The sequence below is a fragment of the Choloepus didactylus genome, chromosome X (assembly GCF_015220235.1).
Source record: "Choloepus didactylus isolate mChoDid1 chromosome X, mChoDid1.pri, whole genome shotgun sequence".
NCBI lineage: Eukaryota > Metazoa > Chordata > Mammalia > Pilosa > Megalonychidae > Choloepus > Choloepus didactylus.
The window spans coordinates 37,028,402-37,172,580 of NC_051334.1; the positions used below are offsets into that span (position 1 = coordinate 37,028,402).

At 40.1% G+C, this 144,179-nt stretch overlaps 2 protein-coding genes, 1 non-coding gene and 1 pseudogene across 3 annotated transcripts; 3 read left to right on the forward strand and 1 right to left on the reverse strand.

Annotated features, from left to right (window-relative positions):
- Positions 1 to 40,190: 40,190 nt before the first annotated feature.
- On the forward strand, positions 40,191 to 97,263 carry LANCL3 (LanC like 3). The gene is made up of 3 exons (XM_037820779.1): positions 40,191 to 40,763; positions 40,974 to 41,079; positions 97,193 to 97,263. The coding sequence occupies exons 1-3, from the start codon at positions 40,191 to 40,193 to the stop codon at positions 97,261 to 97,263; spliced, it is 750 nt and encodes a 249-aa protein (XP_037676707.1).
- Positions 53,042 to 53,211, forward strand: LOC119523911 (annotated as a pseudogene).
- Position 97,264: 1 nt separating the features above from the next.
- Positions 97,265 to 98,119, forward strand: LOC119522081 (non-structural maintenance of chromosomes element 3 homolog). Its single transcript, XM_037820780.1, has one exon. It carries the CDS (start codon positions 97,265 to 97,267, stop codon positions 98,117 to 98,119), a length of 855 nt encoding a protein of 284 aa, XP_037676708.1.
- Positions 98,120 to 103,920: 5,801 nt separating this feature from the next.
- On the reverse strand, positions 103,921 to 104,027 carry LOC119523946. Its single transcript, XR_005214746.1, has one exon. It is a non-coding gene; the product is annotated as a U6 spliceosomal RNA (small nuclear RNA).
- Between the last annotated feature and the right edge of the window lie 40,152 nt (positions 104,028 to 144,179).

Here is a 144,179-nt window from a genome sequence, read left to right on the forward strand (position 1 = left end):
CAATGAGATACCATTTCATCACTATTTAAAAAAAAACAGAAAATAACAATTTTTGGATGAAATGTGAAGAAATATGTTGGTGCAGCCACCGTGGAAAAGAGGTTGGCTGTTCCTCAGAGAATTAAGTATAGAATTAGCGTACGATGTGGGAATCCCACATCTAGGCATATATTCAAAAGAATCAAAAGCAGGGACTTAAATAGAGATTTACATACCAATGCTCATAGCCACCTTTTTCACAATGGCCCAAAAGATGGAAGCAGCTCAAGTGTACATCAAGTAATAAATGGATAAACAAAATGTGGTATATAGACACAATGGAATATTATTCAGCTGTAAAAAAGGAATGAAGTTCTGATACATGTTACAATATGGATGAACCTTGAAGATATTATGTTGAGTGAAATGATGAGCCAGACACAGTAGGACAAATATGGTGTTATCTCACTGATATGAAATAATTAGAACAAGCATATTCATAGAGTCAGAAACTAGAAAAACAGTTTCCAGGGGGATTGTGGGGTTAGATAATGGAGAGTTAATGCTTAATTTATACAGAATTTCTGTTTGGGGTGATGGAAAATTTTGATAATGAGTGGTGGTGATGGTAGCACAACAATGTGAATGTAATTAAAGCACTGAATTATACATTTGAATGTGGTTAAAAGGTGAAATTTAAGGTTGTATATATATTACTAGAATAAAATTTAAAAACAGGACTGTACAATACAAACACTGAACTCTAATGGAAGCCATGGACTATAGTTAATAGTACAATTACAGTAATATTCTTTCATCAATTGTAACAAATGTACTACACCAATTCAAGTTGTTGATAATGGGGGGGGTATATGGGAACTCTGTACTTTCTGCATGATTTTTCTGTAAACCTACAACTTCTCTAATAAAAAAAATTATAAGAAAAAACCATCCACTGTAAGCTCCTCTGCCAATCCCTCTTGATGGATTGGGCCAGTGTCCCTAGAAACATTCTCCATAGAGAGTTTTGTGTCCAATGCCACCTTAGAGCCATTATCGAGATGAAGACTTTGGGAACCTTGTGTGTTCACAGAGCAACAGTCTTTTGAAACAATGCCTAGTTCTAATCTAACATTTACATTGGATTGATAGCAATTTAGTGCTGAAGTGTTATTGGCTACAGATAATGCTGTATTACTATCAATGTTTATAGAATTGGGGCAGATATTCTGGGGAGGATCTGTCAGCTAAATAATAAGACACAATAACAGGTAGATTGGATAATTTCAGTTGAACTATTTTCATGTTCACTGATCCTTCTGCCTGTTCAAATGTGTTGTTGACCTCCATAGTGAATTTTTCCTTTCAGTTATTGTGCTTTTCAACTCCAGACTTTCCAATTGGCTCCTTTTTATAATTTGTATCGTTTTATGATATTCTTTATTTGTTGGGACATTGTTCTCATGGTTTCCTTTAGTTCTTTGCCTATGGTTTTCTTTAACCCTTTGGGCATGTATAAAATAGTTATTTAAAATCTTTGTCTAGTAAGTCTAATGTCTGGGGTTCCTAAGGTACAGTTTCTATTAATTTCTTTTCTATGGTGTATGGGGCCTACTTTCTTTTTCTATGCCTGCCTTTTTTTTAAAAAAAAAAAAAACAAAAAACAGACAGTTTAGATATTAAAATGTGATGACTCTGGAAATCAGATTCTTCCCTCTACCCAGAAGTTGTGGTTGCTGCATGTTTAGTTGGTGCCGTTTGTTTGTTTACTGACTTTTCTGAACAAATTTTTTGAAGTGTCTATTCTTTGTCATTTGTGGCCACCAATGCTCCATTCCTTTAGCTTAGTGGTCAGGTAGTGATTTCACAGGGACTTCCTTAAACACCTGGAACCAAAGTGCATGGGTGTACACATGCACATGCGTGCACACACACACACACACACACACAGTACTCCTAGTCTTTGTAGATACACTTTGCACGTATGTTGGGGCATGCCTTCAACTCTCAGCCTGGCAATTTACAACTCTGCCTTGCCTTCCCTTCCTGCTTTCACAAAGCCTGAAGTTCAATCAGAGTTGAGATTTCAGTGCCTTGATCTTTTCTGAGCATGCTTCTAGCCCTGGGCATGATTGTGGCCCTCTATATTCACTGGAATATGTGGAAACTCTTTAAAGTCCTTACTCCTACCCCTCCTGAAAAGTTTCATTACTCAACCTTTCTCACCAAGGTTTACAATTTGTCTATTGTTTGCTCCAACTGTTATCCCATGTCCCAGGTGGCAGCAACTGATGCATTTGCTTTAAAATGTTTTGGACAAATCCTCCCCAGATACCTCAGCCCTGAGAGAATTACCAGATAGGGGAAATAAAAGCAAGCCTTTAGAACCGATCTTTCAAGGTGCTACCAGATAGGCCAAAACAAACAACCAAATTTCTTTGAGAATAAGGTCTGTTCTGCTCCCTCCAGTATTGGGAAGCTATATGAGAAATGCAGGCATCACAGAGCTGGGGAGTGATAGAGGGGTCCAGACTAAGTTAAAATACCACAATGCTCTCTTACTGGAATTCAGGTGTTTTTTTGCATTGTTTAAGTATTCACCTGGTTGCTATAAACTTTTGATTCATAGCCAGGGTTCTGATAAAGTTGATTTTGCCAGTTTTGCCAGTTTCTTCACTGCTTTTGTGAATGGATGGGATTTTGGAGTTCACTTCTCTGCTATTTTCACTGATGTCATTCTCCTCAACATCTGCTTTTGTAAATATATTTTATTGGAACACTGCCATGCCCATTAGATCATATATTTCTGTGGCTTCTTTTGCAATACAACAATAGAATTAGCAGTTGCAACAGACTATATGCTTGCAAAGCCTAAAATATTTATTATCTACTCCTTTATTGAAAATGTTTGCTAACCCTGGTTTTATAGTAACTAGCCAGACTCTGATTTCACCAATACTTTTGGTGAAAAAGTACACCAAAAGCCACCAATACTTTTACCTTTTCACTTGTCTTTATGCATCCTTTTGTATTTTCCTTTTTATTTTGATTTTCTCTCACTCTCAAGAATTAATCTATGGTTCAGCTATCAAAACTGCAATTCTCACCTCCAGGACCAGTATCATTGTGTACTTCAGAAAGTCAACCTGTCGACTTTCTTTGTGTATTCAGCTTAGCCCATCCCTCAATGTGCATTCATTAATTGAGGGCCATCAGTCATCCTGATGCATTAGGGTGGAAAAATGCCTGCCTAGCTTTTTTGACTAATTCCCCCTAATCACCTATTAATCACAGAGGCTGATTAAACTATATTCATTTTTAAGTTATTACAATCTATTCAAGTCATTTTTCTTGCTATGGGGCATTTAGATTTCATTAATTTGCAAAGCCTTTCATGAGGTATAACAGAATCCTTCCATTTTTACTATATTTCAAAGTTTATGTTTTTCAATGTTGCTTTTGGTTTACAATTCTACAATTTATTGACTATTATATTAGCTGTGCCACATTCAGCAAAGAGTTTCATTCTCTTTTTTTCTGTTGGGTAATCCTGGGTTTATGACTTTTTCTCCCAAAGGCCTAATACTTCTCTGAAGTTAGTTTACTGACTAAAAGTTCAAAATTAAAATATATTTTAGAACTATAAGTAAAGAAATAAACCTATATTAAAATATTATCTGAATGGAGCATTCATGCAGTTTTGAATTTTTCAGCCAAAAAGCCATTCATTCAGCAAAACTTGTTGGGTTCTGTGATGAGTTCTGCACTACGTCTGGTACTATGAATATAAAGTAAATAGGGAATTGTTCTTATTTGCAATCTAGTGGAAAAGACAGACAGATAAATAGATTCCTTCAATCCACTCTGGTAAGTCCTAAAAGTTAAGTAAACACAAAGTGCTATGTACATTTAGAAGAAAAGGGGGTTCTCATTCTTAAATGGGGAGTTAAGAAACATCCACTATGGAGAGGACATTGAGTTTTTTAAAATTCAATTTTCTTGAGATATAGTCACATATCCTACAATCATCCAAAGTGTACAATCAGCTGTTCACAGTACCATCTTATGGTTATGCATTCATTACCACAACCAATTTTTGAACATTTTCATTACTCCCCCCAAAATAAAAAAATAAATAAAAATAAATAAAAGTAAGAAAGAACACCCAAAACATCCCATCCCCCTTTATTATCCATTTAATTTTTGCCCCCATTTTTCTACTCATCTGTCCATACCCTGGATATAGGGAGTGGGAGCCACAAGATTTCCATAGTCACATGGTCACACCATGTACGATACATAGTTATACAATCATCTTCAAGAATCAAGGCTACTGGGTCAACCGTTTCAGGTATTTCCTTCTAGCTATTCCAATACACTAAAAACTAAAAAGGGATACCTATATAACACATAAGAATAATCTCCAGAGTGACCTTTTGACTCTGTTTGAAATCTCTCAGCCACTGAAACTTTATTTTGTTTCATTTCTCTTCCCCCTTTTGATCAAGAAGTCACTCTCAATCCCACAATGCTGGATCCAGGCTCATCCCCGGGAGTCAAGGACATTGAGTTGTGTGTGTGTGTGTTTTAAACAGTTTTCTATTTTTTATTCAATAATTTACCATTTGACATATAAATAAAATCATGTAAGCATTGTAGTCAGATTAATCTGAGTTTATACATAGACTTTTTGGCAAGTCACTATATTTCTCTGAACCTCAGTCTCAGTTTTCCCATTTGTAGAATGCAGGTAAAAATACTTAATTTTTAGAGCTTTTGTGATCAGTTATGCACAATTGTGCATCTGAAAGAATGGCAGTAAACCTAATAAGGTCAGGGCTAGTGCTCATCTCTCCATATCCTGAAGGGTTCTTTGAAGTCAGCACACCTTTTACTAGGCAATTTGGGATGATCTCCAGAAGACACACAAAGGTCCAACTGCAGGCTGCCTGAGGAGGCCTATATTAGAATGGCAAGATTAAAACCAAGAACTAGCATTTTCAGAAACCTGCTTTATTCATTAATGACATTCAATATAGACCCATGTTTCCTTCATATCTCAAATCTTTTTACTACAAGAATGCTTTATAGTAAAGCACATGATGATATGGACAGCTGCAGTGTGGTTGAGCCACAGGGGCAAGAGGCAACTTTAAGAGTCTCTTTCAATTGTGGGGCATTTTATACCTTTCATGTATATTATGTCACTGTACCATTTCAACAGTCCTGTCATGTATGTTTTATTATTGTTCACATTTCAGGGTTGAGAAAATGGGGACCACCTAGGCCAAGCTACCTGGCTAAGGTCATCTGTTTGAAAATTGAGATGGAGCCTGATTGTGACTTACGGTATCAGGAGCAATTTGAATGGGATGTAAGCTAAAGCTTCTATTTACTTCTCATTCATCACTAAGAGTGGCTTGAGATTTCTAATATTTCCCAAAGCAGGAAACTGTGCCTTTTAAAAAGTAATATAAATGTTGTATCCCCCAAATACATGAAGGGTTCTCTATATTGAGACAGATTCTTATATAAAACCAAACCAAACAGTCATCCTGTTGCTAAAAAATTAGCTCCATTATCATGTGTTTTGATGTGGAGAGTAGTTTGGACACATCTGCAAGGAGCAATATCTAAAATCATAACCCATTCACTAACATACTCTGCCTCAAAGCAGTGTTTGTCCCAAATAATATTAAAGAACTGATTGTTCATAACATTATTTCTATAGTGAGACTAAGTTTGAATTTCCAGTCTGAGATCCCATAAAATAATTCCTATAATGGAACCCTGGAGGTGGGAGATGTTCTGAGCAGTGGAAGGTAGGAGGGATGGAAGGAAGGGAGAAGAGTCTGTGAGGTCCACAGCAGGGTGGTGGGAATAAAGATGCCAGGTCTCTAAGCAGGGGCAAGAAGGCCAACAGAGTCAGAGATCTCATAAAAAGGCCAAGATGTCTGTTCACATAGGACAGGGGATTGTAAGTCAAGGACCAGACCTCACAACAGGAATCTCTCTAATCTGCTCTAAGTAAAACTAACATTAAGTCTAGATTTTAGAATATGAAGACACTGATAATTTTATCAATTTTTCCCCCAAAAGGAATGTCTCAGTTTTTAAAAAAAGTGAAAATTGGTCTTCCAAAGAGGTTTTGAAGATATTTTGCAGAATTATTATCTACAGCTATTATAATTTCAACCAAGATGCTCTCAACCTTCATGTGGATTTCATTAAATGTGACTTACAGTGACATTTTCAAGACAGCAGTTTGTTCCCCTAGTAAATTGAAAAAAAGTGAAAACAGTTGAAGCTTTATAGTCTATTACCTTTCTTTTTTTATACCTTATACCTCAATGAAATTAGATATTGAAACATTTTCAATGTGATAAGGCGATTTCTATAGCATCTTGCTACCAAAATCTTTACAAGAAATGTTTATTATCTCTGCAAAATTGGTAAAATGGTATTTGGAAGGGGCAATATGGTGGCATGGGAAAATGTGGATTTAGTTAGTCCTCTAGAACAACTAGTAAATAGTCTGGAACAACTGTTGGGGACATCTGAGACCAGACCCACATCGTATACCAGTCTGGAATGGATGGAATGACTGAGAGCACAGCATAGAATTGTAAGTAAAGCTCCCCAAACTGCGGAGCAGTGCCTTTTCCCCACTGGCATGGCAGGCTGAGCCGAAACACTTCCTGGTGGGAAAAAGAAGCAGTCCCTGCCAGGAGCAAGGGAAAGTAGCTCAACCAAGCTCCAATTACAGTTTTAATTAACAAATTTGGACTACTGAATACAAGCTACAAGCACAGCTAAACCTAGAGCAAGCAAGAAAGGAATCAGGAGGTTTCTCCCAGCAAAGAAGATGTGGGGCTGATGGAAAAAAAAATACATAAATAAATGAAAACAAGGGCTTTTGGAGTGGGCTGAGCTCAGAATACTGGAAAAGGGCTGTGTCTGAAGAAAAGGGGCACTTAAAACTGGGTACAAACTCTGGTCGACCGGTGAATCTGGGGGGCTGGGGACTGTCTCTGAAAAGGGGATTTCTTTCTTTTTTCTTTTTTTCTCTCATTCTAAGTAGCTCGTTAGAGAAAGCCTCAGACATTTTCAATTGTCAGCACTGACCCAGGCAAGGTTGGAGTTAAGAGAGTCAGAGAGACAAAGGAAGAAGTCAAGTGTAGGAGTTAATTCCCTAAAGGGCATATCTTCCCTAAGAAAAGGGGGTTGGGTCCCAGTTCAAGTGGTTGCCCTCCATCAGAGAATTCAGATCCTATGGTCAGGGGGAAACAAAAACAGAAAGAGCTTAAGCTTGGCTTCTGTCACCCTCAGTGCCTGGCAGGATCAGGGTCTGCTGAGAATTAAAGGCACAATACCTCTTTACACTGGTGGGGAGCTGTGGGGTGACAAGTGCCACCTTCAGGGCAGGATAGGAAAAGCACAGTCTAGAGGCCTCACAGGGGTCTCATCTTCAGGGAAACCTGATACTGATTACACCCTCTTCCTGAGACCTGGGCCCTTCTGGTCTGGGAAAACCTGATTGGGGTAATCAAGGAAACCAGATGCTTACACAACAAAAAATTACAAGTCACATTAGGTAAAACAAAGATATGGCCCAGTCAAAGGAACAAACTCACACTTTAAATGAAATACAGGAGTTGAAACTAATTAAAGATGTTCAAACAAATCTTCTAAATCAAATCAGTGAGCTGAAGGAAAATGTGGCAAAAGAGATGAAAGATATAAAAAAGACACTGGGTGACTGTGCCAGTTTGAATGTATTATGCCCCCCAAACACCATTATCTTTGAAGCAATCTTGTCTGGGCAGAGGTATTAGTGTTGATTAGACTGTAATTCTTTGATTCAGTGTTTCCATAGAGACGTGACCCAACCAACTGTAGGTGATAACTCTGATTAGATAATTTTCATGAAGGCGTGGCACCACCCATTCAGCATGGGCCTTGATTAGTTCACTGGAGCCCTATAAAAGCTCAGACAGAAGGAGCAAGCTTGCTACAGCCAAGAGGAACACTTGGAAGAATGCACAGTTGCTGAGAGAGGAGCTGCAGCTTACAGAGACATTTTGGAGAATGCCATTTTGAAATGTAACCTGGGAGCAAGCAGATGTAGCCATGAGCCTTCCAAGCTAACAGAGGTTTTCTGGACACCAATGGCCATCCTTCGGTGAAGGTACCCCCTTACTTTGGACACTTTATGACCTTAAGACTGTAACATTGTAACCAAATAAACCCACTCTATAAAAGCCAATCCATTTCTGGTGTTTTGTGAAAAGGCAGCATTAGCAAACCGGAACAGTGACCATAAAGAAGAATTTGTAAGCTTGAAAAAACAAATGACATTAAAAATATTGATATTATAAAAAACACTATCTCAGATCATAATGGAATGAAATTGGAAATAAATAACAGGCAGAAGATTGTAAAATTCACAAATATATGGAGACTAAACATAACACTCTTAGAAAACCAGTGGGTAAAGGAAGAAATTACAAGAGAAATTAGTAAATACCTTGAGGCAAATGAAAATGAAAACACAACATATCAAAACTTACGGGATGCAGCAAAGGCAGTGTGAGAGGGAAATTTTATTGCCCTAAATGCCTATATTAAAAGAGAAGAGAGAGCAACAATTGAGGAATTAACTGTCCACCTGGAGGAACTAGAGAAAGAACAGCAAATAAACCCCAAAGCAAACAGAAGGAAAGAAATAACAAAGATCAGAGCAGAAATAAATAAAACTCAGAACAGGAAAACAATAGAGAAAATCAACAGAACCAGAAGCTGGTTCTTCGAGAAAATCAACAAAATTGATGGACCCTTAGCTAGGCTAACAAAAAAAAAAAAAAAGAGAGAGAGAGAGAGAGAGAGAGCGCAGATGCAAATAAATGCAATCAGAAATTGGAAAGGAAATGTAACTACTGACCATGGAGAAATAAAGGAGATAATGAGAAGACACTATGAGCAACTATAAGCTAATAAACTGGACAACTTACATGAAATGGACAACTTCCTAGAAAAGCATAAAAAACCAACATCGACCCAAGAAAAAATAGACGACCTCAACAAACCAATCACAAGCAAAGAGATTCAGTCAGTCATCAAAAACCTACCAAAAAAGAAAAGCCCAGGACCAGATGGCTTCACATGTGAATTCTACCAAGCATTCAAGAAAGAATTAATATCAATCCTGCTCAAACTCTTCAAAAAAATTGAAGAGGAGGGAAAGCTACCCAACTCATTCTATGAAGCCAACATCACCCTAATACCAAAATCAGGCAAAGATACTACAAAAAAAGAAAATTATGGACCAATCTCTTTAATGAATACAGATGCAAAAATACTCAACAAAATACTCGCAAATCAAATCCAGCAGCACATTAAAAGAATTATACACCATGACCAAGTGCGGTTTATTCCAGGTATGCAAGACTGCTTCAACACAAGAAAATCAGTTAATGTAATATATCAATCAATAAATCAAAGCAAAAGAACCACATGATCATCTTGATCAATGCAGAAAAGGCATTTGATAAAATTCAACATCCTTTCTTGATGAAAACACTTCAAAGGATAGGAATAGAAGGGAACTTTCTCAATATGATAAAGGCAATATATGAAAAACCCACAGCTAAAATCATACTCAATGGGGCGAGACTGAAAGCTGTCCCTCTAAGATCAGGAACAAGACAGGGATGCCCACTGCCACCATTGTTATTCAACATTGTGCTGGAAGTTCTAGCTAGAGCAATTAGGCAAGAAAAAGAAATAGAAGGCATCCAAATTGGAGAGAAAGAATTAAAAACTTTCACTGTTTGCAGATGATGTTATTCTATATGTAGAAAATCCAGAAATATCTACAGGAAAGCTATTAGAGCTGACCAATGAATACAGCAAAGTGGCAGGCTACAAGGCCAAGATGCAAAAATCTGTAGTGTTCTTATATACAAGTAATGTGCAGCAAGAGGAAGAAATAAAATAAAATTCCATTTACAACAGCAACCAAAAGAATCAAGTATTTGGTAATAAACGTATCAGAGGCTACAAAAGACCTATACAAAGAAAACTACAAGAAACTGCTAAAAGAAATCAAACAGGACCTAAAAAAATGGAAGAACATATCGTGTTCATGGATTGGAAGACTAAATATAGTTAAGATGTCAACTCTGCCTAAACTGATTTATAGATTCAATGCAATACCACTTAAAATCCCAACAACTTACTTTGCAGAAATAGAAAACCAATAACCATATTTATTTGGAAGGGCAAGTTGCCCCAAATAGCCAAAAATATCTTAAGAGAAACAAAGTGGGAGGTCTCACACTGACTGACTTTGAAGCATATTACAAAGCAACAGTGCTCAAAACAGCATGGTACTGGCATAAGGACAGAGATACCAACCAATGGAATTGAATTGAGTGTTCAGAAATAGACTCTCACATCTACAGACAATTGATCTTTGATAAGGCAGTGAAGCCAAAGCAACTGGGACAGAGCAATCTCTTCAATAAATGGTGTTTGGACAACTGGATATCCACTTCCAAAAGAATGAAAGAGGACTCCTACCGCACACCTTATATAAAAATTAACTCCAGTTGGATCAAAGACCTAAACATAAGTGGTAAGACCATAAGACTCTTAGAAGAAAACGTAGGGCAATATCTTAAAGACCTTGTGATAGGAGGTGGTTTCCTAGGCCTTACACCCAAAGAACGAGCAACCAAAGAACAAATAGACAAATGGGATCTCCTCAAACTCAAACACATTTGTACATCAAAGGAATTTGTTAGAAAAGTAAAAAGGCAGCCTACACAATGGGAGACAATATTTGAAAACCACATATCAGATAAGGGTTAATATCCCAAATATATAAAGCAACCCTACAACTCAACAACAGAAAGACAAACCACCCAATTATAAAATGGGCAAAAGACATGGACAGACACTTTTCTGAAGAGGAAATACAAATGGCTCAAAAACATATGAAAAAATGCTCAACTTCACTGGCTGTTAGGGAAATGCAAATCAAAACCACAATGAGAAATCATCTCACACCCACCAGAATGGCCATTATCCAAAAAAAAAAACAGAAAATTACAAGTGCTGGAGAGGATGTGGAGAAAGAGGCACACTTATTCATTGCTAGTGGGAATATAGAATGGTGCAACCACTCTGGAAGACAGTGTGGACGTTCCTCAGGAAGCTAAGTATAGCTTGCCATATGACCCAGCTGTTCCATTGCTAGGTATATGCTCAAAGGAACTGAAAGTTAAGACACAAACGGACATTTGTAAACCGATGTATATTGCACTTTATTCACGATTGCCAAGAGATGGAAGCAGCCCGAATGTCCATCAATGGACGAGTGGATAAACAAACTGTGGTATATACACATGATGGAATATTATGCAGCTGTAAGGCAGAACAAAGACATGGAACATATAATAATGTGGATGAACCTTGAGGACATTATGTTGGGTTAATTTAGCCAGAAACAAAAGGACAAATACTGTATGGTCTCACTAATTTGAACTAACATTAATGAGCAAACTTTGAGAGTTAAAAGCCGATAACCAAGGCTACCAGGAGATAGAAAGAGAGTAGAGATCAGGTGTTTGATGCTGAAGGACTACAGAATGTTCAGCAGGATTGATTGTATAGATCCAGAAATAGATAGCATAATACTGTGTGATGGTAGCACAATATTGTAAGTACATGGAAAAAAGATGTCTGTGAGTAAAGCTGAAAGAGGTGGGATAGGGGAATGTATGACACCAGAGGTAAAGATAGATGAAGACCAGTACTGTATAACTTGGCAAAAACTGGAGTGGCCAATGACTGTTACTAAAGGTACAAATATAAAAATGTTCTCACACGTGGGAGAACAAATAAATGTCAGCCATGCAGAGTGTTGAAAAAGGGATGGTGTTCTAGTTTGCTAATGCTGCTGGAATGCAAAACACCAGAAATGGATTGGCTTTTATAAAAGGGGTTTTATTTGGTTACACAGTTACAGTCTTAAGGCCATAAAGTGTCCAAGGTAAAGGGGTACCTTCACTGGAGGATGGCCAATGGTGTCTGGAAAACCTCTGTTAGCTGGGAAGGCACATGGCTGGTGTCTGCCTCAAAGTTCTGGTTTCAAAATGGCTTTCTCCCAGGGCGTTCCTCTCTAGGCTGCAGTTTCTCAAAAATGTCACTCTTAGTTGCTTTTGGGGCGTTTGTCCTTTCTTTGCTTCTTCGGAGCAAAAGTCTGCTTTCAAAGGCCGTCTCCAAAATGTCTCTGCAAACTGCAGTTCCTCTCTCAGCTCTATGCATTCTTCAATGTCCCTCTTGGCTGTACAAAGCTCGCTCCTTCTGTCTGAGTTTATATAGTGCTCTAGTAATTTAATTCAGACCCACCCTGAATGGGTGGGGCAACACCTCCATGGAAATTATCCAACCAAATGTCTTGTCCACAGTTGATTTAATCACATCTCCATGGAAACACCCAAAGGATTCCAAAATCTAATCAACACTAACATGTCTGCTCGCACAAGATTACATCAAAGATAATGGCCTTTGGGGGGATATAATACATCGAACTGGCACAGATGGTATTTGGGAAAAAACATAATGAAAGCAAACTGGAGTCTATGGTCAAAAGTAACATTGTAATATGCTTCCATTAAATGTAACAAAGGCAATATGCCAAAGTTAAATGTGTATAAGAGGGGGATATAAGGGAGGGATAAGGGATTCTTGGTAGTGGTATTGTTTTCTGTCCTTACTATTGTATTGTATTGTATGACATTTTGTTTTTCTTTTTATTATCTTTTTTATTATTCACCAAAAATTTTTTTTCATAATAATCAATGTGTCCAAGTGCTGACTGTGGTGATAAATGTACAAGTACATGATGATAGTGTGAGCAATTGACTGTACACTGTGGATAATTGTATGTTATGTGAATATATCTCTATAAAATTGTAGGAAAAAATACAAATAGGGGTAAAAGTGCTGGAGAAAACATGGAGAGAGGGATATACCTATTTACTGTTGAGGAGGCAGAATGGTGTAGCCTTTCTGGAGGTCACTGTGGTGGATCCCCAAGAAGCTAAGTATGTGGGGGCTATAAGGTCCTGAAACCTCATTGTGGGGTATGTACTTGGAAGATCTGAGAGCAGAGACATGAATTGACATTTGCACATTGTGGTTTTGGAGGCAGTATTCATTATTTGCAGTGGGTGGAGGTGGCCTAAGGGTACACTGACTGAGGAACAGAATAGTGAAGTGTGGTGTATGCATACAATGGAATATTCAGCAACTATGAGAAGGAGTGAAGCTGTGAGACATTCAATGAGGTGAATGAATCCTGTAGACAGCATTTTGAGTGAAGTACGCCAGAAACAAAGGCAATCACTATAATGCCTGACCAATATGGACTAACTACAATGTGTAAACACAGAATTGAATCTTAGAGCACAGCCTATCAGGGGAACAATTATCGTAATGGTCCCTAGAGTGTAAGCTTTTACAGCAGTCAAATCTATTCCTGAATTGTAATGGCTGTCTCCAAACTGAGATGTTGATCCCTTTGTGTATAACCTGATCAGTCTCTGGAACATTGGGTATCTGTGTGACACTTGAACTCGGAGCTAGAGCTTGGCAGATATGAATGTCAGTATTAATACATACAGCAACTGTTAAAAAAATGCTGAAAAAGAGCCCAGACTTCAATTAGAGATATGAATGAAGCAAATCTGGTTAAGACTAGGGCAAATTGGGCCAAAGGGTAAAGGTTGAAACTGACTGTGTGTTATAACTTCAACTTCCATGTGACACCAAGGGAAGAGACTTTTATTTGGCATAGGATCTATATTTCCTAAACAATCTATCTTCTACAATCAGTTTGTTCAAACACTACAGTTACATGGAACTTTGAATAGGAAGTGAGATATGGTAGGTTTGTATAAGTTAGGGTGAAATAGCAACACATCCCAGGGTAATTTGGGTGGAGAATAAAAATATATATTTGGGGCCCCGCTGAGGAGCTAGGGGAGGATGCGGAGGTGTTAGACTTCCTCACCTGGATTGTTGCTGATGTTCTCACAAACACTGGGGACTGACTGCTTAATATGCTGAGCCCTCTGTCTTGGGACTTGCCCCCATGAAGCTCATTACTGCAAAGGAGAGGCTAAACCTGCTTATAATTTTTCCTAAGAGTCTCCCTGTCTTAGTTTGCTAATGCTGCAGAATGCAAAACACCAGAGATGGATTGGCTTTTATAAAACGGGGGTTTATTTCACTACACAGTTACAGTCTTAAGGCCACAAAGCGTCCAAGGCAACACATCAGCAACCGGGCACCTTCACCGGAGAATGGCCAATGGTGTCTGGAAAACCTCTGCTAGCTGGGAAGGCAGCTGGCGTCTGCTCCAAAGCTCCGGCCTCAAAACAGCTTTCTCCCAGGACGCTCCTCTCTAGCAAGCTTGCTCCTCTTCAAAACATCACTCCCAGCTGCACTCCCTTTCCTCTCTTTGAGTCAGCTCATTTATATAGCTCCACTGATCAAGGCCCACCCTGAATGGGTGGGGCCACACCTCCATGGGAACACCTCATCAAAATCATCTTTACCCACAGCTGAGTGGGGCACATTCCAAGCAAATCTAACCAGCACCAAAAACGTCTGCCCCACACAAGACCACAAAGATAATGGCATTTGGGGGACACAATACACTCAAACCGGCACACTCCCCCTGAGTGCCTCTTTGTTGCTCAGATGTGGCCCTCTCTCTCTAGCTAAGCCACCTTGGCAGGTGATCTTGCTGCCCTCCCCTCTACGTGGGACCTGACTCCCAGGGATGTAAATCTCCCTGGCAACACAGGATATGACTCCTGGGGATGAAGATGGACCCAGCATCATGGGATTGAGAACATCTTGACCAAAAGGGGATTGAAAATGAAACGAAATAAAGCTTCAGTGGCTGGCTGAGAGATTTCAAATGGAGTTGAGAGGTCACTCTGGTGGACCTTCTTACACACTATTATAGATAACATCTTTTAGGTTTTAATGTACTGGAATAACTAGAAATAAATGCCTGAAACTACCAAACTCCAACCCAGTAGCCTTGACTCTTGAAGACGATTGTATAACAATGTAGCTTACAAGGGGTGACAATGTGATTGTGAAAACACTGTGGATTGCACTCCCTTTATCCAGTGTATGGATGGATGAGTAGAATAATGGGGACAAAACCTAAATGAAAAATAGGGTGGGATGGGGGAGGGGATCCTTTTTTTTTAATTTTTAATTTTTATTCTTATTCTGATTCTTTCTGGTGTAAGGAAAATGTTCAAAAATAGATTGGGGCTATGAATGCACAACTATAAGATGGTACTGTGAACAGTTGATTGTACACCATGGATGATTATATGCTATGCGAATATTTCTCAATAAAACTGAATTAAAGAAAAAAAAAAAAGAAATGTCAGGGGATGGAGCAGAGGATGGGAATAGGTGGCAGGCTGGGCTTTCATCTGAGTGGGATGGCTTCCCTTGAGGAAACCAACTGTTTTTCTTAAGATCACTTCTATTGAGTTAATTACTTCAGCACAGGAGTGAGTGGGGGAGTTGGGGAAGTAGCGGCAACAGCTCCAGACCTGGGTCCCTGTTATTACGGTCAAAACATAGGGAAACTGGAGGGTGGAGGATGATACTGACTGTATTTTGGGGCTTTGGCTTCCGTGTGAGACTGAGGGAGGAGATGTTGGTTTGGTGCAGGATCTATATTTTCTAAACAATTTGGCTTGTGCGGTCAGTTTGTTCAAACACCATGGTTGCATGGAGCTTTGAATAGGAAGTGGGATCTGGTGGGTTTGTATAGGTTGGTGTGAAATAGTGGCGCATCCCAGGGTGGTTTGGGCAGAGAATGAAAATACATATGCAGGGACCCCCAAGGAGCTGGGGGAAGGCGCAGAGGTGTCGGGCTTCCTCACCCAAATTGTTGCTGATGTTTTCACAAACATTGAGGACTGACAGTTTGGTGTGCCAAGCCCTCTCTCTTGGGACTTGCCCTTGTGAGGCTCATTACTGCAAAGCAGAGGCCAGACCTGCTTGTGGTCATGCCTGGGAGTCTCCCCCTGAGTGCCTCTTTGTTGCTTGGATGTGGCCCTCTCTCTCTAGCTAAGCCAGCTCGGTGGGTGGGCTCGCTGCCCTCCCCCGTACATGGGACCTGACTCCTGGGGGTGTGGGTATACCTGGCAACATGGGATATGACTCCCAGGGATGAGTTTGGACACGACATTGTGGGCTTGAGACCATCTTCTTGACCAGGAGGTGGATGTGAAGTGGGACAAGGTGGAGTTTTGGTGGCTGGGAGATTTCAGGTGGAGTCGAGAGGTCACTCTGGAGGGCATACTTACGCACTATATAGATAACCCTTTTTAGGTTTTAATGTATTGGAATAGCTAGAAGTAAATACCTGAAACTATCAAACTCCAACCCAGTAGCCTTGACTCTTGAAGATGATTGTATAACAGTGTAGCTTACAAGGGGTGACAGTGTGATTGTGAAAGCCTTGTGGATTGCACTCTCTTTATCCAGTGTATGGATGGATGAGTAGAAAAAGGGGGACAAAAGCTAAATGAAAAATAGGGTGGGATGGGGGGATGATTTGGGTGTTCTTTTTTATTTTTATTTTTTATTCCTATTCTGATTCTTTCTGGTATAAGGAAAATGTTCAAAAACAGATTGGTGTGATGAATGCACAACTATATGATGGTATTGTGAACAGTTGATTGTGCACCATGGATGACTGTGTGGCGTGTGAATGTATCTCAATAAAACAGAATTAAAAAAAACATAGAGAAACAGGTTCCTTGGTGTCATTATTGGCTATTATATAAGTAACCTCAAATAGATAAATTCAGGTATGCTGACCAAACATCTCTGCAACCAATCAATAAATGGCTCAGTTTATGCAGACCACAGTGTAATACATCTCATTTGTTTTTAGATTTTGAGATACTGCTCTGTGAACTCCCAAAGAGGACAGAATATCTACACAGCATTGGCTTCCAAGGAAAGAGACTCAGCAGGTCCTATCGAGGATTTCTATGTGACCATCACAGACTGTAGGGTTTCGCAGGAGAAGGATGTTTGGAGAAACTACACAACCTGAGATCACAGGGGTGGACCCTCTGCTTGGAAGGACTGAATCACAAGGGCCAGTGCTACAGTGAACCATACCTAGTCCTAGCTTATGCCAGGGTTTTATCTAACACAGGTCAGAGAGATTTTAGGTAATTCCTGCCATGCAGACTTTTTGTTCTTCATACTATGCTGAAATTTCCTGCTGAGAAACCTGGCAGACCCCACTTGAGCAAATATCAAAGCTGTTATTACAAATAATGGACAAGCCAGCATCATGTGCCTCCTAATGTGATGCTCTGAGAAGGAAGCAAATTTGTATGTAGTATTTCTGCCAGAAGAGTACATAAACCAAATCTAATTATGAGGAAACATCAGATGAACCCAAACTTAGAAACATTCTACAAAACAGCTGGCCTGTATTCTTCAAGAATGTACATGTCGTGAAGGACAAAGAAAGGCTGAGAATTGTTCCATATTAAAGGAGGCTACAGAGACATGACAACTAAATGCAATGCACAAACCTAGGTTGGATCTAGGAGGAAAAAAAGAAATTGCCAGAAATGACATTGTTGGGACAATTGGAAATAATTAAATATGGACTGTTTATTATGAAATAAATAGCACTGTATTGAAGTTAAATTACATGTATTTTATACATGTATCATGTTAATTTTATACATGCTATTAGGAAATATGTGCTGAAGTTAGCTGCAGCCATCTTCAGCATGTTTGTGTGTGTGTGTGTGTGTGTGTGCGCGCGCACAAACACATATAATACAAATGTGGCAAAATGTTAACAGTTGCTGTATCAGGATAAAATGTAAAGGTACAGGAGTTACTTATACTATACCTGCAATGCTTCTGTAAGTTTGAAATTATTTCTAAATAAAAGTTTTTTAAATAGAAAATTATTATATTATACTATAAAATATATAATATGGAGAAAGTTTTTTAAATACACTGCTGCCATAGCAAAGTGAAAGAGAATGGACCTGGGGGACCTGAAAACTGGCACTCCTAGCCTCACCATTAAAGAGCTGAGTGATACGGGGAAAAGCCACTAAATCACTCTGAGACTCAGTTTTCTATAAAATAAAAGGGCTGGTCCAGATAATATTTAGGATGACTTCTAGTTCTCACACTCTGCATAACTTTTCTTTGCGCACCTTCACTCTAAGAACACTAAGCTCTAAACTCTTTTTAAAATTCTTCATTGATTAATTTAAATATAGCAGTCCTCTTCCTGAGAGCAAAGCCACAAATCAGCAACAATGACCTGTTTCAATACAAATGTCCGGAAATGGAATTTAATGCATTTTGAGAAAATGTAGAATTGCACTAATAGGTAGTATAATTAATCCAGAGGCATTCTTATAGAGTAATTCTATGTTTTTGGTACAGGTTCATTTCACCCAGAGAGTCAAGAGAATACAACTAGGGTATATAGACTATCAGCACATCTGACGCATTTACTAGGGAAGATATGATTTATATCCAGAATAAAGAAAGAAATGGACAAAGCATAGTGATGAGTAGTTTCATCAACAGATTATGACATTATCTACTGGCAATATTAATCTGAAACTCCTAGTGATGCAATAAAGGCCGACAGCTAGCTGCAAGAGTCATATATCTGAACAAAAAATGATTGTGAAATGTTCTTGGCTTAAACCCAGAGTAACCATCCTGCTGATCTAAGAGAAATCCACACAGTAAATCACTTCAGGAGGCATGAGGTTCTAAAAAACTCTGCTTCTAAAGAGTAAAGCATCATTTTCATCTTAAGACCTACTTTTAGGTACTAAATCAAGTTTTTTGATGGCCTAGGCTTTTTTTCCGGTGTCTAAAAGATCCAACTCACAAATTTGTCATGCCTCCAGTTTAAGCTGGCACTGGTAGTCTTGTCTCAGATGAATCCAAAGGCTTGTTCAGCTTGGTTAGTTAATTATAGTCATTATCATGAAAAATTCTACCCTTTAGGTCACATTAGTTCCATTTTTTTTTGAAAAAGAGAGAAATGCATGAATGTGTAGCCAGGTCATTTTGTATTCAGAAACTAGCTGCAGATCTTGTTACTTGGCTGTGACATTGGTAGAGGTCAACTGCAAAGCAATGGGCAGGCAGGACAGAGTAACATGTCAGGAATGTGATAACTGCATAGTGTTACAAGGTTCATTTTATCTTCAACGCAAATGCAATGAAGTACTGCCCACCTCCACTCAATCACCTTGGAAAAATGAGTTGGTTTCTGTCCCTAAAATATTCTGTCTGTAAAAATGGGGATATGATTTTATTTCTTGAAGGTCAACAACTTCTTAGGAGAACAAAGAGTTCCTACTTTGGATGGAATTGTGAATCTGGAAATGTATAACCTTCCTTTTGCTTTTTCCCAAGCCCCACTGAAATGACAGGAAAGAGATTTTTTAAAAAGATAGAAACCTGAAAGGATAAGGACAATAGAATATAAGATAATAAGAAAATTTTGGAAGCTGAAAAGAAGTAAATGATGTAAAAAAAGGGGGGGGGGTGGTGGCTAGGAATTGTTGGTAACAGCTAACAATGAAAGTAGGGGGTTAGGGTGGGACTGAAAGCAGGATGATTGGGTGAAATTCTCTTTATTAAAGATTTGGAGCCCAGATCTTCAACCTCACTATGTGCAGCATTTGACCACCTCACCTGCATGCAGGAAACAATTGCAAGTTGATCTTTGGAGAGGATAAAATAGAGGACTTCTGAACTGGGGGACACCAGGTACACCTGGGATCATGAGTACTATATGAAAAATAGGGGATTGAGTGAACATTTATATACTGAATTTGAGGTACCATTCTCCCAGTCCTCTTCTTCCACTCAATTCCTGTAGCAATGGCACCAAACTTATGCTCTCCAGGAAGGATACTGGACAATTCTACTTGTGGATGTTGAAATCAGACATTATCAAAGGGAATAGCCCAGTCACATCACCATGTCACCCACACTCAATAAAATCCACCCACTCTCACAGGTTTGCCAGTCAGCTTTTTAGTACTTCATTCTTAAGTATGAACAGACAACCAGAAAACAATCTTCTAAGGACAGCTTCTAATCCAAGAGACAAAGACCAAAAATACAATACAAAACAAAGAAAGAAAAAGGGGGTGCTGAGAAACTGACTCTGCAAGAAGAAAGCTTTAAAAAATGAGAATTTCATTAATATCCTCAGAGCAAAAAGAGAATATTGCCTCCAGGAAATAAGAGGATGCTAGCAAGAGATATATTCATAGAACCAAAAAATGTCATTTGGAGATTAAAATTATGATAGAGAAATAAAAAGTTTGGAGTATAAAGTTGAGGAAATCTTCCAGAAAGTAAAGCAAGAAAACAAACCCAAAAAGTTTGATAATACCATATGTCAGTGAGGATGTAAAACAATGAAACCTCTCAGTTATTGCTGGTAGGATTGTAAATTGCCTTAACCATTCTAGTTTAAAATTTGGTAGTATCTAGTAAAATGTATGATATTCCTATCATATGACCCAGCAATTCCAATACAAAGTATACTCCCTAAAGAAACTCTCATACGTGGAAAACAAGAGATGTTACAGCATTGTTTTTAATAGGAAAAATAACTAAAACAGGCCTTATATTCATCAGTGGAATATGGATAATTATATTATGGTATAGTAAGTTCATACAATTTAATACGATAAAGCAATGGAAATTAATGAACTGGAACTACATGTATTAACAGGGATAGATCTCACAAACCTACATTGATCAAAAAAGCATGTTACAAAGGGTATGCACAGTATGATACTGGTTATATACAGTTTATCAACACGCAAAATAAATATATGATAAATTATATATATGGCATACATAAATTATAAAGGCATGAATGGAAATAATACACACCAAACTTAGGATTGCAGTAACCTCTAGAGTGGGAGGAAAGATAATGTTTGATAAGAGTAGAGTCTTAAAACCATCTGCCTAAAAATCATAGCAAGGGAGTTAGTATACACTATTTTCAAAGTCTTGCCACTACTTACTTTATGTACATGAAATATTCAGAGAGTTTTCATGAGTTGCTAAAGTCACCACTAGTTAGCCTGGGTAAATTTTAAAAGCCATCACTAGCACCTTATTAAACTAAATAATGAGAGTCAGTGTTGAATTATTGCTAGCAGTAAGATGATGACTCCTCCTTCAGACAACTTAGAGCAAAGCTGATTGCACCTTCTCTCTGAAGGCTATTTCTATAGCTTGGCTTGAGCTATTTTAAGTATCTGTCAGGTCTTCAGCAATTTCTATATATCTCTTTGGCTGCAGCCCCAACATCCAAATTAGCAACTAGATGTATGAATAACCAAGGAAGGTAAGAATTGCTCTGTGTGCTTTTAAGCTAAGCCCCATTTGTCCAAAAGGAAAGTGAAACCCAACCTACTAACATTATTTATAGAGTTGCTGTCATTTATAGTTATATAATTTTCATATTGAGGCCTCACTATGGGTCTTTGCTTTTAGAAATAAGGAAGTCAGTGCAGTAAAAATAATTTGATTGATTTTTATAAGTTCTGCTGTGAGATATACTATGAAGAACCATTTTGTCAAGGAAGGAGAAAGGATATTCTGTTCCATATTGATTTAAGAAAAATAGTTTAATAAATAACCAGCAGTAGGGGAATTAGCCATTAAAAATTATACTTTTAGGGTACTTTTAATAAAATGTGACCTGGTCAAAAAAGAAACTGATGAAAGTATAATTACAAAGAGTATATACAGCATGTTCACAGTTTTTGTAAAAATCAAGACACTGTGTAAATGCATGAAAATATTATGAAAGGAAATATAAAAAATGTTACATTTCTATAGATGTTGGGATTATAGAATAAATTTTTTAAAATTTCTACAAATGAGCACATATTGCTTTTCTAAATGGAAAAATATTTTTACTAAAATTTCATTATTATAATGTATGTAAATTTTTAAAGAACACACATTCACTCCTAATTGCTGAGTTATTAATAGAAAGCCTGAATGATTGTCTATTACAATATGAAACCTCATTTGCATGTCTTGGTAATTTTTGTTTAAATTTTTTAAGTGGTATATTCCAATGAGAAGTGGTAGTTCTTCCATTATCCAAAATCATCTCTTCAACAAAGTTATTTCTCAACTGTGCTTTGTCTCGACATGTGAGGGATATCCTTTAATCATTTACCTATGCATTTATAACTAACTGTGGTGGTTCGCAAGCTCTGCTGCTTATTAGAATCACCTGGGGAGTTAAAAAAATTCCATTGCCCAGGCCATACCTCAACACACGTTAAATCAAGAGTTGTGTGGGTGGGGTCCAGGCACCAATAGTTTGTAAATCTCCCCAGGTGATTCCAATGTGCAGTCAATGCTGAGATTAAGTGAACTAGAGACTTATTGCTCAAAGGGTAGTCTGTGAACCAGAGACATCACCTGGGAACTTCCGGGAACTGCAGAAGCTTAAGCCCCACCCCAAACCCTCTAAATCAGAATCTGCATTTTAACAAGAACCCCAGATGATTCATATGCATGTTAAAGGATGAGAAACACTGTTCTAACATGTTCCACTGAGTGGTTGAGGTTAATAAAACCAAGGTCATAAGTGTGATCCATGTTCCAACCAGTAGTTTGGCTGTGTCTGGGGACAGGTAGTCACTAGAATTTGTGTTTAAAGTTTTCTGATGTTAAGGTCATGCTTGTGAATAGTCTTTTGTTTCCATGGGTAGATGCGTGTTGGTAATGACCTCCCAAGGACAACGGGGATGTTTCTGTTCCTTGTTAGGAGTTCCTAATTACCTCAGGCAATCATTCAGTTAATGATATTAATGTCTCTGACACTATTTATGAATCTCATCACACAAGGCTCTTCATAGTCAGATCCCACTTACTTTTCCAGCCACTTCCCAGCTGGAGCACAAAGCCTTTCTTTCACGCATCTCTCTTACCTGGCGCAGTGCTGGAAATAGAGGAAGCCCTCAGTAGCTGCCAACTATCATTATTGTTCCTGCCTGCCTTTGAATGGGCATTTTTTTCCTGGCTGGGATGTCACTTTCCCTCCTTCCTCACCTGGAAAAGGCAAACCTAGCATTCAAATACTGACTCCCTGTGTAGCCTCACCCTCGGATCCAGCTCAGTTGAGGGCTCCATCCTGTGTGCAGTCTTCTGTGACTGGAATTCATGTGCTATGGGGGCTGCAGCCCCTCCTATTCTGTACACTCCTCCAGGCATCATTGTACTCCTAGAATTCCTAGGCCCTCAATAAATAAGTATATAAAGAATCAACAATCGAAAGAAAGAAGCATCTACCCTTGTGGAGATTTGCCAGGTATGTGGCAGAGGTTTTGTTCAAGCAGAATAAAAAACTACCAGAAAGCCACTAATTTTGAAAATGATAATGTTATATGATGCATTTTTATGAGGCATTTGCTTTTTAAAGGATATTTTTAAAATAATGTATTTTTTAAAGCCCTCAGTATGGCTTCTAAGGAAAATTTTATAAGAATTGACTTTTATCTGTTCCTTGTGCATTCATTTGTTCATTCACTCATTCACTTAATGGTAAATCATTTAAAATATCTACTCGAAGGCATGATATGTTTTAAGTGCCCTCAGTAGGGCTTAACAATATGAAGTCATCATGTGTTAGCATGATTAAGGGATGATAGCATCATCATATCATAATGCCTTACAATAGGAGATAATGTATATTTTGCAGTTATGCAAAATATCCCACACTTGCTACAGCAGCCATAAAGATCCCTTTTAATGGGTTTTCATGTGCCCTTGCCCCAACTCTGGTGTGCTTTCAACAGGCAGGCCAACATCTGCAGCTCGCCTTCAGGACTAGGACTTCTCTCAGGCCACTGTAACTGCTTTGCAATGATTGTGGATGTGGAAGTATGAATGTACAGCTCCCTTGCCCTAGGTTGGGACAACTCTGAGGTGTAATTCACACTCCAGAGTTCCCTCATGGGAGCAGGTTGAAGCTACCCTCTGTGAGACTTGGCCTAAGATAAAACCCTTATTTGGCTTTTTCTGTTTTCCATTTCTGTTTCTTCCACTCCCCTTACCGGTCACCCCTGAGAGCACATCCTTAATAAATCACCTGCACACAAATCCTCTTCTCAGGGTCTGCATCTGGGGATCATGACCCAAGGCATTTGTTTATGCTATATTTCTATATAAATATACACATACATAGTTGTTCACACCTAGTACTCATTAGCTCATATTTTATTCTGTCTTTAGCCATTTGCGTTATTTATATATGTGTATTTCCCACTGGGTTAAAAGGTCCTCAAGAATGGGAACTGTTTTATTTCCTTTGCATCCCCTTCTCTTCCCTCCCCTCCCACTGCAAAACTTCACAATTACAGAGTAAGTGTTCAAAAATGTTTGTGCTTTTTCAAACCAGATAGAAAACACATACATTTTATAGATGCATACATGAATTTTGGTAAAACTTCTTAATTGAGAACAGTCAAATGTGATATTAAAGAACTTAAACCATATGCTACTAAAGGATTATTTTTCTGAGCAGGCAAAACATATTTGAAAGTCTTATGACTTAAAAATAACCAAGTGATTTTTCTTTAAAATGAATCCATCATTAAAAGGATTTTCAAGTGAGAAATGGTGAAAATAATTACAACACTACAGAATTTGTCTTTTGGATTGTTTTATGATTAATGACTACTAAAATTACTCAGATATAATCTAATGCAGATTTTTCAAAAACCCATAATTAGAAATGAAAGCGAGATGAAAGGTTTCATTAAGTCTCTTTCCTTTGCCTTCCAACCCAGTCCTACTCAAGTACTTTTCATAAATTCTGTTTCTCTAAAATCCCATCAGCTGAGCCTCATCTGGGACATTCACATGCAAAACTCTCACAGCAGGGAAATGAGCTTGGCAACTGGGGTGCCCTGCAAAATACCCTTTCTTACCGTCTCCCCAGCAGTTATAGCCTCCCAAACAAGGGAAGTGACCCTTACTGGGTCTGTTTGCTTTAGCTGAGTTACCTTCCATGCCTTGAAATGCTCTTCCTATCGGGCATTTGTAGGTTGAGTTTCAGAAGTCATCCCAGCAGAGATGACGTTGATCTCCACCTTCAAGCAATTTCCATGCTAATTAGGCTTGGCTAAACATGTAGCCTGAAAAAACAAGCTGCTGCAGAAATTCCAAACACCTAAAACATTTTTCATACTTGTCACATGTGGTAAAGATAAGTCATTTTCCCATGGGTTTGCCCATGTTTCAGAGTTGCTGCCTCATGCCAGCTCCTTACAAAAGTCTACAATTGTTTCGATGTGGCTATTGCTATTTCATTTCTAGAGCTTCTCCTTCATTGTCATGGTGGGCCTTATTGCCTGAGTTTCAGAAATTATTGCTGGAAGAGAACATATCTGCTAGCATTAGGGCACACGTGTGCCTTTCTAAGCTAATGCCAAAATATGATGGTGCTTCTCTGCCAGAAAAAGCTGATTCCCCAAGTTTCTTTCAAGAACCACCTAAATTGGAATCACTTGGGAGAGCTTGTTAACCATGTGAATTTCCAGTATCCACCTATTGAATCCAAATTTTTGAAGATAGGGTCCTCCCTCTTATCAAGGTCCCCAGGTTGTTTGTATGCATACGGCAGTTTGAAACCTGCTGTATTAGATGTTCAATGCACTTTGGTGGCAGGAGAAGTGTGGGTTTTCCTTACAGGGCCATCACATTCTACAAGCTCTGTACACCAGGGCCACTTTCACCTGTAGGTTATAATGGGCGCTAGTATGTTCTTACAGGCCCTACCCACCTGGCCATCACTGATTGGCCCAGGAGTGAGCCCACAACTCATCACACCAACTCGGAGCTCTTCCTTAGAATTTTAAATTTGCAACCCCTGGACTGGAAGCTCTATGAGGAAGAGGAAACTTGTTTTGTTCTCTGAGTATCTCCAGCACCCACAAAAGTGCTGGTTATGTAGTAGATGCTTACTAAATTGACTTGAAGGAGTAAGTCTGAGTTTCCCTTTGATGGTGAACATCAGAAACTGTGCAGCTCCCGAGCTGTTGGCAGCCAAGTTCCTCAATGTGTGGAAAAAGGGTAGAGGCAAAATAAGGTTGTCCTAGCAACCATTAAAGTCCCTAATTCCACTTGTCTCAGAGGCCTGGCTACTCCCTGCCCTTCCCTTGGTTTTTAAGAGCCAATAAATTGCCTGAATTTCTTGTCTAAATGTGCTTGATTAAGGCTTCTGTTACTTGTAACCAAATACAGTCTGAAACCAGCCAGGATCTTATAGTCTCTTATTTGCAAATTATTTTATTATGCTTTTACCTCAATTTAGCCTACAACCAACCTCCAAAATAGATAAAAATCTAAGATGCAAACAGGTTGAGAAGACTTGCCTGAGGTCACATACTAGTGTGTGGCAAAATCAGGACTAAAATCTATGTTTATGCTTCCTTCCTGGTGGAAAAGAATAGACAGATAAAACTTGGGAGAGAGAGGGCCTTTAATAGTTTTTACCCCGAATGCTAGCCTATCAGTTTAGCATTACAGAAAAACTGGCTCAGAGATGAGGGAGAGACTCAGCTATCAGACACTTGCAGAAATCCCCTACTTCTAAAGACAGAATCGCTGAGAAATTCTTGTCTATCCCGTATCTCCTCTGTGGAGAGTAAAGGTAAGGGGAACTGCTGCTTTTGACTTAATTCTAACCACAAGGGAGAATTGGGGGGTGTTGGGGGGTGATGTAGAAGTGTTAGGAATCTGAAGAGTGTACCTTATTGTCTTAGATATTGTACTAGTAAAGAAAAAACACTGGACTTTAGTTGGACTTAGACCCTGAATATGTCTGGGCATATATTTGGAAAGCAGAAATTTCAAAAGCCTCACAGAAAAGGCAGGACTAAACCCTTGTTTATGCATATTATAAATGTGGAGGTGAGAGACTCTAAGAAAAGTTTGTGATGTTTTGCTTGCCCGGCATCCCTTACCCTTTGTTTTGGCATCACCCTGATTTTCGTTGGGGAACTACTTCTCGCCCACTCTCAGAATATTTTGTTTGATCCCAGATATAAGCATGGAACCAAAGTCTGACCTGAACTGAAACAATGAGAGTCAAAATCTTGAGAGAAGCAAACTCTTTCTATTAGGGTTATTAAGCTGTAGGATTTAAGCCTGTCTCCACTGCCTGCTAGTGGCCATTTTGCTGGGATCTTTTGGTTTTGATCCTCTAAATTCCCCTTTGGAGAAATTCGGGTTAGTTGGGTTCCTGCCTAATACGATGCATCTAAAGAATATGAAGTAGTTGAACAGGGAATTTGCAGAGCAGATAAGATTTTTTTTAAAATGAAGGCAAGATGGGAGCAACTATCAAATATGAATAGAAAAGTGTAGCACAAAGCCTTAAGAATGGATTCAAGAAGGCACAGAGAGCGTTTAGACTCATTAAGCAAATATGCAGAAACCAGACAAAATTGCTTTTTTGTTATTTTCTGATACAGGACATTATAGGTTGAGGCATAAGTGATTATAGAAGGAGAGCAAAATGATTCCACTTCTATTATGTTTCTATTTTTCCATTGGGGAAAATTATTTTCAAATAGAAAAGGTTAGAACAACAAAGATCAGGATAAAATAGTAACCCTGAGCTCTTATGGAGATTTGGAGGTTATGTCAGTCAGAAAACAACTTTGGATAATTTGAACAGAAAAGGGATTTATTAAAAGGAAATTGGGTAACTTATAGAAATTCTGGGAGGGCTGGAAAGATGGGCTCACAGACTAAGGGCCAGGAACATTGGCCTAACTCACCATAGAGACTAGCATAATGAGGACTCCGCTTGTCACCACCAATGCGTAGTGGATGCTGCAGTTTATGCCACAACTACCACTGGACATTGCATGTTGCCACTAAGACCCTGTCTCTGCTGCCCTGGGGACTTTATCTTGATATTGCCATATTCTCCAATGAAAAAGAATCTCCATAACAATAGATTTTGTGCATGGTTGGCTCAACTCAAAGTCTGATTGCACTGACAAGTGCCTTTGTTTGGCAGAATCTAATCATGTACTCATATCCCAGCTTCAAGGGATGTTGGGAAAAATCTAAATTTCGTATGTTCAGATTCTATAGTAGGAGGTAGACCCTGCCTCCCACTAAAACCGAGAAAGTGGAAATTCCTCAAGCCAAGGATGGAGTTCAGTTAGTGAAGAACCAAAACAACTAGCAAATATCCTCCATAGGTCAAACCACATCTGGAGTTGCATGTTTGGTTGAAAGATTGACTCTTAAGAAGACCACTGACAACTGGAATTCCTAGGAGGACTGGAAGCATCTGGAAACCAATTAATAAGAACAACTGAGGAAGGTGGTAAATTTTGGTCTAAGAATCCTCCATTTCCTTTAGTATTGTGAATCCTAAGATGACAACATTACTTTCCCAAGGGTTTTTCTCCAATCCAAACCCCACATCCATCATCCATCCCAGCTCTTCTTTATTGGTCTGATGCTAGGATTTTTCTAGAAGAAAAAACTGGGTTAACTGGAGCCTACTCAATAGAGGCAAGGCTATTTTAACAGTTGGAAATGTCCCTTCATGGAATGGACTATCTCTAGATTCACATTGAGCTCCGGTTCCAGGGAAATCTGTTGCAAAAAGCCTAGAAGATCATAGCTTGTGGCAGAGACTGCTATGGGGCCTATAATATCTTCCTTTCTCCCTTTACTCCTTAGTGCTAGAACCCTGGTTTTATGAAGAGTGGCAATACACCTAACTAAAAGACTATTTTCCAGCCACCCTTGAGTTAAATATGCCAGAATTGTGGTCAATTAAATGGAAGCAGAAATATTTTGTGGGACTTCAAGGAAGGCAGTTTAAAAGGTTTGACTCAGCTTGGAAGAACACCCTTTTGTCCTCTCCCAATCTGTTCCCTTCCTGCAAACCTAGAATACAGCCTTTGTGGCTGAAGCTCCAGTGGCCATCTTTAGCCACAAGTTGAAATAGAAATGGAAGTGAGGCAATGACAGTAAAGCATCAAGAAGGAGCTCAGGTCCTTCATGACCTTGTGGTGGTGTCATAGCAGTCAGGCCTCCATACCCTGGACACTTGTAACAGAAATAAACTTCTATTATGTTTAGAATTTTTTTTTCTATTTTTCTTTTATATATAGCCAGATCTAATCCTAGTGGAGACAGAGATATGTCTGCTTTGAATGGTAGATAATATTAGATTAGGTCTTAGAAAATTTTAAATCTAGGACTATGTAAATCTAACATTCAAAATACTTTCCTTCTACCAAATATTTTGTGAAAAAGAGTAAGTTAAAAAAAAACAATGAGGGAGAACCTAAGATGGCGGCTAGGAGAGACAGGGCAAAAAAACACCTCCATGAAAAATACTAGATAAAAGCCAGAAAGTGACCCAGACACCAGTTCCAGTGATACACCAGTTGGACAAGGTCTGCTAAATCCACAGGGACCGTGCACTTGGTGAAACCAGGAGTCTGCATTCGGAAACGAGTGAGTGAGCCAGTTGAATGTCCAGTGGCTGCGCTGCAGTGTGGGGAAACCATGGGTTGGCATTTGGAGGCGGACTAGTTCTTTTTTAGAAAAACCCAAAAGCAGCTGCAGATACGGCAGCGAGAACCACACAGTGAAGCGCGGCAGGAACGGGCTGTGCAAATGCCTCAATATCTGGCATGGAAGATAGCCTTTTGTACACCCGCTGCTAATTGTCTCGGAGTGAGGAAGATAGAGGTTAGCCAAAAGGGGGAAAATACCACGCCCCTTGCAGCCATCTTCACAGCGGGCTGGGAACGCTCCTGCCCGGTGCAGGTACCACAGCCCAGAGACACGCCAAGGGACCCAGTGTGACAGAAAATGTTTCCAGCAACACGAGCGCATGCCACAATATCAGGCGTGGACAATAGCCTTTAGTGCACCCACAGCTAATTGTCCCGGAGCTGGGAAGGTGGAGCTGTGCTAAAAGGGGGTAATTAACACGCCCCATTCAGCCATCCTTACAGCAGGCTGGGAACGCCCCTGCACAGCCTGGCGGCCCAGAACTTCCCTTGAGGGTCGGTGTGCACTTGTGATGTAGCACAGCCTTACCTCAGCAGAGGCCCTAAGAAGGGCATGGCTGGGAAGAGGGACCCATTCAGAAATCCCAGGGACCATATGCCAGTACCAAGGACTTGTGGGTCAGCGGCAGAGACAATCTGTGGCGAGACCAAACTGAAGGTTTAAACTCTTGGAACAGCCTTAACTCTCCAGGAACACCCGGGAGGTTTGATTACTAAAGCTGCCCTGACTCCCTAACCGCTCAGACACATGCCCCACATTCAGGGCGGACAGCACCAGCAACACACCCAAACTTGGTGCACCAATTGAACCCCACAAGAATCAGACCCCCACACACCACAAAGACAAAGCTGGGGAGAACTGACTTGAGGGGAATAGGTGACTCGCAGACGCCATCTGCTGCTTAGTTAAAGCACACGCCACCAAGCTGTAGATCTGACAAATTAGAGATTGGTGTCTGAATAATCCTTCATATTCTAAAAGAACCCTATCAAGTAAAGCAAATGCCAAGAGCCCCAAAACAACACACAATTTTAAAGCATATGATAAAACCAGACAATATGGATAACCCAAAGCCAAACACCCAAATCAAAAGATCAGAGGGGACACAACACTTGGAGCAATTAATCAAAGAACTGAAGACAAACAATGAGAGCATGGCACAGGATATAAAGGACATGAAGAAGACCCTAGAAGAGCATAAAGAAGAAATTTCAAGAGTAGATAAAAAACTAGATGATCTTATGGAAATAAAAGAAACTGTTGACCAAATTAAGAAGATTCTGGATATTCATAGTACAAGACTAGAGGAAGCTGAACAATGACTCAGCAACCTCGAGAAACACAGAACGGAAAATGAAAGAACAAAAGGAAGAATGGGGAAAAAATCGAAAAAATTGAAATGGATCTCAGGAATACGATAGATAAAATAAAATGTCCAAATTTAAGACTCATTCGTGTCCCAGAAGGGGAAGAGAAGCGTAAAGGTCTAGAAAGAGTATTCAAAGAAATTGTTGGGGAAAACTTCCCAAACCTTCTACACAATATAAATACACGAAGCATAAATGCTCAGCGAACTCCAAATAGAGTAAATCCAAATAAACCCACTCCAAGACATATTCTGATCAGACTGTCAAATACTGAAGAGAAGGAGCAAGTTCTGAAAGCAGCAAGAGAAAAGCAATTCACCACATACAAAGGAAACAACATAAGACTAAGTAGTGACTACTCAGTGGCCACCATGGAGGTGAGAAGGCAGTGGCATGACATATTTAAAATTCTGAGAGAGAAAAATTTCCAACCAAGAATACTTTATCCAGCAAAACTCTCCTTCAAATTTGAGGGAGAGCTTAAATTTTTCAAAGACAAACAAATGCTGAGAGATTTTGCTAATAAAAGACCTGCCCTACTTCAGATACTAAAGAGAGCCCTACCGACGGAGAAACAAAGAAAAGAGAGAGAGAGATAGAGAAATTTAACAGACATGTATAGAACATTACATCCCAAATCACCAGGATACACGTTCTTCTCTAGTGATCATGGAACTTTCTCCAGAATAGACCATATTCTGGGACATAAAATAAGCCTCAATAAATTTAAAAAAATGAATTTATTCAAAGCACGTTCTCTGACCACAATGGAATACAATTAGAAGTCAATAACCATCAGAGACTTAGAAAATTCACAAACACCTGGAGGTTAAAAGTGAGGGGGAGATGAAAACATTCCCAGATAATCAAAAGCTGAGGGACTTCATCACCAGTAGATCAGTCCTATAAGAAATGCTAAAGGGAATTGTGTAGGCTGAAAGGAAGGGACACTAAACAACTGACTGAAACCACATGAAGAAATAAAGATTTCCAGTAAAGATCACATGGTAAATATAAATACCAATACTACGTATTTTTGATTTGTAACTCCACTATTTACTTCCTACAGGATCCAAAAGACATAAAGTGTAATGATAAATCAGTGGTTTGGGACTCAATATAAAATATGTAATTTTTGACAAGAACTACATAATGGTGAGGGAATGGAGGAGTATAGGAACATAGTTTATGTGTCCTACTGAAGTTAAGTTGGTATCCAAGAAAACAAGACTGTTATAGATTTAAGATGTTAAATTTAAGCCCCATGGTGAACACAAAGAAAGTATCAGAGAATATGACCATAGAGATGAAAAGTAGAGTATAGGTTACGAAAAGTGGGGGAAGGGGCATTGGGGAGTTAATAAGAAATGAGTATAGGGTTTCTGTTTGGGGTGAAGGGAAATTTCTAGTAATGGATGGTGGGAATGTAATGGCATTGCAACATTCTAAATGTGATTAATCCCACTAATGGAATGTTAGGGAGGGGGTGGAATGGGAAGATTTAGGCTGTATATATGTTTCCACAATTGAAAAAAAAAGACAGTCTAAATAGATAATGACAATTAAATGCCAAGGATAATCCTGGATGGGTTCTGAGGATGGAGGAGAGGAGGCTCAAAGGAACACAGTTGGGACATAAGAAAAAAAAAGGAAATATAGAATGTAAGCTTTGTATCAATATTGAATTTCTTGATCTTCTTAGCTGCGCTTAATGGAATTGTATAAAAGAATGTTCTTGTTCATGGGAAATGTATATGTGAATTATATTGTTTGTTCAAGGATGTGTGCAGCTTGTTCTCATATGTTCAGAAGACAGAGCAATAGATGATGGATGATAGGGAGGGAGGGAGGGAGGGAAAGAAAGAAATGGTGTGACAGGATGTTAAAGTTGGTGGATCAGGGTATCGGGGGAGGGGGTTCGGGGTATGCTGGAGTTCTGTGTATGGGGTTTGTATTATTTTTGCAACTGTTCCTGTAAGTTTGAATTTATTTCAAAATAAAATAAAAAAAAACACAAAAACAAAAAAAACAAAAACAAACAAAAACAATGAGAATATGTAAAAATATGCCTCCCAGAAAAGTAAATTCTCCTGTTTGACTTATTTTTATTTTTAACACAGGAAAGCAATGGCTCTCATACTGTTTTGGTTAATTAGGACAAATGGAATAGATGTCCAAAAATGTTAACTCCTTAGCCAGTCTCATCTTTCTTTGGTCTCAGTCTGCATCGGAAACAAGAGTCAGCTTGTACCAACTAAATAGTCTCATTTTATTTATATTTAATCATTTGGTAAATGAAATAAAGCCATTAGAAGAGATAATAGACCTCAGATTTAAAAATAAATATTGAAACAAGATAAATATCTCCGCTTCTCAGTGACATTTATCTGGCAGTGGGAGCCAATTAGACTGTCATGATGTTCTATTCCATTGACTTATCTCCAGGCTCCAGGCTCTCTTTTTTAGAAAGCCCAATCTTTTGGATGCTTTTACACCCATCACTTATATGTACTTACCTACTTATCTCCTCTGGGTCTGCTATTACTCTATGTTCAAATTCCAATTTCATATGCCTGAGGCAAAATTCAAAATCAAAATGTATAGTGTTCTTGACTAGGCTAATGTCAAAAAGAAGGCTAAATGTCACCATCTGAATACTAACCCATTTTACTGGGTAGTGGTGGCCTGGAGATTTAGCTATGTGGAGGTTCTAATTATAAATTTCAAGTAAATTGTGAGCCACCCACCTGCATGTCAAATAGAAAGATATATTAACAACTTTTTGGAACATTTTAATTGAGTTTTTTAAAAACCTAATTTGGCTTGCCTAACTTCTAGCCAATAATAAACCAAGATTTCCTTTCAGTCTTTCCAGTAGTAACTCAACCAAAAATGCAAAGGCATCTTGCGTTTTTTTTTTTTTTCCTTGTTTCTTTTGGCAAAGTTGTGAGAGTTTGGGAAAGTAAGGGGAAACTAGTGGAAAGCTTCCATAGCATTTAAAAGATTGAAAACCAGTGAGTCGAGAGTGCCCCTCAGGTAGTGCCAGCTTATCCTCTCTTTGCAGATCTGCTCACCCACATGGTTTTCTGTCATGCCTTACTTTCCTGCCTACTGTCACCACTGCAGAACCAGATAGCCTTGAAAAAGATTAATTTTATTCTGTCCCATGCATCAACAACAAAATTTCTCAACTTGAATCTTTATTACTGGAGATCACATAAAAGCTGAAAAACACAGCATATTTCTTTTTAGCGTGAATTTGTCACACTAAAAAAATCTTCAGGCTTGTAATGGAACACATTTGATTTAGGAATCACTGGGAAAGAATAAGCAAAAAGGCAAACAAAAAACTCAAAAAAAACAACCAAACAACAACAACAACAACAACAAAATAAGGCTCTTTTCTAAGGAGAATCAACTTGGAAAAGAGGAAGATACGAGAGGTTAGGTGGAAAACAGGCAGGGGGCATCCACTTCCTGAAGCGACTACATGCACAACAATAATGATTTTGGACACATACTAATATTATTTATGCAGAGCTAGGCATCAAGTTAAACCCTTCATAGGCATTATCCTAACCATTCTGTGAGATAGATTCCATTATTATTACCAATTTTTCAGGCGAGAGAACTAAGGTTTATGAAGGATAAAAATCTTTTCCAAGGTCATACAGTTAGATTTGGTGGAACAGGGAGTTGAACTCAGATGCCATTTCAGCACCTTCCCTCATTCACTGCTTAAGAGCTTATAGCGATTCTTGCAATTCTCCCCTCATACGTTACCTCTACAATCTTTTCAAACATTATTCTTGCCTCCCTTGAGGCCTATCAAACTACTTTAAATTACCAAGAGCCTTGAATTAGTGCAAACCTATTTCTTTTGCAAATAACAGACACTCACTTAAGCAAAAAAGGGTCCCATCATTGAACATTCTTTCAGGTAAGGCCAGGAGCGGGTGTTCTAACAATGCCATCAGGTCACAATTTTCGTCTATTATTCTTACCTGCTTTGCTTTGTGTGGCTTTATCCTCAAGCAGGCTTTCTCCTTGCATTCATAAGTTAGGTACTAGTAGATAGAGTCTAATCCTTCTACTTTAGTAATCTCATTTTGCTCAATGGTTACAACCAATGAAACTCAGGGGTGCTTCTCCTTGAGCAGGCCTGGGATATATGTTCACTCTTAAGGACACAGGAGTGGATTAATCTTCTCTGAAACCACAGGTTCCAAGAATGGGAATGGTGGCTTCTCAAACGAACATAAAGATATTTTTGACAGGAGAAGGGGATAGAAACTAGGCAGCCAAGCACAAAAGAACTCGTTCTGAAGTCTAGCTGCATGCCTTTTCCGGTATATTATCTCTATATTATCCCATTTCCAAAGTTCACCTCCACAAGCCTCCTTTAATCAGTCTTACTGAATTTTGATGGCATCTTCAGGACTCATCTGTTACGATTTTATTTTATTCTATATATATGTATGTGTGTAATGTAGGTATTTATTTCCATAATAAGACTGAAAATTTACACTTGACAATTTCAAAACAGAATTAGTCATCATGCCTCCCCTTATGACCCAAAGAATACTACCTGTATTCTCTTGCTTGGTGGGAAGCACCTCTATCTGCCAAATTGTCCAGAGCAGAAACCATCTATGACCTTGGACTCTTCTCCTCTCTTACTCCCACATCCAGTTGGTCATCAAATCCTGTCAATACTACTTTCTTAATATTTCTTGACTCCTCCCAAGTCTCTTTATCCTTCTTGGTACTGCCCTACTTCAGATTTCCTCATTTCTTGCTTATTCTACTTACCATTCTTGACCCATCCTCCACCCTTCAAATTCCATAAAATACTCTAAATCTTAAGCATTGAGGTTTGACAGTTATACAATTACTGATTTTTAAAAAATATTCACCTTTAGATAGCAATAATATGCATAACAGAAACCCTTTGATTTTAATACTTTTTTCATAGATAGTTTTCATAATTTGTGATTTCTTTAATGAGCCTACTAAAACTATTTTCCATCCATAGTTTTGCATGGTCTGCATTATAAGGAAATACTGAAAAAGAACTAAGAACTGGAAATTCAGCAAGATCACAGAAACCATGTGTCGGGAGCTGCTTATCAGCAAATGCTACTGAAAATTCTGTACATATCAGGGCAAATCTTGCAGATATGAGTAAAATAAGTGGCTTTGGGCAAGATTTCATGTATGCTGCATATTTCTTGTGGGATCATCACTACTTCCAAAGATCCCAGATAGATTTTTTGGAACTAAGCTTTCTAGGTGCCTGTATACTTTACTCTCTTACAGATTTCACAGAAATTTGCTCCCTCACCCAATTGCTTATTGTTGTGTTGAGTGGGCAGTATTAATTAGAGGGGACTTATATGGCAATGGATGATGGGAAGCTAACAGGATATACTAGTTACTATTGCTGCAAAATAAATTACCCTAAAACTTAAAACAACCATTTTATTTCTCTCATAATTTTGTGGGTCAGGAATTCTGGAAAGGCTTAGGTAGTTGATTCTCACTTGAGATCTCTCAGGGAGATGCAGTAATCTGAAGGTTCTATTGGGCTGGACATCCAAGGTGGCTCACTCACATGGCTGTCAATTGATGATGTCAGCTGGGCCATTGACTCATGCACCTACAAGTGGCCTCTTCATGTGGTCTGGGCTTCCTCACAACATGGCAGCCTCCAGGTAGTCAGATACTTACAAGGTAGTTCAAGGCTCCAAACATGAGTATTCTAGCACATAAGGCAGAAAAGCTGCATGGCCTTTGATGACCTAGCTTTGGAATTCATGCAACATCATTTCTATCACATTCTATTGGTTACAAGTGAGTTACAAGCCTACCTAGTACACAGACAGTACTTCCTGATGAGAGAAATATCAAGGTCACATTGTAGAGGAACATGTGGAGATATTGCTGGAACCATCTTTGGAAAATGTAATCTGCCACACAGAGTTAGTTAATAAAAATAGAATGTGTGAAGTCACTGAATTCAAGGGAAGGTATAGAGGTCGCCAGACCTTGTGGAGAAATAGGCAAAGTAAGGAGGCAGAAGCTGCAGGATGTTTACATTCTTGCACCCACAAAAGCAAAAGTATCCAAGAATCTCTTGGGAGTTTAACCAAGTCAGATTAAAGCTTCAATAAAGGCTTCACTCTGCATTCTATTCTCCAGATTACCTTAATAATGACACCTCCTATAGTCATTCATTCATTCATTTCGCAAACTTCTAGCGAGTGCCTACTATATGTGCTAGAGATTATTCTAGGCTCTTGGTGTGTTATCAGTAAATAAATGTAACAAAAAAACCCTGCCCACATGGAGAATGTAGTCTAGTGGAGTAATGATGCTAAAATAAATAACACTGCTTATGAATTAAGAAAATTGCAATTAGAGGTGGGGCCTCATGTGGTCTAACTAGCTAGCTCCATCTTGGAGGAAGTGCAGGGCTGGAGTTTAGCCAGGTGATTATGCAGCAAATTTGTAAGGTCTTCGAGAAAGAATTTTATAGGTAAAGGGTTAATTTTTCTATAAATTGAAGAGGGCTTCTAGATCCCCTAACCTCTCGTCTCTCCCATTATGAATCATGTGGTTTCACATCCATCTTGTGATACTTGTTCTCCATGTTGACATCACTGTCCAAAAGAAGCTCAGTAATTTACCTAACCCTGTATCCACACCCTTTGTCATGTAACTTTGGAGTTCCATAAAGACAGCTTCTATTTCCTCCTGTGATTTGCCAATAGAATAAGGCAGAAATGATACCATACCAGTTCTGAGACTATACCTTAAGAGGTCTTGCATGTTTCTACTTGTACTCCTGCATTGCCATGCAAGCATGCTGAGGTTGGCTTGCTGTAGGTTGACACATGTAGACCAGAGCCCATTTGTTCCAGTTTCCCCAAGCAATAGCCAGACCTCACCCAGATATATGAACAAGCCCAGCCAAGATTCCAGATGCATGAGCAATTGCTTATATGCTGCTAAGATTTTATGGTTGCTTTTTATGCAGCATTATTGGGCAATAGAGAAGTGACACAACTGGGAAAAGGCAGAGCATCCTCTCTTTGAGACCTGCTTACAGTTCTGTTTTGAAGTCAGCTAGGACAGTTCCCTGTCATTGCTGCTGGTGCTACCTCTGGGCTGGGGTGTGTGCAGGGATAATCGGAGTCAAAATTAACAGAAGTGCCTCTAGATTCATGACAAGGACTTGAGCTGTGGAGGAATGAAGTGGAATAAAATTTCATTTCTGCTTGTGAACATTTGCATTTGTCCCCTCCTTGTCTGAGGGGATAAAGATCACTCCAAATCCTTATTATGATTGAGGGATGAGGAAGGCGGCCTTAAGGAGAAACTAAACATTCCAGTTGTTCCTTTGATGCCCTTCTCTCTTTTAACCCATCAAGCCCCCTGCCTAAAAGTGGACAGCTTTTCTAAATGAAAAAATAAACCAGTTTTGGCAATGTTATAGGAATATGGTGGCCATACCATCCTTGGACCTGTGTGGATTCATCAGTCCTGGCAATAATCTTGGCAAAATGAGCTCTTTTCCCAGAATGCATCAAGCAAGGACAGAGGGGCAAGTTATTTAATTTCTGCTTTGCAATTACGGTGACAATTAACACTTTATAGGAAAAAAAATGCCTCCAAACAAAACTGGTCTTTCAAATAAATGAAGTAGTTGCTCTTGCCCCAAAGTGTCAGTAACTCTTCCATGAGTCACTTATTATTCTGTGTATTGCACAGCCCCTACCAAAATGCAAATATCCCTGGGAGAGGTTACTTCTTCAGCCTTCACTGGTTAAAGCTTTGTCAAAAGATGAACTGTTTTACAACAGCTGCGCACAAGAAATGCAACTAGTTGTGTAATTGTTCCTTTTTTTCTTTCCCAATGGACTTGTAAGCTCCGAAAGGACCATGTCTATTTTGTTCACCCATATACCCCAGGGTTGGGTACATATAGGAGACCTTCAGTAATGCCTGAGGAAGGAAGGCAAGAGGTAAAAAAAAATGTGGGAAGGGAGGGAGGGAGAGAAGGAGGAAATTGAAGAGGCAAAAAGGGGTCAAAAAGCTTAATTCAATTCTTATTGATAAAACCCTGATTTTATTTAGTTAATGACTCCAAGAGATTTATCCAGCTCTTACTATGCACAAGTGAAGAGAGGTCTAAAGTAGGAGGAAGATGAAATCTCCACTCCCTTGTCTTAACCAGGTGTGGTTCTTTGAGTTTTTACTCCTGTATACTGCAAAGAAAAACACTACCAACTAAACACCAAACGCCCAGCGAAAGTTTCTATATGGGATATTTCACCGCCTGATTGCTTGAAACCCCTTAAACCTCTCAGCCTTGGGGACTGAAACATTCAGAATGAGAATATCAAAGTGACCAAGATAAACAAGCTTTGAGCAGGGTGCCCAGTTTTCTTCTGGTATTCTAGCCTAGTTCGGTGGCTTCTCAAACTTTAAGGTGCCTGTGAAACACCCTGGGATCTTGTTAAATATGCAGATTTTGATTGGGCTGGTCTGGGGCGAGGCCTGAGATTCTGCATTTTTAACCAGCTTCCAGGTGATGCTGATGCTGCTGACCAGAGGAACACACTTTGAGTATATAAGGGACTCGAGGTCGCCACCTCCATCTCCGGATGTGTGTGTGTGTGTGTGTGTGTGCTCAGCCTCAGCATTCCCACTCCGGGTCCCCCGCGTCCCGGGCCTTCTGCCTGGAGGGGAGGAGCCAAGGGCGGAGCGGGAGGAGTGGCCCGGGTCCCGCGTGGGTCTTGCTGGAGATCACTTCGGCCCCTTGGAAAAGCGGCAGAGCTGCAGCGACGCGCATTCCCCACTCTCGCTGAGGCCACTCGCGATCCTCGCGGCAGCTCCGGTGCCCCACTTGACCATCCACTCCGTGCATCCTCCCCGCGCCCGCCTCCTCTTGTCACCTCCCGTCTCACCCTCCTCGCTCCTTCCCCTCCTCATTCACCGCCATCCCAGTGCTCTCTTGAGAGCCGGAGGTGGTGCGCGGGGCTGCAGGACGCATCCTCAAACCCGGGCGGTCCCCAGCTCAGCGGTGGGGCCACGGGAGGCAGCATGGACACCAAGCGCTGCTTCGCCAACCGCTTCGATGACTACCAAGGCAGCCTGCTGGCGGGCCAGTGTGAAGAGGCAGTGGCGCCCTTGGTCACCGCCACCATCGAGCGCATCCTGCAGGAGCTGCCCCCACTCGGGGGCGGCGCCGAGCCCCGGGGAGCGGCGGCCGGGGGCAGCGGCTGCCAGGGTGGTCTGTACGGTGGTGTGGCCGGGGTGGCCTACATGCTCTACCACGTCTCACAGAGCCCGCTCTTCGCCTCGGCCCGGGAGCGCTACCTGCGCTCGGCCAAGCGCCTCATCGACGCGTGCGCCCGCGCTGAAGAGTGGGGCGAGCCGGACGCCGACACCCGTGCCGCCTTCCTGCTCGGGGGCGCGGGTGTGTACGCTGTGGCCACGCTCGTGTACCACGCCCTGGGCCGGTCAGACTTTGTGCAGCCTCTGGGCAAGTTCCGGGCTCTGTCCGCCGTCTGCGTGCCGATTTCCTTCCTAGAGTGCGGCTCCGACGAGCTGTTCGTGGGCCGCGCTGGCTACCTGTGCGCAGCGCTGGTGCTCAAGCAGAAACTCGCCCAGGAGGTAAGATGCAGCCCCGGCCGCGGGGGACGCTCGCCGCCCGCGCGTCCCTGCCCTGCCAGTCCGCCTCTCCCGGGACTCCCCGACTCCCAGAGCCCCGCCCCTTGCTGTTTCTCTCCATCACTCTTTGTTACTCTTTGTCTGGCGCTGTCATTTCTCCAGTCTCTTGAGGTCTCTCTCTTGCTTTTTTCGGTCTTTCACCCTCTTTTTCAGTCTCTCATTTATTGGGAGTCCACGTCTTTGAGCTGTGTTTTACGCGTCTCCCCAGATGCCTCTTTGCCCGATAGCTTTCTGGAGGCTGACTGCATGGCCCTTTCAAGTGAGATTAAAAACCTCAAAAATGAAAGGGTTTCCCTTCCTTTAACCCTCCTGTCAAAAACCTTCCATGCTTCTCACGTTAGAGTACTAGAAAAGTAATGGAACTTTGGAAGGCTGATTATGCCATCATTGTTTCCATGCACTGATGTGGAGGTAAGTTGCCTCGGCGAGCCCGCCCACCCAGTCTGTAACCAAGAATAACTTCCCAGCTGTAGATCTGATGTGTTTCCTATTTTGCTTACTATTGAGTTCAGCTCAAGGTTCTTATTAAATACAAATCTGATGGGCGTGTCTCCTTTTTAATACACAAATGTAGACAGAAGAGAGACAAGCATAAAGAATTGTACCCCATTATGGTCCAATGTGCTTTTTTCATTTTTAAAATGTGTAGTTATGATTGTCAAGACCACAGCAGTTCTGGGCAGGGCAGTTTTTCTTGATGAATGACTTTCCATTGGCTCCTTGAAGTGAAATGGATTTCACTACTATGTATCAGTTCTTTTCCTGGATTCACTTTTGGATATTAGAACAGACTGTGCCAGTTTCTGTGGCGTACGGAAAAAAAATCCCCCAGAGGATCATAGTAACTAGAACTGAAGGAGAGGCACTTTCATTCATAACTCAGTGGAGTCAGATATTTTTCTGGGGAGGAGATGACACATTTACCTTGGCTCTATTTGGGGGAGAGATGCATTTGAAGAAAAATCAAAGGTACACAGAGTATTTTAAAAGTGTAATTAACTTATATAACCTCTTCAGAGGTAGACTTGATATTTTCTTGATTTTCAGCAGGTGAGGTTGATTCAAGTGAGAAAAAATGATTAGTAAAGAATGTGCACTGTGCTAGCAGGACAGCAAAGGTCTGTGTGACAAAGTTGTCTTGAAATAGTTCACTCTGCCTCTGAGTCACTGTTATCTGCTAGCAGTTTCCCAAGGGCCCTTCCAGTTGTATAAAACCATTTAGAAGGCCACAGATATATTTGCATATCATTTGCATTTCATTTGCAGCTGCTCCCCAGACCTTGCAGTCTGGCTGTAGGCAATTTTCAAATTCTTTTTTTTTTCTTTTCCCGCCCCCAGTTGTTTCCCTTAAGCTTGCTTCTTCCCCTTCCATGCCTTGGGGCCTTTTCTCCAGAAAGGAAAGGCGAAGAGTAGGAGACCCACCAGGTCACACAGAGACCAGAAGTCTTTGTCCCAAAACTGGTGGCTCAGGGCCAGTCTGCAACATTGAACTACAGAGACATTTATTAAGACCTCTTTTCTGCCCTCCTGCCAAGCCCAGATCTGCCTTTATGTACTAATCAAGTTGAGGTGCTTTGGCCCGTGCTTCCAAGGAGAGGGAACAAGCTCCGAGGATTAAAAAACAAATAAAAAAGTAGTTCTTAACCTTAGCAATTCAACCAGGTCCAATGCCAGCCATGGCTGCAACAATCCAAGAACTTCAGGTTTGAAAGGTTCAATGCCAGAGGCTAAGCACACCAGGCTGGGAGCCCCTTGAAGGGAAAGTACAAGTCTTCTGCATCATCCTCACCCCCAAGTGCTAGCTAGCATATGGTTTGCCCTCAGTATATGCACCATAAACTTTGATTAAATTGAATTGCAAACTTGTGTCATTTCTCTATAAATAATCTGTCATTATGTCCTGGGTTTCTTTCCCTCCAATGTCATTTATATTCACTTGGCAGTTCCCCCAGTTTTTCACGCTACTTTAGATCCCCCCCACACACTACTTGCCACTTCTTTGGCACATAATAAATAGTTGAATGAATGAATCACCATATATTAGAATTAGTGCAATATACCCTGCACCGAATTCTCCTATTCAAGCCATTCCATCTACTTCTAAGAAATCAGTCTTCTTAAAAGCACTTTGCATTATGTCATTTCCCTGCTCAATAACCTGCAATGGCTCCCTATTACCTTCCTTCCAGTGGCTTCTCATCTCACTCAGAGATGAAGCTAAGAAAATGGCTGACAAAGTCCTATGTGATCTGGCCGCCTGTTAACCTACTCCACTTCTCCTTCCTCATTCTGATTTAGCCACACTGGCCTTCTTGCTGTTTTGGGCACTCTCCTATCTTAGGGTGTTTGAATTCACTGTTTCCTCTGCTTGGAATGCTCTTCCCCTAGAAATTTTCATAGTTAGCTCCCTGACCTTGTTCAGATCTTTACCTCCTCAGTGAGGCCTTCCCCATCCACTCTATTTTAAATTGCAAACCTTGCTTCCTTGACTTATTCCCCTTTCCTGTTTTATTTTACTTATTTATTTTGTTTATTTCTGTCTCCACCAATTAGAATGTGAGCTCCATAAGGGAAGAGAGGTTTTTATTTTCTTCCACTGCTGTATCCCCAGCATCAAAACAGTGACTGGCACATATTTAGGCACTCCACTTTTTGTTTGTTTTCTGTTTTTTGGTGTTGTTGCAAATATTGCCTGTTCAATGACTTGCTTTACCATTCAATTTTAATGATGTCCAACTTATTAAACTTTTTCTTTATGGTGGTATTTTGGAATCATGTTTAAGAAATCCTCTCCTACCACGAAGGTCTCAGTAAATATTTGTCCAATAAATAAAGGAATGAGTTCTAGTTTCTTGCAATTTTTTCCTCAGTTCTGGCTTAACTATTAAGAAACCAGTGTTTCTTAAACTTTAATGGGCAAAGGAATCACCTGGGGATCTTGTTAACAAAATGCAGATTCTGAATCAGCAGGTCTGGGGTGATGCCCAAAAGTCTGTCACCCTCAGTACTTGGAAACAGGAATAATTGTGCTCCTCCTGGCAATTGATTGATTTTTTCTAAAAAGTTTTTGAGTATGTCATGTAACTGACTGTGTTTTGCACTTTGCTTTGGCTACCAGGAATTGTGGTCCATATAAACTAGTGTATAGTATCTTATCACATGCATCTTTGTATACTAAAGTTTACCCTTGACTTCATCTGATTTGTTTTTTCCTTAGTTTACCCTTTTCTGGATTTTTTCCTTCCATTTGAATTTATTGATTGCCATTTATGTTTTTAAGTCTCAGGGATTAAAAAAATATGTGTGCTTATGTAGAGAGAAAGAGAGAGAGGCATGTACACACACACACAGAATCACTCTATTCAGGTAATATATTTTCCTTTAATTTGGTCCTCTTGGAAATACTTAAGAAAATTAGTTTTGAGGGTTTATTAGGTAGACACCCTTGAGGAATGGGGCACTATAGTCCCCCCCAAAAAACACACTGTAAGACTGTGTATTGGGACTATTCTGCTTTCCACAGATTGGTGTGAATGTAGCAGGGAAAATGAAGCTAGAACACATGGAAGAGGGATTAGGGGAAGGCCTAGGAGCTCAGCTAAAACAACAACTTTGCCACTGGGTGACCTTGGGCAAATAATTGAACATCTCTGAGCCTCAATTTCCTTACTCATAAAATTGATGAGTAATAGTTACCTCATTTATTCTGCCCTTTATTCACTCACTCAATAAATATCAGGTTTCTGTGTTGTGCCAGGCACCTTGCTAGATACCAGGCATTTAGTAGTGAACAAAATCAGTATAATTATGATGTGATAAGGGCTCTGAATTACTAGGGGTGGGCAAGGAGGGGTAGGGTGCTGCTTGGGATATGATGGTGAGGGAGGTTTCTCTGTGGAGATGATGTCTGGTTTCATCACTGAAGCATGAGAGAATGAGGTGCTTGTTTTAAGAGCAGGCATTCCAGGCAGAGGAGATAGCAAGGGCAGAACCCCCTGAAGTAGGAATTGTCTTTGAGATTTCAAAGAAATGACTGGAGCATGGTGAGCGAGGGGTAGATGGGTTCCAGACCAGGTAGGGGAGATAAGCAGGGTAAAATGAGATCATGCAGGACCAGTTTGGTCAAGGTAAGGAGTATGCATTTGTTTCAGGTTTAAATGGGAATATCTTGATCTTATTTACCTTTTAAAAGGATCATCCTGGTTTGCTGTGTGGAGAGTGGGGGGACTGGCTACAGGGGGTCTTAGAAGTCTAAGGACCTCTTTATCAGTCTAGTAAAACTTACTGGACCTCTTCTTAGAATAATATTTTTTAAATGCATAAAATAAAATACATAGGATTACAAAGGAAAGCAATTATACTGAAATTCAATTATCAAAATGTTTAAAAATGTGTGATATAGTAGCATATGTACTTCTTTATTGACACATCAAATAACAGGATTTCATACTGGACCTAATAATTATGTTAATTTTGAAATAGTGATGAGGGTAAATAATATGTTGAGATATATTCATATTATACTGCAGTTGTCCAAGATATTTGTGATTTCTGTAGGTGGTAAAGCCACATGTACTGCTAATACTATGGTTTGTGGTCTACATTCATAAGTAAAGGAAGTGCTAAATTGTTTAAATGAGTTTGGGAAAATATACATGTGATTTTATTCTCCCAGCCAAGTTCACGGACCCCCTTAATTCTATCCATAGACACTCCAAGGGGCCCCAGATTAAAAACCCCTGGATTATGAGGTTTGCAGAACTCTAAGCAAGCAGTGGTGGCAGCTTGGACCTTGGTGGTGGCAGTGGAGATGAAGAGAAGTGGATAGAGTCAAGTTCTATTTTGGAGGTAGAACTGTCCTTAGTGGTAGACTGGATGTGGGGCTGAGGGAAAGGGGAAATGTGGAAGACTTGTGGGAATGGGGAGACTGGTTTGAAAATTATGACAACTATCTCAAGATAAAGTACCTAGTATAGTGCTTGGCATATAATATCTGCTTAATGCCATTTCAATGTTAGTCCTTTTTGCTCCTAGTAACAGAAAATCAAAGGTGATTCTGAACATCATATAGAAAATGAGACCTAATATAAGGTATCTATCTTCTTGCCATGGTTTAAAAATGATTACCAAGGTTGTTAATCGGCCCTCGGATCATTCTTTACAGCCAATAGTTGGCAGCTGTATCAGTGAGGATGCTTTTAGCTGCAAGTAACAGAATATACATAGTGATTTATGTAAATAAAAGTGAGTAAGTAATGGGAACATTTATTACCTTGCTTAACAAGGAGTCAGAGCTAGGCCATTCCAGGATTGGTTCCACAACTCCCAACCTTTTTCTCTGCTATTGTGTGAGCTGTATCACCCTTCAAAGTTACAAGATGGCTACCGCCATTCCAAGCATAAAGTTCTCTTAAAATGAAAGGAGAACGAGTGGATAAACAAACTGTGGTATATACACATGATGGAATATTATGCAGCTCTAAGACAGAACAAAGACATGGATCATATAATAATGTGGATGAACCTTGAGGACATTATGTTGAGTGAAGTTAGCCAGAAACAAAAGGACAGATTCTGTATGGTCTCACTAACATGAACAGACATTAATGAACAAACTTTGGGAGTTAAAAGCTGAGAACACAGGAGACCAGGAGATAGAAAGAGGGCAGAGACCAGGCATTTGATGCTGAAAGACTACAGAATGTTTAGGATTGATTGTATAGATCCAGAAATAGATAGCATAATACTGTGTGATGGTAGCACAGTATTGTAACTACACCGAACAAAGATGTCTGTGAGTAAAGCTGAAAGAGGTGGGATAGGAGAATGTATGACAGCAGAGGTAAAGATAGATGATAAAGACTGGGACTGTATAACGTGGCAAAAACTGGAGTGGCCAATGACTGTTACTAAATATACAAATATAAAAATGTTTTTGCATGTGGGAAAGCAAATGAATGTCAACCATGTAGAAATTTGAAAAAGGGATGGTATTCAGGAAAAAACATAATCAAAGCAAACTGGAGTCTATGGTCAACAGTAACATTGTAATATACCTCCATTAAATGTAACAAAGGCAATATGCCAATGCTAAATGTATATGAGAGGGGGATATAGGGGAGTAATATGGGATTCTTGGTAGTGGTGTTATTTGCTGACCTTAGTAGTATATTGTATTGTATGACATGTTATTTTTCTTTTTATCATTTATTCTTATTGCTAAAAAAAAAAAAACAAACAAAAACAAACAAAAAAAAATGAAAGGAGAAAGGGAGGTTCTAAGACTTTTTTTTTTTTTTTTTTTTTACTGCATCTCTTTATCATGGAGACGATCTATCTTTAACACTTTCCCTTCTGATGCATTGCCCATCATGCTCTCATGGGCCACTCCTAGTTTCAGGGGAGGATGGGAAGGCTAGTGTCCTTCATTTCTAACCTCTACCATTGGACACAGGTGCTGACAAGAAAGAAAAAGGGAGACGGGAATGGGTGTTGAGTGGTGTTCCGGTTTGCTAGAGCTGTCATTTTGCAAGATACCAGAAATGAATTGGCTTTTATAAAGGGGATTTATTAGGTTACAAATTTATAGTTCCAAGGCAATAAAAGTGTCCAAACTAAGGCATCAACAAGAGGATACCTTCACTAGAATAGCTGATGGTGCCAGGAACACCTCTGTCATTTGGAAAGGCATGTGGCTGGTGTCTGCTGATCAGAATGGCTTTCCCCAAACGTCTCTGGGCTTGTCTCTCTTAGCTGTGCATCTAAGCATCTGGGTTCCTCTCTTAAGTTTCTCCGGAGGAAACTCTGGGCTAGCATCTCCAAACGTCTCCAAGCATGTCTTAGCATCTCTGTCTGCTCCCAAGCATCTGGGACGTTTTGTCCTCTGCTTTCTGTGTGAGCTCTCTTTAAAGGCTCCAATGATCTAATTAAGACCCACCCTGAATGGGTGGGATCAAATATCCATGGAAACATTCAATCAAGAGGTCACACCCTAATCAAAAAGATTAATAAATCTGCCCCCAAAAGATTGCGTTAAAGAATATGGCTTTTTGGGGGACATAATATATCCATACCAGCACAGGTGGTTACCAAAGTGTCTGCCCTTTGACATTCCTTGGAACATTCTGTCTCATGACCTTCCACTTCTTTTATCTGTTCCCTTTCCTCCCTTCGGTGTTTCTCTTCCCTTTTCCAAGTCATATCCATGTCCCATGGCACCTATAAGGTGTATTGTTTCTGCTGTCATCTAGCTCTCAATCAAATACAAGCCAAAATATTAATCGTTAATTAAAATGTCAACTAGTAAGGTTTTGGGAATATATTTTATAGCAGTAACTGTTTGCATTTTATCCTGGTTTTTCTTTAAAAATGATTGCTGTCATCATACTAACAAGGTAAAATCAAACAATCAAAGGATACAGAAAGATATAAAATAAAATGACATGTTAATTGTTATCAATGTTTTCTTTTTATTTTTTGAGAAATGTTCTATTCCATAAAATGAAATGTTATATTTTATCCATTTACACAAATGAACATATTATACATAGTGTTCTGCTGCTTTCTTTCTTGCTTAATGTACCTGGGCATCTTTGTACATCATTGCATAGAGAGATGTCTCATTCTTTATACTGGTTCCATTTAATGGATATACTCTAATTTATTGATTCAAGTTTGCTTGTTTGTTTTTCCTATCATGAACAATGCTATAAAATATACACGCATATATGTATAATATACATTTATATATGCATACATGTAATATACATGCATGCATATGTCTCTTTATTTGTAGATTTGCCTACTTTTGCAGGCATATATGTAGGATAAATTCTTTTAAAACACATTTGCTGGGTCAAATGTAAAAAAAAAATTTTTTGATAGAGACTATCAAACTGCTTTCCAAAAGGTTATATCAATTTCCATTACCTCACCAGCTTTTGGGAGTGCCCATGTTCTCACATTCTTATCAACACTGGGTTTCATCAGACTTTTTAACATATGCCAAACTGATGGGTAGAAAATAATGATAGTTGCCCTTTTTAAATGAGTTCCCTTATTGTTCCATTCAATACTCATTGAACAAAATGCATATACAGATTTCTCTCAGTCTTTGGATTTGGGTGGTCCTTGTTTTAAGCAGATAAGTGTTGTGTACTGTCTAAGTAAAGCCTGAAGTTTGGCTTGAAATGACGGCAGGGCTGGGGAAGCTGTTTTTTTGTAGGCCTGGTCCAGTTCCTAATTGCCTGATTATAGACCCACCAAAAAGCAGGGCACTTCTGTAGGCTACAGCTTAGATCCTCATGACCCAGAACCTTGTGATTGCTAGAAGGACTTGATAGCAGCTAACACTGATCAGTCACTTATTGCCAAATAGTGTTGCAAACACTTTACATGTATTACATCATTTAATACTACCAGCACCCTTATCACATAGGTACCATAACTATCTGCATCATATCCAGTGAAGAAACTGAAGCACAGAGAGGTTGAGGAACTTGTACCATGTCACACAGCTCATCAGTGGCAGAGTGGTCAAGTCCGTACTTTCAACTAGTGCTCCTCACACTTCAACATGCGCACAAATTCCCTGGGGATCTTATTTAAAAGCAGGTTGTGATTAACTGGGTCTGGGTGGGGCCCCAGAATCTGCATTTCTAACAAGCCCCTAATTGATGCTGATGCTGCTGATCCACTGACCAGACTTGAGTCCAAAGCTCTATTTTCCCCATTTTTATGGGATTGCTTATCAACACATTTAACTGATCCCCCACACTTCCTGATTTTCGTCATTTGTCCCTTGTACTGGAAGCTACTTCCTCCACAGATGCCAGTTCATAGTTTAAGCTGAAGGAAAGATCCACTGCCTGGCACATTGCCCTGTAGATTTAAGGGTTCCATTAACATCTGTTGAACAAATGAATGGATGATTTTGTTTTTTTCCTAATAAATGTAATTTTACATTGTATAAGGAAAGCTTTTTAGAATTTCCCTAAAGGTACAAATGGATCATATTTCAGCTGTTTTTAAATTATTTCATAATAAAACAAGAAGGGATATTTTATTACAAGATTCCCAGATCAGATAGAAAACATGAACTTGATATTCATGGTACCGCTCCTATTTTAGAATTCATTTAATTAATTTTACCTTTATGACATAAAGTAGTATTGCCCCCTCAACTCTAAACTAATTCAAATTGAATATGCTCATTTTCTTTTTTTTTAATTTGTTTTCTGGCACAATGATTTAACAGACTATTCAAATTAATACAGATACTTAGATGTAATTTATTTATACCTTTTCATCTATTAATATTCTATTAATATTTGTCCTACTAAAAAACAAACTTATTGTATTGTAATTTTTTCAAGAGAGTATGGTTCATAAACTTCTTGTTATTGATTAAACATGCACAATAAAGATTCTTTTAAATGTACTGAATTATTTCATTTTCCAATAACTTAAAAATCCCAGCGTTCTATAAGGAGGATGCTTAAATGGCATTTTATTATATTTATTGACCTCTGAGTGTGAAAATGATCAACTGTGTTAATTTCTTACTAACTTGGCTAATTTCACTTCTGCTTGTTAATTTAATGAATGATGTTTATCTTGTGACTGACTCCTATGCAATACACAATGGATTTCTTCCATGTGGCAGGGAGGTTCTTTAATATCACCATGGTGTGGTGATGGTCTCTTGGTAAAGTGGCCTACAGTCCATGATGTGTCAAAGTAAATGTTTCTCTTTGTGATTCAATTTTATGAACTTGATCTCTGACCTACATTAAATTAATTAAGTACAATGCCTTGGATGTTTGGTTTGTCTCATAAAAACGATGCTGTTCTCATGCATTATTTATATACACCTAAGTACCACTTATCTTTCCCTAATTATTTCCTTTATGGATTTTGTTACTAGGGAAACCTACCAAGTGAACAGACCCATTATTCTTGGGGTGCTAGCCACTTGGATAAACTGAATTTTCAAGATGTCAGTTGATCCATTCTTTCTTTTAGCAAGCTGAACAAAGAAGTGTTTTGTGTAAAATCGGATTTCCCTTTCTAAAAAGCTTTACTCGTTCAACAACCCAGACTAATAAATGACTTTGACGTGTTGAAGTGTAAGTGTTGTTACCTGGGCCATAAGAAGCTGTTTTCCCAGATGAACAGGAAAGTCTTACAGACTTCATGGGTGAGAACATCATCTAAATGAGAGGTGGCAAAACAAATATTGGTCATAGCATTACGTGCAGTTAACTGTTACTGTGGCCATCTGCTGACTCCATTGCTTAGCATGGAATGGATTCCCCGTGCTCAATGGTGTGTTGAAGTCTTGTGTCCATGGCAACCAAAGCATCACCAGTCTCAAAGCAAGCACTGAGGTCTAGCTGAATCTCTACTCATACAAGGACTTTAGGCTAACAACTATCCTAAGCTGAAGAGATCCAATGCCCAACCAGAAATGGAAGTATTGTCCACATACAATCTTTTGTAACACAATCTTTTGTAACACAATCTTTTGCTATTTTAAATGCTATCTTTTTTTTGCTATCTTTTTTTTTTTTGCTATCTTTTGTAGCACAATCTTTTGCTATTTTAAATGCTTTCACCTTTCCTTATGAGGGAAAAAGAATTACAACTGTTGAAATAGGTTGGACTCACAATGAAGGTATTAAAATATGGTGGTTAAAAGCAGAGCTTTCAGAGTCAGGTAATCCTGTGATTGAATCCTGGCTCCATCGTAGTAGCTGGGTGACCTTGGGCAAATTACTTAGCATCTCTGAGCCTGAATGTCCTTGTCTATAAAATGCTATATAAGAAGCACCTACTTCATAGGGTTTCTATGAAGATCAACTGAGAACATGCATGTAATGTGCTTAGCAGAGGGTCCACTAGGCACAAAGTATGGCCTCTGTATAAGTCAGCCATTGTTTTATTATTATTTTGAGTATTATTATCATTAATGTAAAGGGACAGTCTCCATAGATTATATAAGATATATGTGTTTTTCAGATGTTCAGTCAGTCTGACTAATATTCTCTGTGGTGGTATTCAGAGCTGCTTTGTCCCTGATTGCAAAAGCAAAGCTTTGAGATCTTTACACAGAGTCCATAAAGGGTGTGGGGGAAATATCTACTGCTCTGCTCTGCAGGAGATTAAACTGAGGTGCCCAGAGAGATTATGTGTCAAAGTAAATTGAGTGGCTGGGCATCACCCCGGAAACACGAACCTGTGTGAATTACCCTCTGCACTCTGCTTCCTCCAGGGAAAGGGCTCTTTTTTCCCTTTTTAAAATTGTAGGCTCTTTGTGGGCATATAATTAACCCAGGAGTTGGCTTTCTTGTGTCTCTGATTGTACTCCTTGGAGCAAATCACATGATTAACTTTAAGCAATTTTGAATTGCTATGCAGGTGATGTTGGCAGGTTGGTTTCTTGCCCCGTTCCCCTCAGATTCTGAGTGGTGGATTCAAGGAGCTCTTCCTTGCTCTTAAGCTCTTTTTTTCTGCTCCTAAAGATCATTTGCTTGCATGGCACTAATTCAGAATTTCAGACATTCGAATTTCAATAGTTGTGATTCCAGAGAAGTGACAACTTCAAATGAGTTTTCCTCAACAAATGTTCCAGATCATGTACATTTGGTAGCTTGTTTCAGAGAAGGCTTAATACAATCAAGCATTCCTTTAAGAATTTCTTCAGCTTCTGGGTCCAGTAATTATTTTTTGGTTTTGCATTAATGCACTTATATTTCTATTTTAATACTATGTGGTATAGACTCACTGTCAGATTTACACATTTAAATCTGATTTAGCTCTTTAGTGCCTACTTATATTCATTTATAGCATAATGCTCTTAATATTTACAACTATACTGCTCAAATAGCAAAGGTATAATTAGGACTTCCTCCCATTCCTAATCAGTGAAATGTCATGTATATTCATTAGTTCTGCTTAAGATACCACACTAACTGGCTCTAAGTCTTGGCTTTAATCTCCATGTAGAGATGGTTCCCAAACTTGAGCAAGCATCAGAATCTTGTTGGGGTGGTGTGCTTGTTAAAGCACAGATGGCTGGGCTCTACCCCCAGAGTTTCTGATTCAGTAGATCTGGGTTAGGGCCATAGAATTTGCATTTCTAATGACTTCCCAGAGGATGCTGATGTTTCTGGTCAGAGGATTATACTTTGAAAACCATTTCTTTAGATTATACCATAGCCAGCTTTGTACAGTGGCAGTAGTGTAACCAGTGAGGGTTATCTGAGGTATGATTATTGCTAATAGACAATACCATAGTAAGTTAGGACTTACAGTGTGACAGGCACTGTGATAAGCATATTATTTCCATTTACAGGTGAGAAAATTGTGACTTAGATGGGGTTTAGTAACTTGCCTTTCATCACACAGCTGGTAAAGTAATCGAACCCACATTTGTCTGACTACACAGAGCTTCTTAACATCTATACATTTAAGGCAGGTAATCCCTGTGTGTGTTTTTCTACTAAAGTACACACTGCTGAGAGAGTGTGCTTGTACCCTCAAGTCATTTAGAAGAATAGCCCTGAGCGTCACTCTTTTAAGCTCAAGATGTTTCTGAAAACTCACTTAAAATTAAAGTAAAATGACAACACGAGAAAGTACTGTATATTTGTTTCAAACTTCTGGAAGCCTGTGAGTCTCAATTTTCTGGATCACTAGAAAGTTTCAGAAATGGGAGGTTCCCAATACCACTGGTGGTAGCAGCAGTGTGGGTCAGGGTTGGAAACAGAAGAACTAGTTGCAAGTTTGGTGAAGAGTGGTTAGATTCCCAGTTCCTTTCCCAAACTCAAGCAGCTAGATGATGGTCTTGGTCCAGGTTCTCCAAAAGCTGGCCCTGAGATGTGGATTCATGTGTAAGTGATTTGTTAAGAACATGATCTCAGGAGAAACCAGTAAAAGGTAGCAGGGGAAGCAGCAAAAGGGAGGAAGTCAAGCAAAGGTGCAATTTTAGGCAGTCTAAGCCTCTGTCTCATCCTTTGGGGAGCTCTGGAGAGTAAATTATGTCTCAGAGTTTGTCTACAGCTGGGGAGATATATAACCTTCCAAGTACTTCCTGGCTCTCTTGGCATCCTGTCAAAGGGGCTCTAGTAGCCCAAAAGTCAGCCTCTGCAGAAGTTGCAGGTAAAAGCTGTTAAAAGCAAAGCACATACACACTGGGGGATGGATTTACTGAACCAATAAGAAGCATCCAAGGGCATTTGGTGGGCGCACCCAAGGTTTCCCTACATGGGCTCTCCAGAACTTAGCAGAAGCCTCGAGGTCCAATTCCTTGACAGGCTGAATCAGAGAAACTCTGGGCTCTGAGAACCAAGGCACAATCAAGGGCAGAGATGAAGTATCTCATTGAAAACAGCAGGATTTCATGAAAGTTTTACATGCTGAATACATTCTCTTCCCTGCCCAGCCTCTTCCTCAACCCAGTACCCAGATCACTGGCAGCCATGCTCATCCACCAAGCAGACCAAAGGAGGATCTGTGGTTGTCAGGTAGACTCAGGAGAAAAGAACCACAGATGCTGACATCTGTAGCCCCACTCCCCAATTTAAAAATGGTTACACTGTCTTGTCACTCTACATGAAAGCACACCAACTGGCTAGTCCTCTCCAACACTCAGAGTTCCCAATGTGCTCTTTAGGGTGAGACTCTTAAATAGGAACTATCAGTCAAAAGACTCAAAGAAAGCATCTGATGTGAAAGGCAGCAGTCATAACAAAATAAGCAAATAGAAAAATGGAACCTGGAGGAAACATAATACTAGGAGCTGAAGAAAACTTCCCCAAATGCCCAAATCTATAATTGATATTGTCAGAGAGGAAAGCAATCACATGCATGAAATAAAAGCAGGATATTATTTGAAGAAACATCTAGAGAACAAAAGAAGAGCTCTTAGAAATTAAAGATAGTGATAGCAGAAATCAAAAATTCAATAGAAAGAATATTAAGCTGAGGAAATGTGTCTGAAAGTTCAACCGAACAATGAGACTCATAAAAAGAGAAAAGACTAAGATAATCAGAGGAAGTACAACCTCTCTTTAGTAATCAGAGTCCCAACAAAAGAGAACAAAGTAAATGAAATAGAACAAATTCTGGAAAAAATAGCTCAAGAATATTTTTCTCAAGTGTAAAATATGAGTTGCCAGATTTAAGAGGCCCACCAGCATGTTGGATGGAAAAAGAATAAAGAAGAGATTCTAAAACTTTCCAGGAAATAAAACCAAACAAAGCAGGTTCCTTACAAGGATTAGCACTGGAATTTCATAGCAGTTTAGGAGGCTACAAGACAATGGAGCAAGACCTTCAAAATTCACATAGAAAATTATTTCTAAACCACCAGTTCTATAGCAGCCAAAATTATCAGTCAAGTGTGAGAGTAGAAAAAATATCTTTAGATACACATGGTGTCAAAAAATTATTGAAACCCCTTTTTTGGTTCCTCAAAAAGAGGGAATGAACCAAGAAATAGGGAAAGATAGAATCACAGAACTTGGGCTCTAATACAGGGAGAGTCACAGGAAATTTCCAGAGTGGTGGCGAAGGAAAACCTAAGATGACATGCCTCAAAAGCAGCCAGTCAAGTATTGAAGCAGACCTATAGTCAGAATGTTGCCAGGGGAAGTAAGTGGAATTGAAGAATTACTGATCCTTCAGTATCTCTTCAAATTAGATATTATTATGGTTTGGCTGTACTAAAAGAGACTTAGAGGTCTGTCAGAGAATTTGGGGATGAATTTGTTATAGGTACATAGAAAAGCAAATAACAGTCAAAAAGAAAAGGCAGTTACCTCAGAGGGGGCAAAATACAGAAGCACAAAGGAAATGGTAATCATTGCACGTGATATGGTTCACAGAATATTGATTCATCCAAATAAATATTGTTTTGGCCAAGAATGTGATATACCTATTTTGGATGGATGAGAAAGAAGTATGTTTGGAGAGGTTATAAGAGAGCAAAACCCACATCTTCCAGGTTAGGAGACTAATAGATAATGTCTAAAATGGAAAAAAAAAATCAAGAAATAATTGTATAAGGATGCCATTTAGAAATATGGGGATAAGTAGCTAGAAAAACACAGTTAAAAGTGTTTTAAGTTTTTGCCTCAGAAGAGTTGGAAGGTGAGTGGGGAGAGGTGAAGCAGTAGCCTATTATTTTAAGGAATTCTTGACTTTTTAAACTATGCACCTATATTTTTTGAGAGATATAAGCATTGATGAAATAAATAAAAACTCTTTTTCTTACCTAACCTTGCCTGTGTTTTTTGGCTGTGAATTTTCAATATTATGTTCTTCACATTACTCTATTCCTACCCAACAATTAAAAATATTCTTGGGTAACATTTATAGAATGCAAGCTAATAACAAATCGTGTGGCCATTTGTATAAATTTTGTCAAGAAATATTTCCCTATCAGAAAGACAGCTTGATAAATCTCTTATATCCTTCTAAGTCATAATAAATTAAGACTTAATGATGGCATTTTATTAGTTCAAATGGTAACTGTGCCAATTTAAGTCTTCATATGGTTTAACTTAAATAGGTGGCCTTAGTAAAGTATTGAGTAAAATAATTAGGATCAAACTGCATTTATTTAGCTTCTACCCTGGCAAGGGGGGGTGGGCCTAGTTAAATAATTAATAGTGAAAAGTTAGATGATTAAAGACTACAGTAAAGACTGGTTGAACCATTTATATAAAGCAGAACAAGAAAAACAGTATTTTTCATGGCTGTGGCTCTGAGATACTCCAAGATCCTAAAATGCATCCAAGTCATCGCAACCGATAGTAACTAATAATTATATAGAACATTAAGTCTGCTAAGTACTTTTTACATAAGCTGTCCTATTTAATCCTAACAATATCTCTTCAAGTTAGATATTGTTACTGCTTCCATTTTCCAGTATAGAAAATAGAAAACATTGCAGAAAGGTTAACTAATTTTCCCAAGGTTATAGGTTGATAAGTAAAAGAATTACATTTATTGCCCAAACAAGGATACTTTTGAAAGTCAACACCCAATTGGGAATCTAAGACAACAGCTATAAACCCAGATTTACCTATGAATCCCAACTGATAAGGGAATGAGCTTAACGTAGAGGCCAAGTCCTTTTCCAAAGCCTTGCTCTTTCTGCTGCTTTGGACTTTTAGTACAGTAAGTGTTCAACAACATTCCCTATTCTTTAAATATACCAATAAATGTTGGCTGACTGGCAAATAATTGTTTCTGGTTTTTGAGAGACCACTCAAGGGGTGGGCGGAGCTTTTAAATCAGTCCTGGGAATTCAGGACTGAATTAGTTGCTCCCTCTCAAATTAGTTGCTCACTCTCACCCGAGACACAACATGGTAGCTTGAAATCTCAAAGAGGGGAGGTGTCTAGAAGGCATTCACATACAGGTGCACAGTTCCTGAACAGGATATGGTAAGAGAACTGGTAGTGAGATATTGGAGACAAACATGGATAGGTAAGTGTGAGAATTTCTGAGTAGATGGAAAATTGTGAGATAAGATATTAAGCAGAAAGTTTCTAATGGCACATTTATTCCCTGAGGTTTTTTTTTTTTTTTTTTTATTAGAGAAGTAGTGGGTTTATAGAAAAAGTCAGACATAAAATACAGGATTCCTATATACCACCCTATTATTAACACCTTGCATTGGTGGGATACGTTTGTTACAATTGATGAAAGCACATTTTTATAATTGTACTATTAACCATAGTCCATGGTTTAACTTAGGGTTCACTGTTTGTGTGTGCACTTCCATGGATATTTAAAAATTTTTTATTCTAGTAACATGTATACAAACTAAAATTCTCCCTTTAAAGCACATTGTTGATTAGGTTCGCAATGTTGTACTACCACAACCACCATCTGTTACTGAAACTTTTCCATTGTCCCAAATAGAAACTCTGTACACTTTAAGCCTTAACTCCCTATTCCCTACCCCACCCCATCGATTGGTAACCTACATTCTAGATTCTGGCATTTTGAGTTTGATTATTCTAATTATTTCATATCAGTGAGATCATACAATATTTGTCCTTTTGTGTCTGGCTTATTTCATTCAACATGATGTCTTCCTGGTTCATCCATGTCCTCGCATGTGTCAGAACTTTATTCCTGTTCATGGTTGAATAATGTTCCATTGTATGTCTATACCACATTTTGTTTATCTATTTGTCGGTTGATTGACACGGGTTGCTTCCATCTTGTGGCAATTATGAATATTGCCGCTATGAACATCAGTGTGAAAATATCTGTTCGAGTTCCTGCTTTCAATTCTTTTGGGTAAATACCTAGAAGTGGGATTGCCAGGTCATATGATAATTCTATACTTAACTTTCTGAGGAACTGCCAAACTGTCTTCCACAGCGGCTGCACCAATTTACATTCCTGCCAGCAATGAAGGAGTGTTCCTATTTCTCCACATCTTCTCCTACACTTATAATTTTCTGTTTTTTTAATAGTAGCCATTCTAGTGGATGTGAAATGGTATCTCACTGTGGTTTTGATGTGTATTTTCCTAATGGCTAATGATGTCGGGCATCTTTTCATTTGCTTTTGGACATTTGTATATCTTCTTTAGGGAAATGTCTATTCAAGTCTTTTGCCCATTTTTTTAAGTTGGGTTGTTTGTCTTTTTTGTTACTGCATTGAAGGATTTCTTTATATATTCTAGATATTAAACCCTTATTGGAATATCATTTACAAATATTTTCTCCCATTGTGTAGGATGTAATTCTATTTTCATGATAAAGTCCTTGGAGGTGAATTTTTATGAGGTCCTATTTAATTTTTTTTTCTTTTGTTTCTTATGCTTTGGATGTAAAGAAACTATGTATGGCCTAACACAAGATCCTGAAGATGCTTCTCTACATTTTCTTATAGGAGTGTTATAATTCTGGCTCTTATATTTAGGTGTTTCATCCATTTTGAGTTGATTTTTGTATATTGTGTGAGGTAAGGGTCTACCTTCATTCTCTTGCAAATGGACATCCAATTTTCCCAGCACCATTTGTTGAAGAGACTATTCTTTCCCATTTGAGTGGCCTCTGCCCCATTGTCAAAAATCAGTTGGCCATCCTATGAAGCTTGTTGCTGCAAGGAGAGGCTAAACTTGCTTATAATTGAGCCTAAGATCCTCCCCCTGAGTGCCTCTTTGTTGCTCAGATGTGGCCCTCTCTCTCTAAGCCACCTTTGTGGGTGATCTCGCTGCCCTACCCCCTACATGGGACCTGACTCCCAGGGATGCGAATCTCCTTGGCAACGCAGGATATGACTCCCAGGGATGAATCTGGACCCAGCATCATGGGATTGAGAATATCTTCTTGACCAAAAGGGGAAGCAAAATGAGATGAAATAGTTTCAGTGGCTGAGAGATTTCAAATGGAGTCGAGAGGTCACTCTGGTGGGCATTCTTATGCACTAATAGATAACCCTTTTTAGGTTTGAATGTATTGGAATAGCTAGAAGTAAATACCTGAAACTATCAAACTCCAACCCAGTAGCCTTGACTCTTGAAGACGATTGTATAACAATGCAGCTTACAAGGGGTGACAGTGTGATTGTGAAAGCCTTGTGGATTGCAGTCCTTTTATCCAGTGTATAGATGGATGAGTAGAAAAATGGGGACAAAAAACTAAATGAAAAATAGGGTGGGGGGGACGATTTGGGTGTTCTTTTTTTACTCTTATTTTTTTATTCTTATTTTCACTTTTTCTGGTACAAGGAAAATGTTCAAAAAATAGATCAGGGTGATGAATGAATAACTATATGGTGGTAATGTGATCAATTGATTGTACACCATGGATGATTGTATGGTATGTGAATATATCTCAATAAAACTGAATTAAAAAAATCAGTTGGCCATAGATGTAAGAATTGATTTCTGAGCTCACAATTCTATTGCATTGGTCTGTATGTCTCTCCTTGTGCCAGTACCATGTTGCTTTGATTACTGTGGCTTTGCAAAAAGCTTTAAGATCAGGAAGTGTGAGTCCTCCAAATTTGTTTTTATTTTTCAAGATGGCTTTGGATTTCAGGGTCACTTACTACTCTTCCATATAAATTTGATGATTGACTTTTACATTTTTGCAAAGAATGTTGTTGAAATTTTGATTGGGATTGTGTTGAATCAGTAAATCGCTTTGGATAGAATTGACATCTTAACACTATTTAGTCTTCCAATCCATGAACACATTCTTTTTTTTATTTTGTTTGGCAGTGTTTTATATTTTGTGTGTGTGTGTGTACAAATCCTTTACATCCTTGGTTACATTAATTCCTAGATATTTGATTCTTTTTCTTTCTATTGGAAATGGAATTTTTTTCTTGATTTTTTCTTCAGATTGTTTATTACTGGTATATAGAGACACTACTGATTCTGGGGTGTTGCTCTTGTACCCCACCACTTTGCTGAATTCATTTATTAGCTCAATTTGTTCATTGTTCAGAATATTCTGTATACAAGGTCATGTCACCCGCAAAAAAGAAACATTTTACTCCTTCCTTTCCAATTTGGATGCCTTTTATTTCTTTTTCTTGCCCTATTGCTCTGATTAGAATTTCCAGTATAATGTTGAATAACAGTGTGACAGTGGGCATTCTTGTCTTGTTCCTGATCTTAGAGGGAAAGCTTTCAGTCTCTCACCTTTAAGTATGATGTTAGCTGTGGGTTTTTCATATATGCCTTTTATCATGTTGAGAAAATTTACTTATATTCTTTGTTTTCTATTGTTTATATCAAGAAGGGATTTTGTCAAATGTCTTTTCTGTGTCAATTGAGATGATCATGTGGGGTTTCCCCTTCATTCTGTTAATGTGGTGAATTACATTAGTTGATTTTCTTATGTTGAAGCACACTTGATCAGTCCCATTTGACAATGGTGTATAATTCTTTTAATGTATTATTGGATTCAGTTTGCTAGTTGTTTTTTTTTTTTTTTGAGGATTTTTGCATCTATGTTCATAAGCGATATTGGTCCATAATTTTCTTTCCTTGTGGTATCTTTATCTGGCTTTGGTATGAGGATGATGTTGGCATTGTAGGATGAATTAGGGAGTGTTCCCTAGTTCTTCAATTTTTTGGAAACATTTGAGCAGTATTGATGTTCATTCTTCTTGGAATGTTTGATAAAATTCCCCTGTGAAGTCATCTAGTCCTGGACTTGTCTTTGTGGGGAGGTTTTTGATTACTGATTCAGTCTCTTAACTACCTATATTTTTTTGAGATATTCTATTTCTTTTTGAGTCAGGGTAGATAGTTTGTGTGTTTCTAGGAATTTGTCCATTTCATCCAACTTTTGGTTTCATTGATTTTCTGTATTACATTTATCTCTGATCAAATCTTTGTTATTTTCTTCCTTCTGCTCACTTTGGATTTAGTTTGCTCTTCTTTTTTCTAGTTCCTCCAGTTTTGACATTAGATCTCTTATTTGAAAGCTTTCTTCATTTTAAATGTAAACATTTAAAGCTATAAATCTCTCTCTCAGCACTGCCTTTCCTGCATCTCATTAGTTTTGGTCTGCTGTATTTTCATTTTCATTCACCCCAAGATATTTCTGAATTTCCCTTGTGATTTCCTCTTTAACCCATTGGTTGTTTAGAGTTTGTTGTTTAATTTCCACCTATTTGTGAATTTTCCATTTCTCCCTCAGTTATTGGTTTCTAGCTTCACTCCACTGTGGTCAGAGAAGATACATTGTATGATTTCAATAATTTTGAGTTTATTGAGAGTTGTTTTGTGACCTAAAATATAGTTTATCCTGAAGAATGATCCATGTGCACTCAAGAATAATGTCTATTCTTTTTTTGTTGGGTGATGTGTTCTATATGTGTCTGTTAGGTCTAGTTGGTTTAGAGTACCATTTAAATCTTCTATTTCCTTACTGATCTTCTCTGTAGCTGTTCTGTCCATTGTTGAAAGTGGTGTATTATGTCTCTTACTATTATTGTAGAACCATCAATTTCCCCCTTTTAATCTGTCAGTATTTGCTTCATATATTTTGGGGCTCTGCTGTTAGGTACATATAATCTTATAATTGACTGCTTTATCAGTATATAATGACCTTTGTCCCTCATAAAAGTTTTTGGCTTAAAGTCTATTTTATATCATTTAGTATAGCTACCCCTGCTTTTTTTTGGTTACTACTTGCATGGTATATTTTTTTCCATCCTTGAACTTTCAACCTACTTATTTCTTTGACTTTAAGGTGAGTCTCTTTTAGACAGCATATAGTTGGGTCATGCTTTTTTATCCATTCTGCCAATCTCTGCCTTTTGATTGGAGAGTTTAATCCATTTATATTAAAATCTTTACTGATAATGCAGGACTTTATTCTGACATTTTTGTATTTAGTCTTTGTAAGTCTTATACCTTTTTTGCCCCCCCACCAATTCTTCCATTAATGCCTACTTTCATATTTATTTGATTTTTTCTATTGTACCATAATGAATCCCTTTTCATTTCTATCTGGATAGATTTTTCATATATTTTTCTTGTGGTTATCACAGGGTTAAAATTTAATATCCTATATATATAACAATAATATTTGATCTGATTCCAACCCTATGTCAATAGCTTACACATACACTATTCCTATACATCGCCATTATCCTACCTTTTTTGTACTTGCTCTAAATTATATCTTTGTTTATTATATATCCCAAACCATAGATTCATCATTACTTTTTGTGCATTTGTATTTTAGCACCTGTAGAAAGGAAGAAGTTGAGTTACATACCAAAAAATACAATACAATGGTACTGGCATTTATTATTAACCAAATGGTTACATTTACCAGATGTCTTTACTTCTTTGTGCCCTTTTGAACCACTGTCTAGTGTCCTTTCCTTTCAGTCTGAAGAATTCCCCTTAGCATTACCTGCAGGGCAGGTCTAGTGGTGATGAACTACTTCAGCTTTTGTTTAGCTGGGGATGTCTTAATCATTCCCTCATTTTTGAAAGAAAGTCTCACCAGGTATAAAATTCCTGACTGGCAATTGTTTTATCAGCACTCATGGTTTCTGATGAGAAATTGACGGTTAATCTAATTGGGATTCCCCTGAACATAATATGTTGCTTTTATCTTGTAGCTTTCAATATTTTATCCTCCTGTGCATTTGACAGTTTGATCTGTATATGATTAGGTGTATTTTTCTTCAAGTTTATCCTGTTTGGTATTGTCTGCATTTCTTGGGGGTGCATATTCACATCTTTTGCTAAGTTTGGGAAGCTTAGGGTCATTATTTCTTTGGATATTCTTTCTGCCCTTTTTCTCTTTCTTCTCCTTCTGGGACTCCCATCATGTTTTTATTTGTTTGCTTGAGGGTGTTGCAGAGGTCTTGTGCTGGTTTGGATGTAGTATGTCCCCCAAAATGCCATGTTCTTTGGTGCAATCTTGTGTGGTCAGAAATATTAACGTTGATTAGGTTGGAATCCTTTGTTTGAGTGTTTCCATGGAGATGTGACTCAATCAACTGTGGACGAGACCTTTGATTGGATAATTTCCATGGAGATGTTACCCCACCCATTCAGGGTGGGTCTTAACTGAATCACTGGAGTCCTATAAAAGTGTTCACAGAGAGAAGGAGGTGCTGCAGCTGAGAGACACATTTTGAAGACAGCCGTTGAAAGCTGACATTGGCATTTTGGAGAACGCCATTTTGAAATGCAACCTGGGAGCAAGCAGATGCCAGCCACATGCCTTCCCAGCTGACAGAGGTTTTCCAGGCGCCATTGGCCTTCCTTCACTGAAGGTATGCTTGTGTTGAAAATTTAATTTGGACACTTTCATGGCCTTCAGACTGTAAATTTGTAACAGAATAAACCCCTTTTAGAAAAGCCAATCTATTTCTGGTATTTTGCATAACAGCAGCATTAGCAAACCAGGACAGGTCTCCTATTTTCACTTTTTATAATTCTTTTTTCTTTCTGCTCCTCAGCCTGACTTATTTCAATTGCCTTGTCTTTGAGTTTGCTGATTTTTCTGCCAGCTCTAATCTTCTATTGAAAGCCTCCTGGGAATTTTTCATTTCAGTTATTGTGGTCTTCAACTCCAGTAGTTCTGTTTGGTTTCTTTTAAAAATTTCTACATCTTTATTGAGATTCTCATACTGTTCATTCATTGTTTTCCTAATATTCTTTAGTTTTTTTTCTCTTTATTTTCCTTAATTTCCTTGAGCATATTGAAGATCATTTTTTAAAGTCTTTGTCTGGTGTGTTGACAGTTGGGTCTTCTTTATTGATGTTTTTTGGATTTTCATTCTCTTCCTTTGGATGGGGCATCATTTCATGTTTCTTTGTCTTGTAATCTTGTTGTACACTATACATTTTAATATTTTAAAATATCAACTCTGGAATTTACTCTCCAAAATGTCTGTTTCTTGAGTTATTAGCCAGCTGGTGATATGACAGATTTTCTTGAGTGTCAGCCCTCCCATCAGGAAGACAAATGCAAAGTGCCGGGTTCTCCCTGTTTTTTCTGAGCCTGTGTCTTGTCCCAGGCTTGTGCCTGCTAGTGGCCTTAGGAGTTCCCCAGTTTACAGGAGTTTAAATGCCCCCTCTATTTCCCTGGAGACAGACCTTCTCCCTCTCTCGGGTGTTCCACTGCTGGACTTAAAGCAGGTAAGCCTTTGCTCCAGGTCATCTTCTTCAATTGTTTCTTACATTGCTTTGGTTGTCTCAAGCTGCTTTTGCCTAAAGGGCAAATTCTGGGAGAGGGGTACACCAGAGAGTTGTTTACCAGGTCAGTCTTTCCCACTCACAAGGGGGTCACTGTCCAGCTCCAAATTGCCCGTTCCAGTTGCTAAAGCTGCAAAAATTCAATATTCCAGAAATGGATTGGCTTTTCCAATGGGGATTTATTAGTTCACAAATTTACAGTTCCAAGGCCATGAAAATGTCCCACTTAAGGCATCAAAAGGACAATACCTTCTCCGAGGAAAGGCCGATGGCATCTGGGGTTCCTCTGTCACAAGGGAAGGCACGTGGCTGGAGTCTACTGGTCCTCTCCCAGGTTTAGCTTCTGGTTTCTGTGGCTTTCTCCAAAATGTCTCTGGGCTTCTGTCTTAGCTTCTCTCTCTCTCTCAGCTCCTGTATGTTCTTGCTTGTTTCTCCCAGGGCATTTCTCTCAGCATCTGGGGGTCCTCTCTTAGCTTCTCTGGGGCAAACTCTGGGCTTCATCTCTTAGTTTAACATCTCCAAACATCTTTCTGTCTGCATCTCCAAATGTCTGGGTCTGTGTCAGCTCTTAGCCCTCTCTCTCTCTCTCTCTCCCTGAGCTCTCTTAAGGACTCCAGTAAACTAATTAAGACCTGCCTTCAATGGGCAGGGTCACATCTCCATGGAAATAATCTAATCAAAAGGTCCCACCACAATTAGGTGGATCACAACTCCATGGAAACAACCTAATCAAAAGATCTCACCCACAATAAATCTGCACCAAGATTGGGTTAAAAAAGCATGGTTTTCTGGGGTACATAAGAGTTTCAAACTGGCACACTGCTCCAGAGAGTAGATGATGGAGGGGCCAGGAAGGGCACTAGGAGCTTCTTCCACAGCTTCCCAAATCTACACTGTCTTGACCTGCCCAGCAAATGCAGCCCTTCAGCTGTTCTCTGCAGCTCTGAGGAAGCATACTGTCTTAAATCTCTTCTACCACCTTTGTTTGGGACAGGTTGGAATGATGACCGCCCTCAGAGCCAGGCCTCTGGTGTTTTGAAGTACCTAATCAAAAGCCATGATCAGTGATTGGCCCATGCCCACTCTGGATCTTGGGGAAGTGGATTTTTATGTCCCTTTCTGGTATCAGGAAGCAACACTAGGTGCTGGACGCCGCTGTAGCCTGCCTTGGGAGTAGGTGATGGGTGCCAGTAACTGCCCGCACAGAGATAAGTTTACTGGTATTTACCATAGTTTACCATGCTTTTTCTCCCACTCTTCCCTGGATGCTATATGGTGTTCTACTGGACTCTGGAGTTTTGAAATAGTTGGTTCAGACAGTTTAATAGTTGTTTAATAGTTGTTCTATTAAAGGGATTGTTTCCTGGCACTTCCTACTCTGCCATCTTCCCACAATCCTGTGTCTCTGAGATTCTTTTGCTATTTTTCTTAAAAGCTTTTTTCTCTTTCTTGAGTCCTTTCCCTGATATTCCTGGCTGCCCTTTCGGGTGTACTGTACATATTATGTTTATTTTCATCCTACATGTTTCCAAGGAAACCTTTCCTGCAGCGTAAACTGGAGTGATTCTGGACTCTTAATCTCCAATACCTTTTAACTACTGCTGCACTGAATAACAAGCACCTCCCTGGCAAACAGAAAAATCGCAGTACATATTTACTGAGTGAAGGAATGAATGCAGCTAAACTGCTTTTAATTTCATGAAATAAAAAACTCCTTTTATTTGAGGCTCAAATGTAAACTTTCAAGAAGGGACAACCCACATTTTAAAATGAGCTCTTTAGGAGTGCCTGCCTAAATGTGTTTTAGCTCTTATGGATCTGACAGATGAGCCACTTAGGATTAGATATTTGATGAACAGGATATTCAGTTGGTCATGATTATTGTTGTATTTTCACTCACAATCAGCCTCTTGACAGCCAAAAGATGATAAAATTCTACCACTTTTACATTACAAAATGGAAAATGCATTCAGTCTGTGACAGGTCAAAATGATCCACTTACACATTTCTGTGCTGATAAATAGAACTCTGCTTTTTAACAATAAAGATACCTTTTTGGAAACTATAATTTTGGACTTGTAGTATATCTGACATCTAAAAAGGTTTGTGTTTTGCTTTTTAAAATAATTCCTATTACTTATATATTCATGTGAGTGAAGAATCTTCTATATGTTTCTCAACATTTTTCTCCTTCTGTTTAAAGCTTGTATTCACTCTTGGTACACTGAAAATCGATAAGCCTAGACTCTTAATCAGTTACTAGAGTTTCCTTTGTTTGTTTTGAAGGACTTCTGACTGTTTTCGGTTTTAGCTGTAAAGAAGAAAGAATTTAATGTAGAAAACTGTCACTTTAGTTGCATATTAAAATATTGTTCCCCAAAGAATTAATTAAATACTTATGAATCATATATATATATATAGGAGTAGGAGAGAAAAAGCTAGTTGCCAGTAAGTATACTTTTACTACAGCTAAGAAGTGAATACCTAATTACATTGCCCTTCACATAATAAATAAACAGATACCTAAAGAGAAAATTAAATCAGAAGTTAGAAGAAAAATGGGAAACTCAGAATTTTTTCCACAGCATGCTATAACTTAATATAATATGTCTCTTCATCTTATATAACATGAGCTTTTAATTAACAAACTAGTATACTGCTAGCACAGCTGTTTCTGATTTATGCTGTTGCATGTTATCCAACAGGTAACTAGCCTTCAGTAGCTCTAGAAGTGAGAAAAAGTCCTCAATTGGCCACTCTGGTGCAGGTGACCTCCTAAAGGTTCTACCTGTAAGTGTGGGTCAAATAGCTTTTAACATTTAATTTTCCAGCTCCAAATATTTTATGTTTTCCATTACAGAAGCTGGGTTCTTGTCCTAATGGACCAAATGTGAATCAAAGGCAGAACAATACTGCTTTGATTTCTTTTACTATCTAGTGTTTCTTCTAGAGAGTTCAGGCCAAAAGTGATACCTCTCGAATAGTCCCTTGTTCTGAAATTCTGTTCTCTGCCAGTAAGATTGCCGATTTCAGTGTGTTTGTACTGCCCTCTGAATTTCAGTTGCCAGGGGTTTCTTTGTCTTGTCACTCTGCAGTTTCTCACTGCACGGTGTTTAGTGTAGATTTTATTTTCCTTATCCTACTTTGTATAATCTATGCTTCTTGTATTTGTGGATTCGTGTCTTTCATCAGTCCTGCAAAATTCTCAGCCATTATCCCTTCAAATGTTGCCTCTTCAGTTTTAACAGCTCTAATAGGATATAATCAATCTACCATGCAATTCACCCATTTAAAGTGTACAATTCAATGGTTTTAATATGTTCATAGGGTTATGCAACCATCATCGCAATGAATTTTAGAACATTTTAATCGCCTCTATAGCCAATAGAAGTCATTCCCCATTTCTTTCCAATCCTTCTCCCCTGTTGCCCTATACAACCACTAATCTACTTGCTGTCTCGAAGGATTTGCTTAGTCTGAGAATTTTATAAAAACAAAATAATTCAATATTTCTCCTTTTGTTAATGGCTTCTTTCACCTAGAAAAATGTTTCCAAGGTCCATTAATATTGTAGCATATCTCAGTACTTCATTTCTTTTTATGGCTGAATAATATTCCATTATATGGATATACCACATTTTATTTATCTGTTCATCATTGATAGTCATTTGGGTTGTTTCCAGTTTTGGGCTATTGTGAAAATAGCTGCTTGAACATTCATGTATAGGTTTCTGTGTGGACAAATGTTTTCATTTCTCTTGGATCTATTCCTTGAAGTGGAATTACCAGGTTTGGTGGTTTGGAGCTGTATGTACCCCAGAGAAACATGTTTTTAAACTTCATCCATTCCTGTGGGTGTGAACCCATTGTAAGTAGGACCTTTTGATGTGGTTACTTCAGCTAATGTGTGGCCCACCTCATTCAGGATGGGTCTTTTTTTTTTTTTTTTTTATCTTCATTTTATTGAGATATATTCACATACCACGCAGTCATACAAAACAAATCGTACTTTCGATTGTTTACAGTACCATTACATACTTGTACATTCATCACCTAAATCAATCCCTGACACCTTCATTAGCATACACACAAAAATAACAAGAATAATAATTAGAGTGAAAAAGAGCAATTGAAGTAAAAAAGAACACTGGGTACCTTTGTCTGTTTGTTTCCTTCCCCTATTTTTCTACTCATCCATCCATAAACTAGACAAAGTGGAGTGTGGTCCTTAAGGCTTTCCCAATCCCATTGTCACCCCTCATAAGCTACATTTTTATACAACTGTCTTCGAGATTCATGGGTTCTGGGTTGTAGTTTGATAGTTTCAGGTATCCACCACCAGCTACCCCAATTCTTTAGAACCTAAAAAGGGTTGTCTAAAGTGTGCGTAAGAGTGCCCACCAGAGTGACCTCTCGGCTCCTTTTGGAATCTCTCTGCCACTGAAGCTTATTTCATTTCCCTTCACGTCCCCCTTTTGGTCAAGAAGATGTTCTCCGTCCCACGATGCCGGGTCTACATTCCTCCCCGGGAGTCATATTCCACGTTGCCAGGGAGATTCACTCCCCTGGGTGTCTGATCCCACGTAGCGGGGAGGGCAGTGATTTCACCTTTCAAGTTGGCTTAGCCAGAGACAGAGGGCCACATCTGAGCAACAAAGAGGCATTCGGGAGGAGGCTCTTAGGCACAACCATAGGGAGGCCTAGCCTCTCCTTTGCAGCAACCGTCTTCCCAAGGGTAAAACTTATGGTAGAGGGCTAAACCCATCAAACCACCAGTCCCCTATGTCTGTGGTCATGTTAGCAACCATCGAGGTGGGGTAGGCCAATACCCCTGCATTCTCCACAGGCTCCTCAAGGGGGCACTATGTCTTTTTTTTTCCTTGTTTTTCTTTTTTTTTTTTTTTTAACTTTCCCTTCTTTTTTAAATCAACTGTATGAAAAAAAAGTTAAAAAGAAAACAAACATACAATAAAAGAACATTTCAAAGAGACCATAACAAGGGAGTAAGAAAAAGACAACTAACCTAAGATAACTGCTTAACTTCCAACATGTTCCTACTTTACCCCAAGAAAGTTACATAATATAGCAACATTTCTGTGAACTTGTTCCTACTATATCCATCAGAAATTAACAGACCATAGTCATTCCTGGGCATCCCCAGAACGTTAAATAGCTTATCTGTTCTTCTTGGATTATTGTTCCCCCTTCCTTAATTGCTCTCTACTGCTAGTTCCCCTACATTCTACATTATAAACCATTTGTTTTACATTTTTGAAAGTTCACATTAGTGGTAGCAGATAATATTTCTCTTTTTGTGCCTGGCTTATTTCGCTCAGCATTATGTCTTCAAGGTTCATCCGTGTTGTCATATGTTTCACGAGATCGTTCCTTCTTACTGCCGTATAGTATTCCATCGTGTGTATATACCACATTTTATTTATCCACTCATCTGTTGAAGGACATTTGGGTTGTTTCCATCTCTTGGCAATTGTGAATAATGCTGCTATGAACATTGGCGTGCAGATATCTGTTCGTGTCACTGCTTTCCGACCTTCCGGGTATATACCGAGAAGTGCAATCGCTGGATCGAACGGTAACTCTATATCTAGTTTTCTAAGGAACTGCCAGACTGACTTCCAGAGTGGCTGAACCATTATACAGTCCCACCAACAATGAATAAGAGTTCCAATTTCTCCACATCCCCTCCAGCATTTGTAGTTTCCTGTTTGTTTAATGGCAGCCATTCTAACCGGTGTTAGATGGTATCTCATTGTGGTCTTAATTTGCATCTCTCTAATAGCTAGTGAAGCTGAACATTTTTTCATGTGTTTCTTGGCCATTTGTATTTCCTCTTCAGAGAACTGTCTTTTCATATCTTTTGCCCATTTTATAATTGGGCTGTCTGTACTATTGTCATTGAGTTGTAGGATTTCTTTATATATGCAAGATATCAGTCTTTTGTCAGATACATGGTTTCCAAAACTTTTTTCCCATTGAGTTGGCTGCCTCTTTACCTTTTTGAGAAATTCCTTTGAGGTGCAGAAACTTCTAAGCTTGAGGAGTTCCCATTTATCTATTTTCTCTTTTGTTGCTTGTGCTTTGGGTGTAAAGTCTAGGAAGTGGCCGCCTAATACAAGGTCTTGAAGATGTTTTCCTACATTATCTTCTAGGAGTTTTATGGTACTTTCTTTTATATTGAGATCTTTGGTCCATTTTGAGTTAATTTTTGTGTAGGGGGTGAGGTAGGGGTCCTCTTTCATTCTTTTGGATATGGATATCCAACTCTCCCAGCCCCATTTGTTGAAAAGACCATTATGACTCAGTTCAGTGACTTTGGGGGCCTTATCAAAGATCAGTCGGCCATAGATCTGAGGGTCTATCTCTGAATTCTCAATTCGATTCCATTGATCTATATGTCTATCTTTGTGCCAGTACCATGCTGTTTTGGCAACTGTGGCTTTATAATAAGCTTCAAAGTCAGGGAGTGTAAGTCCTCCCACTTCGTTTTTCTTTTTTAGAGTGTCTTTAGCAATTCGAGGCATCTTCCCTTTCCAAATAAATTTGATAACTAGCTTTTCCAAGTCTGCAAAGTAGGTTGTTGGAATTTTGATTGGGATTGCATTGAATCTGTAGATGAGTTTGGGTAGAATTGACATCTTAATGACATTTAGTCTTCCTATCCATGAACATGGAATATTTTTCCATCTTTTAAGGTCCCCTTCTATTTCTTTTAGTAGAGTTATGTAGTTTTCTTTGTATAGGTCTTTTACATCTTTGGTTAAGTTTATTCCTAGGTACTTGATTTTTTTTAGTTGCTATTGAAAATGGTATCTTTTTCTTGAGTGTCTCTTCAGTTTGTTCATTTCTAGCATATAGAAACATTACTGACTTATGTGCATTAACCTTGTATCCCACTACTTTGCTAAATTTGTTTATTAGCTCTAGTAGCTGTATCGTCGATTTCTCAGGGTTTTCTAGATATAAGATCATATCATCTGCAAACAATGACAGTTTTACTTCTTCTTTTCCAATTTGGATGCCTTTTATTTCTTTGTCTTGCCGGATTGCCCTGGCTAGCACTTCCAGCACAATGTTGAATAACAGTGGTGACAGCGGGCATCCTTGTCTTGTTCCTGATCTTAGAGGGAAGGCTTTCAGTCTCTCACCATTGAGTACTATGCTGGCTGTGGGTTTTTCATATATGCTCTTTATCATGTTGAGGAAGTTTCCTTCAATTCCTACCTTTTGAATTGTTTTTATCAAAAAGGGATTTTGGATTTTGTCAAATGCTTTTTCAGCATCTATTGAGATGATCAGTTGATTTTTCCCTTTTGACTTGTTAATGTGTTGTAATACATTGATTGATTTTCTTATGTTGAACCATCCTTGCATGCCTGGAATGAACCCCACTTGGTCATGGTGTATGATTTTTTTAGTGTGTCTTTGGATTCGATTTGCAAGTATTTTGTTGAGGATTTTTGCATCTATATTCATTAGGGAGATTGGCCGGTAGTTTTCCTTTTTTGTAGCATCTTTGCCTGGTTTTGGTATTAGATTGATGTTAGCTTCATAAAATGAGTTAGGTAGTGTTCCATTTTCTTCAATGTTTTGAAAGAGTTTGAGTAAGATTGGTGTCAGTTCTTTCTGGAAAGTTTGGTAGAATTCCCCTGTGAAGCCATCTGGCCCTGGGCATTTATTTGTGGGAAGATTTTTGATGACTGATTGGATCTCTTTGCTTGTGATGGGTTGGTTGAGGTCTTCTATTTCTTCTCTGGTCAGTCTAGGTTGTTCATATGTTTCCAGGAAATTGTCCATTTCCTCTACATTATCCAGTTTGTTGCCATACAGTTGTTCATAGTATCCTCTTATAATTTTTTTAATTTCTTCAGGATCTGCAGTTTTGTCACCTTTTTCATTCATTCAGGATGGGTCTTAATCCTTTTACTGGAGTCCTTTATAAAAGAATGAAATTCAGACAAAGGGAGAGAAAGCCACAGGAAACAAGAAGCTGAAATGGAACCCAGAGGAGAAGAGACTAGGGGACACTGCCTGTGTCTTGCCATGTGACAGAGGAACCAAGGATCACCAGCAGCCAGACCCCTGAATGCCACAGTCTTCAGGGAGAAAGAATCACCTTGATTTAGACATTTTCCTGGCCTCAAAACCATGAGTGAATAAATTCCCATTGTTTATGCCAACCCATTTCATGGTGTTTGCTTGAGCACCCTAGGAAACTAAAACACCAGGTCATATGGTAAACCTGTGTTTAACATTTTGAAGAACTGCTAGTCTGTTTTCCATAGTTACTGCACTATTTTCTATTCCAATCAGTAATGTATGAGGGTTCCAGTTTTTCTACATCCACACTAACACATGTTATTATCAGACTTTTTGATTATAGACATCTTAAGTGGGTGTGAAGTGATATCAAATTTTGGTTTTGATATTTATTTCCCTGATGACTAATGATGTTGAGCATCTTTTCATGCACTTAATAGCCATTTGTACATCTCTGGAGAAATGTCTGTTCAGTTCCTTTGCCCATTTTAAAAAATGAGTTATTTGTCTTTGAGTTATAAGAGTTCTTTATATGTTCTGGATACAAGTTCCTTTCAGAGACATCATGTGGTGCCATATCTATGAAGGCTTTGCCTAACATAAATTCATGATTGTCTGTACATTTGAATCACCTGCGGAGCTTTTGAAATTCTCAAAGCCCAGGCCACATTCCAGATCAATTAATTCAGAATCTCCTGGGGTTGGACCCAAGCATCAATATTTTTAAAGTTCTGCGGGTGATTCCAATGTCCAACCAAGCTTGAGAATCACTGTTTTATATCCCTCTGGGATTCAAAACAGACCTATGTCACGTCTTTGTATCACTGATGTCCGTTAATTTCCACACAGTATCAACCCTTTGTGCCATCAAAAGCACTGGTGATGCAGCATTTCTTTTTTGTTTTGTTTTGTTTTTTTTTTTGTTTGTTTGTTTTTTTTGTTCTATTGTCTACTTTATGTTTGATTTTTTTTTTTTAAATTCAGTTTTATTGAAATACATTCACACACCATACAATCATCCATGGTATACTATCCACTGTCCACAGTATGATAACATAGTTATGCATTCATCACCACAATCTATCTCTGAACATTTTCCTTACATCAGAAAGAACCAGAACAAGAATAAAAAATAAAAGTGAAAAAAGAACACCCAAATCATCCCCCCATCCCACCCCATTTGTCCTTTAGTTTTTATCCCCATTCCTCCACTCATCCATACACTAGATAAAGGGGGTGTGATCCACAAGGTCTTCACAATCACACTGTCACCCCTTGTAATCTACATTATTATATAATTGTCTTCAGGAGTCCAGACTGCTGGGTTGGAGTTTGGTAGTTTCAGGTATTTACTTCTAGCTATTCCAATACATTAAAGCCTAACAGGTGTTATCTATATAGTGCATAAGAATGTCCACCAGAGTGACCTCTCGACTCCATTTGGAATCTCTCAGCCACTGAAACTATTTTGTCTCATTTTGCATCCCCCTTTTGGCCAAGAAGATACTCTCAGTCCCACAATGCTGGGTCCAGATTCATCCCCGGGAGTCATATTCTGCATTGCCAGGGAGATTTACAACCCTGGGAGTCGGGTCCCACGTAGGGGGGAGGGCAGCGAGTTCACCTGTCGAGATGGCTCAGTTAGAGAGAGAGGGGGCCACATCTGAGCAACAAAGAGGTACTCAGGGGGAGACTCTTAGGCACAATTACATGCAAGTTTAGACTCTCCTTTGCGGTAACGAGCTTCATAAGGGCAAGTCCCATGATCAAGGGCTCAGCACATCAAACCGCCAGTCCCAATGTTTGTGACAACATCAACACCAGTCCAGGTGAGGATGTCCAACACATCCGCACCTTCCCCCAGATCCTTGGGGCTGGGGAGGGGGAGGCTGTAAATATATATATATATATTTTTATTATCGATGCAGCATTTCTTAATGCATAGAGTGCTCCAGTTTGTCTCTGGCATTTTTCTTTCCAAGCGGCTGACACTCATTTGGAGGTTTGGATGCACACGCATAGACAATGCAAGCTATGTCCTACTGCCTCCTAGGACTTTTGAAATGCATTCCAATTTCAGAGATGTTAGAATGTAAAAAAAGTGTATCTTGGATTTGATAAAATTACAGGAAAAGGCCCTTCTGAATATCTAGACCACTACTACTCAAAGTACAGCTTGCATTCTGCAAATTTGTTACTGGTCACAAAGATATGAGCACAGAAATTGAGAGTAAGCATTTAGAAATTCTTTCAGTAATTAGCCTGAGTCATCTTTTGCCAGTTGGGTCTAATAATTAAAGATTGGGACTAGTATTATATTTTATTTTTCTGGTAATTTATCAGTTGTTATTTTTACAAAAGTATCAGTCCATGATGGCTTAAAAATAAAAAGTAAAAAACCTGGTCCTTCACCACTGACAGTTTGGATAGCATTGATCTAAGTGCTTCTCAAATTTTAGCATCTATCAGAATGCTAAAGAACAAGACATTCAGATGCTCTTTTGGAAATTTCCTGCTTCCAGTAATCACTCTTACTTTTCATGAAGTTAGAATAACTTCTCTAAACTGCAGTTTGTTTAATCTCCTTTCCTTGGTCCACTGTTCAGAAACCACTGACTTTCAGCACTGACACAATCAGTGTAGTCTTTAGGGTATAAGTGATTGTGTTGATTAGATGTTCACACTCCTCTCAGAAGAACAAGATGTGCATTCTACTTTTCTAGTGAAGTGGTGCCATGATTGGGTGTAAATAAACTCCTAGTTCTTCTGAGAATGCTGCAGACAATCTGTTGGCAGCCCTTCTCGAGTTCAATTTCTCAAGTGGCACAAATAACCCATATAACCCTTTCCAGTGGTATAAACCATACAGCATACTAAACTTCTGAGATATTTGCACTGCCTTTTTGAGAAGACAGGCAGAGGCTTCATTGTGAAAAATCTATATTGCATGTCCACAGAATGCATCCCAGCAACAACTATTGCTATCACTGTCGTCTTGAAGAATATATATTTACCTCGGAGACCTTGATAAATGATCTTAAGTGGAAATTAAGATATTTGAAGGAGGAAAATATATTAGTCATTGAGGCCAGAGGCAAATACTACAAATCCTTGCTGCATCCACAGGCATCATCTACAGCCCTCTGAATTTTAGACAACACCTGCCATTTGCTGAGGTGGGAATAATTAACATCTCCTGATCCCTGGTGTTGTGACCACCTAGGAATGTTGTTAGAGTTCAAAACTAGTGTTCCCCAAATTTCAATGCATCTGAATCATCTGGAGATCTTGTTGACGATCTGGGATGGGGCCTGAGATTCTGCATTTCTAATAAGCAACTAAGTGACCCCAGTATTCCTGGTCTGAGGACCACACTTTGAGCAGCAAGATGCTTTTGAACCACCTGCTTTCGTAGGTTATTCTCCCTGCAAACTAGCATGTAGGACACTGGTGTAATCCTTTGTCTAGGAGCTAAGCCTGGCCATTTAAGGAGATCATTGCTTGTATCCTTCTGGTTCACTCAGTAAAAACATTCTGTTTGCTCTGAGGACAGTATTTACATTGGAAACTACTCCTTTAAGTCTGTGCCCTTAAAATCTTTTTATCCTGGTCATTAAAAATGTCAAATTTATTTACATCAGAAAAAGCAACCTGGGGAAAGAGTTGTCAGGAAATTCATATTGAAGGTAATTACGTATCATTATATCAGAATAAAGCCTCCAAATCCCAGGGAGAGACATATGATACAGATTCGGTAATATACCACTTAATAAGGTCTGCAACAGGCCACAGGAATCTTGAGAAAATTTCTCCTTATATCTGTTGACCATTACTGTCACATGCCACAAAGGAGGCTCAGAAGGGTTGCAATTATGTGGGGCCACCTTGGAGATATTGAAGCCCTGTTAGGAAGAAAGAAGGGAGAAATGGATATTATTAGGTAGACAGCTGTGTGCTACACTAAAAGTAACTAGAAGTAAAATTTCCCTGCCTGCTATGATTAAATTTTTTTTCTTTTCTTAGCAGAATTCACCCTTTGTTACTAGGAAATAGAGTGTGTGTGTGTGTGTGTGTGTGTGTGTGTGTGTGTGTGTGTGTGTGTGAGAAGGAGGATTGGTAGTGAAAATAAGCAAAGGTCAAACATCCTTATAACATTAAAACTTCATTCCCTCTGAGATAACTATACATGTTGTGTTTTGATGATATAAATATCTAAATGATTAAAATTTCACCTAAAATCAAAAGCAAAGGTAAATGGACATCACATTTCCATGCAAAACATTTTGCAAATCCAACAACAGAATTTCCAAAATTTTAAGTATGGAGACCCTTATTCTGCAGATCATTAGAAAGTACAAATATTAAACAGCTTGTGTTGTCAGCTTAATGAATTCCTAATGATTTTGAAAGAAAACCCTGTGCTATTAAATATAATTAGGATGCCTCTTAGGTCACTTTAAGATTCAGGCCTTGAATATTAAAGAAAGAAGCAGCATGGAATCGGCAAATAAAAGTTATATTCATTTGAAAAATGTCCTTTGGACATTGATGCTTTTTTTTTTTCAATTAGTAAAGTTGTGGGTTTACAGAAAAATCATACATAAAATGCAAGGTTCCCATATACCACCCTATTATTAACACCTTGTATGGGTGTGGTATATTTGTTACAATTGATGAAAGCACATTTTTATAATTGTACTGTTAACTATAATCCATCGTTTAACTTAGGGTTCACTGTTTCTGATATGCAGTTCCATGATTTTTTTTTAAAATTTATTCTAGTAACATATATACAACCTAAAATTTCCCCTTTGAACCACATTCAAATATATAATTCAGTGCCGTTCATTATGTTCACAATGTTGTGTTACCATCAACACCATCCATTACCAAAATGTTTCCATCGTCTCAAATAGAAACTCTGTATATTTTAAGCCCCACCCCTACCCTGTCCCTGGTAACCTATATTCTAGTTCTGACTCAATGAATTTGATTATTCTAATTATTCCCTATCAGTGAGGTCATACAATATTTATCTTTTTGTGTGTGGCTTATTTCATTCAACATGATGTCTTCAAGATTCAATCATGTTGTTTCACATCAGGACTTCATTCCTTTTCATAGCTGAAAAATATTCCATTGTGTGTACATACCACATTTTGTTTAGCATTCATCGGTTGATGGACACGGGTTTCTTTTATATTTTGGCAATTATGAATAATGCTGCTATGGACATCAGTGTACACATATCTATTCATGTCCCTGCTTTGAATTATTTTGGGTATATACTAGAAATGAGATTGCCAGGTCATATGAAAATTCTATACTTAACTTTCTGAGGAACGCCCAAACTGTCTTCCACAGCGGCTTCACCAATTTACTCCCACCAGCAATGAAGGAGAGTTCCTATTTCTCCACATCTTCTCCTACACATGTAATTCTCCATTTCAAAAAAAAATAGTAGCCATTCTAGTGGATGTGAAATGATATCTCATTGTGGTTTTGATTTGCATTTCCCTAATGGCTAATAATGTTGAACATCTTTTCATGTGCTTTTTGGCCATTTGTATATCTTCTTTGGAAAAATGTCTATTTAAATCTTTTGCCCATTTTTTTTAGTTGGGTTGTCTTTTTGTTGTCTTTACATATTCTGGATTTTAAACCTTTATTGGATATGTGGTTTCCAATTTTTTTTTCATTGTGTAGATTGTTGTTTTACTTTCATGATAAAGTCCTTTGAGGTGCAAAACTTTTTAATTTTAATGAGGTCCCATTTGTCTATTTTTTTCTTTTTTTTGCTAGTGCTTTGTGGTGTAAAGTATAAGAAACCATTGCCTAACACAAGGTCCCAAAGGGGCTTCGCTACATTTTCTTCTAGGAGTTTTATAGTTCTAACTCTTATATTTAGGTCTTTCATCTATTTTGAATTGATTTTTGTATATTGTGTGAGGTAGGTGTTCACCTTCATTCTTTTGCAAACAGACATCCAGTTTTCTCAGCACCATTTCTTCAAGAGACTATTCTTTCCTAATTGAGAGGACTTGACACCCTGGTCAAAAATCAGTTGGCCTTCCTCTCTCTCTGGCTAAGCCAACTTGAAAGGTGAAATCACTGCCCTCCCCACTACGTGGGATCAGACACCCAGGGGAGTGAATCTCCCTGGCAACGTGGAATATGACTCCCGGGGAGGAATGTTGACCTGGCATCGTGGGATGGAGAACATCTTCTTGACCAAAAGGGGGATGTGAAAGGAAATGAAATAAGCTTCAGTGGCAGAGAGATTCCAAAAGGAGCCGAGAGGTCACTCTGGTGGGCACTCTTATGCACACTTTAGACAACCCTTTTTAGGTTCTAAAGAATTGGGGTTGGAGGAGGCGGGGCAAGATGGCAGACTAGTGAGCTGTATGTTTTAGTTACTCCTCCAGGATAGTAGGTAGAAAGCCAGGAACTGCGTGGACTGGACACCACAGAGCAATCTGACTTTGGGCATACTTCATACAACACTCATGAAAACGTGGAACTGCTGAGATCAGCGAAATCTGTAAGTTTTTGCGGCCAGGGGACCCGCACCCCTCCCTGCCAGGCTCAGTCCCGTGGGAGGAGGGGCTGTCAGCTCCGGGAAGGAGAAGGGAGAACTACAGTGGCAGCCCTTATGGGAAACTCATTCTGCTGATCCAAACTCCAACCATAGATAGACGGAGACCAGACACCAGAGAATCTGAGAGCAGCCAGCCCAGCAGAGAGGAGACAGGCATAGAAAAAAAAACAGCACGAAAAACTCCAAAATAAAAGTGGAGGATTTTTGGAGTTCTGGTGAACATAGAAAGGGGAAGGGCAGAGCTCAGGCCCGAGCTCAGGCCCTGAGGCGCATATGCAAATCCCAAAGAAAAGCTGATCTCTCTGCCCTGTAGACCTTCCCTTAATGGCCCTGGTTGCTTTGTCTCTTAGCATTTCAATAACCCATTAGATCTCTGAGGAGGGCCCTTTTTTTTTTTTTTTTTAATCCTTTTTTCTTTTTCTAAAACAATTACTCTAAGAAGCCCAATACAGAAAGCTTCAAAGACCTGCAATTTGGGCAGGTCAAGTCAAGAGCAGAACTAGGAGAGCTCTGAGACAAAACGCAATAATCCAGTGGCTGAGAAAATTCACTAAACACCACAACTTCCCAAGAAAAGGGGGGTGTCCGCTCACAGCCATCATCCTGGTGGACAGGAAACACTCCTGCCCATCGCCAGCCCCATAGCCCAGAACTGCCACAGACAACCCAGTGTGACGGAAGTGCTTCAAATAACAGGCACACAGCACAAAACTGTGCGTGGACATTAGCCTTCCCTGCAACCTCAGCTGAATGTCCCAGAGTTGGGAAGGTGGAGCAGTGTGAATTAACAAAGCCCAATTCAGCCATTATTTCAGCAGACTGGGAGCCTCCCTACACAGCCCAGCAGCCCAGAACTGCCCTGGGGGGACGGCACTCACCTGTGACATAGCACAGTCATCCCTCAACAGAGGACCAGGGGGTACACGGCCTGGAAGAGGGGCCCACTTGCAAGTCTCAGGAGCCATACGCCAATACCAAGGACTTGTGGGTCAGTGGCAGAGACAAACTGTGGCAGGTCTGAACTGAAGGATTAGACTATTGCAGCAGCTTTAAAACTCTAGGATCACCAGGGAGATTTGATTGTTAGAGCCACCCCCCCCCCCCGACTGCCCAGAAACACGCCCCATATACAGGGCAGGCAACACCAACTACACACGCAAGCTTGGTACACCAATTGGACCCCACAAGACTCACTCCCCCACTCACCAAAAAGGCTAAGCAGGGGAGAACTAGCTTGTGGAGAACAGGTGGCTCGTGGACGCCACCTGATGGTTAGTTAGAGAAAGTGTACTCCACGAAGCTGTAGATCTGATAAAGTAGAGATAAGGACTTCAATTGGTCTACAAATCCTAAAAGAACCCTATCAAGTTCAGCAAATGCCACGAGGCCAAAAACAACAGAAAATTATAAAGCATATGAAAAAACCAGACGATATGGAAAACCCAAGCCCAAGCACCCAAATCAAAATACCAGAAGAGACACAGCACCTAGAGCAGCTACTCAAAGAACTAAAGATGAACAATGAGACCATAGTACGGGAGACAAAGGAAATCAAGAAGACCCTAGAAGAGCATAAAGAAGACATTGCAAAACTAAATAAAAAAATGGATGATCTTATGGAAATTAAAGAAACTGTTGACCAAATTAAAAAGATTCTGGACACTCATAGTACAAGACTAGAGGAAGTTAAACAACGAATCAGTGACCTCAAAGATGACAGAATGGAAAATGAAAGCATAAAAGAAAGAATGGGGAAAAAATTGAAAAAATCAAAATGGACCTCAGGGATATGATAGATAATATGAAACGGCCAAATATAGGACTCATTGGTGTCCCAGAAGGGGAAGAAAAGGGTAAAGGTCTAGGAAGAGTATTCAAAGAAATTGTTGGGGAAAACTTCCCAAATCTTCTAAACAACATAAATACATAAATCATAAATGCTCAGCGAACCCCAAATAGAATAAATCCAAATAAACCCACTCCGAGACATATACTGATCACACTGTCAAACACAGAAGAGAAGGAGCAAGTTCTGAAAGCAGCAAGAGAAAAGCAATTCACCACATACAAAGGAAACAGCATAAGACTAAGTAGTGACTACTCAGCAGCCACCATGGAGGCGAGAAGGCAGTGGCACGATATATTTAAAATTCTGAGTGAGAAAAATTTCCAGCCAAGAATACTTTATCCAGCAAAGCTCTCCTTCAAATTTGAGGGAGAGCTTAAATTTTTCACAGACAAACAAATGCTGAGAGAATTTGCTAACAAGAGACCTGCCCTACTGGAGTTACTAAAGGGAGCCCTACAGACAGAGAAACAAAGAAAGGACAGAGAGACTTGGAGAAAGGTTCAGTACTAAAGAGATTCGGTATGGGTACAATAAAGGATATTAATAGACAGAGGGGAAAAATATGACAAACATAAACCAAAGGATAAGATGGCTGATTAAAGAAATGCCTTCACGGTTATAGCGTTGAATGTAAATGGATTAAACTCCCCAATTAAAAGATATAGATTCGCAGAATGGATCAAAAAAAATGAACCATCAATATGTTGCATACAAGAGACTCATCTTAGACACAGGGACACAAAGAAACTGAAAGTGAAAGGATGGAAAAAAATATTTCATGCAAGCTACAGCCAAAAGAAAGCAGGTGTAGCAATATTAATCTCAGATAAAATAGACTTCAAATGCAGGGATGTTTTGAGAGACAAAGAAGGCCACTACATACTAATAAAAGGGGCAATTCAACAAGAAGAAATAACAATCGTAAATGTCTATGCACCCAATCAAGGTGTCACAAAATACATGAGAGAAACACTGGCAAAACTAAAGGAAGCAATTGATGTTTCCACAATAATTGTGGGAGACTTCAACACATCACTCTCTCCTATAGATAGATCAACCAGACAGAAGACCAATAAGGAAATTGAAAACCTAAACAATCTGATAAATGAATTAGATTTAACAGACATATACAGGACATTACATCCCAAATCACCAGGATACACATACTTTTCTAGTGCTCACGGAACTTTCTCCAGAATAGATCATATGCTGGGACATAAAACAAGCCTCAATAAATTTAAAAAGATTGAAATTATTCAAAGCACATTCTCTGACCACAATGGAATACAATTAGAAGTCAATCACCATCAGAGACTTAGAAAATTCACAAATACCTGGAGGTTAAACAACACACTCCTAAACAATCAGTGGGTTAAAGAAGAAATAGCAAGAGAAATTGCTAAATATATAGAGACGAATGAAAATGAGAACACAACATACCAAAACCTATGGGATGCAGCAAAAGCAGTGCTAAGGGGGAAATTTATAGCACTAAACGCATATATTAAAAAGGAAGAAAGAGCCAAAATCAAAGAACTAATGGATCAACTGAAGAAGCTAGAAAATGAACAGCAAACCAATCCTAAACCAAGTACAAGAAAAGAAATAACAAGGATTAAAGCAGAAATAAATGACATAGAGAACAAAAAAACAATAGAGGATAAATATCACCAAAAGTTGGTTCTTTGAGAAGATCAACAAGATTGACAAGCCCCTAGCTAGACTGACAAAATCAAAAAGAGAGAAGACCCATATAAACAAAATAATGAATGAAAAAGGTGACATAACTGCAGATCCTGAAGAAATTAAAAAAATTATAAGAGGATACTATGAACAACTGTATGGCAACAAACTGGATAATGTAGAGGAAATGGACAATTTCCTGGAAACATATGAACAACCTAGACTGACCAGAGAAGAAATAGAAGACCTCAACCAACCCATCACAAGCAAAGAGATCCAATCAGTCATCAAAAATCTTCCCACAAATAAATGCCCAGGGCCAGATGGCTTCACAGGGGAATTCTACCAAACTTTCCAGAAGGAACTGACACCAATCTTACTCAAACTCTTTCAAAACATTGAAGAAAATGGAACACTACCTAACTCATTTTATGAAGCTAACATCAATCTAATACCCAAACCAGGCAAAGATGCTACAAAAAGGAAAACTACCGGCCAATCTCCCTAATGAATATAGATGCAAAAATCCTCAACAAAATACTTGCAAATCGAATCCAAAGACACACTAAAAAAATCATACACCATGACCAAGTGGGGTTCATTCCAGGCATGCAAGGATGGTTCAACATAAGAAAATCAATCAATGTATTACAATACATTAACAATTCGAAAGGGAAAAATCAATTGATCATCTCAATAGATGCTGAAAAAGCATTTGACAAAATCCAACATCCGTTTTTGATAAAAACACTTCAAAAGGTAGGAATTGAAGGAAACTTCCTCAACATGATAAAGAGCATATATGAAAAACCCACAGCCAGCATAGTACTCAATGGTGAGAGACTGAAAGCCTTCCCTCTAAGATCAGGAACAAGACAAGGATGCCCGCTGTCACCACTGTTATTCAACATTGTGCTGGAAGTGCTAGCCAGGGCAATCTGGCAAGGCAAAGAAATAAAAGGCATCCAAATTGGAAAAGAAGAAGTAAAACTGTCATTGTTTGCAGATGATATGATCTTAAATCTAGAAAACCCTGAGAAATCGACGATACAGCTACTAGAGCTAATAAACAAATTTAGCAAAGTAGTGGGATACAAGGTTAATGCACATAAGTCAGTAATGTTTCTATATGCTAGAAATGAACAAACTGAAGAGACACTCAAGAAAAAGATACCATTTTCAATAGCAACTAAAAAAATCAAGTACCTAGGAATAAACTTAACCAAAGATGTAAAAGACCTATACAAAGAAAACTACATAACTCTACTAAAAGAAATAGAAGGGGACCTTAAAAGATGGAAAAATATTCCATGTTCGTGGATAGGAAGACTAAATGTCATTAAGATGTCAATTCTCCCCAAACTCATCTACAGATTCAATGCAATTCCAATCAAAATTCCAACAACCTACTTTGCAGACTTGGAAAAGCTAGTTATCAAATTTATTTGGAAAGGGAAGATGCCTCGAATTGCTAAAGACACTCTAAAAAAGAAAAACGAAGTGGGGGGACTTACACTCCCTGACTTTGAAGTTTATTATAAAGCCACAGTTGCCAAAACAGCATGGTACTGGCACAAAGATACACATATAGATCAATGGAATCGAATTGAGAATTCAGAGATAGACCCTCAGATCTATGGCCGACTGATCTTTGATAAGGCCCCCAAAGTCACTGAACTGAGTCATAATGGTCTTTTCAACAAATGGGGCTGGGAGAGTTGGATATCCATATCCAAAAGAATGAAAGAGGACCCCTACCTCACCCCCTACACAAAAATTAACTCAAAATGGACCAAAGATCTCAATATAAAAGAAAGTACCATAAAACTCCTAGAAGATAATGTAGGAAAACATCTTCAAGACCTTGTATTAGGCGGCCACTTCCTAGACTTTACACCCAAAGCACAAGCAACAAAAGAGAAAATAGATAAATGGGAACTCCTCAAGCTTAGAAGTTTCTGCACCTCAAAGGAATTTCTCAAAAAGGTAAAGAGGCAGCCAAGTCAATGGGAAAAAATTTTTGGAAACCATGTATCTGACAAAAGACTGATATCTTGCATATATAAAGAAATCCTACAACTCAATGACAATAGTACAGTCGGCCCAATTATAAAATGGGCAAAAGATATGAAAAGACAGTTCTCTGAAGAGGAAATACAAATGGCCAAGAAACACATGAAAAAATGTTCAGCTTCACTAGCTATTAGAGAGATGCAAATTAAGACCACAATGAGATACCATCGAACACCGGTTAGAATGGCTGCCATTAAACAAACAGGAAACTACAAATGCTGGAGGGGATGTGGAGAAATTGGAACTCTTATTCATTGTTGGTGGGACTGTATAATGGTTCAGCCACTCTGGAAGTCAGTCTGGCAGTTCCTTAGAAAACTAGATATAGAGTTACCGTTCGATCCAGCGATTGCACTTCTCGGTATATACCCGGAAGGTCGGAAAGCAGTGACACGAACAGATATCTGCACGCCAATGTTCATAGCAGCATTATTCACAATTGCCAAGAGATGGAAACAACCCAAATGTCCTTCAACAGATGAGTGGATAAATAAAATGTGGTATATACACACGATGGAATACTACACGGCAGTAAGAAGGAACGATCTCGTGAAACATATGACAACATGGATGAACCTTGAAGACATAATGCTGAGCGAAATAAGCCAGGCACAAAAAGAGAAATATTATATGCTACCACTAATGTGAACTTTGAAAAATGTAAAACAAATGGTTTATAATGTAGAATGTAGGGGAACTAGCAATAGAGAGCAATTAAGGAAGGGGGAACAATAATCCAGGAAGAACAGATAAGCTATTTAACGTTCTGGGGATGCCCAGGAATGACTATGGTCTGTTAATTTCTGATGGATATAGTAGGAGCAAGTTCACAGAAATGTTGCTATATTAGGTAACTTTTTTGGGGTAAAGTAGGAACATGTTGGAAGTTAAGCAGTTATCTTAGGTTAGTTGTCTTTTTCTTACTCCCTTGTTATGGTCTCTTTGAAATGTTCTTTTATTGTATGTTTGTTTTCTTTTTAACTTTTTTTTTTCATACAGTTGATTTAAAAAAGAAGGGAAAGTTAAAAAAAAAAAAAAAAAGAAAGGAAAACAAGGGAAAAAAAAGATGTAGTGCCCCCTTGAGGAGCCTGTGGAGAATGCAGGGGTATTCGCCTACCCCACCTCCATGGTTGCTAACATGACCACAGACATAGGAGACTGGTGGTTTGATGGGTTGAGCCCTCTACCACAGGTTTTACCCTTGGGAAGACGGTTGCTGCAAAGGAAAGGCTAGGCCTCCCTATGGTTGTGCCTAAGAGCCTCCTCCCGAATGCCTCTTTGTTGCTCAGATGTGACCCTGTCTCTCTAGCTAAGCCAACTTGAAAGGTGAAATCACTGCCCTCCCCCCTACGTGGGATCAGACACCCAGGGGAGTGAATCTCCCTGGCAACGTGGAATATGACTCCCGGGGAGGAATGTAGACCCGGCATCGTGGGACGGAGAACATCTTCTTGACCAAAAGGGGGATGTGAAAGGAAATGAAATAAGCTTCAGTGGCAGAGAGATTCCAAAAGGAGCCGAGAGGTCACTCTGGTGGGCACTCTTATGCACACTTTAGACAACCCTTTTTAGGTTCTAAAGAATTGGGGTAGCTGGTGGTGGATACCTGAAACTATCAAACTACAACCCAGAACCCATGAATCTCGAAGACAGTTGTATAAAAATGTAGCTTATGAGGGGTGACAATGGGATTGGGAAAGCCATAAGGACCACACTCCACTTTGTCTAGTTTATGGATGGATGAGTAGAAAAATAGGGGAAGGAAACAAACAGACAAAGGTACCCAGTGTTCTTTTTTACTTCAATTGCTCTTTTTCACTCTAATTATTATTCTTGTTATTTTTGTGTGTGTGCTAATGAAGGTGTCAGGGATTGATTTGGGTGATGAATGTACCACTATGTAATGGTACTGTAAACAATCGAAAGTACGATTTGTTTTGTATGACTGCGTGGTATGTGAATATATCTCAATAAAATGAAGATTAAAAAAAAAAAACAAAACAAAACAAAAAAAAAGACATTGCTGAGCGAAATAAGCCAGGGACAAAAAGAGAGATACTGTTTGTTACCACTAATGTGACCACTGGGAAAAAAGTAAAATAAATGGTTTATACTGTGGAATGTAGGGGACCTAGCGAAAGACAGCAAATAGTGAGGGGGGAACGATAATCTAATAACAGATAAATTATGGAAGGTAAACAATGTTCTGGGAATGCTCAGGAACAACTATGGTTTGTTAGTTTCTGGGGGTTGTGGTAGAAACAAGTTTGCAGAAATGTAGTTATTTTAGGTTATTTGTTTTTCTTATTCCTTTGTTGAGTTATAGTCTATTTTTCTTGGGGTAGGGTAGGAACATGTTGGAAGCAATGTAGTTATTTTAGGTTATATGTTTTTTCTTAGTCCTTTGTTTTGGTTTTGAAATGTTTTTTTATTGCTTGTTTTTAAATTTTTTGATAAAGTTAAGAAAAACAAGGAATGAGTGTGAGAAAAAGTATATGAACAATGAGGGGAGGTGGGGAATGGAATGTTTTGGATGTTCTTTTTTATTCTAATTTTTATTTTATTTTTTGGAGTAATGAAAAGTTCAGAGATTGATTATGGTGATCAATGTACAACTATGAACAACTGATTGTGCACTTTGAAGGACTGTATGTTGTGTGAATATATCTCAATAAACCTGCATTTAAAAAAAAAAAAATCAGTTGGCCTTAAATGTGAGGGTTGATTTCTGAACTCTCAATTTGACTGTGTTGGTCTATATGTCTCTCCTTGTGCCAGTACCATGCTGTTTTTTTTTTTAAATTAAATTTGGTTTTATTGAAATATAGTCACATACCATACTATCATCCATGGTGTACAATCAACCGTTCACAGTACCATACTATAGTTGTGCATTCATCACCCCAATCTATTTTTGAACATTTTCCTTACATCAGAAAGAATCAGAATAAGAATGAAAAATAAAAGTAAAAAAGAACACCCAAACCATCCCCCCCATCCCACCCTATTTCATTTAATTTTTGTCCCCATTTTTCTTCTCATCCATCCATGCACTAGATAAAGGGAGTGTGATCCACAAGGTTTTCACAATCACACTGTCACCCTTTATAATCTACATTATTATACAGTCATCTTCAGGAGTCCAGACTTCTGGGTTGGAGTCTGATAGTTTCAGGTATTTATTTCTAGCTATTCCAATACATTAAAACCTAAGAGGTCCTATTATCTATATAGTGCATAAGAATGTCCACCAGAGTGACCTCTCGACTCCATTTGAAATCTCTCAGCCACTGAAACTTTATTTCATTTCATTTTGCATCCCCCTTTTGGTCAAGAAGATATTCTCAATCCCATGATGCCAGGTCCAGATTCATCCCTGGGAGTCATATCCTACATTGCCAGGGAGATTTACACCCCTGGGAATCAGGTTCCATGTAGGGGGGAAGGCAGTGAGTTCACCTGCTGAGGTGGTTCAGTTAGAGAGAGAGAGAGGGCCACATCTGAGCAACAAAGAGAGTACCATGCTGTTTTGATTACTGTGGCTTTGTAATAAGTTTTAAGATTGGGAAGTATGAGTCCTCCAACTTCGTTCTTCTTTTTCAAGATGGCTTTGGCTATTCAGGGACTCTTAAACTTCCATATAAATTTGATGATTAGCTTTTCCATTTCTGCAAAGAAGGTTGTTGGAATTTATTTGGGATTGCATTGGATCTGTAAATTGCTTTGAGTAGAACTGACATCTTAACTATATTTAGTCTTCTAATCCATGAACATGGAATGCCCTTCTCATTTATTTAGGTCTTCTTTGATGTTCTTTAGCAATGTTTTGTAGTTTTTTGGCTACAAGTCCTTTACTGGATATTGATTGTTTAAATAATCAATATCTTCCTATAGATGTGACTATAGATTTGCTTTGCATTTTTAGGTGAGCTTCTGCATTAACTAGAGTTAGCTAGACCTATATTAGACTTTAGAATTTTGCACACTGTTGAGCCTGGTTGTCTGTTTTTTTGTTTTTTTTTTTCTTCATTTAGCCTCATTAAAATAATTTAGTTACTAGGAGTTAACTCTTCCTTTGAAATTGAAGAAAAATAAAATTTGGCAGGGAGGAGTGATGTATTTCTCTTTCTCGAATTAAAAATAGTTTGTATGGTCAAAATCAGGCTTTTCAACTTGGCTTTATAACATTTTGAAGGTGATTGCCTCATTTAATCCTCTTTCTCTGTGCTTTCTGCCTGTGAATTAGCTCATACATTTTAATCTATGGCCTAGTCACCAGATGAAAGGGAATTACGGTTTCTGTTTTGTGCATTTTAGAATTTGGAGGAGAAAAAATAAGATAAAGACAAATTTAATTTTTTTCTTTGTCTAAAGGAGATAGAAATGTTTCACAGATTCCCATAGAAAGTCTAGTAGGAGATGGTGATTTTGAAAAGATATGAGGCAGGATCCTTTTGATTTTACTTGAGTCAGAAGATGAGTTCTTACTAGAGAATTCCCTTTCCTGCTCCCAAAGTGTAAAGTAGTTGGTATTAGGGTGTAAAGGATGGATAATGAAGGGTTCTGGTGGAACTGTGTGGCAGACATATCATAAACTCGTATTTCAAAAGTTTTTGTGTTTACCTCAGAGTGACAGTGCCAAGGTCACAGACCTTGGGAGATGTGTCCATTGGCAAGGAGTGCTATGTTCTAATTTCACATTGCTTCCCCTGCCCTTACCAACATACTTGTAAGTGCTGAGCCCTCCTCTATATTTGCACAGAGCTTGGAACCTGCTTACACCCACAGCACTTGGCACATTGAGTCCTGAGCTGTGCCAGGGTTGAAAACTTTTTTAGGACAGACCCGAGACCTCAAACTCCAGAGGGCAAGGAGTGTCTTGCCTTGTTCACCACATATTTGGTGCCCGTTATATTGGTGAATAAATGAATGACCCCACTGTGATTCTTATATTTAAGTTTATATCTCATTTTAAGATTCACAGTCATTTAAATTAGAAGGTCTCATTGGAAAGTTGTGCCTGATTTTCATTATGTTATTCAACTTGTGTTGGAAGAGTTTGTGGTATGACTTTGAAAGGTACTTGAAATATCTTGACCCTTTCTTTTCAGAGCACAATTATTAGAGGGGATGCCTTATGCAGCAGTAAAGCAAAGGGGAAAAAAAAGGTGGGAGTTGAGGGGAAAGAAAAAAGTGTTGAGGTTGACAGGCATGGACACATTCAGGTTTTAGATTAACTTTACACGTTGCTACCTAAGAAACAGACAATAAAATGGGAAGCTCTGCTATTCTTGGGAGACAAAAATATTTTCTCGGTTCTACAAAATGATGCTGTAATACTGAATCGATGCCAGCTTCCCTGCTGGGCAGCCTGCCGACATTTCACCCAGGCACTGAGTTCTTTCTCAGCTGCTCTGGTGTCTGTGCCCTTCCTGCTGTTCCCGTTTTGTCAAAGGCTCAGCCTCCCTGAGCCATGAGAGAATCTGTCCTTTGTTGTACTTGAGCAGAGAATGTTTCCAACATTTCAATTGCTCTTTTCCTGGTGAGCTGGAACGAGAGAGAAAAGCAGTGTGACAACTGTGGGCCTCTCAAGCCAAAATGTAAGAGCTGTTCTGAAGTTCAGCATCCCATCTTTGAAATCAGTGGGCTTCCCTCTAAGTCCCTCTGGCTTTGAAGTGGTAGTCAGATCTGCCTTTGTCCTGAGCGATGCTGTGGGGGATTCTACAATGGTTTTAGCTTTGGAGCTCCTGATATGAGTCATATGAAGAAATTTTTACCAAGACACTTAGGCTTCATTATGTGTTTCAGTTCTCTATTGCTGCATAACAAGCTACCTCAAAACTTTTAGTGCCTTATGTTTTGTTTACTATTATTTTTCACAGGTCTACAGTTCATTTGGTTGTTTGGCTGATCTTGGCCAGGCTTGGTTGATCTTGGCTGGGCTTGGTTGATCTTGGCTGGGCTTGCACATGTGTCCACAGTAGCTGAAAGGTCAGCTGAAACTGGCTAATCTGAGGTGGTGTTACTAATATGTATTGCAGTCGGCCATTTGTCATCTGGGTTGCTGGGAGTGACTGGATTCCAAGAGTGGGAATGGAAGCATGGAAGGCTTCTTGAATTTTAGGCTCATAATTGGCACACCATCACTTCCATTGCATTCTGTTGACCAAAGGAAGTCACATGGTCATTCCATTTCCAATGGGTAAAGAACTATATAATGTTATAATGTTATAATTATAACATTAATTGCATATTGTCTGGACCTCCTCCCCCTGTATGTTGGGGCTTCCCAGGATTACCCCACATTTGATAATTTGTATTTCCACCTCTTGACGGGAGGAAATACAAAGTAAAATTGCAGGGGCATGGATGCGTGCAGAGAGGGAAAGATTTCGTGGCAGACTTTGCAGTCTGTCACTGTGTGTGATGGCACAGGCAGCATGAAGTAGTGTGTTGAATGTGGATGTATGAATGTGTGTTCTCAGGGTTCCAGGCTTCTGGGAAGTGTGTGAAGATGTGTGTACTAGAGAAGGGCAGGACAGGTACTGAGGAGTTTTTCACACCCCTGCATACCCTTTGCCTTCAACATCTCTCACTAGGGCTGCCATAAATAATTCACAAACAGCTTTCTTCACCTCACAGGTATCATGGACCATTTAGCCTTGCCCCTCCATGAGACCAGTGCTAAGTATCTAAGTATTAAAAGTATGCAACTGCAGCGTGAGGACAGGATGGATGTGGTATCATTCGCTATTGTGCTTTTACTATTTGCTGTTCAGGTGAAAAGCAAAAAAAGGATCGTGATTATTCAACCCAATTATTGTTGCTTTGGATATAGTTACTGTCTTAAGATTCAAATACCATGACTCAACACATGAGATTTCCCCCTCAGACCAATACAAATATACAGCCCACTTAGCAAGGGTCCTTAGTGTGTGTTTTGTAAAGTCACTTCATCCCGACTTCATCTTAGTTACTGTACTCTTATTTTTGTTTCCTGCTATCCTTATCGTGGCCTCCACGGCCATATATGATGTGCACCTGCCCATCCTGGACTCACATCTCTAACCTCATCTCCCACCTCTCTCCCCATCACTCCCACTGCTCCAGGCATACTGGCCTCCCTGCTGTTCCTTAAACACACAGGCACCCTCCCATATTAGGGCCTTTGCCTGAGCTGTGTCCTCTGCCCAGAAAAATGTTCCCTTACACATCACCTTGGCTAACATCTTCATCTCCTTCAGGTCTGTGTGCAGATGGTACCTTCTCAACGAGGCCTAGCAATGAACTTCTTATTTAATATGGCACACGTTTCCTCTCCCTACAACATCCCAGTCCTCCCTCCCAGCTCTACATTTGCTTTTTTCCTTTAACACTGATCACCTTCTAATATACTAGATAATTTACCCACTTATAACATTAATTGCATATTGTCTGGACCTCCTCCCCCTGTATATTGGGGGTTCCCAGGATTACCCCACATTTGATAATTTGCTAGGAGGACCCAGCATATAGATGTACTCAGGGCTATGCTTTATCACAGCAAAAAGATGAAAAGCAAGGAAAATCAACAAAGGGAAAAAGTGCATGAGATGAAGTCTGGAGGAATCCAGACCCAAGCTTCCAAGGGTCCTCTCTCCCAGTGAAAGACACATTTAATTCCTCTAGCAACAATCTGAAACAACACGTGCAATGTTGCCTACCAGGAAAGCTCATGAAAGATTCAGTGCCCAGAGTTTTTACTGGGGGCTGCACTCATAGGTATCCTATGGCTATCACACACAAAATTCCAGGATCCCAGAAAAAAAGAAGGTGTTCAACATAAACAGCGTTGTTTGTACAAAGTTTAGGCACAGTGAGCCTCTCTTAGTTACTGTGGTGGCAGCCCTCTTGAAATTCAAGTTCCCAAATGTCAGCCAAACTTGCAAGCAGGACTTTCTAATGATAGCAGTCTCAGGACTGCTATGCTAACGTTTTTCTTCACACCCTGCACCACAGTGCATCCCAGCAGTTAGAACAGTGTCTGGCACATGGTAGATGCTCAATAAATACTCATTGAATGGATAGATGAAATCCTGGCCCTTGAATGGACTTTCTCTATGGCAGAAATAGCACTTAAAGGAGGACCAATCTCCTGATTTACATCCGTGAGGCTTTACCTAAACCAGCAAGCCTATATGCTCCTACCTAGAGGTGCAAACAAGTTTGGCCTCCATACCCTAGGCTGATTCTCTGATCATTTCACATGTAAGTCTATCTCCTCAACAAATCGTGTGGCATAGAAGCTAGAAAAGACCTTCTGCCTCAAGAGGCCTTTTGCCCAGGAGCAACATGTCCAGATTAACCTAGTTAATTGTTTAGTGAGGATGCAGTTCTCTTGATCCAGCTTTTCCTCATCACCATATTTGTTTTTTACCCTCCCACAGTGCCTAGCACAGTGCCAAGTAAATGTTATATTGTCTTTAAACATTCTTAGACTGAAAACTGGCCTGGGTGGATCATTTGTTTTTACCAGTGTGGCTTGTTGTGACATTTATGCCAGCAGTGTCTTTGTTTCTTCTTTTATGTTTATTGTAAAAGGGAAAAGTGCCATGTTAAAGGATTTTCCCCCGCAGCCACGTGCATTTCCTTCTTTTCCTGTTTCCAGATCTTGAACCATTTTTCTTTGTGACTGTGTAAGCTCTTCAGTTTATTTTTTATCAGTGACTCTTTATGTAGAAACCTCATTTTTCATGACCTTCTCCCTCAGTAATAGAAAGATCAAGCTAACTTCCAAACTACTTATGTCAGGATTTCATCCCATCTGGAAAGTCTGTTTCATCAAGGGGTCCACTTGTCATATTCCGAAGCTTGACAAATGGATGGAATCATGTATTGAGATTCAACAAAGTGCACCCTGCCCATGTTTCGTGTCTCTTTTTAAAACTGGTCCTAGCTTCCTAAAACCCAGAGGCAACAGCCTCTTTAGGAACAACAATCAGATGCAGCCCCCTTCCTCATGCTGTTGACACCCTCTTTCAATATGAACAAGGTAGGGTGCTCACTGCCTAGACACCCCTGAAGATGGAGAAAGAGATAAAATGAGACGAAGGGGTAGCAACAGACAAGATAAGATTTAACAAAGGTCTATGAATGCTGAAACTTTACATAAATATATGTATATTTTTTAAATACTGGGGTGTTGGAATAGTTAGAAGGAAATAACTAAAATGGTGGAACTGTAACCTATAAAATTCTTTGAAATTTGCTCTATACCTATTCATGGAATTGTGCTTTGAAAGTCTTCACCTTTCTGTATATACCCTATGTTTCATAATAAGGAAAGAACTGAAACTGTGGAACTGTAAACCGTAACAATTTTTTGAAATTACCTATATTACTGCTTGTTGAGCTGTATGTCAAGAATTGACACCTTTCTGTATGTATGTTATATTTTACAATAATGGAAATAGCTGAAATTGTGGAACTGTGACCCATGACATTCTTTGAGGTTTGTTCTCTACCTGTTAAATCATACCTTGAAAGTTATCACTGTTATGTATATATGTTAAAGTTCACAAAAAAAGCATTAAAAAATAAAAAGGATCAAAAAGGAGGAAAAAAGGAAATATTTAATAAAGAACAGAATTAAAGTAGAAAGCAAATACACAGTATAGAAAATCAACAAAGCTAAAAGTTGGTACTCTGTGTATGGTTGTATTTGCAAAAAGAAACTCAAAGAACTCAGAAGAAACTAATCATTATAATATGTGGGAATGAAGTGGATGGGGAAAGAGTAGAATGAAACTCTTCCTGTATTTTGTTTTGATTTTTGAGCCATTATCTATTTTTAAAAATGTAATATCTGTCCAGTGTCATTTCAAGCCATATTGTAATCTGACACAAAAAGAAAAATATGTACCTCTATATACACTCATCAAAATAACCTCCCGTGTTTTGAACTAAGTGGGAAAAGCTAATGTGGCCCACTTCTGTCATGTTGCATTCCTTCTTCCCACAGACCTACCTGAGAGGAAAGTAGTGGCCCGTAAGAGCCACTCAGAAATGGGAGTTGGGGGAGGGACTTCCGGGGCTCCAGAATTCACACAAGAGCTAAAACTGTGAGGCTGGGTGCATGGCAGGCTAAGAAGTGTGCGTGCCCCTGGGATTGGGTATCTGCCCAATCCACACCACATTCTATTTTTCTACCCCAAGAAAGCTCTGTTCAGAAACAAACAAAAATTATTTGAACAGGTTTTTATCAAGTTTATGGCTATTTTTTGTCAAATTATATGGAGTTGTATAGACCAAGGTTCTTATACTTTCACCAATTTTACACTATTAAATTGCTAACCATAAATGTGTTCCTAAATAGTGAATGTAGCTTTAATCAAATATTAAAATCAAATATTTGTATAAAAAAAAAAACTGGTCCCAGCTCAAAAATACTGAATCTAATTTATCATCAGGAAAAAAATGAAAGGTTTTCAAGCTGAATATCACAATACCATCTTAGAATATAAATCTTACATAACATTCATCATCAAAATTAAGTTTTAATATCATTGCAAGAGTGTGATATATCTTTCCTACCAATAGAATATGCTAGGTTGACATCTTAATAGAAATTTTAACTAATGCCGAGTCACTTTTGTATAAGAAGAACATTTTTCTGAATGGAAGGGTAGTTAGGGATCTATTCTTAGGGCAAATAAAAAATAATTGCACATCAAGATTCCAGGACTGATCAGATGAATTAATTTGGCTGAGAAATGATAAATTCCGAGAGAGATAAACTGTCAGGGAACATTCACCAGTGCCTTTAACAAATGAATTGGTCTTGACAGAAATGTTTTAAATACTGCTTCTACCTGTTTTAAAGTATTTAGTCATTTTAACAAGACTGGGTTAGCCTTTCCTGAAACTTTAAAAAATCTGACATAAAAAAAAAAATAGAATCATATGCCAGGATATTGCTGTACTCAGCTCGTGCTCTTGAGGGCAGTAACTTTATTTTCTAGAACTGGTAAGGATCTTAAAGAATGTCTGTCCTAAGTCCTTCATTTTGTACATGAGAAACCTGAGGTTCAGAGAAGTATGGTGACTTGATGAAGGTCACAAAGTAAACTTAATGGCAGAGCACAGAAGAGAATTTAGGCCTTTTGACTTTCAGGTCCCTGTACCAATCTGGTCTAATTTTATGTTCTAAGGCAGTGGTATCTCTCTGATAATCTGGTGGCCATCAGAATCCCCTGGAGGGCTTGTTAAAACACAGATAACCAGGCAGAACTGCAGTTTCTGGTTCAATAGGACTGGGATGGGGCCTGAGAATTTGCATTTCTAACAAGTTCCCCGGTGATGTTGATAGTGCTGGTGGATCTAGGACCACACTTTTAGAAACACCCATATAAAGGGTAAAGGGGATAGTCAGGAAACTAAGAATAAATGTGGAATTTTTATGCAGGGGTATATCAATTGACTGATTGATAGGAGCTAGCCCTGAGTATATTTGTACTCAGGGAATGAAATGGTCTGTTAATAATGTTACTTTTTCTATTGCACTAGTAATTTTTACTCAAGTTTCTACTATCATGTAGTTAAGCACAAATACCTCATAAATTTCTTGCTTGGCTGAGAATTATGACCCTTTTGGGGGCTTGGAGAATGGATAAAAGGGACTGAAGCAAACCAATGACAAGGAAAAACAAATCCCTACAAGGTATTTTAGAATAATGGTTAATTGTAAATATCTCTTCAGAGTCCAAATCCTCAGCAGGAAGTCCTCAAATTGCCTTTAGTCATCTTCAATTTCACCGGAACACAAGGGAAAAAAAAGAGAGAGCCAGAAATGAATCTGAATTTAAAATAAGATTTTAATTCTTCCTTTTTTTTTTTTTTGGCTTGGTTCAGTTAAAACATTTGTTTCCAGAAATGCACTTTAAGTTTTCCTTGGTGTTACAGAATAGGAAGATTCCTTGATATTAAGATAAAATCTAAAACCTAAATTCTCACAGGTAGATGCTAAGCACATTTCCTTAACATAGAGTTCATCTTCACTTATTTCTTCTTTTTATCCTTTTGCTGTCATTTATTAACTAGTTACATTAAAATGGATGCCTTACAGTGTATTGAGACGAAATCTGTAGGTAAATTGGTGGTAGCAACCTTCTTTCTCACACCTGTCCAATAACCTCCCATAACTAGAAAAAAATATATTTGCCTGCCCAGAGTCCCTCTTTCTTGTCCCTTCCACCTTCTTAGAAAGAGAATAATTATTTTTTAATGGTTTAGAGGCTATTATCAAGGTTTAGGGGGGAAAGGGAAGAGCAAAAAGAGAGGGGGGAGGGGAAAGAACCCAGCTGCGAGTCTCGCGCTGCCCCACAATCCCCTTCGCGTGCCTGACAATGCTCGCGATCCAGCCAACATCGGTTACAGCGAACGCTCGGCTCGCAGGGTCTCAGCCGGCGCCCGGTGCCCGCCGCCCGGGTGACATGTCGCAAAAACCCAGAATCCGAGGTCGTCCTGGCTCCCAGGCCGAGAGGAAGAAGGACAGGGGCCGCAAAAGGCAGAGCCAGGCCCCAAAAGGCAGCGTCGATGACGACGAGGCTCTGAGCACCTCCTGGGGGGCAGGCCGCTGGCAGAATGACCCGACCTCCTCGGCTGTCGTGGGGTCCATGTCCCAGGAGAACCTGGACCTGAAGGTGGCCGAGCTGGTCCAGTTCTTGCTGATAAAGGACCAGAAGAAGATCCCAATCAAGCGGATCGACATCCTGAAGCATGTCATTGGAGAGTACAAGGACAGCTTCCCTGCCCTCCTCAGGCTCGCCGCCGAGAGACTCAAGGACGTCTTTGGGTACAGGCTGGTGGAACTTGAGCCCCAGAGCAACACTTACATCCTGATCAACACTCTGGAGCCCGCGGAGAAGGATGCCGAGCTGAGGGGCAACCAGGAACCGCCCACCACCGGCCTTCTCATGATCATTTTAGGGCTCATCTTTATGAAGGGCAACACCATCAAGGAGTCTGAAATCTGGGAATTTCTTCGCCGGTTAGGAGTGTACCCCACTAAGAAGCATTTAATTTTTGGGGACCCCAAGAAACTCATTACTGAACAGTTTGTGCGACAGCGTTATTTGAAGTGCCAGCCGATACCCCACTCTGATCCTGTAGATTATGAATTTCAGTGGGGCCCCCGTAGCAACCTGGAAACCAGCAAGTTGAAAGTTCTTATGTTTGTGGCCAAAGTCCATAACCGAGACCCCAGGGAATGGAGATTGCAGTACCATGAGGCTTTGGCAGATGAGGAGGCCAGGGCCGGACCCCAGTCCCATAGCGCAGAAATCTGAGACAGATTCAGAGGGGGTTCCTGGAGGGCGGGTCTGGAGCCTAAAGGCAAAATGCTGAAGGGATGGAGTGTACTTCAGAAGCACTTAAATGCGTGAAACTTTAGGCTATATATGCTTGCAAAGTTTTATTCTTCTAATACTCTGTTAAACTACTTGGTCACAAATCTACATTCACAGAAGGTTAGACAAGGATTTTAAAGATTGTTTTGGTTTGTCTTACTGTCTGTATTTTGTGGTATAAAAATTTTGCTAACTTTGAAAAGCTAATTGGAAAACTCTGTGCCATGATCTGAAACAAATATGTAAATAAGAACACACCAGTAAATTGCTTTGGTGTCAAGAAAATAAAAGCGAAGTATCCAGCATTTGCCTTCTTAGCTACCCCAGTTTGGAGGGAAAAATAAAAGTCTTTATAAATTAACAATATACTTGCCTATATTCTTATTACCTTAACGCAACAATTTTATGTATTTTCTAGGTATATAAGTGTTTTGCATGGTTCCAGGAAATGAACATATTGTATTTTCTCCAATTTTTATCTTTTTATATAATATTTATAATTATTACTCAGCTCTGTTGCTGACCATTCAGTTTTTATCTTTTTCTATTTTTTTGCTATTATAGCTATTATAATAAACACAGTGTTTTTTAAAAAAAGAAAAAAAAGAACAAATGGATTCTGGGGCTTGAGACAATGTTGGTATGTAAAAGGTTCTGAAGCAGCTGTGAAGGACAAAGGAACTGGAGAATGGGGAAGGGGTTTGAAAAGTATTATTGTCCTTATGAATAGATTTCTATTATTGTACTTTGAGAGATTTGAGGAAAGAAAGGAGCTGATTTTTTATTATCTGTAGCTGCTTAGGAGATACTGCTCCAAGATTAGACCACAGGAGTCCTTCAATTTATTAAGTTTACCCAAAGTATCTAAGACTCAATCTCTGGTCTAATAAAATTTGTTTACCAGAGGGAATCAATAGAATCTATGGAAACTTGTTTTACAAGGGAATAGGGTGGATGGGATAAGAGGAACAGTACACATATCTATCAATTTACAAATATTTATAGGCACATTGAAACTCTGGCAGATGATGAGATGGGAAAATTTCCATACTGTTTCAGCAGAACTAGTGGAAGAGGTAAGGGCATGGAGGTCCAGAGGAGAACTTGAGATTGCAGGCTTCATAAAAGGGAAGATAAACAGGGGCTAACAACAACAAAAAAAGGTAAAAACTCTGTCATCTTTCCATTCTTGGGAAACTGAGTCTATCAGTTATCTACTGCTGTGTAACAAACCACCCCGAAACTGGTAGCTTAAAATAACAACACTCCTTTATTTTGCTCATAAATCTGCAATGTGAGCAGGATTTGGCAGGGACAGCTTTCCTCTGCTCCTTCTAGTGTCTGCTGGAAGCACTTTCAAGGTAGGGTACTCACATGGCTGGCAAGTTGGTGCTGGCTGTCCATACGGAGCACAGCCAAGACTTGGGGCCTTGGTTCCTCTCCACACTGGCCTTCCCATGGACTGCTTGGACAGTCTCACAGTGTGGTAGTGGGATTAAGTGAGCATTCTAAAAGAATAAGAAAAAAATGCATGGCATTTCATGACCTTGCCTTGGGTGTCTTATACTGTCACTTCCATACTCTGCTGGTCAAAGCAGTCACATGGTCTTTGAGGTTCAAGGAGAGGGAGAGTGGCAAGGTTCTAGAAAAACATGTGTGATGGGCTGTTGTGACCATTTTTGGAAACTATAACCTGCCACCCTGGGGAATCTAAGCTGTGTACTAGGTTTTAAATGAATGTTTATAACAAACAGATGCCTCCATGTTTCTCACCTTGCTCTGTTGCCTCCTTTTATCCCTACAGGCAGAATGCTTGGCCCTTACTAAAAGTCCAATCCTAGAAGCAACTCCAGTTTTCCCTTCATCATTGTATAATAGGCCAGCTTTGGCAATGTTTAAACATTTCAATCACAGAGCTATGAAGAAGTCAAGAAGAATTAAATAAGAAAAGCAGATGTTGCAAGTATTAATCAGTGGCCTTTCCAAACTTCAGTAGCCCTCCCCGACACACCAGGAAATTCACCTGTAGTAGTCACTATATTTGTTATATATACTCCTTGCTTTATTTTGACTCCCCGCCCTCCCCCCCCAAATACGGCCTGAGACAAGGATTTGAGAGCAAGTAGTTTATTTGAGGAGTGATCCCAGGAAGCACAGTGATATAGTGAGGAAGTGAGGCAGGGAAGAGAGGAAAGCCCATAAAGGGTATGTTGATGAGCAGATTACCTCTGTGGGCAACTGGGGCCCCATCCTGCTGGGGACCTGTGATAGATGGTATAGAGTACACCTCCAAGTTTTCCCCTGGGAGAAGTTTGCAACTAGGGGCACTTATCCACCAATTCCTTCCTGTCCCTCACTGGTTGAGAGCATTAACTCTGACACTTTCAGCCTGCCTCATGCCCAGGCTGAGCATGCTCATGCAGCCAGAGAAAGGCAGAGGGACCCAGTCTTTTGCATTCTCTCTCAAATGATGAACCACATTGCTGCTAGTTCTGCCCAAGACAGAGAAGCTGAATGCTGATTTTCTTTCTCTCCTTCTCTCATGGGCACCTCTATTCCTTGTCCATTTCCTCTGCTCCCTGGATGTGATGTTTTCTTTGTTTCCCATCCTGTGTCTCCCATGGTTTGAGGTGCCTTTGCTTACCTATCTTACCATGATAGTTCAGCCTTCCCATGGATGTAGGCTTTTAGTCATCCACTTAGTTTGAAGAAGGATAGGACCTATGATCCCCTTCTGATATGGAAAGTGTAAGACTTCCCTGAATGGCAGGGGTCAAGGTAACAGTAGTTATAGATAGGGGATGTAGGAGATAAAGAAAAGGACTTTATAAGCCAGTGTTTTTAAAGTGAAGCTCCCAGACCACCAGCATAACTCGACTGCTTGATGCAAATAGGCACCAGGAGGCAATAGACTGAGGGGCTTCAGAGCACAAGATTTAGAGCCAGAGTGCCTGGATTTGAATCCCAGCACTATTTACTATTTGTGTGACCTTTGCCAAGTTACCTGAGTCTTCTGTGCCTCATTTTCCTCATCTGTAAAATGCACCTACATCATAGGATTGTTTGGTGGATTAGATGAGATAGAACATGAAATGCATTTAGAGTGGTAAGTGTTCAATAATGTTAGTTGTATTTTTTATTATTATTCCTAGTCCACATCCCAGAGATTGTGAATCATAATTTCTGAGGATGAGGCCTTGAAATCTGCATTTCTCTTCAGCCCCTTCAAGTGATTCATACACACTCTGAACACCACTGCTTCTGGCTGAGATGCAAGGAGACAGATCAGGTGATGTCGAGACAAAATTGATCAACACAGTTAACACCTCATTTCCCCTGCAGCTTTGGGAAATGAGGAGTTTCCCGTAAGTGAATTCTCCAGATGCCTGAGACTTTTCTCTTTTTTTAATCACCTGATCTTAAAAGTTAAAACTTTATTTATCCGTTCTGAACTCGAAACTGCATTATATGCTTACACAGAGAGCTCTGGAAATAGGAGTGTTTGAGCAATATTTTTGGGGTGATGCAGCATCATCAGACAACCAGGCACGTGATAAATATTTACTTGCTATCTCCCCTCATTGTGGTAGGTGCTGAGGATACAAAAACGAACAGAGCCAAATCCCTGCCTTCAAGAGGCTCACTGTCTTGTGGTAGAGAGGCCAGGGAATGATGATGAAACAGTGAGAGAAGTGATAAAACAGAAGGGTGTTTCAAGCCTTATCACAGGGACATGCTAGAGGCAATTGAAGTGAGAAGGTATCTCCCCCTCATGCAGGGCCCTCTGAAGGTTTGGACCTGCTTTTTATAGCTCTGATGTCTCTCCCTCACTGTCAGTCCACGCTCCTTTGCTGTCAGTTTGTCCGTCTTCAAATAACATTCCCATCTCCATCTAATATGCCCTGCTTCCAATCTGCTGTGGGCTGGAAACCAGATATCCTGAACTTGCTGGAATGGTGCCCTCTCAGAAAGGCCTTCTCTGACCTTGCTGTCTAAAATAGCATATTCCCCTCCCCCTGCCCCAATACACATACTCACACTCGGCAGCCCTTCACTCTACTTGATTTTTCTTTGTGACACGTATCACTACCTGGTATCATGTGCTATATAAATTTTGTTTCTGTTTTATGGTTTGCCTTCTTCTTTAGAATGTAAGTGCCCAAACAGCAGGGACTCTGTTGGTTTAGTTCACCTCTGTATCCAGCACCTAGAACAGGGTCTAGCATTTTAATAAACATTTAGTGAATGAGTGATAATAATAGCAAGTACATTTCTTTTTCTTTATTTTTATTGAGGTATAACTTGCATACAGTAGCATGCACCAATCATAACTGTTCATCTCAACAAATAGTTTCCATAAGTTCACCCAGACCAAGACATAGAACATTTCCAGCATTTACCCATCAGGCTCCCTTGGGCCTACTCCCAGTCAGTGCCTCCAAAAGGTACCACTCTTCTGACTTCTATCACCATTGGTTTAGCCTATTCTTGGATTTCATATAAAGGGAATTATCTAGTATGTGCTCTTATACATCAGTCTCTTTTTCTCAACATTGTGTCTGTGCAATTCATCCATGTTGTTATATGTAGCAGCAGTTCATGCTTTAGCATCACTTCTAATATTCATTGAGTGGATATGCTGCAATGTGTTTATCCATTCTACTCACATGGGTTTGCTTCTAGGTTTTGGCTGTTATGGCAATGAGTTTTGAGAAAGGTCCTGCAAGATTCTGTGTGTAAAGGCCATGGGTTTTATGGCAAGTGTTTTGGATGTTTTACCTCATTACCCCATTTTCTCAGCCCTACTTTTCTGGAAATCTCCCCCCCTTCCTGCTACTTCAGGGGTTTGACCTGTACTTGGACCTGTGATATCTGTCTGGAAGTAAATCAAATTTACAAAGTGCCTAGTTGTCCTGGTGGGGCAGAGTCACATTCCTGCTGTTTCCATTCCAAGGCCTAGAAACAGAGTGCTGATTATCTATCTGATAGCCTTTTCTTCTCTTCCTCTTTTTTCCTTGGTTCTTGTTCACTTTCTGCTAATTCCCTCCATTGACTTGGGGTCACCTTTGGTCCAAACCTGTTTTTATAGCAGTGGTTTTCAACCACAGCAGTGCATTATAATCACTTGGGAACTTAAAAGAATTACCTATTCCTGGGCCTTACTCCAAAGCAATTAAATCAGAATCTCTGGGGGTGGGAACTCGATATTGGTATTTTTGTAAGGCTCCCCAGGTGATTCCAGTGGGCAGCCAAGTTTGAGAACCATTGCAGGATACTTCTTATCCTGGGAAATAGTGCAGATGAGTAGCATCAACTCGTTCCTTACCCCCCCCCCCCATCAGGCAGAATCAATTTGTTTTCACTTTATTTGCCAGATGGGGTTCTTTTGAATGCCATCAGCTTTATAAATCTCACAGAGCAATTTATATTAGAACTATTTGCAAATCAGGAAGTCAAGGAATGTCTTTTGCTTCCTCCATATTAGTCACTTCATGGTGTCTAGAGCAGTATTAGTTCAAGTTCAGCTCACAAATTACAATTCAGATCCATCATTTAAGATCCAGGTTGCATCAGGGACCCCTCTTGAATAGTGTGGAATGGGTACTTCTAAAAGACTATTATTATTTATGATTCTTTTTTTTAAATGGACACCACATATATGCACAATTAATACCACCAGGTTATAAGTATCATGCGGTCAGGGTTCAAGTTTCCAAAACACCCAGCAATATATATTTTTTTAAAATATGAAACGCTTCACGAGTTTGCTTATCATCCTTGCACAGGGGCCACGCTAATCTTCTCTGTATCATTCCCATTTTAGTATATATGCTGCCGAAGTGAGTACCCAACAGTATTTTGTCCACTGCAAATAACATTTACTAAGTACTTTCTATTTGTCAGTTAATGCACCCAGCATTTACAACTCAAATAATCCTTATTCTAACAAACAACAGCCTGACTGTTATGTACTATGCCCTGTCCTAAGTTCTTTATGTGTATTCACTTATTTAATCCTCTCAACAACCATATGACTTATTATTATTATTATTATTCTCATTTTATGGATTAAGAAACTGAGGTATCATGCGAAGGCTCACAGATGGTGACTGGTAGAGCTAGAATTCAAGAAGTTTGATCTATCTGCTTCTCAAACTTTAATGTGCATACAAATACTCCAGGGACCTTGTTAAAATGCGGATTCTGATTAAGTATGTTAGAAACAAGCATTATACAAAAAATGCTCACTCGGTTCTGGAGGAGAAAAGAATTTATTTACGATCTTGCAAGAAAGGGCACACAGTCAAAAACGTGGTAGGCTGGCGCACCAGAGGAAGAGAATGGCGAGCTTTTAATCTCCTATTCCTAATGCGCAAGTCCCTCCCCTGTTTCCCCATTGACTGGGTACTACAGAGGTTACAGCCTATCCGAGAGAACTAACTAATTCATCTTTGAGATTTTAATTTGTACAACCTATCCGAGAGAGCCAACTAGCTCATTATTGAGATTTTGAATTGATCAACCTATCCGAGAGAGTTCATTCAGTTTAAATTTTCTGCTGGGAGTTCCCGCCTCTGATTTTACCTCATATCTCTTTACATTCCAGTAACCATGGTTACTTTTCCATATAAGGAGCTGGCGCAGATTCTCTCTTTCTTCCCTTTACCATGGGGCTTGTTTAAGCTGGTTCTGCCTCCATTTTCCCTATTCCATGCTGTCTGTATGTGAAAGCTAAACTTATCCCTTTCTTACAAGTAGTTCTGAGGTGAAGCCTAAGCTCCCAGACAATGTTGATGTTGCATGTTCATGGACCACCCTTTGAGTAGCAAGGATGTACACTGTGAGATAATTTCTATTACTGTAGGTGATTACTGTGAGACTTCTAGAGGATAATGATTTGATAAGCTACTCACAGCAAATACACAGTGAAGCTGGAATACACAGTGAAGCGGGATGTAGAACTCACACAAGGGATCTCTCTTTATCACTATGCTTAGGTAATGGCCTAATAAATGGCTATTGAATGAATAAGCAAACTGAAATTTAGATGCTAGGTCTAACAGATCATTATTGTATACGTAAAGGTTAGAATATAATGCATAGAACCCAAATACTTATATATCTTATATCTTTCACCTATACTTTTAGCAACTTAGAAATGAACCTAATAGCCTTTTCTTTACCATGTTTTCTTTTCATGCCCTAAACTGGTTGTTCCACCCTTGCTGTTAGTATGGAAACAAAAAGTAAACATTTCAGCAAGTTTTTGTTGGGAATATCTTTCTGGGTGTCTGTTTATCATTGCCTTTGCTTTTGAAAAAGTAGTGCAGGCATGGCATCCTGCTGATAAGAATATCTCTGTTATACAGTCTGAACAGCAGCACCAATAGATATAGAGGTAACATTTGTTTGGAAATAATGCCACTATTTAAGGTTTTAAAATCAGCAAAGAGATTATTTTCATCTTTTTTTAATCAAATGAAAGCCAATATTTCCATCAGTAGTCTTGACCCATGTGCAATGCAATAATGTGGTGGATGAGATTCAGGATCCCATCCCATTCCCCACCCATCCCATACCCCTCATGGAGTAAGGGACTCCTGAGAACGAGGCCTGTCAGAGAACAAGACTAGAATTAAATGTCATGTTCTCTGCCATAATTCAACTATTACAGGTTCCAGAAAGGACTCTTTATCCACTACTCCCACCGTTTTGGATAATGTTTCCAACCAGATAATGCATATATGTGACAAAAGGCTTTGCCTGGAAGAACATTTATTTACTTATTAGATTATTATAAGAGGCATTTCTTGGTTCAGAGAACCAGAGGGAACAAAGTATATAATAGAAAATAGGTGAATCATAAAAATATGTGAATCTACACAATAGAAATCAGGTGAAATCTTAGTGTTTCTACATTGTAATAGGATCCAATGTTAAGAGATGGATTTGAATCAGAGAAACAGAACCAATAGGATATGTATGCATGTGTACATACATAAATACACACACACATATATCTATGTTTAGCAATTTATTTTTTATGATTGTGAAGGGCTGGCAAGTTTGAAATCTATAGGTCAGGCTAGTAGACTGCAAACTCAGGCAAGAGCTAATGTTGCCATCTTGGGTCCAAAATCCATAAGACAAACCAGCAGTCTGAACCTACAGGAAGATTTTATTCTGTAATCTTGAGGCAGAATGTTTTCTTCTCAAGAAACCTCAGTTCTTTCTTTTCAGGCCTTCAATTGATTGGATGAAGTCTATCCTCATTATTGTGGGTAATCTCCTTTACTTAGTCAACTGACTGTAGATGTTAACCACATCTACAAAATACCTTCACAGCAACACCTAGATTAGTGTTCAATTGAATAACTGGGTACTATAACCTAGCCAAGTTAACTTGTAAGACTAATCATCAAAAGACTCTTGGCCGGATGGCATGAGACTAACATTATTCTGAAGCTGTAACTTTCTCCTGAGAAATGTCAGTTGTCTCCTATTTATCACTACAGACTTACAGATTTATTCATTATAAATTCATTTATTCTTCCAGTTACTCAGTAAAGGTGGTTGAATCCCACTGTGCTAGGTAATCTGGAGGTAGCAAGGAGTATCAGATAGGGCCCTCAAGTGGTTCACAGACTTACTGGGGACACAATTCAAAGAGGAAAGAGGTTAACAGTAAGTTAACGTGAGGAGGATGATTCAAATGATAAAATGTGTTAGAGCAATGTTCCTCAAAGAGTGGTCTTTCGACCAGTGCATGAGCACCTCTTAGGGGCTTGTTTGAAATGCAGATTCTTGGGTTTCACCTCAGAACCACTGAATCAAAATCTCTGGGGATGGGGCCCAGTAATCTGCATTTTAATGAGCTCCTAAGGTGATTTGTATGCACATCAGAGTTTTAAAAGCATCGTTTTAAAATATTACTTCTGTCAGAGGAAGAACACTTTAAAGTCTTGTCCTCAAGAACTTATAATTCAAAAGAAAAAATGAAATTTGAATATGAATAACCAAATGTGATATGGAACTTTTAACAGCTGTGACTACAGGAACAAAGAAGAGGGAGGGAAAGAGATATTTTGCCTGGGGGTAGGTGGGGAGATCTGTGACTATTTCCTGGAGGGGACCTGGAGGATGGGGAGGTGTATCAGTTAGGAATGCCTTCAGCTCTAAGTAACAGAAAACATGATTGAGAATGGCTTGAAGAAGAGTGGTTGCCCTTTCTCACACATGAAGTAGTCTAGAGGTAGGTGGTCTCTAGGGCTAATTGAGGCATTCAAGGATGTCAAGGTTCTGGTTCAGTGCCTCTGTCACCCTCTTTGTTTTCCCCTTATGATCCCAAGGTGGCTGCTGTAGCTCTGTGAACCACATCCTCATCTAACCATATTCAAATGCCAAAAGCAGAGGGGCCAGAGGTAAAGAATTCTCCTTCCGCTTTTTTATCAAGGAGGCAAATCTTTCCTAGAGGCCTCATAGCAACTTCTCCTATAACTCATTGATCAAAACTGGGGCATACAGTAGACAGGAAGCTGGTCCACCTCTCTAAATTCTAGGAACCTCAGCTCAATATCTGAGTAGAATAGGGCTTGTATTAGCAAGGAACAATTATATTTAAATGACAAAGCTTTTGGGTAAATCACAAACACTGTATGCCAAAGAAAGATTTCAGCAAGTGGAATAGAGGGTAAGGGCACATCTGGAAGAGAGAAAGGTGTGAAAAAAGGCTTGGGGGGTGAAGTATGTTTGGAGAATGGTTATTAGATGAGTTTCATTGAAGATAGGGATCCTATAAAGTAATGTTCAGCCTGTTTTTATGCTGTGGGAACTTTTGTTCAATTGGAATCATATGTTGGAGCCCAATTCACAAATGAGAGGAACATCAGATGTAGGGTGGGAGACAGAGAGGCTACCTGCTTAGTTCCTGGTCCACCCCAGTTGAAAGGGCTCCTGGAAGGCTAAACTGAAGAATAGTACTCCAGAAACTGAGACTTTGATCCTGCCACACCTAAGGTTCTCTAGGATCTTCTGCTTGCAGAAGGCCACAGAGTATTTGGCAAGAGTCCCCATTTGGCCCAAGCTGGAACTTCTTCATGTATGGAGAATATAATGATCAAGGCTGGTTGTGTCTGTTTGGTTTTATAGTATTGCTTTTTGCAAATACCACATGTAGCTCTGGGCCTCTTAACCTGATTCCTGACATCAAATCACTAAAACAGGAATTAAGGAGAGCATTGTGGGAAAGAAACCAGAAGAAGGGGAGCTTTAGTCCTGTTGAGAAGTGATTTGCCTCTTCACCTCCTGCCCCTACCACCCAGGATTTCAAAACACCACTTCCCTTTCTCTGGGGCCTTCCTCTCCCACTCTTGATCCTAGTGGCTCCAGTCCAGCAATTTAACTTTGACACCAGTGTGGAAGGTGGGTTATTTTAAGGAATGTTTCATCCTCACTGTTCTGTTTTGAAGAGATAATTGTGTAGAATAGTGTATGAAAGGAAACACTGGGATTAAATTATATACCTATATTCAGTCTTGTGTATGGGATCTTAAGTTTGAACAAAAAAGAGCAGAATCAAAAGACTGAATAATAATTATAATTATTAGCAATAATTACCATTTATATAGCAATTTCACACAGATTCTCATTTGGAAGTACATTACTTTCAGGCAGTGATCAAGGCATCCACTTTTGCTCCTTAATAAATTCTCCTTGAGGATGTTTCCTGACAGGATTGTCTACAGAAAGCCCTTTACTTAGACATGTAACCAGAATCTTCCTAAGTTTAGCAGAGTTTGTGCAACACAGAGCTGTAATCCAAGTAAGGGAATGTGGAGAGAGATAGTAAATGAGACACTGAGGAAATATAAAATGAAATTTAAAAATCATGCTTCTTCCTTTTTTTTTTTTTGGTAGGGACACTACCAAGGTGAGGTTATAATTTGGGTGAACCAAGTATATATTTTTTTATCATATTGTCCTAATTTGGCAGCATACTTTATTATTAAACTTTTAAACTTGTTCATTAAATACTAGTTCTAAGTGATGAGATCTGCCCTTGATCAAGGAGGCAGAAAGGGGAAGGTACTCTACAGGCTGTAATCTCTCTACTTTCCTGAGTTCAACCCTGTTGTCAGATTTTAAGACTGTTTCCTCTTACTCAGTGGAAATTTCCTCTTATCCCATTTTCCCTGGAAGTGGAAAACAGCTGCACAGAACCTCCATTCTACCCTCTGTGCACTCAAAAGATTCTTTTTTGCGTCATCAACTTTTCTCTCTTCTTTATCCCAATCTGTCAACAAGCTCTGTTCATTTCCCTTCTTCAGAGCACTTTCCTCCCCTGGTTTCCCTGCGTATCTAGGTACTGGAGTGGGCTTCTGGTCAGACTTACAGATCTTCAGCATCGTATATATCTCACTATTGTAAATATGATTCATGGACCAGTGGCGTCAGCATTACTTGGACTTGTTAGAAATGCAAAAATTCAGGCCCCACCCCACACCTACTAAATCAGAATTTGCATTTTAATAAGACGTTCTGGTGATTTGCATGCATGTTAAGGTTTGGGAAGCACTATTTTTCTAAGAATAATTAGCTTTTAGGATTTTGCTCTCATTCACGTTTCTCCTGTTTAAAGACTTGTGGTTCCCAGTTACATACAATTTGTGGACTTTAAGGTCATTTATCTTTTAGTGTTTTATTCTCTAATTCCACTTGGCCATACCTCAGTGTGGACTTCCCATCCCCATAAAAGAATGACACTTAGCCTTTGCATACACATCACTCCTACCTTGAATGCCTTTCCCTTGTACTTTTCTGCCAAACTATCTCTTCTTCCTTCAAGACTTAGCCAAGGAGAGCATGCTAGAGCACAGATAGGAAGGTGTAAGTTGGGGAAGCCCCCAAGAAAAGCAGGTGACCAAATCCTCAGGAGATGCAGCTTAGTTTCTTCCTCTGTCTCTGTAGCCCTCCATGTCTGCCATGTCTGAGATGCTCATTATTATTGACCAACTGGGTGTTTCTGGAGCTCTACTTTCCTAAGACCCAGTTTCCATGGTGAAATACAGAGTATGGGAGTTTCCAGAGAAAGAAGGCCCAAGGCAAGAGAGCAGGTGACTCTTGGGGTCTTAGACATGGAAACACAGCTACAACCAAAAGGGCACACAAATAATTTGGGTACCACTTGGCTGCTGGGGGACAAAAGCCCTGATAAAGAAGAAAAGGTGGCAGATACTCAGGCCTGAGATGGATAATCAGTGAATTTCATCTACCCAGTTCCCATCAGGTCTGGAGAAATGGGGATGAGCTCCAGAGTCTCCATGGTCTTACAAAAGCTGGGGCAAGTTCCAACAAAGTTCCAGAGAATTGTAAGTCCAATGTAGGTTGGATTGGGGCATCACTGCAGCACAAACTCCTCCCTCCTTCACTGCAGTTCTTAATTGCTAGTGACCCCCTTCCAGGATCAGAAATCTCTGCATTCCTGTGGCTGCCGTAATTTTCCGTGTCAGGGAACTTGGAAATGGAGACAAGACTGTAGGACTGACATTGAGACCACAGCCAGGGCTGAAGGACTCAGCTGTTTTCCCCAATACCTTCAGACCAGAGATGACAGCCCTTGGGAACTGACAAATGAGATCTTGTATTTTGTCTCCAGAACAATCATATGGTTTCTTGATTATTCTTTAATACTGAGCCCCACGTGCCTGACTTACAGAAGTGTCCAAAGGGCTGGAGAAGTAGAAGTTCCCAGCTTCCTTTATTCTCTGGCTCTCAGACTCTCAGCTCACTGCTTCTCAGCACTGATCCTCCCGGATCACAGCCGTGTTTCTGTCACATCCATGGTTCCCCATCTCATTTAAATAAAAAATATTTATATAAGAAAGTTTTAATATAAGACTTCATTCTTTCCCAGATTAGACCAAGCTGATTTGTATAGCTCAGAAACAAGCTCCTTTGTCCATTTCCTTACATCATTTTGCTCCTCAGTCAGCCTCTACAGCTCTGGAGGGTAGTACAGCATTTGTGCAGCCCTGCCCCTCTTTGTCTTGATGTTGAGGTCAGGCATTGTGTCTTTTATTACTTTTTCAGTCTGTACACAGAGCTTGATATAACATTTGCAGAACCCATAGATACTATTTATTGCTTGACAGTGGTAAATTTAAGATATTTGATTGATTCTAAAGGACATCAATTCTGTTTTCCTTCTCTAGCCTCAGGCATTATGTTCCAGAAAAACCATCTGCTAAAGGAAATCCTGGTTAAGGATCTGTCTTTATGGTGAAAACAAGTGTTGGTGAATCAATGGCAACCCATTAAAAGTATTTTTACATTCACTGAAATAAAACCTTAAAACAGCATTCTAAATAAAGAGGCTGTCAGTAACACTTTATCACCTCAAATTTTTACTATTTGACTCTTTTGTCTACTTTCCTCAACTCACTTGAGAATTCTGTCTTTCTTCCCTGCAATTTTAATGAAATGATTTGTTTTCCTTTGTTGCAAAATATGCATTTGCCAAAAGACATTTGGGGACTGTGCCTGGTCCTCTGTCCAAATGCCCAGAGTCTTTCTGATTTTATGACTCAAAATTGTTGACCTTGATCTCCAAGTGGTCCACCTTGGTGAACCACCATGTCCCAGGAATGCAGACACTTGGATGCTTGTGATGGAAAAAGCTGCATATGGTATGGGTCTGCTTTAGCCTTTGCCTCCTTTCCCCTTAACTGGTGGTATCCCCTCTGCTTGCCCCTATAGCTTCAGGCCAAGGCACCTGCTGTCAGCGACTTGCACACATGTCTCTCAGGTGCCCTCAGAAGATAGATTACAGTACTGAGGCCTAGGCTGACTCTATCTTCCTTTTTCCTTCCCAAGATAACATTGCTGAAGCCTCTGCTCCTCTTTGCCATCTGTTTTGCCTCCTAATTGTCAGCTCCCTCTTTATTTTGAGAGCCCCCCCACACACACAGGATTGACCCTCCTCCATTTGGTATTTCCTGGAATCACAATTCTTATAGTGGTGAGAAGATGTCAGAATTATATATACCTGCGGTGAATTCAAGTTGGGGAGAAGATTGTGTACTCTAGAGTTTCCACTGTTTTCATGTCACAGTTTTAACTCATTTTACAATCCACAGCTTATGGGCCTTGTGCAAGTTGCTGCATCACTCCTTTCCTCTGGAATCCACAGTGGCTCCCTGTTGCCTCTCGGGCATTTCCCAAATGGGGTTATGATGTTCATGGAGGTTGTGGAAAAATAAAAACTTTCTGTCAAATAACTTTTTTGCAAACTCTAGTCAAGTCTTGGAGATATATATTGCACAGAGAAATCCTACATTAAAAAATAAAAGAAAATAACCTAATATTTCCCAAATATTTAACCACAACTGGCCTCCCTTTTCTTCTTCTACTGATAATCCATTATCATGTGATAAAACAGAATTTCATAAATACAGAGGTAACACATGAACTGCACACTTCTGCATGTCTTCCAAGCCCACAGCAAACTGGGGTTGAGCTTCCCTATTCGAACTGAACATTTCTTTCTCTCCTTCATGGCTATTTCACTGGTGTTCATTTTCTCAATTTGCTGGTGGTCCATTCTCTAGGCCTTTGCTCATGCCATTTTACCCACATGGATACTCTTATTTTTAGGCACAGCTCATGTTCCTATTCCCATGTGAAGTCTTCTCCAGCTCTTCCCTTCTCGGATGGGCTATACTCTTTGTCTGCAGTGCTGCACTGTTTAAGACCTAATTTTGCCCCCTAAACAAGCTGTACATTCCTGTAAGGCAAGGCCATGTCACATCCAACTGCATTTATTTCCCCTTAACCCCTTTGAGATAATAGAACCCCACTAAACACCTCTTCGTTGATTGATGGATAACAAGGCTATTCATCTGACCATAGAAGTGGCACCTCTTGATGGACAGTTTTTCTTCATTGAGTGCCTTTTCCTTAAACACGTACAGTTCTGCATTCACCTCACGACATCCCAACACACTTATTTCTACTTTATTTTAAGGAAAGAATTAATGCTGTGGGTTTTTTCCCCCTAAGTCAACAGAAATCACCCCTTTGAAATTTCACAATAGCTTATTCAGTGTCTGAGAAACAGTATAATTCTCCCAAATCAGTAATACCATAGGGGTAACTTTAGGGTCTTGTCCCTTCATGCTCTTTGCAGTAGAAGATGAGCCATGAAGATAATGCAGACATTATCTTTCTTGTGTCCTCAGAGTTCCGTAAATAACTCCACCTCCCTTACTAGCTGAAAAACTGTCCCTAGTTAGCGCTTCAGGTCATTCTTTGTCTACTGAATGAAATTCAATAGTCCTTGAAAATTCAGTCTTCACAGTCTAATCGCTAGATCTTTGTTTATAAAAAGTTCTTTTAAAAGCATTGATTTTTCTAGAATAACAGGAAGGCTATTTGGTTTTGTTTTGTTTTTTTTCCTCTACACCTTTAGGGACTGTTCAATTATTTATTTATTAAATTATTGATCTTTATTAACTAGATTTTTATTTTAAAAAGTAATGTCTGAAGGAGAGGCCAAACATGCTTATAATTTTTCCTAAGAGTCTCCCCCTGAGTACCTCTTTGTTGCTCAGATGTGGCCCTCTCTCTCTAGCTAAGCCACCTTGGCAGGTGATCTCCCTGCCCTCCCCACTATGTGGGACCTGACTCCCAGGGGTGTAAATCTCCCTGGCAATGCAGGATATGACTCCTGGGGATGAATCTGGATCTGGCATCACGGGATTGAGAACATCTTGACCAAAAGGGGGATGCAAAATGAAATGAAATAAAGTTTCAGTGACTGAGAGATTTCAAATGGAGTCGAGAGGTCACTCTGGTGGACATTCTTATGCACTATATAGATAACACCTCTCAGGTTTCAATGTATTGGAATAGCTAGAAGTGTGGAAAGCCGCCTCCCGAATCGGGCCTAGCGTATGCGCTGCAGCCTGCTCTAGAGTTACCCCCGCCCATCGAGTGAGCCAAGATGGCGCCTGCATCCTGTTTCCGCATAGTGACGCATGTATCCGCCACCCGCTCCTACCAATCGAAATCCTGTATACGCGATACTAGCCTAGAAGCTTATTGGTTGTTAATTGTGTATAAAAGGTCTTACCCGGACGGGGTAGGGTGAGACAGCCCACAAGGAGCCGTGCCTGACGGCCACATCGAGGCTGCTCTCCCACGAGGCGCCGTGCCCCGTGTGGGAACCAGTAACACAGAATGTTCATCTAGCTGTAGTAAAGGGCTTGCTTTCACAACTGCCGTGTGGTTCGAGTCGTGATTCATGACCAGGTTAGTTCGCGCAGTCTGCATCTCTCTCTCTCCTTCCCTGTTTCCCCTCGCCGGCCGGGAACCGGGGACCGAGCGGGGCAGCGCCGGACAAGTGGTGGCCCGTACGGGGAAGCTCCTCCTCCTGCCTCGCTCTCAACGGTCCCTCTGTGAGGAGAGCAGCGCTGCGCGTCGAGCTTACGGCGGACTTCCCGCGCCTGATCAACGCGAGAAGGTGAGTGCGTCTTATTACATGATAGTTAGGGCCCGTGGGTTTTCAGGTGACCCCGGGGGACTCGGAAGAGCTCTCCGAGTGACTGAAGTATAGTGCCGACTGCAATCATGGGGCAGTCCGGAAGTTCACCTCTCTTAGCTCCCTTAAAGAACCTTTTGAAACAACGGGGTATCTCGGTCAGGAAAAGCTCCCTTCAGCGTTTTCTTGATGATGTTGATACTTTTGCCCCTTGGTTTGCCTGCACCGGCAGCCTTAGCCTACCCTCTTGGATGAAGCTCGGTCGCGACATAGACCGAGCGCGCCAGACGGGCGTGTGTATGGACCCGATTCTAGTACCCATATGGGAGACCGTCCGTGCGGTCCTTGAACTAGAATCGGCTACCGGCCTAAGCCCGTCCTCTGTCTTGCAAGAAGCACGGTGCGCGCTCCAAGAAACCCAGTCAGTTTCGTCAGCGGACGGCTCCTGTAAGGGCAAACCGCCGGAGTCCAGTGACTCTGACTCAGAGTCAGATAGCGATACTGACGAGAAGGCGGAAGCATCCCCGCTAATTGAGTGGGAGGAGCCTCCCGCCACACCCGTGCGGCCTTCCGCCCCGCCAATGTCTACCGCTGCACCCCCAGGGACACCCCAGCTCCCAACTGACGCCTTGGGCGGTCCCACCAAAGGACCTTGCCGAGAGCTCCCTCTAGTGGCCATGCCCAGTAAATGTAATTATCCTTTGCTGCCAGACCCGGAAACCCCGATGGGTCGGTCAGGGGAGGGGCAACCTTTGCCGTACCCCCCGCCCGAGTATACAGGCCCTCAGGACCCTTTGCCATTAGGTAGTGGTGGGAGACATTTCTGGAGATGGAACCCTTTCACAACATTTAGACCTTTTGGCATGCTGGGTGGCTACCAGCCACTTGAGCCGCAGCCAGTCTCAGAAATGTACCCGGTTATTATCAATCCCCAAGGTGGCAATCGGCACGAATCATATGATTACAAACTATTGAGGGAATTGAGGCAGGCCGTCCATCAGTATGGCCCCAATGCCCCTTATACCTTGAACATGATCGAGAACCTCTCTGCTCTAAATCATACACCCGCAGATATTTTTCAGCTAGCCCGTGCTTGCTTGCCGTCAGGCCGATTCATAGATTGGAAAGCATGGTTTGAGGAGTTAGCTGAAGAGCAGGCCGCAAGGAATGCGGCGGGGAGACGTGGCGGGTGGAATGCTGACATGCTGTTGGGGAGAGGCGCCCATGCCCAGAACCAAACGGGTTTCCCACAAGAGGTCTATGCCCAGATCTTCCGCTGTTTTGTGGGTGCCTGGAAAAAGCTAACAGGTGAGGGAGAGGCTCAGGCCTCACTCAGCAATATACACCAAGGCCCCACAGAACCATTTGCGGATTTTGTAGCCAGGATGCAAACCGCAGCTGAGAGAATCTTCTCAGATCCAGGAGTAGCAGAGACTGTGGTTAAGCAAATGATTTTTGAGCAGTGCAACAAGGAGTGCAAAGTTATCCTGGCACAAAACAGAGCAAAAAATTTGACAGAGTGGGTCAGGCTCTGTAGAGATGCTGGCAGCCCTTTAACTAATGCAGGTCTAGCTGCCATGCTAGCCAGCTCCCTACAGGTGGCTACAAAAAGCCCGAGAACCTTAGGGGCAAAGTCTAACGGGTGCTATGGCTGTGGCCAATCAGGGCACTTTAAGAGAGATTGTCCCAATAGACGTCAACCCCCTGCCACTCAACGGTTTGGCGAACCAGGTGCAGCAACCAGGCCGTGTGGCCGTTGCCACAAAGGCCCCCACCGCGCAGAAGACTGTAAATCGGTTTTCGATGCGCAGGGTAGACGCCTCTCTGGCCGCCCCGAGCAGATTCCAAAAAACGGGAAGAGGGGGTCCGCCCTTTCGACGGACCCCCTTGCATGCCATTCGACAACACAGGATCCGATCAAATTCGTGCGTCCCCCGGCTCAGCAGGACTGGACCTCTGTGCCACCTCCAGACTCGTACTAACCCCCTCCATGGGTGTCCAGTTAGTAGGGACCTCCTTCAAGGGGCCCTTACCGGCTGGTACTGTAGGGCTCATATTGGGAAGAGCATCCACGGCCCTGAAAGGATTAACAGTTATACCAGGACTTGTAGATTCAGATTTCACAGGCCGTGCCCAAGTTATGGTTCAATCTCAGCGGGGCACCTTAGTCATTGCAGAAGGTGATAAGCTGGCGCAGCTCCTGCTCTTACCCAGCTTACATGCAGTCTTTCCAAGCAGAATCAGACAGAGAGGGGAAAAAGGGTTCGGATCCAGTGGAGCGATTTTTGAGGGACTCCATATGTCCCTGGAGTCTCGACCTATGCTAACCATTAAGGTGCAAGGCAGATCTTTCTTGGGCCTGCTCGATACAGGGGCCGATCGGTCTATCATAAGACAACAAGAATGGCCCCCCACCTGGCCAACGAGCAGGGCGGAAGAGCCCATTAGAGGAATAGGCCAAATTTCAGCGCCCATGCTCAGTGCAGCTGCCCTTCATTGGGCCGATGAAGAAGGACACCAAGGCAGTTTCCAGCCTTATGTATTAGCCCTGCCTGTGTCTTTGTGGGGAAGAGACATTCTGACCCAAATGGACGTTACTTTAATTAGCGGCTACTCCCCAACCTCTAAGCGACTGCTAAAAGAAATGGGGTATACCCCCGGCAAGGGTTTAGGAGCTTCACTGCACGGACGTGCGGAGCCTATACAAGCTGCCCCCAAGTCTGACAGACGAGGCTTGGGTTTTTCATAGGGGCCACTGAGGAGAGATTCCCACCCACACCTATAAAACTAAAATGGAAAACCGAGGCTCCGGTGTGGGTGCCTCAGTGGCCCTTGCCACAGGAAAAACTTGCAGCGTTGCACGCCCTAGTATCAGAACAACTAGAAAAGGGCCATATCGCCCCTTCCACGTCACCGTGGAACACCCCTATATTCCTAATAAAAAAGAAATCTGGTAAATGGAGACTGCTACATGATCTAAGAGCTATTAACGATTGCATGGAGCCTTTAGGGCCCGTTCAGATGGGACTGCCCCTCCTCTCGGCATTACCGGAGCACTGGTCGATTTTCATCATAGATCTGAAAGATTGCTTCTTTTCTATTCCGCTCCACCCTGAAGACACCCCTAAGTTTGCCTTTACTGTGCCCTCTAGTAATCAAGAGGAGCCCTGTCAACGCTTTGAATGGACAGTCCTGCCCCAAGGCATGGCTAATAGTCCTACCATGTGCCAGCTGTATGTCGCTGCGAAGCTAGCTAGCACTCGGCAGCAGTTCCCTCAAGTGAAAATCATCCATTATATGGATGACATTCTCTTAGCCCATAGAGACACAGATCTTCTTAAAACAGTTTTGTCACATTTAGTCCTTAGTCTTAGAGAAGCTAACCTAGAGATTGCCCCTGAAAAAATCCAAATGACTGACATTACCACTTTCCTGGGGGCGAAAGTCGCACCCACTCATGTTTCCCCCCAAAAGGTGTCTCTCAGGCTAGACAATATACACACTCTCAATGATCTACAAAAACTCATGGGGGATATCAATTGGATCCGTCCATACCTAAAAATACCCAATGTCAAACTAACACCTTTGTTCGACCTGTTGAAGGGGGATTCTAATATAAACTCACCTCGAAGCTTCACTCCAGAGGCAAGGCGAGCACTATGCCAGGTGGAACAGGCGCTCAGTGGCGCTGCATTGAAGAGAATAGACCCTGATGAGCCTTTTGAAGCCTGCGTGCTGCCGACAGAATTACAGCCCACTGCGGTACTGTGGCAGCGGGGGCCGCTGCTCTGGGTCCACCCTGGAGTTTCCCCCAAAAAAGTCCTAGAGCACTATCCTACAGCGGTTGCAGACTTGGCCCTAGAATGCATTAAAAGGGCTGTGCAGCATTTCGGTCAGCAGCCCAAAAATCTCAGGGTGCCTTATTCTTCCCAGCAGCTTGAGATACTCACCGGATGCATAGATCAATGGGTCATTCTCCGGTGTACATTTCTTGGTCCCATTAACAATCAGTTCCCTAAGGCTCCTCTCTTGCAGTTTGTCACCCGGCACCCAGTGATTTTTCCCAAAGTAACCTCTCCTAGGCCACTAGCAGGCGCCCCCACCGTATACACGGACGGCTCCAGCTCCGGAACAGGGGCGTATTGTGTGGAGGGGGACACTCCTAAAACAGTGCTCTTCCAACCACAAAAGCCTCAATGGGTAGAACTGCAGGTTATCATTGCAGTCCTGGAAAGCCTTTCCGAGCCCTTAAATGTCGTCTCGGATTCTGCTTATGTTGTGAACTCTGTACAAATTTTAGAAACGGTGGGCATTGTTAAACATTCCTCTACAGTAAGGACGTTCTTTGCCAAACTACAGGAGGTTATATGGACCAGGCAACACCCTTTTTACATAACCCATATTAGAGCCCACACAGGTTTGCCTGGCCCTATGGCCCAGGGGAACCATAGCGCAGATGTAGCCACTCGACAGCTGCACATCTTTCCGACGCTGGTACCGTATCAACAAGCCCGAGAATTCCATGCCAAGTTTCACATCAATGCAGGTACCCTAGCTAAGCGGTTCAGCATACCACGTGCAGCTGCTCGAGATATTGTCCGAGCCTGCAACAATTGTGCAGAGCAGAGAGCAGTCCCCTCGGTTGGGGTCAACCCTAGGGGTCTCACCCCAGGGGATACTTGGCAGATGGATGTCACTCATCATTCAGAGTATGGTAAGATCAAGTACTTACATGTGTCGGTGGACACATGCTCCCAAGTTTTATTTGCCTCTGCTGAACCAGGAGAAAGAGTCTCCCACGTCATTGCACACTGCCTTGCTGCATGGGCAGCTTGGGGTAAGCCAAAGACGTTAAAGACGGATAACGGGCCTGCCTACACTAGTAAATCCTTCCAAAAATTTTGTGACAACATGGATGTCCAATTAAAACATGGCATCCCCTATAACCCTCAGGGGCAAGGAATCATTGAAAGAGCGCACAGATCTCTCAAAGACTTGCTTAAAAAACAGAAAGAGGGTATAGGCCACGGCCTGTCCCCAAAAGCTCGACTGTCTGTAGCCTTGCTCACATATAATTTTTTAAACGAAAATTCACAAGGAATGACACCTGCCCTGCAACACACCACCCCGAGTCCTCCGCATAGAGGTCTAGTCCGTTGGAAGGATGTCCTGTCGGGGCAGTGGAAAGGCCCTGACCCGGTGCTCAGCTGGGCCAGAGGCTCTGTTTGTGTTTTTCCCCAGGAACCAGGACGTCAACCAGTGTGGGTTCCGGAAAGACTGGTGAGAACCGTGACATCACCTGAAGAAGCCAAGGAACAGCTGTCAGAAACGCCAACGAATATACAACCTGAACCATTAGACCAAGCCTCCGACCCTGCTGATGATGGCGACGACCGACAAGACGATAATAGTAGGACTGACCACCCCGCGGTTGCCCAAAAAGAGGATCGGTAACTCTGTTCTTTGCTCTCCTATAGCAATCCTTCTAATCTGCCTTTTTAACTATATTTCCTCCACAAGCTTCAACGAGTCCTTCCCCCTCACCAATGACACACTGATCCTCTCTTTTGCTAACCTCTCTGTCAAGGTTGTCAACACCACAGTTGCGGCGAATGCTACTTGTGAAACTGGTAATGGCGAGTTAAGTAAGGGAGTCTTGCTTGAATTTCTTAACGTTACAGGGAAGAGCCGCCAGTCTTGTGAAGGGATCTTGAGTAAAAAGGAGACTCAAAGGTGCCTTTTCCTTCCAGGGCTTGCTCCTACAGTCTGCAACCGTTCCAAAGACCCGGATGCCTCGCCGCCCCCGCTATCCTAGTGTATCGCCCAAGTTATGTCTGGCTCCCCGTCAAGGCAACCGACTGGGTTGGCCCTGTTTCTCAAGTTGTTTCACTTAACAATATCCCCTTCTCTAAGTCTAGGCGTCCAAGAGGCATAAAAGAATGGCTATCGAATGCTGCCAGTGTAGCTTCCTCTTTGTTTGTCCCAACGATCGGGCAGGCTGTGCTACAAGCATGGACAGATCGGCAGCTCGCCATAACGATGGAAACGGTAAATGGCTTGGTCAACCTTACCCGAGACGTGCTACGCCGCCACAATCAGATGCTGAACTTAAATTTCCAGGCCATTCAGAAACTCCAAGCGGAGATAGATGAACTTGGACTGGAAATAGATGGACTCTGGAGAGTGCTTCAGCAAACATGTGACACCCGGTGGCTTACGGTTAAACTCTGTGTCACTCCTGTCAGGGCCAACGTGACCGGAAGCATTTCCAGAGTCTCTGATTGGCTGAAAAGGTCATATTTTCCTGAATTTGTTAATCTCTCCCAACAGGTGGAATCTAGTTTAGACACAATTGGGGGGATCAAGTTAAAACCCGTTAAAGTCGATCTCTCCGGGTTAGGCGAGGTTCTACAGAAACTATTGCACAGTGTTTCTTCCTGGTTCTCTTGGCCCAATTTAACTAATTGGATCCTCATTGCAGTGGGATTATTGGTGGGATTAGTCGTTGTTAAATGTTTGCTAGAACGCCTGTTTCAAGCGCAGCAGCAATTGCGTGTTACCACTATGATGGCTATGACTCCCACCTCTGTTACCCCCGATAGTGACCGATTTATTAACCATACCCCTTCCTGGTCGCCTCAGGTGGGGCGCTTTGGAGCAAAATTTGTAGCGAATCGCATGGCTGTTTCTCGGGTGTAAAAGGCGACACCAGTAGTCATAATTTTGTCTCAGGTGGGTCTCTAGGGCAGAGTCCTAGTTGTGGCCAGACTGGACCCTAGCCATTGCACAGAGACACCTAGTGACACCCCCGACTCTGGTTACTGCTGTTCCTGCCCCCGTCGTTGTTCCCCAGTTGCCAGGCAAAGCACTGCAGGGAGAGTCACGTTGCTTCCAGCTTACGGACTCTCCGGTCTCCATATGACGTGAGCATTCTGGTTGGTGCTAGAGGCTCCGCCGCTGGATGGCTGAGGCCTAGTCCAGACTCCCCAAAGCACCAAAGAGGTTGTGAACCATTTGGGTTCACGGGAGCACGCTCATCACTGGAGACACTGGGTCAAAAATAAATAAGAAAGGGGGAGATGTGGAAAGCCGCCTCCCGAATCGGGCCTAGCGTATGCGCTGCAGCCTGCTCTAGAGTTACCCCCGCCCATCGAGTGAGCCAAGATGGCGCCTGCATCCTGTTTCCGCATAGTGACGCATGTATCCGCCACCCGCTCCTACCAATCGAAATCCTGTATACGCGATACTAGCCTAGAAGCTTATTGGTTGTTAATTGTGTATAAAAGGTCTTACCCGGACGGGGTAGGGTGAGACAGCCCACAAGGAGCCGTGCCTGACGGCCACATCGAGGCTGCTCTCCCACGAGGCGCCGTGCCCCGTGTGGGAACCAGTAACACAGAATGTTCATCTAGCTGTAGTAAAGGGCTTGCTTTCACAACTGCCGTGTGGTTCGAGTCGTGATTCATGACCAGGTTAGTTCGCGCAGTCTGCATCTCTCTCTCTCCTTCCCTGTTTCCCCTCGCCGGCCGGGAACCGGGGACCGAGCGGGGCAGCGCCGGACAAGTGGTGGCCCGTACGGGGAAGCTCCTCCTCCTGCCTCGCTCTCGACGGTCCCTCTGTGAGGAGAGCAGCGCTGCGCGTCGAGCTTACGGCGGACTTCCCGCGCCTGATCAACGCGAGAAGGTGAGTGCGTCTTATTACATGATAGTTAGGGCCCGTGGGTTTTCAGGTGACCCCGGGGGACTCGGAAGAGCTCTCCGAGTGACTGAAGTATAGTGCCGACTGCAATCCTAAGAGTCTCCCCCTGAGTACCTCTTTGTTGCTCAGATGTGGCCCTCTCTCTCTAGCTAAGCCACCTTGGCAGGTGATCTCCCTGCCCTCCCCACTATGTGGGACCTGACTCCCAGGGGTGTAAATCTCCCTGGCAATGCAGGATATGACTCCTGGGGATGAATCTGGATCTGGCATCACGGGATTGAGAACATCTTGACCAAAAGGGGGATGCAAAATGAAATGAAATAAAGTTTCAGTGACTGAGAGATTTCAAATGGAGTCGAGAGGTCACTCTGGTGGACATTCTTATGCACTATATAGATAACACCTCTCAGGTTTCAATGTATTGGAATAGCTAGAAGTAAATACCTGAAACTATCAAACTCCAACCCAGTCGTCTGGACTCCTGAAGACGATTGTATAACAATGTAGATTACAAGGGGTGACAGTGTGATTGTGAAAACCTTGTGGATCACACTCCCTTTATTTAGTGTATGGATGGATGAATAGAAAAATAGGGTCAAAAACTAAATGAAAAATAGGGTGGGATGGGGGGATGATTTGAGTGTTCTTTTTTACTTTTATTTATTATTATTATTTTTATTCTTTCTGGTGTAAGGAAAATGTACAAAAATAGATTGGGATGATGAATGCACAACTATATGATGGTACTATGAACAGGTGATTGTACACCATGGATAATTGTATGGTATGTAAATATATCTCAATAAAACAATTTAATTTAAAAAATGCAAAAAAAAATCCAGGGAAGGAATTTTATCCATAATAAACTGATTTTAAAAATATATAAAAATAAATATGGAGAGAAATATGCCAAATGTTAAAAAAATGTGATGCATGCACTTAGTAACAATTAAAAAAAACACATCAAAGTGAATAAAAGGGTATATAAAACAAGATGTAAGTCTTCCTCTCGCTTCAGACTTCTAGTCCTTGGTCCTCATTCCCAGAGCAAACAATTTTACCTGCTTCTTGTGAATCATCTCAGGAATATTCTAGGCATATTCAGGCATGTACATGTGTGAGTGGAACATGCTGTGCACACTGTTATGCATTTTGCTTTTTTTAACCACATATATTGGAGAACTTTCCATGTCAACATATAGAACTATTATATTCTGTTCAGGGCTGCATAGTATTTTATTGTATAGATGTACCACACTTTATTTAATTAATACCCTATCCACAGACACTTTAATCATTTCTAGACTTTTGATGTTGTATATAACACTGCAGTGTACATCCTTGTACATATATCCTTGTATCAGTTGAATTGCTAAAACAATGTTGCCAAATTGCCTTCCAAAAAGGCATTTCCTTTACCTACTACTCAACAGTGTGTGAGAGTCATTTTTTTCCGAGTTGCCTTTGCTGTAAATTATATGTATGCATATCTTCCACTTGGCTAGATTCAAATTTTACCTCATTTTAATTTGTATTTCTCTAATTATGAGTGAAGTTGATCATCTTTGCATATGTTTTAAGTCCCTTGTATATCATTATATGCAGGTTCCTTGTTTATGCCCTTTTCCATTGAATTGCTGCTCTTTCTCTGATTGGTTTGTAAAATTTAAAATATTAATATCATTTGTTATATATTTTGCTAATATATTTTCCCTCCAGTTCATCATTGATCTTTCAGCATTTTTTTTTTTTTTTTGCCATATAGAAAATTTTAGTTTTGGTGTAGTCGAATGTATCATTTCTTTTTATGACTTCTAGATTTTGTGCCTTGCTTAAAAAGACTTCTCCTTCTCCAAGTTTATAAAATCGTGTGTTTTCTTCTACAACTTTTATGATTACATTTTTTTGATGTTTATTTTATCCATCTGGAATTTTTTAAAATAAATTATTGTAAAAATAATATCATTTAGTGGCTAAGATGTTTCAAATAGAGTCCAGAGGCTATCTTGGAGGTGACTCTTTTGCAAGCTCCAACCAGATATTCCAAATGCCCACAGTATGCCAAGCCCTAACCAACAGTAGTTCCGAAAATACTAAAGAATACCTAGGTCCCTGTCTGAGACTCTATAGAAGTTTCACTCACTAAGTTTATTTTTCAGAAACTTAAATCCCCAGAGTGTTCCTATGCCAGGTAAGTCCCCAAACCCAGAGGCAACAGCCTCTTCAACAACATCAACCAGATGCATCCCCCTTCACTGTAATGTCGACACCCCTTTTCAATATGAACAAATTAGGGTGGTCACTGCCTACATATCCCTGAGGATTGAGACAGTGATCAAACTAGAAAGAGGGGTAGCAACTGACAAGATAGGATTTAACAAAGGATTATGAATACTGAATCTTTATATAAATATTACACATATATTTTAGATGCTAGCATATTAGAATAGCTAGAAGGAAATAACTGAAATGGTGGAACTGTAACATAAATTCTTTGAAATTTGTTCTACAGCTACTTGTTGAATTTTGCTTTGAAAGTTATCACCTTTCTGTATATATGTTATATTTCATAATAAGGAAATAACTGAAATGGTGGAACTGTAACCCATAACATTCTTTGTAATTTGCTCTCTAACTACTTGTTAAATCGTCCTTTGAAAGTTATCACTTTTATGTACATATGTTGTATTTCACAATAAAAGAAGTAAAAAAAAATATCATTTAAATTGCTGTAAGTTCCATAAAAGCAAAGGCCAAATCTCTTTTTTTAGTCACTGTAGGTTGACCTAGTGTCTGACACATTTATTTAGTACCGGCTGTGGGCAAAATACAATGAGTAGCAAGATTCTGGCATTTTCTTTGCTCTTCCTACCAGTGTTCTCTCAATAGATTCTCTGCCCTGAAGTTTGTGAGGGATAAGCGGTCATCCCACAGCAGTTGGGCAGTGGTGGTGCAGGTTAATGATGATGGTGGTGGTCAAGGATTCAGCCTCGACCCTGGCTTCTATTGCTTCTTCCTCACACCACTCAGGGCCTTGGGTAACCTCAACAAGTGCAGTAGCTCACATTCACTATCTTCCTTGCACCCCCATGTGAGATTTGGTCACCTTTTAACTGCCTCAGAATGGAGGAAAACCCTCACCATTGTATAGCAGTCAGGCTGAAGACACTGGGGAGAGCTCTTTAGAGAGCTATTTGACTGGTAGCTACCATGCAGTACCATATGCAGACATCTCCAGGTGATTACAAATTGAAGTTCACATCTACTGTTAGTTTGAGGTCTGGAATGGATAGCCAAGTCGGGTAGGGTGAACTTCAAAGCATTGTCATTATCTGTTGGTTGTTTTTAATGCATAATAAACACCTCTAAATCTCAGTAGCTTACAACAAACATTTATTTTTCCTCACTGGTGGGGAAGCTCAGTGTGGGTTCAGGTTGGCTCCATGTGTGTCTTCAGTCTCCTTGGACCGTTGGCAACCCAGAACATGTTCTTCTCTTGGCAAGGGCAGAAGTATGTAAGGACAAGCCAACCCATGCCACCATATTGAAGGGGGTGGACAGGGCAAGACTGAACTCACCATGGTCGGGTTGAAGGGATCTCCAAGTAGCTTCTACCTACCTATAATAGAATACAACCTAAGGTACTGGTAAAGATAATTGACTTTGAAGCCTGAAAACACGGAAATGGCAGACATTGTTGAATACCTACTCTAAACCATTTTTCTCCCCTTTATTCCATAGTGGTGAACCCTGGGCCCTACAGTAGAGGTGGAAAATGCCAGATGCTTTGCCAGCCTCCCTTGCAGCTACAGGTTACACAGTGCTGGCCAATGAAACATAAGAGAGCTCTGCTGAGTACCTCTGGGAAAATTTTTCCTGTTGGAGCAAGCCACATAATTCTCAATACTTCAGTGTTATCGGCAAACTAGGACTAGGTGTACTTCACAGAGCTGTTATATTGGTCACTTTTTGCTTTGTAACAAATAGTCCCAACTCTCAGTGGCTTTCAAAAACGAACATTTTTTTTTTCCTAATGGGTCTCCAGGTCATCTGGGGTAGCTCTGCTTCACTCTGCGGGTAGGGTTGAGCTCAACAACATGTGTTTCAGGATGAATCAAACTATGCAAGCAGGTTTAAATCTTCTGCTTGTCACTAATATTACTTAGGCCAAACCAAGTCATATGGCCAAGACCGTCAGTAGGTTAGGGAAATATGCTCTACCCACAATGAGAGAGGCTCTGCAAGATTACATGGCAAAGGTGTGGATGTATAATGCTGTTATAGGAGAGTGAAGATTATTATTGGAACAATAATTTAGCATCTCACACTTCCTAGGTATCTGAACATAAGCAAGTCACTTAACTTCTCAAAACCTTGGTTACCTCTGGGTTGGTGTGAAGATTAAATGTAAACCATCTGTTATAGGAGAACTTTAACAAAAGTTAGCCCTCCATTCTCGTCACTCAACTCTGATTGCTTACTAAATGAGCTCTTCCCAGAAAAGAGGTGTATGATTAATTCTGGTGTTCCATGAAGCTGACGAGTGGATGAGAAGTCATCAAGACGGCTGGGGAAACAGGCAAACCATTTATTCACTAAGCAGGTATTTATTCAGCACCTAATAACATTAGTTCAAGATTTCAATAAACTATAACTTTCTTTATTTTGTTTGTTTTTTCTTTTTTGGCAAATGACCTTTAATTCATTCTAACAAGATCATAGAAAAACTAGTATTTTAGGGTTGATCTTGCCTGTTTCAAAATCTCCCTCTACTGGAGTAAAATGTCATCTTCTTTCACAAGACATTAAGATTCTTTCCCTTTAATTGAAAGCAAATATAATAAACAATTTGCTGCATTGCTAGATTGGCTTTTCATATAGTGTTTCTGCTGTTGTATCCTAAATTTACCTGCCACAGAACGGTGATACCAATTGGGGCACTTTTTGCCTTTTCAAAAAAGAGCCTTACAAAAGGCACTGATTTTAAAGAATTTGCCAGAAAGTGAATTGTTAATAATAAGCAGGTTCTTGTTTCCTGTGAGTAATGCCCTTGCTATGAATTCTAACCTTCTCAGCTTTAGAACATCTGCGAGTATTATGGGAAGCCTGTGACAGGCCTATATAGAGGTGCTTGCTAAAAGGAAATTATCCTGAATCACCAGGTTTGTTATGTTATGTAGGTAGACTGTAACTTTGTATATAAAAATCAGAATTGACGCAAAGCCAATACTTTCCTCACCAGGGCAACCAGCTTTTCTCAAGACACACATTTCTGCAGGGCTATTAGAACGAGAAGATTGTTCATACAGCCGTTATTTATTGTTTAATGTTTAGGGCGTTTTACTTTATTTCTGGCTAGGCAGCATGCCATATATGTCTACCTTTCCTTTCCCATGCCTTCATATTTTTGGAGCTTTTTTGAACTTAAGTGACTTAGTAGGGTATTCAGTGAGTTCTGAATTGATTCAATGAAGGATGCTTCTATATGATGGTATAGAGGAGAGGGAAATCTCACAGTAATGATGACCCCAATTTATGTGAGTAGTGATGGTACATCCATTTCTGCCATGGCCCCAAACAGCCTTCTCCTACAACTTTGCAACTCAAAAGTGTGGTCCATGGACCAGCAGCATCAGGATCACCTGGGGACTTAGTAGAAATGCAGAACCTCAGGCTCTAGCTCAGACCCACTGAATCCGACTCTCCATTTTAACAAGTTGCCCAGGAGATTCATATGCACATTAAAGTTTGAGAAGTGCTGGTCGAGAGTAAGGGACGTTGGCACAGTCATGCCAACACCTAAGGTATATGGCATGGAGCTGGCACCTCTGAGTCTGCCATAGCCAGGAACATCTCATTCCTGAGGTCTGTGACTAATACCCATGAGGCTAGGGTTCAACTCCACCCATTAGCTTTACAATCCTGGGCAATGAGCCCACAGCTTCTGTCTTGAAATCAGTGCTTGCTATCTTTGTTGACTGATACTTGTTGCCTTTGACCTCATGGACTCTGACTTCCTGGACCTACCTACCTACTCCTCCATGGATTCCATAGTAGATTTAATTTTTCACCTTATCTTCTTTGGCCCAGTCAAACTCCTAAGTTCTAGGCCTTCCTAGCTGGGATATAGCCAGGTCTAAGCGATGACACACCTATGGTTGAAGTAGTGTTAACAGAGCCCGTGGGACTTCAGCAACTAAAGTCTAAAATTAGTCATAAATTTTTATACCTCAGGTGACAGAAATCCAACTTGAATTAGCCTAATTTTAAAAGGGGGCACCAATATTGGGTCAATTATTATATCCCTTCCGATATGATCTGCAAGGACAGAACATCACTTCTGGGAAATTACTGCCCAAAATGCATAACCTGAATCTAATCATGAGGAAACATCAGGCAAACCCAAACTGAGGGACATCTTATAAAATAAATTGTCTGTAATCTTCAAAATGTCAAAGTCAAGAAAGACAAAGAAAAGCTTAAGAGTTGCTCCAGATTAATGAATCCTAAAGAGACATGATAACTAAATACAGTTTGTGATTCTGGATCAGCTTCTGTATCAGGAAAAAGATAGCTTCAAGGGACATTATTGGGAAAATTTGAATATGGACTGTAGATCAGATTATTGTATTGAATAAATGTTAAATTTCCAGATTTTGATAATTTTACTGTAGCTAGGTAAAAGGATGTCCTTGTTTAAAGGAAATATATACAGAAGTGTTTTGGGACTGCAACTTACCCTAAAATTCCCCCACCCCAATAAAGAGAGAATGATAAAGCAAGTGGTGCAAAATGTGAACAAAAGATGACTGTGGGTAAAAGTATATGGGAATTTTTGTACTATTCTTACAGCTCTTTGGAATTATAGGTAAAAATTACCCAAAGAAAGATAAATGAAAAGGGGAGATTTATCAACAGAATACTCAGGAACCTCACAGAATTAAAGTAAAAGAGAAAGATTCAGGGCAGCTTGGGGACCATGAGCATTGGCAGTAAAGGCTTTTTGCCACCAGAACAAACTCTTTCTGATCTGGATAAACTTCTTTGATGGAGAGCATTGGATATCTGGACCTTTAAAGCATGAAAAGGACTTTTAAGGTCCTTGGACTCAACATCTCCATTTTATGGATGAGAAAACTGAGATCCAGACAGCAAAAGTGACTTGCCCAAGGACTTACAGATAATTAATGTTGTTTCCAACTGCAAACATTTAAAACTTCTGTTCATATTTGTTTACAAACAGATCCCCAAAGTTTGTTTTTCTTTTTCCTTACACTTTGAAATTAGAATATGAGTTGAAGTAAGGATAAAAGTTATCATAAATGATAAATATGCAGGGACATGAATATACATTTTGTACACAGACACCTAAACAAGATCTCCCTCCACATGAATAACATGATGTCCTCTCCAAATTTAGCCATTAAATGTGTATGTGATGAATGAAATGTTAAACATAGAAATCATCAGTAATTTTCTTTCAACACAACCTTATTTATATAATGGAAATCAGTTAGAAGATTTGAATTTTTCCATTTTTCATGCGAGTGGGTACATTCTGTCCTTTTCCATGGCATTTTTCTTACCTCATGGAGGGCTTTGACTCTCAGTTGAAAAGTAACACTAATCTAGACTCAATTCTTGGAAAAGTTCCTTGTAATTTGGACAGAGAATGTGATTGCAGTCCATTTAGAACACATAATATCAGGTGTGGGCGGGGAGGGGGTTGCTTAGAAACCATCTAGTCCCATCCATTACTTTTAAAGGTGAGGACTGCCTGCAGCTGGTTATTTAGACATTCTCCCTTCATCCCCATGCACCTGTTTCACAATATGGATCACATTTAAAACAGAATATTATCTATTTGAATATATTTAAATAATTCTCTTTGAGATTACTTCTGAAACAGCAGTATTGAGAGAAAGCTGAGCATCATTTAAGCATGCTTCCCACCATCCTGTATTTTCTTTTGACATAGAAAAGGGATTTGCATAGTAGGTGGAGAGTTAGACTGGGAGCAGAGAAACCTGCCTTGACCAATTACTTCCATGACAGCTTTTGAAATAGATTGCAAATCCTAGCCAAAGGACTTTAGGTGGTGGAGCGCAAAATTGTGTATATAATGGCTTAGTACATGGTGAGAAGCAATGAATTAAAAAAAGAATTAAGTGTACCTTCCGTCACCTGTGTTTGAATGCAGATTATAAATGGCTAACAAAATTTTCAGAGAATATGGATTCCTAGAGTTCAATGTGGTGGCAGACATTATCTGTTGCCTACCAGATACCCATTTGCCACTTTGTCCTTACTAACGGAACCCTAATCTTTTTTGGCATAGCAATATTCTTGGATAATTACTTGATTTCCCAACCTCTCTTTCTGTCAGGGTTGCCATGGCAAACAGTACTGGCTAATGACATGTCAGTGTAAATCAGCTGGAGATTTCTGGGAAACCTTTTGCATTTATGACAAAAGGAAACAAATATGGCTGGTGCCATCCTTCCCCATTTCTTCCTGCCTTGAATGAAACATGGTGTCTGGAGTTGCAGCAGCCATTTTGTGCCCATGGACCAACATGAGGGAAGGAGGAGAGAATTGTAGAGATCCTGGCTCTGATAACACAAGCCTCTTAATAATACCAGTGTCCGCCACTTCCTGACTTCCTGTTGTATGAGAAAAATAATCCTTATTTGATTAAGCCACTGGAAATCAGATTTCTTGTTAATTGAAGTTAAACACGTTGCTGATACAAGTGTGGTAGACCCTTCTAGGGGTATCTGCCTAGCTCAAAATAATCACAAATCTCTGGGGAATTCTGTCTGTGCGGATCTTTGTAGCCATGTCGAACTACTTGGCCCTGCCCCTTCAGTTGGATTTGATGCAATTCATGTAAATAAACCTGACTGAGGCAGAGCCAATTGGATTCTCTCTCTTAGGAATTTGAAATTGGGTTTCTTTGATTCTGGTTAATCCTACAGTGTGGCTAAAATTGAGGGACACGTTAAAACTTGGAAGCTATGTGTATATTATGCTGTGATGGGGTCAACACCTTCAGCCACTGTGAAGTAGAGAAAATGGGCCCATAGGAAGTGAAACAGAGAGGCAGAGAACAGTGTCACCAAGAGAGACAGAATACTGCCTGGGATCTGGTGGCTTTCCGGGTCCACATATTAGTCCGTCCTTGAGCCTGCTGCCCTCTGGTTCCAGGAGTTACTCCAGCTTCTTTCCAGAGAATGGAGCAGCATGGTGTGGTTAACAAAGTTGTACCCTGCATAAGGGTGCCTGGCCAAAGGATGAGGGAAGTGATATCTAGCTTCCCAAGTGGACCCAAGTACTTATTTTCCTTCATCCCTGATGTTCTGTAGATGTTGAAATTACACATCTGTCACAGTATATATATATATATATATATATACACACATATATATACACATTTGTATATATTCTTACCTCTTTTACATATTAAAGACAAGGCTACTACTCAGTATCATTGAGATGCATTCTTTTGTTTATTCAAAAAGTGGTAAATGGTGAGTAGTATTTTGTGTTTCAACTAATGAAGCCAATTTATAAGGAGGGTGCCTGGCATTAAGCTTATAGTTAAAAAGAGTCTAGTCTGTGACCAGGAATAATACAGCAAAGCCACATGGACCACATAGGATTAAGCTGAGTTCCATGTTCCGACCACCTGCGCTATTTGCTATACTAAATAGTGCTGGATTTGCAATGCAAAGCCCTATAAAGCAGTGACTGTGTCTTCGCATCAAGGATGGAGCTTTTAAAAATAACATGAGTGTCTGGTTCTATTCCCATAACATCTTGGTCTGGAGTAGAGCCTCTTTTTAAAACTGCCCATGTAATTCTGTGCCATGTTGGCCAGCCATGTCTTTGCTATGTCCATCTTTACAATTTTGGTGATTGTACTCAGTTGAATGTTGAGAAGAGAGGAGCTACAGATGAGAGACAGTTTAAAGATGGCCGTTGAAAGCAGACTTTTGCTCTGGAGAAGCTAAGATAGGAAAAATGCCCCAAGAGCAACTAAGAGTGACATTTTTGAGGAGCTGCAGCCTAGAGAGAAACATCCTGGAGAAAGCCATTTTGAAACCAGAACTCTGGAGCAGACACCAGCCACGTGCCTTCCTAGGTAACGGAGGTTTTCCAGACACCATTGGCCATCCTCCAGTGAAGGTTCCCGATTGTTGATGACTTACCTTGGACACTTTATGGCCTTAAGACTGTAACTTTGTAACCAAATAAGCCCTCTTTATAAAAGCCAATCCATTTCTGGTATTTTGCATTCCAGAAGCATTAGCAAACTAGAACACATCTGGAAAACCTCTGCTTGCTTGCTTCTGGGTTGCGTTCTCAAAAAAGTCTCTGTAAGCTGCAGCACCTCCAAAATGTCACTCTGAGTTGCTCTGAGGTCCTTCTGTCTCTGTGAATTCCTTTATACGACTCCAGTGATCCAATTAACACCCACCCTGAATGGGTGGGGTAACACCTCCTTGGAAATTATCCAATCAAACGTTTCACTCACAGTTGATTGAGTCACATCTCCGAGGAAACACTCAATCAAAGGATTCCAATCTAATCAACACTAATACATCTGCCCCCATAAGATTGCATCAAAGAACATGGTATTTTGGGGGACATAATATATCCAAACTGGTACACCTACCAACATAATAGGTTTTATATTTTCAAAGAAAGTGCCATTCATGGCCAACCCAGCACTATACCACACTGCCTCTCCTAGCTCAAAAAACACATTTATTTATTAAAATGTAATTTAAGTCACTGAAAAAAAAGACCTAAGAGGTTTTAAAGAATCTCTGCCTTCCTTCCATGTATGACCTATTTTAGAAGGGACTTTAGAGCATCTGTCAATCCCACAGGCCCATGTCAAAAAACATGGTAAAAGAAACCCTTTCCACCTGTTCTGTCTAAAGCATCTCGATGAAAGAATTATTGAGCCTTAAAATGTCCCAAATTGTTCAGATACTGTTCTTCTAGGACCATTTTCATGAATAGCTCTCCAAGGCAATGGGGTGGGTAGTACTTAATAAAGTCCCTTAAGTTGAGGGGACAGCAGTTCCTGGAAAAGAAGATAATTGCTTCATAGCACTTGGTGGCAAGGTTCCCATGAGCCTCCTCTCTTCTTCCGGAAGTTATCTTAAGGAGTCGAGGATCCACTGTCATGGTGGCAGATTGGAGAGAGTCCATTTGTCGCTGACCTGGAGCAGGATAAGTAAACGGGTTAGGGAGGTCCCTCAGGCAAAGAGCAGCAAAGGTAACAGTGTTTTCCCCAGGCTTTGTCCCTGGGCTCCAGGATAGCACTTAACGAGAAAAATCAATCACAACCTTGGGACTGCGGCCAGAACTGGAAACTATTTGAATTTGCCCACGCAAGTAGTCAGTTCCACTAAGGAATGCACCTTAGCTAGAGATGTCTGTGGGGAAAAAAAAGGCTCCAGTGAGGTTATGGGGGGGGGCAGAATTGCTTTACAAACAAATGGGGATGCTAGTAATGTGGTTATATTAGCACTTTATGCCTACCCAGTTGATGGGAGTTTGGCTGTTAAGTAGCACAATTAACAGTGACTTTAAAAATGGGGTTTATTGTTTCTCTCATAACAGAATCTGGAGATAGGTCATTCTGGGTTTGGTACAGATGCTCAATGAAGTCCACAAAGACCAGGATCTTTGTATTTTTCTCCTCCATCATTATTTGAATGTTGGCCTTTCATCTACATGCTCATAGCCTCGGGATTCAAGATGGCTGCTGCCGTTCTGGGTCTCATACCTACATTCAAGGAAGCAAACAAAGGGATGGGATGCAACAGCCAATGTTTGTCTGTTTTATTTCTTTTTATTATGAAACAAAAACTTTCCAAGAAATAACCCCTGCCCCCAGCAGATTTCCCCATTGATCAGAATGAGTTCACATGGCCAACCCTAGCTCCAAGGAAGGCTGAGAACTGAGTATCCGGCAAGGGTCATTAGGATTGACATGACTGGCTGGTGCTAATCACGATTTATCACCTAGGGCCAGACACAATTGTCACCTTAATAAAACCGGAGTTCTGTTAGCAAAGAATAAGGGGAGAATGGATGTTGAGTAGGTAACTAATAGTGTAAGCTACAAATATGTAATCAGAACTGGCCTTTCCAAATAAGAAAATCATTTACTGTGTATTAGCGATAAGCACGTTCATCTCTATATTTCTATGCTCTCCAACACAGCATCATGCACCTAGAAGGAACTTGAAAAATGCCTGTTGAAACATGGTTTGAGAATACTACAATGATATATTCACTCTATGTGGCTTAGAGGAGGGCCTGATGTGAAATGGTCACCTATACATGCAGCTTTAATAACACGTTAATTCCCTTTGGGGCATCAGGAGACCGAAGACTACCGATATACATACATGTAACCAAGTCCAAGAGGCTAAAAAGAGCTTCCTGGTTCTTATAGCTTTCTACTAGGGAGAAAGTACATAATAAAATATGCATCTAGATAAAATAAAATACCAAGGAGAAAGGACAAGTTAAACATGAACTATAATTTCATTGCAAAGGGACTTTTTGCCTACCCTGTGGAAATGAAACCATTGAAATATACCATCACATCCACAATCCAGAATTATAGCCCAGATAGGAATGCGTAGATTTGTAAATAGTTGTCATAAAGTGTTGAATCACAAAATAACAAAATATTATTATAGCTGAAAGGTACATTAAAGACCACATCAGCCAATCACGATAGAGGGGGACATGATTCAATCTAGAGCTTTAAAAAAATACTGATGCCTAGGTCCCATGCCCAGAGAGTCTGATGTAACTGGTTTAGATACAGTCCAAGCATCAGGATTTTTTAAAGCTTCCCAAGTGATTGCAGTGTGCAGCCAGAAGTTGGGAAGTGCCTTTTTCTAAGAGTCTCACCAGCACTTGAGCAGATAGTTGGGGCAAGTGTTGTGATTCCTACTTTGTATATAAGGAGGCTCAGGCTCTGAGACCTTTGGTGCCTTACAGGAAAACACAGAGTGAAATCATCTAGTGATGCTTGGTGCAGACAGGGTTACCAGGGTACTTCTAATAAATCTGTAAAGCCAACAGTCAGTCTGAAGGAATGGGGTAAAACTTGTTTTTCTTTTCTGGTTTCCAGTGTTTTTTTGGCTTGTGTTTCCTCACATGAGAAAGAAAAAGGAACAATTGTGTAGTGGTATTTGGTACCAAATGTTTAGAACTGAAATTCCTTGCTGAATCCCTTTAATGATTGGAGGATAATCACCAGCTTGAGCAATACGCCTCCCATTCTTCCAAGCCAGACATAATAATAGTCAGGGAGTATCAGGAAAACCAGATGGAATGGTCTTTCTTATTCTACACTAGCACACATGCCCCATTTGGAGACTAATTGAGAAAATAACAAACCTGGCCACATTCACCAAGAGAGCTCCCTACTGGGGTTTGTAACTTTAGACACATTTCTCCTACCTGCAGCATGTTGGAAGAGAATTTCCCATTGTTGATGCTTCTCTTTTCTGGGTAATCTGATCATTTAAATCACGGTGTCAGTGATCAGCCTTTGGGAGCTTCCTATAGTTCTTTCAGCCTAAGTTCTCACCCTTCCTGTGCCAGTTTGAATGTATTATGTCCCCCAAAACTCCATTATCTTTGATGCAATCTTGTGTGGGCAGATGTATTAGTGTTGATTAGATTGTAATTCTTTGAATGTTTCCATGGAGATGTAATTCTTTGAGTGTTTCCACCTCAACTGTAGGTGATAACTCTGATTAGATAATTTCCATGGAGGTGTGGCCCAGCCCATTCAGCTTGGGCCTTGATTAGTTTACTAGAGCACTATATAAGCTCAGACAGAAGGAGCGAGATTGCTACAGCCAAGAGGGACACTTTGAAGAACGCACAGGAGCTGAGAGAGGAGCTGGAGCTTACAGAGACATTTTGGAGACAGCCTTTGAAAGCAGACTTTTGCTCCTGAGAAGCTAAGAGAGGACAAATGCCCCAAGAGCAACTAAGAGTGACATTTTTGAGGAGCTGAAGCCTAGAGAGGAACATCCTGGGAGAAAGCCATTTTGAAACCAGAACTCTGGAGCAGACACCAGCCACGTGCCTTCCCAGCTAACAGAGGTTTTCCAGACACCATTGGCCATCCTCCAGTGAAGGTACCCGATTGTTGATATGTTACCTTGGACACTTTATGGCCTTAATACTGTAACTGTGTAACCAAATAAACCCCCTTCTATAAAAGCCAGTCTATTTCTGGTATTTTGCATCCCAACAGCATTAGCAAACGGGAACACTTTCCAAGAGAAATATGCTGCAATCAGCCTCTCTATTCCTGTAATCCCTTACTACTCCAAGTGAGGTCCATGTATCTCAGCCCCATCCAGACCTATGGAAACAGAAATCTGCATTTTAACAAGATCCCCAGATGACTCGTGTGTACTTTGTAATTTGAGAAACGTTGCTCTAATACACAGGGTTTTTCCCGTTGTCCCATAGTTTAAAATAGTCTTTCTTCCCCTTACTTTGATTTATTGACTTCCTACATGTCTGTCTGTCATAGCTCAGCTCATATCCCACTTTCTCTGTTAAGTTGTCAATATATTCTCTCTCCACCTTACTCCTATAGGTCACCACTTTTAGAATGTAAGCATATGCTGAATGTTTCATTATTTAAATGTTCACACATTTACTTAGTCTTATTATTAAGATTACATGTTCCCTCAAAGTGCCTAGCACAGGCTTGCACATAATATTCATGAAACATTAATTAACTGAATTGTTGAATTTAGCAAAATCTGTTTCCTGCCTGAAAGTCTTCCCTAAGCCCTACTTGGTTTTTTTAAGCTTTCTTTTCACCTTCTCAGCTCACAATGTCCTGCCTCAAAGTGATTCTCAATACCTTAAGTAATCTCCGCCCACTTCAGAGATTTCTGAAAGGCTCGGCTCTCCCCTATAACCTGGTGGTTTCCAGTTGAACCACAACCCTAAAGAGACATCAAAAGTAAAAACCTAACTGATTGTGAATATTGAATTTGTACTAAAAAAGTTTTTTATTTGAAATAATTTGGACTGGGACTAATTATATATATATATATATATATATATATATATATATATATATATATATAATTACTTTGGGACATTGTATGCTTTTTGGCTCTACTCTGGTGCCCACGGGAAACTCAGTAATATTTCCGGTTCTCTCATGCCAGATGTGACATGCTGCCACATCTCTTTTACTAATCTGAGACCCTGAGGCACTAGACACATCTTTGAGGTTGCCATCTTCCCAAGTTCCAGGCAGGAGGGGGCCACACATCCTAACTACCACTGATTCCAAACCTATCCAGAGGACTATAGTATCTCTGGCAAGACTCGGTGCAAGTGGGGTAGGGGGTGGTAGGTACGCAGGAACTCCACACCAACTTTCAACTTCGCGGTTTCTGTTCCAGGTCACCTCTTTCCCACCTGGAACAGCTTTTATCTGTCTTGCCTCTATGTATGCTTTAAATCTATTGTTTATTATATCAACCTTATAATACCAATATCTTACAATTCTAAAAATACTCAGTCTCTAACAACTCCAAAGCTTTTTTCCCCTAAGCTATTTCCATGAGTAGCAAAAGATATTTTGAAGTTCATGGGCAGTCAAATGGCTTGCTTTTTTCTCTAAGCAGAACCCTCTACTATCACCAGAATGGTGGGACAAAGGATGGGTAAGAAATGAATTGCTGGGGGAAAAATAGTTATTAGCTACTTCTTACCCTGTTACATATGTGTTTAGGTGTCATCTTGAAGTGACTTTCTGTACTCCATGAAGATGGGCAGTCACATACTTAGGGCATTTTGACTATTGCTTGATAATATTGATGATGGCTGAACCAGTGCTGTGGTGGGAAGTCTAGAATCTCTTGACAGTTATTTCAGACTCCCCAAGGATTGGCTGTCAGGTCAGCTTGAGAAGTGTAGTTCCACATCAGTAATTCATATTCACTGAATTGCCACCTCATAACATCTATTCTCCATATTTTAAGAATCTTTACTTATTCTCTATTTCCAAAAAAGTATTTCGAGTGGTTTACAGTAAAAATGCATGAATACAGTGAAACCATTAACCATCCAATGAATGAATAAGGCTTAGGAAGAAAATGGTTATAGCAAAACTCTTAGGCTAAAAAAAGTTACCACACTCTGCTGTTAAAGAATTAACTCTGTTTCCTGACTCTCAAGTCTGACATGAAAACCTCTCTTTTCCTTGTGTCATAAAACAAAGCTCATCAATTTTTTAAGTGAGCTATGAGAAGAACTTACCTCTTAAGCCTTTATTTGGAAGCATTGGAAAACTGAACAATATCTTAAATACCAGTTTTTAATTGTTAGTCTATTACCATATACACAATGTAACATGTCCCCTTTTAATCACGTTCAGATATATATTTCAGTACTGTTAATTATGTTGACAATGTTGTGCTACCATCACCATCTCAATAACAGTTTTACACAAATTTCTCTTTTTCTTCTACCAATCTTTCTTTCATTTGGTAGCCAAGGGCATGATACAGTCACAGTTGGAAAAAATTTTAAGAATTCTTGGGTAATATTTCTTAAATCAGCGCCTCTCAAACTTTAGTGTGCATGCATACCACCTGGTGATCTTGAGAAAATGCAGATTCTGATTCAATGGGTCTGGGGCAGGGCCTGGGAATCCGCATTTCTAACAAACTCCCGGGTGATATGACACTGCTGGCCTATGCGGACCACAGGTGGAGAAGCAGATACTTCTCAAGTATCAGATATCTCCGTTGGACTTTTGATAGGAGTTTGAGGACAGATAATTCAAGACAGGTGTCCCTATTGTTTACCTTAGGTGCAGGCATTTTGTTATTGGTTAAAAAGAGGGCCTATGATCTAGCATGGTAGATAACAAAACTGATGTGTTTATTTGAAGGGTAGGGAAGGTGAAAATTGAAAGGGTTGGCTTTAAATTCTTGCCTATTCTGATTAAGCTCTTTGTACAAGAAACTCTACGAGAAACTGAAACTTCCTCAAGTGACAAGGTAAATGGTGGGGGCAGGAGATTGAGGGTGGCTGTTATATGGAAACTGCCAGGAATTGAAGCAATAGCCCTAAAACTATTAGGAACTAAGGACCATTGTTTCTCTTTGCATATCTGCTCCATTGTTCTCTCAGCCTTTCTATTGAGTGATTTATTCTTTCTCTCTCACAGCTCCTGTTCACTTCTTTCTATATCCTCTTAACCTCTGTTTGTGAATCAGCCTGTTAGGGCCTGTTTCAGTTTCCTAGGCTGCTCAAGCAAATACCATAAAATGGTTAGGCTTAAACAGTGGGAAATTATTCACTCATGGGTTTGAGGCCAGTAATATGTCCAAATCAAGGCATCATTAAGGCGATACTTTCTCCCCAAGACTGTAGTGTTTTGAGGCCGGCTGCTGGCAACCCTTGGTCTTTATCTTTTCACATGGCAAGGCACATGGTTGCATCTCCTCTCTCTTCCGGTTCCATTTCAGCTTCTTCCTCCCTGAGACTTTCTTTCTCTTTGTCTGAATTTCATTGTCTAATAAAGGACTCCAGTAATAGAATTAAGACCCATCCTGAATGAGGTGAGCCACACCTTAACTGAAGTAACCTCATCAAAGGTCCTACTAATGGGTTCACACCCACAGGAATGTATTAAGTTTAAGAACATGTTTTTCTGGGGTACATATAGCTTTAAACCACTACAGGGCCCTAGCTCTACCTCCTGACCTGTCTTTAGCACCAGCCGTTATTGCTGATGGCTGCATTTTAGTTTTTGAACGTGCATTTCAAATTCTTGAGAAGTGGACTTTGATTGGCATGGTATACCTTAGGATACCGGCAAACCCATGACTTGCCTGTCATTATCAGTGCATTCAATCAGTGTTGATATGGGAAGGGCAGAACGTATTTGATGCCTAGAAAAAGAAATACAACTACCTAAGGCTGCCATTTCAGAAGATCTGTGGGTAGTACAGTTGTCTGGGAAGGGGTCTGTATTCTGGCAAGCATTCGATAACTTTGTCCATTTCATTTATTTCCTTAATGAAAGGTATCTCTCCTCTGCATGGAGGTGATTCAGTCACAGCACAACCTTCAGGTAGGGTCAAGAAACATAGCATATGCTTTATTGTTCTCACGTCTTATACACAGAGGCCAGCATGGTAGGAATATTTCACAGCAAACATCCCCAGCTGAGGATGAGTAAAGGGACACAGTTAAATTAGCAAAACTTTGTTTATACCAAACCACCACAGACTTGGTTTGTGTTTTAGAAATAAGTTTTATTTTAATTCAATGTAAAAAAAAGAGTTTATTTAAAGAACCTAATCCATCCAAAATATCAGCATATGCATAGGCCTTGGGTGCTACAAATACAGGACAATGAATTTGGGTTTGTTTTGATAAAAGCCGAATGGGAAGAGAGTATCCGCTCTACCAGCCCCAGTTGCTCCCCCCACTGGAAATGCCACTTCCTCTATTTCCAGGACTCTCCGAGTATTTCAAATGCATGGACATGATCAAAGGCATTTGTTTGCCCTGGCATCTTCTTGGAGATCATGTGTGCTCATGCTTGTGTTCCTGCATTCTAGGAGCTGGGGGTGAAGGGGTGTTTGAGAAAGATGACAAACCAGAGAAGAATAACAAGCCCCTTTATCCCTGCATCTCATCTCCTTTCCTCTTTCTGCTGTTTGTTGGGGAGGAGAAAACACACTCGTCCTAAATGTTTCCTTCCTGCTCCCTCACTTTTAATGAGCACTGTTTTCAGTTTTTATTTGCTGATCAGTAAACCAAGAGTAAGACCTGTCTGTTCCCAGAGATAAAGAACTGCGTGCACAACTGGTCTCTATCCAGCCAAGCAAGTCCCAGTTTCTCTTTGTTTTTCACAGTGTTTCTGAGAGATAAGAGGAAACCACCCAGACATGATGCATGACCAGAGGAGGTTTTGAAATAATATTTTATAAACTCATTCTCCATACTAAGCTGTGGATTAAGAGTGGAAAGAAAGGGGGAGGGCATCATATATAACATAAGTTAATTTTTTTCCTGGGTTAAAAACAGGCAGGCAAGTAGCATGCTTGACCCCCAATAGGTACCCGATATAAATTTGTTAAATTGCTTTTAATGGATACTGCCTCCGTGAGAAGTTCATTTGATATATTTTTGTAGTGTATGTATATTCAGCAATTTTTCTTGGCTATTGCACACGTGAATTAAAAATTTATTTGATTTCTGTATTGGCAGAGGGAATGGAGATGCCTTATTAAATAACGAACTTATTTGACCCAAAACATCTTTTTTCAAATTTGTAATAAACCCTAACCAGTCCTTAGCACCATCAAATTTTATGAGAAAAAAAGCAGGCAAACACCTACACACACACATAAAAATATGAATAAATGTTCGAATGAAGAAAGAATGAGCCAGTTTCAATTGTAGGCACCAAAACCACATTGGGACAATTTTAGTAATTCAAATAAGCACATAACCCTGAAAATTCAGTGCCCCTCTCCTACCACAGAAACTGCCTCTGTTATATGGATTCAAGATCCATACTGGACAGACGGCCTAAATATAGTCAGAAGCTCAGCTCTGTAACCAGATGAACCCTTTTTTTATTTTCTTTAAAGAATACGTTTTTAAAAACTAGCAGCATGCAATATTTTTTTTTACAGGCAGGGTGTGCCCCTCCATCCCTGATTCCCATTCTGAAATGTGAACTGTGCAATTAAAACATTTTTTTTTTTCTGATTGGGATTCAATTGAGTGAGCTTGCTGTGACTAATGTTGGAAATCATAATAGTGGCCACTTATTGAGGCATCATAGACCTCATTTCACAAAACCTTCATATCAAGCCAGTGAAATTAAATGAGAGAACTGCGATTCAAACCCAGGTCATTGTGCCCTGCCCCCCTCTAGAGCCCATTCACTTTCCTACACGTCACATAAACTTGCAACTGCCCTGTTGAGGTATTAAGGTCTTAGAAAATCCATCATATATATGAATTTTTGAGCATGCCAAATAACCTAGGCTAGAAAGGACAAGAATGTTGTAACTTCAAGGATTCCTTAGTAGGGCGCTAGGCAAACAGAACTTTGGCTTAATTTCCAGTGGTCTTAATCTTTTAGACATCGCTTTGCAATCCTTCTGGTTACCTGGAGAAATAAAGCCTCAAGGGTTAACCCACCCCAGGGAAGGTAGGCGTAAAGGCTCTCAGCCTGCTTTCGTAAGGGAGATGGCGAGAAGGGTGGGGCTAGCATAAAGAAGTCCCTGAGGAAGCCTTAATAACCCCAACTTGTCACCAGAAACTAATTTCTAATTGGAAAGCAGTCTTAGTCTTAAGGTCTGAAAGAAACAGGAAGTGAGAGGGTGAGATCTTATCTGTAACTGTATAATCTGGGAGTCAAAGGCCCTCAACTTGGGTCTATCTCTAACCAGGTGGTGAAAGACAAGTCTCTTGTACTCTCTGACCCATAGTTTTCTTGGCCAAAAATCAAATAGAATAATGCAAATGTAAGAATGATAATGATATTTCGAAAGTATAATTGATTCAGTTCACCAATTAATGAGTCATCAGTCAACAAATATTTGCTGATGGCCAGCTATGTGTTAAATAAAGACTAAGACATGGATGGACCATGAGCTCAAGGAGCTTAGAGTCTTATGGGGGATATAGAGAATAAATAGGTAATCTCAAAAAGATAAAAAGTGCTGTACAATATAAGGTGACGCTCTTCATACTTAGCAGTTATGCTACTGCCATCACGTTTGGTCAGTACTGTCAGCTTCTAAGCCTGAGTTCTGTAGTTCCAAGGCGGACTTTTTTTAAAAAAAGTTTTTAGTGTAGTAACATATATACAACTAAAACGTTCCCATGTTAACCACCTTCAAGTGTATAATCCACTGGTACTCCTTACATTCACAATGCTGTGTCACCATCACCAACATCCATTGCCCACACATTTTCATCATTCAAACAGAAATTCAAGGCTAACTTTTACAAGTTCTTCCAAGATATAAATGTCTAATTCAGATTCATTAACGGTGTTTGTGGTGAGACCAAATATACATAAAATAGAATTTTAAAGTTTCCATAAGACTCATGTTACAGAAACTCGGTAAATATGCACTTCTTTTTAGTTCCACTTCTCGTTTTTGTTTTATTTTGAAATGATGGGTTTTTCCCCCCCTTGCAGTTTAAGTAGAGCATAGAAATCTGCTGAAATGACTCAATAATCTCCCTTGCACTTGAATGGCAGTTTATCGAGATTGGGCAAGACTCTAAAATGACAGTAGCAGAGAAACTTCCTTTTAGAAATCAATGGCAGAAAGCAAGAAGGTAGCTCAGTGAGGAAACTATGGAGCATGATGGCAGCTTGGGTACTTGGTAGGTGGCAGGCAATAATTTAGAAGTAACTAAAAAGCATATAAATATTATCAGCACAATAGGAAGGAACAACGACGACGAAAATCTTTATAGCCACAGGCAGCAAAGCACTTCCATCCCACCCCACCACTGGCTCTCTCTTGCCTTCTTTTCAGGAAATGAAGAAATTATATTCTTGAAAGCCAAGTAGCATCATGACCTATGTCTGCTCTTTGGATTTTTTTTTTTTTTTTTTTTTTTGGCCATTCCTGACCTCAATGAAGATGGTAGCTGGAAAAAATTAGGGATTGCTGCCCTGATAGGATT

Excerpts from the sequence above, each read along its gene's own strand:
- LANCL3 (XM_037820779.1), top strand. The coding sequence starts at position 40,191 with ATGGACACCAAGCGCTGCTTCGCCAACCGCTTCGATGACTACCAAGGC. Across the intron at positions 40,764-40,973 it reads AGCAGAAACTCGCCCAGGAG|TCTCTCATTTATTGGGAGTC; the intron begins GTAAGATGCAGC and ends CCTCTTTTTCAG. Across the intron at positions 41,080-97,192 it reads TGACTGCATGGCCCTTTCAA|CCAACATCGGTTACAGCGAA; the intron begins GTGAGATTAAAA and ends CTCGCGATCCAG.
- LOC119522081 (XM_037820780.1), top strand. The coding sequence starts at position 97,265 with ATGTCGCAAAAACCCAGAATCCGAGGTCGTCCTGGCTCCCAGGCCGAG.